Source organism: Mustela nivalis (genome assembly GCF_964662115.1).
Source record: "Mustela nivalis genome assembly, chromosome: 17".
In the NCBI taxonomy this organism is placed as follows: domain Eukaryota; kingdom Metazoa; phylum Chordata; class Mammalia; order Carnivora; family Mustelidae; genus Mustela; species Mustela nivalis.
In genome coordinates this window covers 56,897,399-57,033,206 of record NC_139036.1, presented here as the reverse complement: position 1 = coordinate 57,033,206, position 135,808 = coordinate 56,897,399, and the positions used below count along the sequence as shown (strand labels likewise).

At 55.7% G+C, this 135,808-nt stretch overlaps 6 protein-coding genes and 1 long non-coding RNA gene across 19 annotated transcripts in view; 2 read left to right on the top strand and 5 right to left on the bottom strand.

Annotated features, from left to right (window-relative positions):
- ITGB4 (integrin subunit beta 4) overlaps positions 1-20,371 on the bottom strand; it is a 30,322-nt gene extending 9,951 nt beyond the window's left edge. The window contains exons 1-26 of one of the 6 annotated variants that reach the window (XM_082705141.1): positions 20,109-20,371; positions 16,956-17,047; positions 15,763-15,845; positions 15,440-15,541; positions 15,080-15,284; positions 14,436-14,532; positions 13,544-13,715; positions 11,395-11,658; positions 11,002-11,091; positions 10,566-10,688; positions 10,019-10,183; positions 9,769-9,845; positions 8,759-8,961; positions 6,792-6,895; positions 6,574-6,672; positions 6,291-6,420; positions 5,589-5,711; positions 5,388-5,494; positions 4,366-4,399; positions 4,012-4,203; positions 3,629-3,732; positions 3,281-3,339; positions 3,126-3,149; positions 2,530-2,678; positions 2,253-2,432; positions 1,284-1,432 (exon numbers count right to left, since the gene is read on the bottom strand). In XM_082705141.1, coding sequence (XP_082561267.1) covers positions 1,284-1,432; positions 2,253-2,432; positions 2,530-2,678; positions 3,126-3,149; positions 3,281-3,339; positions 3,629-3,732; positions 4,012-4,203; positions 4,366-4,399; positions 5,388-5,494; positions 5,589-5,711; positions 6,291-6,420; positions 6,574-6,672; positions 6,792-6,895; positions 8,759-8,961; positions 9,769-9,845; positions 10,019-10,183; positions 10,566-10,688; positions 11,002-11,091; positions 11,395-11,658; positions 13,544-13,715; positions 14,436-14,532; positions 15,080-15,284; positions 15,440-15,541; positions 15,763-15,845; positions 16,956-17,037 — 3,117 coding nt within the window. In that variant the 5' untranslated portion in view covers positions 17,038-17,047; positions 20,109-20,371. The remainder of the gene's footprint in view (positions 1-1,283; positions 1,433-2,252; positions 2,433-2,529; positions 2,679-3,125; positions 3,150-3,280; positions 3,340-3,628; positions 3,733-4,011; positions 4,204-4,365; positions 4,400-5,387; positions 5,495-5,588; positions 5,712-6,290; positions 6,421-6,573; positions 6,673-6,791; positions 6,896-8,758; positions 8,962-9,768; positions 9,846-10,018; positions 10,184-10,565; positions 10,689-11,001; positions 11,092-11,394; positions 11,659-13,543; positions 13,716-14,435; positions 14,533-15,079; positions 15,285-15,439; positions 15,542-15,762; positions 15,846-16,955; positions 17,048-20,108) is intronic. The other 5 variants (XM_082705142.1, XM_082705140.1, XM_082705144.1 and 2 more) reach the window with 5 other exon arrangements.
- Positions 20,372-29,766: 9,395 nt separating this feature from the next.
- SAP30BP (SAP30 binding protein) lies at positions 29,767-66,090 on the bottom strand. 4 transcript variants are annotated; one of them, XR_014304447.1, is made up of 12 exons: positions 65,881-66,030; positions 64,531-64,640; positions 62,215-62,262; positions 42,801-42,843; positions 37,656-37,744; positions 35,368-35,459; positions 34,586-34,646; positions 34,092-34,143; positions 33,390-33,614; positions 33,224-33,282; positions 31,757-31,841; positions 29,767-31,466 (listed from the first exon to the last, which is right to left on the bottom strand). XR_014304447.1 is itself a non-coding variant. In XM_082705267.1 (11 exons), exons 1-11 carry the CDS (start codon positions 65,984-65,986, stop codon positions 31,285-31,287), a joined length of 927 nt encoding a protein of 308 aa, XP_082561393.1. In that variant the 5' UTR covers positions 65,987-66,090; the 3' UTR covers positions 29,767-31,284. The 4 variants fall into 4 exon arrangements, 3 of the variants coding, with proteins under 3 accessions (XP_082561393.1, XP_082561394.1, XP_082561395.1); XM_082705267.1 differs by lacking the exon at positions 33,390-33,614 and having other exon boundaries at positions 65,881-66,090; XM_082705268.1 differs by lacking the exons at positions 33,390-33,614; positions 62,215-62,262 and having other exon boundaries at positions 65,881-66,029.
- Positions 66,091-66,134: 44 nt separating this feature from the next.
- Positions 66,135-103,304, top strand: RECQL5 (RecQ like helicase 5). 3 transcript variants are annotated; one of them, XM_082705204.1, is made up of 20 exons: positions 66,135-66,336; positions 66,839-66,973; positions 68,245-68,366; positions 69,495-70,013; positions 70,135-70,240; positions 70,748-70,859; positions 72,303-72,465; positions 81,578-81,657; positions 98,767-98,985; positions 99,235-99,334; positions 99,456-99,492; positions 99,614-99,672; positions 99,760-99,833; positions 100,198-100,291; positions 100,578-100,712; positions 101,006-101,538; positions 101,690-101,780; positions 101,987-102,211; positions 102,421-102,490; positions 102,588-103,304. In XM_082705204.1, exons 2-20 carry the CDS (start codon positions 66,853-66,855, stop codon positions 102,686-102,688), a joined length of 2,961 nt encoding a protein of 986 aa, XP_082561330.1. In that variant the 5' UTR covers positions 66,135-66,336; positions 66,839-66,852; the 3' UTR covers positions 102,689-103,304. The 3 variants fall into 3 exon arrangements, with proteins under 3 accessions (XP_082561330.1, XP_082561331.1, XP_082561329.1); XM_082705205.1 differs by having other exon boundaries at positions 66,157-66,336; positions 69,495-69,524; XM_082705203.1 differs by lacking the exon at positions 66,135-66,336 and having other exon boundaries at positions 66,717-66,973.
- ERLN (endoregulin) lies at positions 83,789-84,209 on the bottom strand (the record flags this gene model as incomplete). Its single annotated transcript, XM_082705294.1, has 1 exon — positions 83,789-84,209. The coding sequence occupies one exon, from the start codon at positions 84,207-84,209 to the stop codon at positions 84,054-84,056; it is 156 nt and encodes a 51-aa protein (XP_082561420.1). The 3' UTR covers positions 83,789-84,053.
- On the bottom strand, positions 83,789-96,716 carry SMIM5 (small integral membrane protein 5). Of its 2 annotated transcripts, none has more exons than XM_082705292.1 (4): positions 96,341-96,716; positions 90,340-90,550; positions 84,913-89,919; positions 83,789-84,242 (listed from the first exon to the last, which is right to left on the bottom strand). In XM_082705292.1, exons 2-3 carry the CDS (start codon positions 90,464-90,466, stop codon positions 89,822-89,824), a joined length of 225 nt encoding a protein of 74 aa, XP_082561418.1. In that variant the 5' UTR covers positions 90,467-90,550; positions 96,341-96,716; the 3' UTR covers positions 83,789-84,242; positions 84,913-89,821. The 2 variants fall into 2 exon arrangements, with proteins under 2 accessions (XP_082561418.1, XP_082561419.1); XM_082705293.1 differs by lacking the exon at positions 96,341-96,716 and adding an exon at positions 90,681-90,760.
- A 285-nt stretch (positions 103,305-103,589) lies between the features above and the next one.
- MYO15B (myosin XVB) lies at positions 103,590-132,670 on the bottom strand. 2 transcript variants are annotated; one of them, XM_082705134.1, is made up of 64 exons: positions 130,345-132,670; positions 129,921-129,984; positions 129,580-129,689; positions 129,326-129,403; positions 128,884-128,980; positions 128,516-128,619; positions 128,273-128,336; positions 127,977-128,090; positions 127,672-127,827; positions 127,168-127,281; positions 126,960-127,018; positions 126,754-126,886; positions 125,704-125,799; positions 125,325-125,456; positions 124,841-124,966; positions 123,381-123,458; positions 123,032-123,147; positions 122,902-122,947; positions 122,648-122,772; positions 122,163-122,280; positions 121,735-121,904; positions 119,164-119,257; positions 118,490-118,549; positions 118,152-118,209; positions 117,822-117,952; positions 116,559-116,654; positions 116,199-116,434; positions 115,938-116,116; positions 115,692-115,764; positions 115,099-115,260; positions 114,754-114,908; positions 114,575-114,651; positions 114,391-114,475; positions 114,089-114,187; positions 113,848-113,963; positions 113,566-113,751; positions 113,229-113,307; positions 112,999-113,088; positions 112,675-112,900; positions 112,506-112,596; positions 112,186-112,393; positions 111,614-111,726; positions 111,303-111,362; positions 110,689-110,764; positions 110,442-110,560; positions 110,105-110,223; positions 109,871-110,012; positions 109,523-109,634; positions 109,245-109,411; positions 108,739-108,866; positions 108,520-108,583; positions 108,354-108,426; positions 107,875-107,951; positions 106,339-106,415; positions 106,132-106,247; positions 105,944-106,038; positions 105,757-105,834; positions 105,540-105,636; positions 105,225-105,367; positions 104,977-105,092; positions 104,514-104,647; positions 104,204-104,337; positions 103,948-104,088; positions 103,590-103,778 (listed from the first exon to the last, which is right to left on the bottom strand). In XM_082705134.1, exons 1-64 carry the CDS (start codon positions 132,609-132,611, stop codon positions 103,719-103,721), a joined length of 9,309 nt encoding a protein of 3,102 aa, XP_082561260.1. In that variant the 5' UTR covers positions 132,612-132,670; the 3' UTR covers positions 103,590-103,718. The 2 variants fall into 2 exon arrangements, with proteins under 2 accessions (XP_082561260.1, XP_082561261.1); XM_082705135.1 differs by lacking the exon at positions 127,977-128,090.
- Positions 130,470-134,346, top strand: LOC309850830. The gene is made up of 3 exons (XR_014304456.1): positions 130,470-130,554; positions 133,623-133,668; positions 134,262-134,346. It is a non-coding gene; the product is annotated as an uncharacterized lncRNA (long non-coding RNA).
- The last annotated feature ends 1,462 nt before the right edge of the window (positions 134,347-135,808 follow it).

Genomic DNA, 135,808 nt, shown 5'->3' with positions numbered 1-135,808 from the left:
GTTCGTCAAACAAAATGAAATGGAACACAACTCTCTCTCCCTGGGTCTCTACAGTTATAGATAAGAGATCTACATCCACGCATAATTCTGTGTCTAGGTACGGGCATCTTGTAGGGAAGGAGAGAGAGAAAACCAGTATTAGTTGGTGACTCTCTGTAAAGGGTAAGTGGGTGCTGATTTTATTAGTCTTTTCTTTTCTCTGCAGGCTTGAAGTTTTTCAAAATAAAAAGTTGGGGAATAATAATAATGTATCTAAAAACACATAAATACCAAGTATCTTTATAAAAGCACACAGGATTGCCAGAATCTCTTAAATAATACGGTGTATTCAGTAAAACTTACAGACCTACAATTCTTTGGAACTTTCACTGGGAGCACGAGAGTGGTGATGGGAACTGTTCCGGAGACTAAAAGGCAGAAGAGGGTGCGGCCAGCCTGCCGGAGCCGGAGCCCGTGCACATGCTCCCCCGCATTTGCCTAACAGGCCTGTGGGCCCAGGGAGACCACATTCTATTACTCGCTGAGTCAACTGCTGGTATAAATATTTTTAGCTTGGACATGTTGATAATAAATTCAGAAACACAAACCTGGAAGCCAACACAGCACATGCAACACCTGGGTTTGGTTCTTCCCAGAGACTCGGGCCCCGTGACAGAGGGCACCGGGCCCGTGTGCCAGGCACTCCCTGCCTTCAAGGGTTGCCTCTTGCTCCTGGCCCTGGGAGGGCCTGCCAGGCAAACTGAGACAGTTCCTTGGGGAGTCTGCCCAGGGGCCATGTGGCCTCTGATCCCACATCTAGAAGCCCAAAGCCCTGGGGGTGGTGGCTCAGTCGGTTAAGCATCAAACTCCTGATTTCGACTCGGGTCATGACCTCAGGGTCCTGGGATCGAGCCCCGCATTGGGCTCCGTCCTTGGCACGGAGTCGGCTTGTCCCTCTCCCTCTGCCCCTCCCCACTGCTCGTTCTCGCTCTCAAATAAATAAATAAATAAATAAACAAACAAATAAAATCTTAAGGGGGAAAAAAAAGAAGCCTAAAGCCCCAGGATTGGGGCAGATAGAGAAGTCCATTTCAGTCTGAAGGGTCTGGCAGCCCTGAGACCCTTGATGGTTTGTTGGAAGGAGACATGAATGATCTAGACGTGTCGCTGGCAGTGATGGGGCCTCACTGACCTCAGGCACCACGGGCCCTTTCGGGGAGCGAGACACTGCTGCTGCCAAGTGGCCATGTCCTGCTCTCGCTGGGCACCGTGGAAACGCTACTGACCCCACAGTGGGGACTTACCCGGTTGCCCTGGGCCGTGTTGTCCTGCGTGCGGTAGGAGACCTGGGACTTGCCATTGTCCAGGATGCGCCGGATGACAGGAATGCGGGCCACTTGATCCCCGCCGCTGACCGCGTACTCGGCCTTCTCAAAAGACACGACCCCGCTGGCTGCAAGGACCCAGGCGGCAGTCAGGACGACCCGGCCGGCTGCGGCCCCTTCTCAACAACCATCTGCCCTCTGGCCCTGCCCATCCCTCCTCATCCCACCGCCGTCTGGGGAGAGCAGAGCAAGGGAGTGGAAAATTCTTCCGGAGAAGAGCAAGGGGGCTGGAACAGAGTCGCACTGGCATCCTGGATGTTTCAGGGCAGAGAAAGGAGGCCAGGCAGGGGCACAGCCAGAGAGGAGGCCCCAAGACCGAGGGCTGGGGCAGAGCAGGACGGAGTCCTGTGTTTGCTGGAGCAGATGGGCAGGAGGGCTCAGGGGCCCAGCAGGCCCTCCGGATGCAGGGGGATGGTCATCAACACCCCGGGCTTCCCCGAGGAGCAGGTAGGGAAGACAACGAGAGCATCGCCTGTGCGGTGCCGTGTGTCCCCTCTGGACTGGCATGGGTAAAACCAACTCCCACAGCCCTTCCTGTCTGCTGTCCTGGCATCCTAGGGACATTCATTCAACCTCTGAAGTTCGGAGGCCAGAAGGGTCGGGAGAACAGGAGGATGGACGCGGGCAGCTTCAGGAGGACCCAGCACCCTACGACGGTTAGAACAGAAGCTCCCTCATGAGCGTCACGCCCAGACACTGTGCAGCGATGAACAGACACATACGCCTCTCAGGAGCCTGATGCCCATTTTACAGATGGAGAAACCAAGGCTCACAGAGGTTAAGTGACTTGCCTAGGCGACATGGCCCCATTTCTGCTCAGACACCAGGAGGAACAGGGGTTCCCAGAGCCCCTTTTCTAAGCCCCCTGCTCCCTCTGCCCTGACCTACCTTGCTCCTTGATGATGGTGATGTTCACCAGGCGGCGGCCGAGGGTGGCGGTGCCCATGGGGACGTCGATGGCCTCCACCAGCAGCTGCTTCTCGTCGTCGTCCTCGGGCCGGATGAAGAGGGGTACCCGCACGTCTACGAGCTCCACGCCCTCCTGGAACTCCACCATGCCCCGGGCATCTGGGTGGGTGTTGACGGGGGGCAGTCAGATAGCGGCCGGGGGGCCCCAGCGGGGTAGGAGGCACAAGGGAGCGGTGCGGGGAGCCTGCCCACCTACCCTGGTCTGCCGTGATGGTGTAGTATCCTGGGGCCACCTTGAGCTCATGGAAGGACCCCTGTTCCACGTGCTTCTCTGTCAGCTTCAGCAGGGCCTGCTTGGCGGAGCGGGGCGCCATCAGCACCGTGTCCACGATGGTGTGGTCCTGCCTGGGGCGGGGGCGGGGACAGGCAGTTAGGTGGGGATGTCAGGCCAGCCACGATGCTGGCACTTGCCCCCATCCCCCACCCTCCTGCCTGTCCTCTCCCCAGCGTGGGACAAGAAGCCTGGCAGCAAAAGGTGCGGGGTCTTTGGAACCCGGCCGTCCTGCTGGCCCAGGCTGCTCCGCCACCTCACCCTGAGCCTCAGTCGAGCCACTCTGCCCCCTGGAGCCTCAGGGTCCTCATCTACGAAGTGGGGCCTCTCCCTAGACCCTCCCAGCCACCCCCCTTTAGGCAGGCTCTCAGGAGCAGATGCAGGACAGAAAAGATGCTATAGGTATGGGCGCTGGAGTCAGACAGGCTGGGCTCAAATCCGGGCTCTAGTTCTCAGTAACCAGGTAACTGGGGGCAGGACACTTGAACTGGGGTTGCCCCACCTGTGTGCCTTCAACTCACTTTTTCCCGGCGTTGGGCTGCTGCCTGTGGGGGACCAAGAGGGGGCTGTGAGCCGCACAGTATGTGGGGTGCAGCCATGCCCTGCTTGGGGGGTGTCCCCTAGAGTGGGAGGTTTGGGCAGCTCCCCCCACTCTCCCTGGGCCCCCAGGACCCACCGGAACTTGGTCTGCTGGAGCTTGTGTGAGTCTGTGATCTGTCGGTACACCTCATTCAGCTGCAGGGCAAGGAAAGGCGTGAGGCTGGGGCCCTGGGTAAGCCTCCCTACTCAGAGCCATCCAGGCCCAATGGGCATGGTTGGCCAGGGACATGCACAGGGGCCTGCACATTGCCTTGTCCCCTTCTGGAAACATTCATAGGATGACCCCAGGCCGGGCACATATTCAAGGAAGCCCCTCTTTCCTCTTTCCTACTTGGAAAAATCCAGGTTCCACAGCAGCTTTGCCTCTGCTCTCCCTCTCCCGGGATCACACCCGTGCCCAGAGATCAGCTTTTCTGGCCCTTACATTCTCCTCCACCTCCTGGCGCAGCTGGTTACACTCTCGCGTGTCAGGCTTCAGCAGGTTCTCAGTGCAAAGGCGGGCGAGGCGCAGGGACAGCCCATAGGGCACTAGGGACAGGCAGGGATGGGGGTCATCAGCCCCCCGCGTGGCAGGCACCCTGGGAGACCCTCCATGCTAAGATGGTGGGGGGCGGGGGGACCGGCGGGCCGAGATCCTGAGGTCCAGAGCCCCATCAGGAAGGGTTGAAGCCAAGCCCCTGTGTGCACCCAACACCCAGAGAGAACAGGAATGCTGTGACTGGAACCCTGGGACGGTGGGGAATGGGCCCCGGGCCCCGAGCCCCAGGGACACTGCCGGGAGCCACGGTGCCAAGCTCCCATCCTCACCCAGCTCTGTGGGGTTGGTGCTGGAGGTGTGGCTGGCAAAGCCAGGCCGCTGCACATTGTTGGTGATTTTCCATCGGACCATGTCCCGTCCCTTGAGGTTCCCACTGCGAAGCATGGGCGTGTCCAGGTGGTCCGAGGCCATCAGGTTCTCCCGCAGCATGTAGTGGTCCTCCTTGAAGCCCACCATGTGACCTGCGGGACGGGGTCCTCCACATGGGGCCTCACCCTAGACCCTCCCCACCACACCCAGACCACCTGCCTCTGTTCCAGATTCAGCCCCTACTTCCCTTCGACCCTATCCAGGAGAAGGAGCGGTCAGAGCCCTTGCCACCACCGCAGGTGCTGGGCCATTACCTCGGTTGCAGCAAGGGAGAAGTGCCAGGCAAGCCTAGAAGACAGGGTGGGGGGGTGGATAAGGGCTGGGACAGCTGCCTCAGCCCACGGAAGCCCCTCCAGGTACCCTCCTCTCCATGCCAATGGTCCAGTGGGGCAACAGTGCCTTCCCCAGACACCAGGATATCACAGAAGTTGAAGGGGTCTAGGTGTGGAGCATACTGAGTGAGTACAGAGGGTGATGGGGGCAGAGGATTCTCAAAGTTTGTGCCACGGGACCCTGGTCCTGCCAGAATGTCTCTTAAGTAAAGGATCTATGATCGAATCCATTTGAGAAGCACTGATGTCATTCCCCATGCCACTCTTAGTGTTTCGCTATGCATATAGCTAGATCAAAGGCTCTGAGATGTCCTGCAGAGAAGAAGCCTCTTTCTCAAATGTACTTGATCGTAGATGTCTTTTTCTCTGTAATATACATTAATATCCCACAATCCTGGGGCTACTACACGGTGTCTTCTCTGTTCCTACAATTCAGTATTCTGTGCTGGGCCCTGCTCCATGCTTCCCTGCCTTTTTAGCTCTTCTGACCGGTGAGACTATCAGCTCCTGGCGGGCAAGGCCCTCTCTTCCCTGTTGGCTCCCATGGCCCTTCACACGTGCCTGACCTGAGAGCAAGTCGTCTCAGGTCCCGGCCACTGATGGTTGGCAGAGGCAAAGGGCTGGGGTGGGGAGGCCACTAGAGCTAGGCAGAAGACGTGAGCTCACCTGGCCTCTGTCACCTATGAGGACCTTGGTGGGGTGGGGCCCTCAGGTGAGTGGTGCCCCTGGGGTAAGGGGGGACCCTGGTGGGAGGTGGGAACCTGGTGGGGGATGGGAACTCTGGCGGGGGTGGGGACCCTGGCTGGGGTAAGTGGGGACCCTGGCAGGGGATGGGGCCCCTCATGGGGGATGGGACCCCCTGGGGTAAGTGGGGACCCGGTGGGGGGTGGGGCCCCTAAGGTGAGCAGGGCCCCCTGCGGGGGGCGGGCCCGAGGAGCCCCCACCTTGCAGCAGGCGCAGTACTTCCAGCACAGCAGCAGCAGCAGCGCCAGGAGCGGCAGGAGGAAGAGGAGCAGAGGGATGAGCCACCAGAAGGACCTGGGTGGGCAGTCTGTGGAGGCAGGGGAGGAAGAGAAGGAGGGGGGCACTGCCCACTCCCCACTGGAGCCTGCCAGGCCACCCGCCGGCCCCAGCTGCCAGCTCACCCTTCTTCTTGTGCACCAGGACGGTGCTGTTGGGCCCGGGGGCGCCGTCGCCCTCCACCGTGTAGCTGTACGTGCAGTCGTCCTCTTCGTCCCGGAAGGAGCAGTGCTCCACCACCTCCTCTGCTGTGCCCGTGGACAGTGAGCAGGGCACCCCAGGCCTGGGGAGGCGTTCTCCACCCTGGGGCCCACCGTGCCCACTGTGGGGGGGAGGCCCCTTCCCGGGGAGGAGAACGCAAGGTCCGGGGCACAGAGCCAGGCCGAGCTGGGGCGCTGCCCTGTCCCTGCCCAGGAGCATCTAAAGGCTGCCAGTCTGTGCCCCCTCCTCCCCATCCTGGGCGTCACTCAGGAACCTGGCTTCTAGAACGTTTATCTGACCCAGAGGAGAGGAGACTGTGCGCTCCCTCTGGGCCAGTTATGTGCCTCTACTGTGTTCAGATCCCTGCCTAAGCCAGGTTCCCCCTCCCTGGACTCTTCGGTCCCTACTCAGTTGGGCCTCCTGCCAGGGTCTGTGGGTCCTGTCTGCGTTCTGTGACCTCTCCCCAGTCTTCAATCGCTTCCCTCGCTCTGGTCTGCATGACCTCAACCTGGATTGTGAGCCCTCTGCCCGGCGCCACCGCCCTGCCCAGCTGAGTGACACCCCCTACCCATCGGACGCCCTCTGCCTAGGTTATTAGCAGCCCCGTCCTCAACTCTGCCTCACACCTGTCTTGAGCTCATCCACCATCTTGACCTTGAAGCTGCACTCCTCGCACATACGGCCCTTCTTCTCACCAGTGCCCCAGGCTTGGCACTGCACACAGGAGCGCAGGTCCTCGCAGAGGCCCAGGCGTATCTGGGTGGGAGAGGAGGGGAGATGGGGACTGTGGCTCCCTTAGCCTAACTCACACCCCTGGCCGGCTCCTCTGTCATCAGGCTCGGCGCCTCCTGTTGGCCCTGCCCGGTGCCTCAGTTTCCCATGCCCACACACCAGTGATCTGGGCCTCACCGCTGAGTAGTTGATCTCACAGATGGTGTCCGTGTAGAGCGACTGCTGGTTGCAGTGGCAGCGGCCACACTCGCAGTAGCCACGCCCGTTACAGATGCCCTAGAACAAGAGGAGGCCCTGGTGAGGCACCAGTGCTCCCATCCCTGCCCGAGAGGGTGGGTGATTCTGGCTACGGTCCCTTCTGCCACCCTGCCCTCCCTCCTCGTGCCCCCGCCTACCCCGCTGCTGTCAATGCAGGTGGCATTGCTGAGAGGGCAGTCACAGCTCAAGCCTGTCCAGCCAGGCTCACACGCACACTGGCCCATGGAGCAGCGTCCCCGGTCTGCAGAGAGTGGGGAGGGAGAGGAGAGGAGAGCCACATTCACTCCTGCAGTCCATGCTGTCCCTCTGCCCGGGAGGGCCTGTGGCTGCTCAGCCCAAGCTGGGATTTCTCCAGTCGGAGGCTGATCCCTCTCTTCCTCACTTTCTTGGAATCTCCTTCCCGCCATCTCTCTGATTCCATTCTGTCTTCTACTTTCCGCTCTACAGCCAGAGTCATTATCCTAAAACACAAATCCAATCGTGTGCCTCTCTGGTTTAAGAACGCCTAACGAGTTCTGGCCAATGCAATAAGATTAAAAAGAAAAGAAAAGAAAAGAAATAGAACATGGAAGTATTGGAAAGGAAGAAATAAAACTTCCATTATTTCAAATGTTAGGAACAAGGGGTGCCTGGCTGGCTCAGTCAGTGAAGTGTGGGACTCTTGATCTCAGGGTTGGAAGTTCAAGCCCCACGTTGGGTGTAGAGATTACTTAAAAATAAAATCTTAAAATATATTAGGGACATGTTGCAAAATAGCAAAAAGAACCTGCAGATAAGTTACTAAGTTTTATAAGTGTTTAAAAAATTTTTCTAAGTTATAATGCCCTTTTTTTTTGTTTTAAGATTTCATTTGAGAGCGAGACAGAGAGAGCATGGGCCGAAAGGAGGGGCAGAGGGAGAAGGACAAGCTGACTCCCTGCTGAGCAGGGAGTCCAACACAGGGCTCCATGCCAGGACCCGAGATCATGACCTGAGCCAAAGGCAGATGCTTAACTGACTGAGCCACTGAGGTGCCCCATTCATAAGTGATTTTACCAAAGTGGCTGGATACAAGATTAACATACAAATAGCTTGAAAATGAAGTCAAACCCTCCAATAACTCCCTTTTGCCGAAGGATGAAGTCTACTATCCTTAAACCAGAATAAGCGTTGATTAACCACAGCCTGCAGGCCAAATCCAACTTACTACCTACTTCTGCTGAAGTTTTATTGGAATGGAGCCACATTCACTTGTTAATATATCGTTTACCGCTGCTTTCTGCTACAGTGGCAGAGCTGAGTAGTCGTGGCGGAGACCATAGAGCTCATAAAGCCAAAAATATTTCCTTTCTGGCCCTTTAAGAAAAGTTGGGACCCGGCTAGAACTGGAACCCACAGCCCCGCATTCTGGTCCTGCCTCCTTCTCCAGCAGCCTCCACCTCCCCTCGTCTCCCACAGCTCTGTCTGTGCCAAATGTCTGCCTTCCTCCAGATACAGCCAGTTCTCCTTTCCTTTCTTTGAACCCACTCCCACGTGGAGGACTGAAGGGGAAACATGACAGACAAAGGCAAGAAGGGAGGAGAGGTAGGAAAGCAAGGGCTTGACCTCCAGGGGCAAGAAGATGGCTGGGGTTAAGTAAGCATGTGAGGGCTGGATTTTTGTTGATGCTCCCCCATTCAACCACACAATCCTTCTTGGGGCCTCTGTATGACTTCCGTGCCCTGCTCGGAAGCCCTGGTTTCAAGGCACAAAGCCCGTGGGACTATGGTGGGCGCAGGCCCCCAGGTCTGCCTGCTGCAAACGTGCCATCTCCTGGGAGAGGGAGGACCGTCGCGGCACTGGGACCCCCCCCCTCATTGGACATTGAGGGTGGGCAGAGAAGGCAGGACCTCAGGGGGAAAGTCTCAAGCATAAACAGGGGCCCTGGACATCAAGTTTGTAGAGGGGAGGGAGGTCCTGGCTGGGAGGGACTTAGGGGAGGCACCTGGGGAGCCACGAGAGGGGCTAGGTCCAAACTTGGGGATTCTGACTCCTGGCTTGGCCCTCCCCCCGGGTCAGGATACCCAGGTGGCCCTTGGTGTCCCAAGCTCCCCCCAACACTGGCCACACGGGCCACTGAGCTCACCATTACACAGGACCCCGGAGGCACGGGGACACTGGAAGTTGTCATACTCGCAGAATGGACCCTCGTAGCGGCCTTCTCCGTAGCAGATGCAGTGGCCGCACTGGCATTCGCCGCGGCCGGAGCACGGCTTGTCCTCGCCCTCCCGCAGGCACGGCTTTATGTCGCTCAGCGAGCCTGTGGAGCAGCTGCAGGTCTTGCCGCTCCTGCGGAAGGAGCCAGTTACTTCCCCACAGCCTCAGAGGAAGGCTGGGGCTTTTGCCGACCCATTATACAGATGAGGAAGCTGAGGCTTTGAGAGGGCCTCCGAGGGTCCACATCACACAGACAGCAGTGCCTGCCTGAGCTGAGACCCAAACGCCGGTCCCTCCCAAAACCCTCCCAGTGTCCCTTCCTCAAGTCACCATGGGCTTGTTCAGTGTCTTGTAGCTTTAAAAGCCCTCACTACCCTTACGGTGAGCTTGTTTCTTTCTTTCTTTTCTTTTTTTTTTTTTTTTTTTAATATTTTATTTGTTTATTTGACAGACAGAGATCACAAGCAGGCAGAGAGGCAGGCAGAGAGAGAGGGGGAAGAGGCACCCTGCTGAGCAGAAAGCCTGATACCGGGGCTCGATCCCAGGACCCTGAGATCCTGACCCGAGCCAAAGGCAGAGGCTTTAACCCACTGAGCCCCCCAGGCGCCCCGATGAGCTTGTTTCTGATCAGATCCCATGTACGCATGGTTCAGAAGGCTACCACAGCGGGATGGAGTGAAAAGCAAGGGTCGCTCTCATGTCTGTCCCCATCAGCCAGTCCCACACTCTGCTGACCACCACTGTCCTGATACTTGCACCTCTTCCCGGAAACATCCTTTATGTCTACGCGTTTCGAAGCACTTTGAGCTGGAGTCACCTCGCTATGGGGCCAGACCCTTTCCAAGCCTTTCTGTGACCCGCCATCCCGCCCTCAGCCGGGCGTCCACCGTGCGGCCGACGTCAGAGCCTTGCAGCGGCCGGGGCCTCCCGCTCACTCACCAGCCCTCGCTGCACACACAGTGCCCGCACATGAAGTCTCCGTGGTAGTTGCAGCGAGCTGAAAGCTCCTCTTTTTGCTGGAAGGAGATCATGGCGGGTGTCACAGGGCCCCTGGACCCTTCCGCTGCCTCCGCCCCTCAGGGCACCCCGCAAGGCAGACGCGGCCCCCCAGAGGCTCTGCTTCACCCCCCGGGGCCTCCCCGGGCAGGGGGCCAGCCCTTCCCTCCCGCCTGGCGGGGCCGCATCGCACCAGCTCACACGGGCACACGTCGCAGATGATGCCGGCATCCATCCAGAGGCCGTCGGAGAAGGAGGGCTTCAGGTGAATGGTGCCCTTCCGGTCCTCCTCTCCCAGCTGGCACACGTGGGTCCCGTCCACCGCCTCCATAGCCCGCAGCTGCACCTGGTAAGTGCCCTGCAAAGACCCCAGCCACATGGACGTTGATGAGAGGCACCTGTGGCCCACTCCCTCCTCCAGGCAGGCCTCCGAGCTCTGTGATTAATCCTCATTCCGCAGACGAGGACAAGCTAGCAAGGCGCCCAGGTCATCCAAGTGGTTAACCCAGGGGGCTTCGAACCCAGGCCTGACTCGGAAGGCACCGCTCTTTTTTATTATTATTATTTAAACCAATCTTTTTTTTTTATTAAGTAATCTCTATGCCCATGACCCCGAGATCAAGGGTCAGCCAGGAGCCTATAAAGGCGATGCTCTTGACCCCTGCTCGGGCAGACACCCCCACCCCCTTTGCAGGGCCTTGTGCCCATCCTCCCCTACCCAAAACCCCACAGAGGCCTACCGGTATCCCCCGCGTGATGTGAAAGGACCCAGTGTCCGTCTTCTGAAACATAGCAGAGGTGACCTCTGTCCGCAGGCCTCGGGGGCTTTCCAGGGCCCGGATGTCCAGGTTGGAACGAATGAGCTGGAGGAGGACAAGCAATGAGCAGTCTGGGAGGGGGAGCCTGGGCTCAACCACTCTGGCCCGGTCTGGCTGGGCTGCCCCCACTCCGCATGGAGGACTGAGGTGGACTGGGGGGGCGGTCAGGGTGGCAGAGCCCGCAGGAACTTGGGGCCAGGCTAAGAGGGGGGCATCTCAGGGCCCCCAGGGAACAGCAGAGCCCTTCCTCACCTGCCTGGCCTACTTCTCAACCTCCGCCTGAGCCATCCTTTGCCTACTCTGCCTCCTCCAGCCCTGCCCCTGAAGGTCTCCGACCTGGGCCGCGCTTGGGCCTCACCTGGAAGGCTTCCTGCAGCAAGTCCACGATGTTGGAGGAGTCCTCCTGGAGCACTCCCAGCGAGGAGACGGGGAAGTACGTGTGCAGCTTCTGCGGGGGAGAGTGCCAGCCCGGGGCTAAGCCCTCCACAAGTCTCACCTCACTGAATGCAGCCAGGAGCTTTGCCTGAAGGCCTGGTGTGCTCTGGAGCCTGCCCTCCTCACCCCTCCTCGCTTGGGAGTAGGGTAGGGGGATGGGCACCTGAACTCCCCTTCCCATCGGGGTCCACCCTTGGGGCAGCCAAAGGCTTTGGGAAGGAAAGAAGGAGGAGCTGGAAGGGGGGGGGAGGATGTCTGAGAAGTCCCGCGCAGCCCCCTCCTGCCCCCTCCGGCCCGGGGCGGCCCAGCCCCGCACCTCATAATAGCTGTAGGAGTAGTTGGTGACGGCGAAGATGGGGATGATGTTGTGCTTGCCCAGCAGGCGCACCAGGGTGGGCACGGACGGGTAGTCCTGCGTCTTGTACTGCGTGTAGGTGCCCGAGGAGTCCAGGTGGCACGCCTCGTCGTTGCGGCTCAGGATGCCCGCCAGCACGTTGGCGCCGTCCGCCTCGTAGTGGAAAGCGGACTCGGTGGAGAACACCAGCACGTGCGTGCTGTCGGGGCGCCAGCCAATGTCCCTCTGGGAACGACAAGGAGTGGGGAGGCCCATCGAGCAGGCTGCCTGCTGAGGACGTACGTCGCAGGGCAGAGTGTGACAGAGAGAACAGGACCCAGCACGAGCTCAGCTGAGCCGCAGGTGCTCCCATCAGGGACCATGTGACCAACAGCCCGTGGGTGGCAGAAAGCCGCGACCAGGATCGGGGACGGATGCGGACGGGCTCTGTGCACACAGGGTCACCACGCAAGACCCGAGCCAGCGTCATCTGACTGGCCTCCCAAGGCTTCATAGTTACTCTGTGGGAATATTTCTTTCTTTCTTTTTTTAAATTTGATTTAAAAAAAAAAATTTTTTTTTAACATATAATGTATTATTTGCCCCCCGGGATATAGGTCTGTGAATCATCAGGCTTACACATTTCACAGCACTGACCATAGCACATACCCTCCCCAACGTCCATAACCCAACCACCTTATCCCTCCCCCACCTCCCCCCAGCAATCCTCAGTCTGTTTCGTGATATTAAGAGTCTCTTATGGTTTGTCTCTCTCCCGATCCCATCTTGTTTCATTGATTTTTTTTTTAAAGATTTTTTTAATTTATATGGGGCACCTGGGTGGCTCAGTGGGTTAAAGCCTCTGCGGTCTGCTCAGGTCATGATCCCAGGGTCCTGGGATCGAGCCCCACATCGGGCTCTCTGCTCAGCAGGGATCCTGCTTCCCCCTCTCTCTCTGCCTGCCTCTCTGCCTACTTGTGATCTCTGCCTGTCAAATAAATAAATAAAAATCTTTAAAAAAAAAAAAAGATTTTTTTAATTTATATATTTGGCAGAGAGAAAGAAACAGTGAGAGTGAACACAAGCAGGGGAAGTTGGAGAGGGAGAAGCAGGCTTCCCACCGAGCAAGGAGCCCCATGCGGGACTTGATCCCAGGACCCTGAGACCATGACCTGAGCCAAAGGTAGCTGCTTAACGACTGAGTCCCCCAGGCGCCCTGGTGGGAATATTTCAACTGCATGGGAAAATGCATACATGCAACTGGTGAACGAAAAGTCTGGTTAGGGGCGCCTGGGTGGCTTAGTCTTTTGAGCGTCTGTCTTTGGCTCGGGTCATGGTCCCAGGGTCCTGGGATGGAGCCCCACGTCAAGCTCCCTGCTCAGCGGGGAGCCTGCTTCTACTTCTCCCTCTGCAGCTCTCCCTGGTTGTGCTCTCTTTCTTCCAAATAAATAAATAAATAAAAAGAAAGAAAGAAAAGACCAGTTAAAATAGATACAGCTGTGCATGGCAGTTAGAAAAATATACGGATAATTTGGAAAACTATGTATTACAAGTGAAAATGCTTGTGATAGTGTTAATTAAAGAAAAAGTAAGTTTCAGAATTATAAGTATACTGATTTCAGCTATATAAAGTAAGGAAAAGTGTGCAAAATATGCTGGTGGGGTACCAAGTGATTGGCTGGCTGGTTGTGATGAAATTATGGGCAATTTCTGTTTTCCAAATTGTTTATTTGATAGGTATATTATTTTCAAAAATGAAAAAAATCACCATGCACGTAAAAACCACCCTCTTCAGCTGCCCAGTGCAGTTTGAGGCTGTGGGTCCTCGAAGACTGGTATTAGCAAGGAGATTGGGGGTAGGTTGGCTTCAGGGCACGGAAGATTCCAGAACCCCAGAATTCACATCTGCTTTGCTGGTTGGTACAAAAGCAGACTGACTGCTCAGGCTGGGGGGCCTTGGATCCCAGCACATCTCAGCCTGGCTTGTAACTGAGGGCTCCCTGGAGGGTCTGAACTTGTCTTTGGGCCTGGGGGTCATTGCCTGGCAACAGAGCCGGCCGGTGGGCAGCTCATGCCCTTGCAGAGAAGCACAGCCCTGATGTGGGTGGGCAGGGCTGTCCCTGACACTCACCGTGCACACGGCCACCTGCAGGATGGCATCAAAACCTCCTTCGGGAGCATCCAGGTTGCCTGAGATCCGCTCCCCTAGCAGTTTATTCCGAAACTCGTCCAAGTTGTTTGTCAGGCTGATGACGTTCTTGAAGGAGAAGGGGGGGTCGCTGTTGGGCCAGGGCTCCTTCAGCCTGGGCAGAGGCGGAGGGAGAGGGGGACAGAGTCAGGGGAGAAGACCCTGTGCCCATCCTGTGTCCACCCTCTCTAAAAGTGTCCCACTGGCCTGCTTCGACCAGAACACTTGTAAGTGCCCTGGTTGAGAGGAGGTGAGCCCTGTGGCTGGGACACCCGATCACTCAGTCACTCAGTCCTTTTTTTTTAGACTATTTTATTATTTTATTTTATTTTACTTTATTTTATTTCATTTCATTTTATTTATTCAACTTGGCTTTCTTCTCAGCTTTACTGAGGTAGAACTGACAAAGCTGTAACATGTTTAAAATGCACAATGTGATGATTTAATAGACAGAAGTCCCCCCCTTATCTGTGCTTTCAGACACCCATGGTCTACCACAGTCTGGAAGCAAATGAAAAATACGGAACGCTTCACGAATGTGCGTTGTCATCCTTGCGCAGGGGCTATGCTAATCTTCACTGTATCGTTCCCATTTTAGTGTATGTGCTGCCGAAGCGAGCACTGTATTTATTTTACTTTTTAGAAAGATTTTTATTCATTGGAGAGCAAGCAAGCGAGAGGTGGGGTCATAGGGAGAGGGAGGAACAGACTCCCAGACTCCCCGCTGAGCAGGGACCCTGACGCAGGGCTCCATCCCAGGACCCCGGGATCATGACCTGAGCCGAAGGCAGACGCTTCACCAACTAAGCCCCCCACGCGCCCCTCTGCCACTCACTTCTCAGGCCTCATGTCTGTCTGAGGGACACTGACTTTGTCCACAAACTTGCCAAATCCGATAGTGTAGTCATCAGTGAGCGTCTTCAGGACCTGGGCTGGATTTCAACAGGAAAAAGAGGGGACGACTGAGCCCCAACACCCCCCCATCAGCAGAGGGGCCCAGGGGCTGGCTCGGGAAGGAGGAAGACGGAAAATAACCTCCTGTCGATAACTCGCGTGTGAAGATCAGTTCAGGCTCACAGTAGCCCTTCTCCCTGTCCACAGATGAGGGAAGTGGCACTCGGGGTGGGGGGCAGAGTCACGCATGGAGCAAGGGAGGAGGCAGCCAGGGGGCTGGAGAAGAGCTGGGGCAGAGTCTTGGCCCACAGCCCCGGGTATGCTCCCTGTAGGGGCCAGATGGTTCTGTTGCCCACCCAGCTGGGCCTTTTCCGAAGTCCTGAGTGGTTAGTGGGGTCTGGCTGGGACCCCTGCCTCAGAATGGGAGGGGAGGGAATTCTTGGGGGGCTCAGATATCCTATCCTTCCTTGTGGCATGGCTGTAGCCATCCTGAGCCCAGGCCCTCCGAGCGGGGGCCCAGCCAGCAAGATGAGGCCACCCTCTCCGCTCCCCACCCCACCGCCCTCTGTGCTGGCCCAGCCATACCCAGTCTCTCCCCCATCTGCTTGAGGTTGTCCAGATCGTCGGACATGGAGTTGGAGAAGTCCATGAGGATGTACAGGTCCATCGGGCTCTTCTCGGGCTCGAACACCTTCATCTCAAAGTGCTGCTCCTCGCCAGGCCGCAGCCGGACCCGTAGCCCCTGGGGCGATACCTGGCTGCGCTGCAGGTTCATGTTGATCTGGGTGTCCTGTGTCCAGGGGAGGGGGACAGGGGAGGCTGGAGGGTCACTCCAGAGATCTGATGGGGAGCCCTTCAGCCCAGCCAGCGGACACGGCGGACCCCTGTAGACAGCCGGCCTCGAGCATGGGCCGGCCCGCTTCCCTTGACCCCCACTCCGGGCACCTCTGTGATCTCGAAGCTGCTCTCCATGACCACCAGGCTCTCCCACCGGCAGCCCGCAGCCAGCAGCTCTGCCTGGGTGTTGCAGCGCCGCTCCTTGAACATCTGGCCAGAGGAGATGGGGTCAGGGGGGCCAGTGCCCATCCCCCGGCTGTCCCAGCCCTGGAGCTCTCCTGACCCTTGCCTGTTCCACACCCGCCTGGCCTGAGGCTGGGCTTAGGGTGCGGCGGGTGTGGACTGGGCCAGAGCGCGGGGTGGGGCACGGCGGGGTGGGGCAGCCGCGTTGGGACTGGGCTCAGGAAGGTGGGCAGGCGACGGAGGCTCACCTCATCCGTGCAGTAGGCGCATTCCCTGTCCACGCGGATGCACTCGGTGCAGCTCTTCACCTGGGCCCTCTTGCAGCGGTTCGCTGGAAGGCAGAGACGTGCAGACCCAGTGAGATGAACCTCGCCAGGGGCCAAGACGTTTCCCGTGAGCACTGGAGAGAGGCAGGGGTTCTCTCCCGCTTTACGGAGGAGGAAGCGGAGGCCGGTGGGTAGGTGGTCTGTCCGCCCGGCGTGGCCAAGGCAGAGCCGGGTCTCACACCTGAGCTTTCCACTCAAGCCCGGATGGTGCAGGGCTGGCCCATTTGCTGGTGGCGACACCCTGGCCATCCCTCCCCTGCTCCTCCAGGGCACAGGGGACCGTGTCTGTCTTGCTTATTGCTGTTTCCAGTCCCCAGCCCAAGCCCCGCACACAAAAAATTGTTAGTAAATGAGTGAAAGAAAACTTCGGAGTTTCCCCAAGGGTTACAAGGATTCTCTTTGGTTCTGCTCAGTTAAAATCACAGCGAGGGGGATGCCTGGGTGGCTCAGTTGGTGAAGCGTCTACCTTGGGCTCAGGTCATCACCCTGGAGTCCTGGGATCGAGCCCCGCATCGGGCTCCCTGCTCAGTGGGGAGTCTGCTTCTCCCTCTGCCCCTTGCCCCCCCATTCATGCTCACAGGTGCTCTGTCTCTCTCAAATAAATAAATAAAATCTTAACAAAAAGAAAATTTGTAATTAAAAAAAATCACAGTGAGGACCTACGGTGTACACTCAGTATACACAGTGGGGGGCCTCCTGGGCTCCAGGCGATGGTGGGGGGTCAGTGTTCAACACTGGCTCTGGTGGGGGCAGGGAAGCCCTGCCTTGCGGCATCGCCCATGTTCCCGTCGTGGCCTATCCCAGGCGCCCCAACACAGCTTGTTCTGAAGGCCAAATTTCCATGGTAGGAGCCGACCGGAAGAGAGTGATGGGTCTCTCCTCCAAGTTCCCATGAGAAACACCTGCGAGTGCCTCAGATCGCCGAGTGGGCGGTTTCCCCGGGGCTCTGGGCTTCGTGCTCCCCAGCCCTCCCAGCGGGCCCTGGCTGTTTGTTGAGTGGCCAAGTGAGCGTCAGGGGAAAGACACCCTGTGGCTGGCCTCCGTGGAAGGGCACTACCTCGAAAGGGGAGCCCCCGCCCAGAAGGGTGCTGCAGACGTGTGCCAGACCCACTCACCCATTTCCCCCGGGAAGCTGGTGCCCAGCACGACGGCCAGCAGAAGCAGCCGGCTCCAGCGGCTGGGACGGGGTCCTGCCATCCTCTTCCTCCTGTGTAACAGCCAGAGCTGACGGAAGACGTTCCACTGCCCGCGGCCCTGCCAGTCACAGCTCTAGCACTCCCACCACACAGGGCTGGAAACTGAGGCTCAGACAGTGTCAGTGATGTTCCAAGGCTACCCAGCCTGCAAGTGGTGGGGTCCAGGTATCCCCCCCCGCCCCCCCGCCGCAGCTCCTCTTGCCGTCTCTGGAGTGGCTAAGATGCGCTGCGGGCCTGCATCCTGCCCTGGGACGCCCCACCCTGGCACCATTGAGGACTGGGGGCTCTGAGCGTGTCCCCATGCCAGGGCTTCTATGCTGATCTCGTGGAGAGCAGAGCAAGGCTTATTCTCCCTTTGCCTTTCAGATCCCAGTGGGCCTGGGTCAGGTCTCACCCAACAGGAGGCCACCCCTTGAGGGCCTGGCTTTACCCTTTACCCCTGCTTGTTGTGGCCTCACTGCCCTTGGATGAAGGTGCTGTGGCCAGGGGGAGGGGGGGCCCTCCCAGGATCTGGAGCCTGCAGAGGGGAGGTGGGAGCTGGCTGTGCCCAGCTTGGCTCTGCAATGACACCCTGGCCCCTCACTGGTGGGGTCCCCTGCCCAACCCCCTACCCTGCCTGCTCCAGAGTTGAGTTTTCTAGATTCCTGAGCAGATCATCCTTTCAGAAGTCGGCCTGGAGCTACATTACATGCCCTCCTGCCCTCTCTCTCTCTCTCTCTCTCTCACACACACACACACACACACTCTCACTCTCTCACACACACACACACACACACACACTCACTCACACACTCACTCACACACACTCTCTCTCACATACACTCACTCACACACACACACACACACACACACACAAACACACTCTCACTGTGCCAGTCTCCCCAGGAAGGCGCCTGCCTCTGGCTCACTACTACCCTGTCTCAGCTCCTCAGTGACCTTCGGGGCAGGCACTGACAACCCTGAGGCCTTTTAAAAGACGGGTGGCCTGCTGCCTTGGGAAGAGAAGGAACTGGGCAGAGCCACCAGGCCGGGAGAGCAGAGGACAGATGTCAAAGCCCCGGCTTCTTTGTCCAGGACCAGTCCCCCGGCATGTTCACGGGTTCCTTCTCCTGGTACCACTCCTCAGTCCCCGGCCTGTGGGCAGCAGCAGCTAAGGCCCCCCCATTAAACTTCCCTCTAAGGGTTGGGGAAGCCTGTGGAAGGGGGCAGGAAGGTACTTCCTCCCTCCCTCTGAGGCATGTCCCTCCCAGGAGGCCACCAGCAGCCCCCAAACATCCAGAGGCTGGGGAGGAACTGCCACCTCAGAGGGGCCTAGGGTAAGGAAGCCCTGAGCCAGCCAAGGAGGGGGCGGCTTTCTGGGGGAAATGACTTTCCCGCAGCCTTGGGGTGTAGGCACCACACCCACAGGCTGCACAATAAGGGCCACAGACTGGGACCTCCCCGGGGCACCATTATGCATGCAGGTACCGGCACTGGAAGGCCAAGCCCAGCTCTTACTCACCCTCCCGGGCTGGGCACAGAGCAGGCTCGTGCCCAGCACTACACCCACGTGATGGCCGTGTCATCTACGCAGGAACCGGGTGGGAGATGACCATGATACCCCTATTTCCCAGATGAGGAGATAGAGATGGGGCACAAGGCTGCCGGGGCACCTCATCCTCCGGCCAGCAGTGGGGGGGCCCGGACGGGACCAGGGCAGTCCAGACCTGCCCCATTTAACCTCTTTGTCATCCTCAGAAACCCGAAGATGGCAGTTAGGGGGCGAGCTATGCACTCAAGAGTGTTTTTGTTTGACTCCAACTTGGGTTTAAAAAGTTTAAAAACAAGGAGATTTCACAGAAAAGTTAGGCTGAGGCGTTTCCTGGAGGTTGTGGCCACAGGCTGGGCCAGGTGCTCAGGACATGAACAGTCCCGGCCACCCTGGGGGCTCTCCCGGGACCAGGCTTCCTCCCATCCCACAGGACCCCCGCTTTCCCAACTCCTGGGCCCCTCGGCAGCTCTGTCACACAAGGAAATCGGGGCCCAGGAGACAGGCACGCTTTCCCCACTGTCCCCCAGCTGTCTCTCTTCTGTCCCCCGCTGTCCCCCAGCTGTCTCTCTCCTCTCAGCCCTCAGGATGGAGAGAGACCCTCAGCCTTCACTTCCAGCTCTGTCAGATCCTTGGGCTCAGGGTGTGGCAAGGCCGTGCTGGGGTGGGAAGGAGCCCAGCCCTGCTGTCAGAAGCCATCGGAATCGGAAGTCCCTGCACCACAGCCAGAGGGCCACCAGGGGCTGAGTGGGAAAGGGGCAAGCCCTTGAGGAGGATCAGTGGTGGGCATAGCCCCCAGGGCTGCTGAATGAGGTCAGGAGAGCTTCCTGGAGGAAGTGTGTCCTGAACCGACTTTGGGAGGAGGGCAGGCGTATACTTGGCCAAAAGGAGAGTCAGGGACTCCCCAGACCTCAGCCTCTGCTGTGCTTGGTCAAGAGGGGAGTCAGGGACTCCCCAGGCCACAGATAGACGGACCGTGGCACTGTACACAGCAGGCAAGGCCTCGCCAAACATGGAGAGCCTTTGCCCATAGGTGGCTGCTCCCCCACCTTCTTTGCAAACCCCAGTGGGCCCAGCCCAGTAGGCCTGCCAGCCACTGCCTAGCCTCTGCCCACTTCTCCCGCACACCCACCCAACCCTCAGGCCTCTCTCCCTAGCCCCGAGGTCTCAGGGCCAAGAGCCTTAGCCGGCCCCACGGCCCCTCTGCGCCCAGCTGCCCCCAGGGCACACCTTGGCAGCCCAGGCAGCTGCCCCGGGCAGGATGGGGCCAAGGCCTGGCAGCCTTTAGGAAGGGAAGAGCTGAGGAAACAAAAGGCACCCGGCCCTCCCAAAAGGGCTCCTGGATGTGCTGGCCGGGCTGCGGTGGGCACTCACTTTCCCCTCCTCGCCTCCAGGCTCCCAGAACGGATGCCCAACACAGGCGGCCCGGGGCACTGGAGGGGCGGGCGGGGTGCAGCCCGGCGACCCCCGACTGTCCCGCCGTCCCGCCCCCCTGCCCCGCGCCCAAGCCCCCCGCGCCTGCGGCGGTCGGAGGCCGGACCTACCTCGGCGCGGACTGGCGCCCTCCCCGCGCTGGGCTCCGCTCGGCCGCTCCGGCTGCAGCGCGCGGGCGAGCCGGGACTGTCCGGAGGGCGGGTGGCGGGGAGGGCGGGCGGCGGCCGCGGGGAGGGGACCGCTTTATGGGGCGGGCGGCAGGTGGGAAGGAGGCGCTGGTGAGTCAGGCCCGCCGCATTCCTGCGCGCGGCGCGCACCTGTCGGGGCAGGAGCCGGGGCGCCGCCGCCGCGGGCCCGCCCCCCGGAAAAGGCTGCGGCTCCCTCGGCGCCCAGCCCCTGCGCCCCGACCGACGGCGGCGGGGGCGGAGGAGGAGCCTCCCCCATCTCTCCGGGCCGGCCCCGGGCGCCGCGCCTCCCCACCCCTCCAGGCTGCGGAGTCGGGTGCCCGGTACCTCCGGCCGGGGGGTGGCCTCTTGGCTGCCCACCCACCTCCGGACTCAAGGCGGTGAGCAGCCCCGCTGCCCCGACGGCCATCGACCGTGCGCGTGGCTTTCGTCCGGTGCCGGTGCCCGCGCGGGCCCAAGGATGCCTGAGCCCCATCTGTCATTCCCTGGGTCCGTTCGGCCTCACCCGCCTCCACGTGTGTCTAGAGGGAGATCCCAGTAAGGACTGCTTCCCTGAGTGTCCTCAGGCAAGGCACTTAAACCTCCTTGACGTTTGAGTAATGCCCGTGAAGTGGCCAGCACTGACCTGACATGGAGTAGGCCCTCAAATTGTTACAGTTGTTCTGGACAATGCGGTTCACAGACCTGCCCCCCCCCCCCCCAGGTCCTCTGCCTGCGATCTTTCAAGTGCTGCACGTGTTCAAGCTGGAGCCTCTGTAGTTGCTCCAGGACCCCAACTTGGTCTACCTCTCTAGCCCCACCTCCCAACAGGTACCACACAATGCCCCATGGCTAGCAGCCCCAGTGCCCAGGCCGTGCAGCTTGGAGCCACCGTGCTTTTGCTGGAGGCCAGGTCCTCTGCTCAGGATGTCTCCATTCTCCCTCCCCTGCCCCCAACCCACCTGGTTTATCCTTCTTTAACTGGAAGGCCTGGTGCTGATGTCACGTGCTCCAGAGAGCCTCCTTGACCTCCCTGCACCCTTGGTGGGATTATGTGCCCCTGTAGCCAGCCCCCGCCTCCAGGACATGGCTTTTTCTACTCATTTGCCACACTGGTTTGAAATGATGTGTTTAGGAGTTTCTCTTCCCCACTAGACTATGACCCTTGAGAAGGATGCTCTCTAGCCCATCTTTTTATTTCCAGTGCCTAGCACAGTGCCTGGCAGATAGCAGGTGCTCAGTGAAAGTGCGCCTGAACCCAATGGGAGGGCCGCAAAGCCTCCCAGCTGTCAGTGCTCTCCTCTGTAAAGAGGCTTGTGCACTGCCAGCTCTCAGATTGATCATGGAGCAAGTGGGACCTGATGTGGAAGTGCCAGGGACACATGAGTGCTCCCTGCAACTGTTCGAGCCACAGTCACCCTTGCCGGCTTGCCCAGTGGTCTTTGAGAGCTCCTCTGCACAGGCCAACTACTTAGAGGGACTGGACTGGCTCCTGGACTTGTGAGCACTGTGGCAGGAGCCCCAGTTTGGTGGAGGCATGCAGGTCTGGGCATGCCAGGTGAGCACAAGTGCCCCGAAGACCTGAGCTACTCCAGCAGGTGCACAGTCCACTCAGGGATGTAGGCGCTCAGAGAGCAGCCTGCCAGCACCGCCCATTAGAGGGATTGGGTAGGGGGTGGGGGATAGAGGCACTCTCCCAGAGAAGGAGACCCTGGCCCTGAGGCAGTGAGGCCACGGACTCAGTGGGCTCAGGAGCCCCTTCCTTTCCTCATTGCTGGACCCTTCTAAACATGATTAAGGAGGCTAGGGCTACCCAGAGAAATGGAACACACTGCCTGCTTCTTCTTTTTCTCCTCTTCCTTCTCCACCCCTTCGTCCCCCTTCTCTTCCCCCTTTTTCTTCTCCTCCTCCTCCTCCTCCTCCTCCGCCCCCGACAATCTCAATAACTTTATCACATCTAAGAAAATTAAAAAGCGGGACGCCTGGGTGGCTCAGTTGGTTAAGCCACTGCCTTTGGCTCAGGTCATGATCCCAGCGTCCTGGGATTGAGTCCCACATAAGGCTCCTTGCTCAGCAGGGGCCTGCTTCTCCGTCTCCATCTGCCTCTGCCTGCCACTCTGTCTGCCTGTGCTCACTCTGACAAATAAATAAATAAAATCTTAAAAAAGAAAATGAAAATGAATGTTCTATTATCCATGATTCAGTCCATATTAGAATTTCTTAGTTGTCCCAAAAATGTCTTTTGGAACTGTTTCCTTTTTTTAAACTTTTTTTTTTTTTAAGATTTTATTTATTTATTTGACAGACAGAGATCACAAGTAGGCAGAGAGGCAGGCAGAGAGAGGGGAGGAAGCAGACTCCCCACTGAGCAGAGAGCCCAATGCGGGGTTCGATCCCAGGACCCTGAGATCATGACCTGAGCTGAAGGCAGAGGCTTTAACCCACTGAGCCACCCAGGTGCCCCAAAACTGTTTCTTTTTGAATTTGAGTCCAATCCATTGCATTTGATTGATTTATCTCTTTCTTTCTTTATTCAGTTTATTATTTTTTAAAGATATTTTATTTATTTATTTGAGAGAGAGAGACTGAGTGCACGGGGCAGGGGAAGGGGAAGAGAGAAGCAGGCTCCCCTCTGAGGGGGGAGACTGACAAGGCATTTAATCCCAGGAACCCCAAGATTATGACTGGAGCAGAAGGCAGATGCTTCATTGACCCCCTGAGCCACTCGGGCACCCCTCTTTCTCCCTCTTTCTTGCTTACTCTCCCCCAGCTGACCTTTTGAAGAGGCAGGCCAGTAGCGATCTGCAGAAGTCCCGCTGTCTATTTTGTCTGACTGCTTCCTCATGGTGTCACTGGACTTTTTTTTTTTTTTTAGCTTCCTGCAAACTGGAAGTTGTGTCCAAAAGCCTGATTAGATTTAGGCGAAACATTTTTGGCAAGGATGGTCCTAGATGGTGCTGGGTGTGTTTTATTGGGTGCCACAGGATAGGAGCTCCATCACTGTTAGTGACTATTAAGGAAGTGACTGCCATCTCTCTCCATTGTAAAAAATTTGCTATTTACTTTGTGATTAAGAAGTAAGCTAGAGGGGGTGATGAGGCTTTGTCACCCTGCCTACTTCCCAGTGAACTTTCCCTGAATGTTTTTTTTTTTTTTTAAATATTTTATTTACTTATTTGACAGAGCGGGGGAAGCAGGCTCCCTGGGAGCCCAATGTGGGGCTCAATCCCAGGACCCTGAGATCATAACTTGAGCCAAAGGCAGAGGCTTAACCCACTGAACCACCCAGGTGTCCATCCCTGAATGGTTTTAGTCAGCATCCCCTGTGGATCTTTGCCTGAATTGGGAAGCTGAAGCATGGTGATTTTCTGTTTCTACGTTAATAGAAGCTATCCTTCTGATTAAAAAAGAAAAATAGAAGTTCCCTCAATGAAACTATGTGCCTCCAAAAACGTAGACTATGGCTGACTCAGTCAGTAGAGAAGGTAACTCCAGGTCTCGGGATTGTGAGTTCAAGACCCATGCTGGGTGTGGGTGTAGGTATGGAGCATACTTAAAATTAAAACCAAAAAACCCAAGCCCCCCCAAAATACAGGATAAATGCTTCTTTTTGGGTTATAGAAGCTTATTTTACGTTTTATTTTTTATTATTTGCATTTTATTAACAAGTCTGAAATGTAAACCTAAGATATGACTTTTTCTTAAAGTAGGCTCCATGCCTAGCATGGGACTTTAACTCACAACCCTAAGATCAAGACCTGAGTAGAAACCAAGAGTCTCTTAACTGACTGAGCCACTCAGCACTCCCAAAATAGGACTTTAAGGGGGCATCTGGCTGGCTCAGTGCAGAAGCCCCAAGTTGGGGCTATAGAATATTTAAAAATAAAATCTTTAGGGGTGCCTGGGTGGCTCAGTCGGTTAAGCGTCTGCCTTTGGCTCAGGGCATGAACCTGAAGTCCTGGGATTGAGCTCAGCAGGGAGTCTGCTTCTGCCTCTGACCCTCCCCCATCTCATGCTCTCTCTCTCTCTATCATTCTCTCTCTCAAATAAATAAAATGTTTTAAAAATGAAAATAAAATCTTTAAAAAAATTATTAAACTTTAAGAATGTTGAATAATGGGGCGCCTGGGTGCTCAGTGGGTTAAAGCCTCTGCTTTCTGCTCAGGTCATGATCTCAGGGTCCTGGGATCGGGCTCTCTGCTCAGCGGGGAGCCTGCTTCCTCCTCTCTCTCGCTGCCTGACTCTCTGCCTACTTGTGATCTCTGTCAAATAAATAAATAAAATCTAAAAAAAAACGAATGTTGGATAGTAAAAGGGGGTGAAGTCTTATTCACAATTTAGTCAGTGGTAAACCAGGAAAATATATAAAACTTTGGGAATTTGGCATAAAAACCCGTTCCGGAACGACTTAAGGGAAGTCCTATTTTCTTACTACAAAACTCCCCCATCAACTAAAGGCTATACCATCAAGAGTGCTGGTTTATGAAAAACTCCAAATTGCACACAACCCCATTAAGGAGGAGGAGAACCGGCCAGTCAGTTTGCCCCCCGGGATGGTGGGGCTGGAGGGCGGGGATGGAGGACAGGAGCGCTGCTGGTGGCTGCCGCTCAGGTCGGGGACCTGTAGGTTCTAGGAGCAGCCGCAGGTGTCAGTGCGTTTACCAAAAAACTTGGCTTTCCCGTCAGTTTCTAGAATGCTGATGCTTTCCTCAAACAAGGTAGAAAAAAAAATTTCAAAAAATTTTTTAGAGGCGCCTGGGTGGCTCAGTGGGTTAAAGCCTCTGCCTTCGGCTCAGGTCAGATCTCAGAGTCCTGGGATTCAGCCCCGCATTGGGCTCTCTACTCAGCGGGGAGCCTACCCCCCCCCCCCCCCCGCCTCTCTGCCTGCTTGTGATCTCTGTCAAATCAACAAATAAAATCTTTTTAAAAAATTACCATCTTAGTCATTTGTAAATGTACAGTTCAATAGGGTTAAGTATATTCTCATTATTGGGCCACAGTGTCTCCAGAACTTCTCCTCTTGAGAACTGAAACTCAGTACCCATTAACCAGCTCCCCATTTCTAAAAGATTTTATTTATTTATTTGACAGGCAGAGATCACAAGGAGGCAGAGAGGCAGGCAGAGAGAGAGAGAGGGAGGCAGGCTCCCTGCTGAGCAGAGAGCCTGATGCGGGACTCGATCCCAGGACCCTGAGATCATGACCTGAGCCGAAGGCAGCGGCTTAACCCACTGAGCCACCCAGGCGCCCCCAGCTCCCCATTTCTTCCTCCTCCAGCCCCTGGTTCACTCCCATTCTATGTTTGCGTCAATGAATTTGTGTCTATTTTTTGTGTCAATGAATTTGACTTCTTTAGAAACCTCATATAAGTGGAATCGTACAGCATTTGTCTTTTTGTAATTGGCTTATTTCCACTTATCATACTGTCCATCTATGTTGCATGCGGCAAGATTTCCTGCCTTTTTAAGGTTGAATAATATTTCCTAGTATCTAAATACCACGTTTTGTTTATCTATTCATCTGTCAGTGGGTGTTGGATTGCTCCCACCCCTTGGAAATTTGAATAATGTTGCTACCCCGCGAATCCATCTTCTCCACCTTACTTTCAATTCTTTGGGATCTATCTCCAAAGTGGGATTGATGGGTCACATGTAGCCCCATGTTTAATTTTTTGAGGACCACTATGCTATGTTCCAGAGCGGTCCCACCATTTTATAACCCTGTCAAAAGTGCCCAAAGGGGGGCGCCTGGGTGGCTCAGTGGGTTAAAGCCTCTGCCTTCGGCTCAGGTCATGATCCCAGGGTCCTGGGATTAAACTCCACATTGGGCTCCCTGCTCAGCAGTGAGCCTCCTTCCCCCTCTCACTCTCTGCTTGCCTCTCTGCCTACTTGTGATCTCTGTCTGACAAATAAATAAATAAAATATTAAAAAAAAAAAAGTGCCCAAAGGGCGAATTCTTTTAACTATCAATTTCAGAGCAAAGAGTGAGTAATATTCTACCCTCATGGCAGCCAATACATATTTTCTTTTTTTTTTTTAATACTATGCATGAATAACTTTTTTTTTGCGTGAATAATTTTTTGTCTGTTCAGTCGTGTACAGTGATGACGGGATAGAAGAGATCTATACTTGGTCATTGTCCACAGCTCCTGGAGCTGCTCTGGGGCCCGCAAAGGTGAAAGGGGTGTCTTTTGTTATTCATAACAGGCCCCTTTCAACCCCCACAGAGTTTATGTTAATGAGGTGACTTTTGGAAAGCCACGGAGGATGGGGGCGCTGGTTGTCAGGGGAACCAACCACGTGATTGGAGTTGGAACTTTCAGTCTCAACGCCCCCCCACCCTTACCCCTGCCCCCATGGACCTCTGGAGACAGGGGATGGGGTGGAGATTGAGTTCCATCCCAAAAGCCAATGATTTAATCCATTATGTGGAGTAATGACGCCGTCATGAAAATCCTAACCCAAGGGGGTTCGGAGAGCTTCGAGGTTGCTGAACACCTGGCCTGCTGGGAGGGTGCTGTGTCCAGAGAAGGCACGGAAGCTCCAAGCCCCTGGCTCCGTACGGAGCCCCTAATGCTTCTCTTCTGTCTGGCTCTGCCTTGGTTGGATCCTTTCATAAACCAGTAATCCATGAAGTAAACTGTTTTCCTGAGTTCTGTGAGGCATTCTAGCAAATTACTGAGTCTTGGAGCGGATCACGGGAACCCCCAATTTATAGCCAGTTGGTCCGAAGTACCAGAGGCCCCGCCCTGCAATTAGCATTCGAGGGGGGCGGGGCGAAGCGCCTACAAACGGCAGGTCGTCGGTGTCAGAATTACAGGAGGCGGAAAGCCCGCACGTCTGGTGTCAGAAGTGATTTGTGGGTGTTGTGAGTAGAAGTGGACAGAGAACAAGGGTTCTTTTCCTTTTTGACAAATAACTGCATTCTTTCTGAACGTTCGATTTTCGTCACATTTGGCCAGTGGGAGAGCCTTTACACCAGCTTGATTGACCTTTGAAACACTCCTGCTAGTCTTCCTTGCTTTCTGGAACAACCCGCTCTAGTCCCACTTAGCTTTCGGGGTGGAAGGTTCCTTACTCTAAAGAGCATGGGGCTCCCTGCTCAGCGGGGAGTCTGCTTCTCCCTCTCCCTTCTGCCGCCTTCTCTGCTCACGCTCTCGCTTGTTCTCTTGCTCTCTCTCTCTCTCTCTCAAAGAAATAAAAAAAATCTTAACTGTTATTGAGGGCCATCACGCTGGGTCCTCTTGGTTAGGAAATTTTTTTGACAGAGAGATCACAAGTAGGTGGAGAGGCAGGCAGAGAGAGGAAAGCAGGCTTCCTGCTGAGCAGAGAGCCCGATGCAGGGCTCGATCCCAGGACCCTGAGATCATGACCTGAGCCGAAGGCAGAGGCTTTAACCCACTGAGCCACCCAGGCACCCTAGGAAATTTTTTTGAATCATGTGTTCATATTGATGTTTCTGATTCAAATTTAATATTAGGGAATTTTCTTAATTTCTTAGATTTTATTCTTTTGTCTTTCTCTTATTTTTGTGTTCGCTCCCTTTCTTCACAAAAGGCATCATATTACATGCCATTTCTGCACTTTGCCCTTTTCATTTTCGCTCTCCTCGAGATTACTCTGAATCTGTCCATGGAGATCTTCCTCATTCTTTTTTCTGGCTCCACAGGCCTTTATTTTTTTTTTAATTAAAAGAACTTTTTTTTTTTTTTTTTTTTAAAGTAGGCTCCACGCCCTACGTGGGGTTTGAACTCATGACCTGAGATTAAGAATCACATGCTCAGGAGCGCCTGGGTGGCTCAGTCGTTAAGTGCATCTGCCTTTGGCTCAGATCATGATCCTGGGGTCCTGGGATTGAGCCCTGGGATTGAGGCCTGCACTGGGCTCCCTGCTCAACCAGAAGCCTGCTTCTCCTCCCGCCCCCGCTTGTGTTCCCTCTCTGTGTCACACAAATAAAATCTTTAAAAAAAAAAAAAAAGAGTCACATGCTCTACTGACTGAGCCAGCCAGGTGCCCCTGATTTTTTTTTAAGATTTTATTTATTTATTTTAGAGAGACAGAGAGAGAGCACTTGAGGGGTGGGGGAGAAGCAGAGGGAGAGGGAGAATCTGAAGTCGACTCCACACTGACGTGGAGACCGGTACGGGGCTCCGTCTCATGCCCCTGAGAGCATGACCTGAGCCGAAACCAAGAGTCAGACGCTCATCCAACTGAGCCACTCATGCGCCCCTAATTTTTTTTTAACAGAGATTTTATTTTATTTTATTTTTTAAAGATTTTACGTATTTGAGAGAGAGTAGGAGAGTGGGGTGAAGAGCAGAGGGAAAGGGAGAAGCAGACTCCCTGATCAGGGAGCCTGTTGTGGGATTCGATCCCAGGACTCCGTCTGAGCCACCCAGGCGGCCCAAGAGATTTTAAACATACACAGAATTAGAGGGGACCGTGAACATTCCTGGGCCCATGACGGAGACTGAGCAATTACCAATGTGCGGAGATCTCCAACAGGAGGCTCTTGGGGCGGCGGCGGGTTCAAGGGTCGGAGCTTTCAGTCCAGTGTCCAACGGGGCAGGAACCACCTCTCCTTCCATCCCCTGTCCCTCCAATCACCTGGGCACTTGGACCGAGGTCTGGTTGACCACTCCCCACTCATAAGGAGCACCAGGAGACACGAGTGGTCTCAGAACCAAGGCATGTACACAGAGGTACAGGGAGCAGAGGGCCCCTTCTCGGCGTACGGGGAGCGATGAATGCCCAGGGGAGTCTGGAGGGAAAGCCTGAGCCACATCTGGGAGCACCGCAGGTGCACGGATGAAGACAGTGAAAGGGCCGTGGAGAAGAGGAGTGGGAGGCCGGGAGTGGCGAGGCTGTTGGCAGCCTTGCTGGGATGGAAAGCAGGGGGCCATGTGACCTGGTGAGAGCCCCATCGTGAGGGGGTGTAGGACGAGGCCAGATGGAGCTTGGATGGGAGTGGGGGAGGCTGAGGCAACTTACAGACAAGGTCTGCCCAGGGCCCATGTGATGTGGGGATAGCACAGGATCCCGGGTATGGAGCTGCTGGCCTGGGATGGATCCTGAGGTCATCACCCACGGTCAGAACTATAGGAAGAGGGCAGGGATGCCTGGGGAGCTGGGACAGAGTTCGGTTTGTCCAGACTGGGTTCTTTGCGAGCAGGGGCCAACCAGGCAGAGATCCCTGGGGTCCTCAGTGCCTGCAACCTCCGGTCTCCACAGAAAGGAACTGGTAATTTGACCCCACGCCACCCTCAGTGGCACTAAGCTGGGCAGGCACTAATCCTGTCTTACAGAAGAGTAAAGTCAAGTTCAGAGCGATTAGAAGGCTTGACCCAACTCACAAGTCTTCTGAGGGGAATAGCCTGGCCACATGGGGCTGCCCAACTCATTGGGCGAGTGCCCTTTACTGTCCAGTGGCAGGGCAGGGGGTGTGCAGAGGACAGCCAAGGGCCATGATCCTGGCTGGTCTTAGCGGTGGAGTCTGCTTCTCTCCTTGGTCTAAATGAAGAAGGAACCGGACAGGCCAGCAACAAAGTCACACCTTATTGTCTACACAGCTCTTGCATCAATCATTCCACAGACTCCTCACAACTGCCTTAGGAAGCTTTATTACGGGGATCTGACAGAGAAGACTCACAGAAACAAGGGCTCCAGACACATGACTAAAACACGACTTGTTTAAACCAGGCTCCAGAGCAGAGGTGCCGAGTCTCGGTCTCGCGCCACTCCCACGGCGCCGCACGGAGCTACGGAGGGGCCTCTGGCGGAGGCTGCAGGGCAGGAGGCCTTCACAGACCCCCTTGGGGCTAAGGGGGCAGCAGCTCCTCGCCCGGGTGGCGAGGTCCCATCAAAGGAGGGGAGCGGGATTGACCGCTCTCAGCGCCCGAGTGTGTGGGGCAGGGCACGGGTGCAGGGACACACACGAGTCCAGTCAGATTGCGGGGACGGTGGGGTGACACCGGCACCCTCGGCCAGCGATGCAGGCACTGGGGTGCGCTCGGGACTGCCTTCCCAGCCCTTCGTGCCCCAGAAGCTACACGGCTCTTCACGGCCTGGCTTCCCCCTCCGACACGGAGCCCTTCCGCTGGCCTGGAGAGCTGCCAGGGAGCGAGAAAGGCAGCAAATTCCCTCCGGACTCTGGAGCCGGCGGCGGCTGGGAAATCGGTTTTGGCCTCAAGAGGAGCCCAGCGGCCGCTGGTGCTGCCCAGACGCTGCTGTGGGGCAGAGATAACAGGCACAGGAAAGGTGGGGTGGCAGGATCCTCCCAGGAGCCTGGCTTTCACGTAAACAACGAGCTGCCGCCGGCCGGGGCAGGAGGTGATTCACGTCCCACACGGAGCGGGGCCTGCTGGCCGCGCTCGCCGGGCACTGAGGGACCGGGGCCACCGTGGCCGGGTGCTGAGGCCTCTCTGGCTCTGTGTGTGGGTTGGGGATCAAACCCAGGCCTTCTGGCAACTGGCTTGACTTCAAAAGCCTGGGTGTGTCTAAAAACTGGTCGGGGGAGGGCTCAGTCACCCCCAAGGGAAGAGAGGCCTCAGCTCTCGTCTGAGACCTGGCGGGGTTTCAGGATCAGGGCAGTGGACAGCGGGACCGGGGGGCTCCCCTACCCTCAGGGCTCCCATCTGCCCGCGCCAAGAGGCGTACGCTGGGAGTGACCACGCCAACTTCCCGGGCCACCCCTACGGACTAAGGCCATAGGCTTCGGCCGCTCCACTACCAACGCTGAGGTAGTGACCCTCACAAGAGATGGAGAGAGCACTTGGAACTCCCACTTCTGCCTGAAAACAGACCACAGTAGAGGCCAGGGCAGCCAAGAGGCCCGAGCTGGGAAACACGGCACTTTTAATAGGGCCCCAGGCCCCAAGTGGTGTGTCCACACAGTCCATAGCACCCGACTCCTCTGTGGCAATGTCCTTTCCCTGGCTGGAAAGCCACACAGAGGCTCCTCTTGGGGTGGCACCTGGGAGCAGATCCCAGTCCGGAAATAAACAGAGCGGCTCCTCCGCGCTAACACGGGTTGCTGCGCTACACAGTCTCCTTGGGCCCCGGAGTGGCTCCTCCCATCGACGGGAAGAAGAATGTCCGAGCCACTCCAAGCTGGTCCCTTAGGTCACTGCTTGGCCTTTTTCACGATAGTGCCCACGGCAGAGATCACAGTGGTCTTGGAGCCGCTGGCACTGGTGGTCACCGTGACGACGGCGGGCAGGGTCGCCGTGGTGGTGAGGATGGTGGGCTGGGCTATCGTCGTCACTGGGATGGCCGAGTCCCACTTGCTTTTCCTCTTCTGGGCGTCTGCAAGAAGGCGAGGGAGGCGTCAGGACCCAGATGGACCGAAAAGCAACACTCCCTTTTCTAGCAGGTGAGAGTTGAGCGGCCCCTGCCACAGAAATGCCAGGGCAGCCAGTGGACTGGGGACCCCACCCCAGGCTCCCCACAGGCCTTAACAAACTCTGGGGTCAGAAAAAAGCACAGCAAGGGGGAGCCTAGGCCCAAGATCCCCACAGCCTCTCCTCCCCCAGACAAGGCAGGGCAACCCTCGCTCCATTCGCGGTGTGGCTGGAAGCGGACAAGCCCCCTTCTACCTGCCACCGCTGTGCTGGCCGTGGTGGTGGTGGTGGCCGTGGCGTTGGTCGTGGTACCTTTCTTGGTGCCTGTCACAAACTCGATCTGGAGGGAGAGCGGAGAAGAGGTAAGGGCGGGCACAGATGAGCACCGTACAAAGGAAGCCCTGGGCAGCAGCGCTGTCGCACCATCTAAGGGAGGGACGGGTGTCGGAGAGGTGCCCAGAGGAGACTTTTACTACCTTTCTTTTTTAAGCTGGGGTGGGGGAGAGAAGGGGAGAGTCTCAAGCAGGTGCCACACCCAGCATGGAGTTGACTTGGGGCTCGATCTCACGACCCTGAGGTCAGGACCTGAGCCCAAACCAAGAGTTGGATGCTTAACTGACTGAGCCACCCAAGCACCCCTTTTATTTTTATTATTTTTTAGGAGTGGGGAGGGGCAGAAAAAGAGGAAGAAAAAGGATTTACTTTTACTACTTCAAGGAGAGTCTTCCTTTTTTCTTAGTATTTTATTTATCTGAGAGAGCGAGAGAGCGTGGGCATGTGTGCACATAAGGAGGGGGAGCTAGAGAGGGAGAAGCAGACTCCCCGATGAGCCGGGAGCCTGACATGGGGCTTGATCCTAGGACTGCAAGATTACGACCTGCTTCACTGACTGAGCCCCCCAGGTGCCCCAAGGAGAGCCTTCCAGACAGACACTGGAATGCTCTGCGCATCACTGGGATTCTGTACATGCAGGGCACATCAACCAGCTGCCCTGCCTCACATTCCGAATGGAGGTGCCCCCCCCCAACCCTGCCGCCCCAGGAGCAGCACAGCTTTGGTCCCCGTGTGCTGGAGACATGGCCCACGCTAAGCCTGGGGTTTGGAACAGGGAGGGAAAGAGGAGGGACCGTTCCAGCAGCACTAAGAATGAGAAAACCTGATTGCCCAGCAGCTGCTTGGAGGGCCGCTGGCACACCCGAGATGTAGCTCCTGCCGGGGGTTTGTTGGGGGTGGGGTCGGGCCGCATCCTGGAAGCCCCACTGCCGCTGGAAGGTCAGAGCAGAGCAAAGGCTGGCAGAGCTAGCGGCCCGAGCACATTTAGTCTCAGAGCCAAATTTGTTCCCCAAGGGATCCAGACCATGCTGCTTGGGAAGAAGTGGTGGTCAGGGGCCTCAAATAAGGGGTCCTTCGGCCACCAGGTGCAGGACCTGCAAGGAGGCACTGAGGCAGACTATGGAGATCAGACCTGGAGGCCGAGAAGGTGCTCTCAGAAGGAAGACCGTCACTCTACTCAGTCCGGGGAGGACATGGCACAGCGGCGAGAGCCAGCAGAGCGCCACAGTGGTGAGGGGCGCAGAGGGAGGGTGCAGCGCGGCAGCCCACAGACCCCAAGAAACCAAATGGAAGCAACCGAGAGGCACCTTCAAGCTGATGGTGGGGGCTGTGAAATGACAGTCCACACACCTGCCCCTCCCACCACCAGGATATTCATCCGTCACTTACTTTGGTTCGTTCCTTTTTGGCCTTTTCCAATTTGTCCATTTCAATCTTCTGGGCTTTAGCTACAAAGACAAGAGAAAATCTAAGAAAAGCAGCCCTGGAACAGTTCCCGCGTGAGGGGCCACTTTAGGCCGAGGGTCCCTACACCCGCACTTGCCACACCCCGTACTCTTGCTCAGTGCGCACACCCAGCCTCCAGGCCATGGGGCTCACTGTCCTGTTGCGATGGACAAATGGAAGGCCGGTCCTCGGCTGGCACCAAGCAGAGGCCTCACACCAGCAGGCTCAGGGGCTGGGGCTGTGCACCCTCGTGTGGAGGGGCCGGCTGCTCCTAAGCGCCAGCAGACTGTCGTCGCCATGTGGGGATGCAGGCCCCGTGTGGACAACCTACCCGCTGACCCAGAAAAGCCGGGTTACAAACTTGAGGTACAATGTTGGCAACTCATTCAAATTAACGCAGGACAAAACTTGTATGGGCCAAACCAAACACAACTATAGGCCAGATCTGGGCCAGGGGCTGCTGGGGGCTCGGACTCTGAAATTCCTCTCTGTTCTCCCTGGGGGGGGCCTCTCTCTGCACCTTCGAACCTCAGCTCGAACAGGACTTCCTTGGCAAGGCCGATCCCACCCCCTCTGCGCTGGCCCCCTTCAGCTGGTTAGGGCGCCCTACCCGCACCCCCCCCACACCCGTCACTGCTGGGACTCCTCCTTCTTTGCCTTCTGTGCCAGGTCGTAAGCCTCCTAAGGTCTGTACCATTCAAGGCTGTATACCCACTGCCCCGGACATGGCCTGACACAGGGGAAACCCTGAAATACATGTTGGCGGGCTGACCAAACAGACGGAAGGACAGATGGACGGATGGCCACCCACCTAATGCCTCATAGTAGGAGTCCTCAGACCAGCCGTGGGGGTCGAACATATCCTGCAAAATAAAGAGCCAACGCTGTAGCCAGCAAGGGTTGTTGGATGACAAACGGCTTAAAAACCCAAGACCCTCCATGGAATTTTTCCTAGTCTGGAGGCCCCTGCCGTGAGGGGACAGGGCCTTAGCTGTTATCCCAGGTCCAGCCACGGGGTAACCGATTTCCTCCTGGGAGTATGAGGCAGTGAGGCATTCGTTTGTGGACTTTGCCACAGGAGCACAGCGAGTGCACGCTTGGGCCCTAACCAGTCAGGGTCCCAGGGCCAGGTCCTGGACCATTTCAGAGCCAGGGGGGCTCACTTGAGGGAGCTGGGGCCTGCACTCTTCAGCCAGCACTGCTGCTACACTGGCCTGCGTCGTGGCTCCAGGCCAAATCTAGCAGAGTGAGCGCAGCACCCTGGGCAGCCCCCGTCAACCCGCCGCCTCTGTGCGCAGGGCATACCTTTGGGTAGTTGGTGCCCAGCTCATCGATTGCACAGAACTGGATCAGCTTCTCGTAGATGCTGAAAGAACAGCAGAAGGCCTTGAGCAAGCCCTGGTCCCACGCTGTGTGTGCAGCAGATTCTGAGAGATCAGAACCGTCTGGTTCTTGGGCTCAAATGAACCCTTTAAACCCAGCTGAACTGTTCCAAGCAAGCTTTGTGATAGAAGGGGAAATGTCCCCTGGCCTGGCATGAAGTCATTCCCAGTCCTCCCCACGCCCAGAGAGATGGCTCATTAGCCAGGGGCCAGGACAGGTACTGTGTCCAGGTTTTCGGTCTTATCCGGACATCTGACCTACAGTTTGTGGGGCGGGGCGGGGCAAGTCCCTGCTGTCACTATATCAGACTCCCATGTGTGCCATGTGCTTGGGGCCCCGGATGGAGTAAGACCTGGACAAATCTCTGTACCTAAATCCTGTCACCTATGTGCAGCCCCAGTGACAGTTTGGAGGAGAAGAGGAACCCACACGGACTATCTAGTCCAATTCCCCCACTGTAGAGACGAGGAGACGAGGCCTCGAGAGGCTGTACGCCCTAGGAGCAGAGCGAGGAGGACCCAGCTCAGGCCTCTCGGCTTCCACTCTTCATCCTGGTTTCTGTGTTACTGCAGCCTGGGTGGGGGCCGCTGTGGGCACAGGTGCGATCTTAGCTGGGCCTCTCCCTGCCACTTCCACAGGGGCATTCCAGTTCCCAGGCCGACATCAGTGACTCACCTGACCCTGCAGGCCCATGGAAAACTCACCTGGGGTTCCGGAATTCTTTTTTCCTTTGGATAATGTAGTTCATATCCATTCCCTCTTTTATCTTCCGCTCATAAAGCTTCTGGATCTTGTCCTACAGAAGAGAAACAGAAGGGTACTTCTGACACCACCTACCCATGGCAATCCGAGCCTGTGGTCACATGTGCTGGGTGGACACTTGGGCCACAGAGACCCACAGAGCCATGCGAAGACCTATTCCAGTCACATTGTCTTTTTCCACCCAGCCTGTGACCAGCGCTGAGCACAAGTAAGAGGAACCGAGACCAGTCTGTTTTCATTTTGCTTTCTCCTCACTCCCTCTGGATGGCTGGCAGAGGGAGCAGTAAAAGGTCAAGGTGGAGAAACCATGGAGAAGACAATGGAGGACTCCTCCACTGTCAGCCAGCTCCTGAATCACCCCAAGAGGATGGGCAGGGGGGCTCAATGCTGGTTTTCAATTTTAACATAGGCTTCAGTCCTCAGTGGGAGACCAAGGAAGGCTACATCCTTTCAGAGGAAGGAAGGAAAGAGTAGTGTTTTTTGGATTTGGCCCCACAAACTTCCTACAGTGTCCTTTGTAGGCAGGCTCACAGACAGCCAGTCCCCACGACGTTATTAAGAGGCACTGTCACGGGTCAAGAGCGGGTCTCATTAAAGTTACCCACCCCCACCCCCAGACCCGTCCTCTGGCTTTCAGTGGGCAACAGGAGAACCAGCTGGCAGGGAGCCAGGCCAGTCCCACGGGTGTCTCAAGGCCCAGAGAGATGAGGCCGGTAGCAGATGGCAGCCACACCACCCAGCGTGGGAAGAGGCCCCAGAAACTCAGGTCTCAGGGCAGAGTCACCTCCGAGGAGGTGCAGTCTTACACAGCAAGGCTGGTGCTGGCCCAGGGCAAGGCCTCTCTGCAGCCTCCCCGACTAGTGGCGGCTAAATGCACAGACTCTGCAGAAGGAAAACACGTGGGGCACTCTTCACCTGCAGGAGGTGGTGGGCAGGGCTGGAGGTCCCGTGTGACGCCCTTGGGGAACATCAGGAGAAGTGATCCACTCCCTGTGTCAGAAGGCTGACTCCTCCTGCCAAGACTGGCCAGAGGAAGCACTGAAGTGCAGAGAGAGGTCTGTAATGCCTTTGCCAGGGCAGAGACCACCAAGAACGACACACCTCCCCGTTCTCTCTTCAAGGGCAAAGCAGGGAGGCCTCATACAGAAGGCTTGGCCCACTCAGGCCGACCTGTATCTTACAGATTACTCTCCTGGGTTTCCTGGGCCATCAGATGGGTTCTCCCATTTCGGGTCAACTAAAGTATTCACTGAAGGTCATGGTTTCTACCACTAGAAGGGTCTAAAAATGAGAAATGCGCTGAACTTGAGGGCTGAGCCAGCTGGCTGTCTGTCTGGCAGAGACTGCCGGACTGTCCTTACAGGCTGCAGCTTGTTGCCTGGCGGGGAGACGAGGCCTGTGCTCATGGACAACTCAGCCAAGGGAGGAGACTTCTGGGAAAGGAAGAGGATCTGCGCCGTGCCCCCAGCCCTGACGCGGGCCCTGCCCAGCCAGCTGCATTCTGCAGTCCCTGAGCCCCTTAGTCATGCATCCGTTAGGATGGCACCTTGGGCCTGTGCTGTGGCCAGAGGGACCAGCAGAACCTACGGGATCAAAGGTAGAGCAGGGGGACCGGGCGCCCATACTGGGCAGCCCCGGGTTTCTGCTCTTGTGTCCATCACGAGGTTCCACACCCACGAGAACCCGCCGAGGGCCAAGGAGAAACAACTGCAGGTGCTGAAAAGGAGAGGCAAGGCCCAGTTGCCCCTGAGGCCCTGCTCCCAAGGGAGTGACTGCACTAATTGCCCCAGTTCCTCCCAGTTTCAAAACCCCAGGCCGGGGCTGTTTGCGACCTTGTCAGGAGAGGACAAGAACCTTAGGCACATCAACGCCTGTGTTTTTGCATTTCTACAAACTGTCTTCCATTCTCATGGTTCCTCCATTTCTCAGTCAAGTGCCCCCCTGGCTCAGCTGGGCCACACAGAAAGTCACGGTGTTTTCTCTGTCCAGGCTTAGGAGCCCTTGGAGGGCGAGCTAGGGGATCCCTGCTAGAACAGCGCCAGGTGAGGAGGGAGGGGCTGGCGGTGGGATCAGAGCAAACTCCTGTCGCAGGCGAGGAGAGGTGACCAGGAGGTGCGGGCCCCCGCTGACCTGGCTGCTGCTTCTACGGAAGGCTCTTTAAGTCAGACCAAACCAGACATCCGAGCAGCCCTTCCCCCCAAGGGCTGCGGCAGATGAACCCCGCACTTACTTGCAAGTGGTTCGAACACCTGCCAGGGGGCTCGGGCGGGATCTTGATTTCATCGGGTGACATGTTCCGGACTCTTTCAGAAAAGGAGGCTGTGAGAGAACAGAAAGAATTCTCTGTGGATGTACGTGGTGGGGGGCGGGGGCGGGCGTAGGATGGGGGCTAAACATGGTTAGGAAAAAAAAGGCTCATATGACCTTTTCAGGGAGAGAGAAAGGCTATGAAACAGTACAGTGGTGTTCAGAGTGGCTTCTCTGTCATCTGAGTTGAGATCGAATGACCAGAAGGAGCCGGCGTGTGCCAACACGGGGGAAGAGAAGTTCAGGCAGAGGGGACAGGCGGCAAGAATGCATAAAACCACGTCCTAGAAGAAAACTTTTCAGGAAAAGGTCTGTCCAGAGTTTGCTGGTGAATGTCTAACAACCCGTTGGGGGAAGGGGAGGGGGCTTTGAGCTGCAGCATCTGCCGGTTTCTGGGTTACTGATGCTCTTGTTGCTGGACCCAGGCCCAGGAAGAGGGGAGCACCACCGGTTCACAGTGCGAGCCGGCGCCAGCCTCCCACGGGCTATGTTCCTTTAACACCTCCCAGGATTCTGGAAGCTCTTGCCCAAGATAGAGAAGTTCAGAGTTCCTCTAGGACTCAAAACATTCCAAACTGCCTGGTGCATAAATGATGCTTTAAAAGAAATTACCTGTTATTAGTTTAGTCTTTTGAAAATAAACCAATCCACCCTCCGTTGGCCCACCTCATTCTTGGGAACAAAAGGCCTGATTCTGACGGGAAGAACCACAACTCCCAAGGGATAATTCCCTCGGAGACCTGCCACTGCCCACCCAAGTTGCCCGCTCGCTCTGTTCCCTTCCCCGTAGCCTCTGGCCACCCTGGGCCTGCAGAATGTGCTCGGGATCGGACAATGCACCATTTGTTGTAAGATCCTGTCTGTGCTCTCTACAACGTTCTCTCATGAAAAGGGCCATACACTGAGCCAACAGCAGGCGGAGTGGGGTGGGGCAGGATGAAGGGGAAGAATGAGCAAACCAGCACCAGTAACACCCAGCAAGCAGCTGCTGGGTACCCACTGTGTGCCAGGCCCTAGGCCAGACTATCTCTTAGCCCTGAGTGGCTGTCCGGACTGGTCGTGAGAGCCTAGCACAGCCTTTGCCTTTTTTTCTCCCAGCGCCGGGTTAATATTTTTCTTAGCAGATAAGGTACTTTGATCTCCGCTCAGAGCGTCACTATTAGTATAAGTAGCTCAGTGCTGAGCAGGGCTGAGGGCATGGCTCTGTGGGCTCTGCCAGTCTCAGTTGCTGCAGAACAGGCCTGCACACACTGCAAAGCCCGAGGCTGGGGCAGAGTCTCAACACGCTACACGTGCCAATGCCTCCGGTCGGCAGCGGGGTTCTCACTGGATGCGCCCTGACAACAGAGCGCTAGGCCGGCCATTTTGGGTGAGGGCAAGACCGGGATGGGGTGACCTACCCTGCTGAGGACCTGGGACATCAGTGCAGCCCAGGAGCAGTTTCCACCAGGGGACTACGTGCTCCTCTTTGCCCGGCCTTTCCCTTCTGCCTCCCGAGTCCTGAAGCAATGGCAGTACCCAGACCTGGCTGGAGTTCAAGTCTCCTCCTGACTTCCCCCTTCTTTTCAGCCCTGGGAGGGGCTGGGATTCTCAGCCAGAGGCTCAAGCAGGCTGCAGAGGCCAGCTGAGAGCAGAACTGGCCGGGGTGAGCTGTCCTCGGTATTTCTAGAGGGCAAAAACAAAGAGGGCCCTGGCGTGCTTTGGGCACAAATGAGGAGGGTGAAGCTCTGCCCTGGGGGTGCGGGGGTGGGAGAGGGAGGGAGGGAGAGAGAGAGAGAGAGAGAGAGTGTGTGTGTATGTGTGTGTGCAGCACGGACAAAGAATGCCCTTTGGCATTTGCCAGGAAAGCCTTTTGGAAAAACAGGGTGTGACACCGTTGCCACAGCAACCCAACCACACTAGGGCTCAAGTGGTGTATAGTATGACTGGGGTGGGGGGAGCCCCTCCTGAGCTCCCCGGTTAGGAACAAAAGCATTCCTATGAAGTAACTGGCAAGTGAAGGGACAGTTAGAAAATTAGGTAAAAAATTCTGCACAGCTTCCAGGAGCAATCTTTCAGTGACTGTCTTTCCTAAGTCCCAGCACAATCTCAAGTAGAAGACCTCAAACCTGCATATACGGTCATTTGAGCAGCCACAAAACCTCAAACCATTTTCCCAGGAGGTCCGCTGAGAAATGTGTCCAGGCCCTTAGGGCAGCTCCAGGTACCATGGCTGCTCTTGGGTGTGCTGGGGCATTCTAGAAGGGCAGCTGTACTCTACCTTGGTGATTCACCCCTGTGCACACCCAAGCCAGGAAACAGCCCTGGTATCCATAGCTGCCAGGTGTGAATCTAAGCAGGAGCGGCTCGTTGGTTGAGCTTACGTAATGGTGGGGCGCAAGGAGTGCCTGGGGGTACTGTGGGGCTGCGAGCAGGAGCAGTGGAGTGCTCTCTAGTTCACTAGGGACATGGAGAACCCAACCGATTATCACCCCAGGCCATTGTTCCAGGCATGACCACGGGGCGCCAGTGGGGCACTTGGAGGGCATCTGCACTCAGCTCTGCAAAGTGGCCATGGTGCTGGGAAGACCTCTGAGTCAGCTTTTCTGCTCTCATTTGCTCCATTAAACCTGGGGCTACACATATGTCTACACAGATGAAAATCCTTCCCATACCGGGGAGAGCAGCCCGAGAGCCCCATCTCCAGAGGTACTAACGAAGGAGCCGAGTGCAGACTGAGCTCAACTATCACCGCGTCCCTGAAGATCGGTAGGAGGAATCAGGACAGTGAGGCTTTAAGACCTACTGGGGTGAACGGAGAAAAAACCATGGGGGTAACCCTACTGTGAAAGAACGTACTTAGAAGTAAAATGAAACTATGGATATGCCCAGTAACACGGAAGGATCTCAAAAACATGGTGAGTGAAAGAAGCCAGACAAAGAACAAGATGGTCATTTCATTTCTATCTGTGGTTCTCAACGGTGGGGCAATTACGTCCCCCCAGCCCTCAAGGGGACATCTGAGAATGTCTAGAAACATTTTTCCCTGTCACATCTGGCAGGGGAAGGGAGTGCTAGGAGCATCCTGAAGACTGAGCATATGCTAAGACGCGGTGTCAAACACATGTCAGGTCCCCACGACAAGGAATGCTCCAGCCCCAAATGGCAAGAGTGCCAAGGCTGAGAAATCCTGCTCTTTATGAAATTCTAAAAAAGGGAAAAACTATAGTGAGAAAAATAGATCACTGCTTGCCTGAGGCCAAGGGAGGAAACAGTCTACAAGGAGAGGGTTATGGGGAACATTCTGAAGTGATGGGAAAAAAAAATTTTTTTTTAACATTTATTTCTCTTTAAGTTAGCTCTAGGCCTGGGGCACCTGGCTAGCTCGGTGGGTTAAAGCCTCTGCCTTCAGCTTGGGTCATGATCCCAGGGTCCTGGGATCGAGCCCTGCATCGGGCTCTCTGCTCAGCAGGAAGCCTGTTTCCTCCTCTCTCTCTTTCTGCCTGCCTCTCTGCCTACTTGTGATTTCTGTCAAATGAATAAATAAAATCTTAAAAAAAAAAAAAAAAAGTTAGCTCTAGGCCTAATGTGGGGCTTGAACTCCTGACGCTGAGATCAACAGTCACATTCTCCACCAACTGAGCCAGCCGACGCCCCCAGAGTGACAGACGCGTCTTACACTGTGACTGTGACGGGGGTCAACAGGACTATATGGATGTGGCAAAGCATATCTAATGGCACAAAGTGGCAAGGAGAGAACAGGTGGAAGCTGGGGAAGAAGAAGTCGTGGTGGAGACGGCTGATGTGCCCCCATCTCAGAGCCCGCCAGACACCGGAGCCTCGAGCAGAGCAGCGGGCTCCCGGGCAGCCTGTTTGCAGACCTCACAACCACCCCCACCCCTAGTTTCTTGGGAGTACACGCAGGGCTTGGCAAGGCGGGGAGGGCACGGGAGACCGAGGCTCTGGTCCATACCTACCCCTGTGGATTACCCACTCAAAGGAAGCCGCACTCTGCTTCCTCTGTCTGCAAAGCCAAGGGGCACATCCCCTGAGCGCCATTTTCTAAGGAGTGAACACTAAGGTCTAGAAAAATTCTGGTTTTTATAGGATTTTAAAGACTCACTCAGGGATAAAGGCAGAATCCTGCTGAGGGCCTGGGCTAGTCATCATGGTATGTTCCTACCCAAGCCTTCCTCAGCAAACAAAAGTAATGGAACAACTTTTCTTTTAGTTAGGAAAACCAGAATGGGTCCCCACATCCTGTAACCCTTTAGAGGATCCTGTCCAAAAACGGGACAAGGGGCTGCGAGCCACAAAGCCTCCATTTGGAAGAGTGGGAGTGGCTTTTGTAGGCCGCAGCTGCGGCAGCCCCGGGGAAGCAGGACCTCCGCTTTGTGAAGGTTAACACAGCAGGCAGGGAAAGATGGTCACAGTCACCACAGAGAGGAAGGGTCACCCTTTCATGAGGTTGGGACAGGCTTTGGAAGAGCTGTTTACAAAGCCCACAACCAAACTGTCAGAGTTGAGGGACTTTCTAAAAAGGATCAGGAGGCTGGGGCTAGCACAGGACTGGGTTGATAATGTGCCATTTTCCAGAAACATACTGCCCCGTCCTCCTAAGTTGCAAAGTATCCTAGACGCTGGGGCTGTGAGGCATGTTCCCTCCTGGGGACAGACCAAAGTGCCAGCAGAGGCCACATTTGCTCCTTGACTACACGAGTATGCCAGCAAAATGGGGCGGAGGCGTTCAAGGACAGAGGACAGGCCTAGGGCACCAGGGGAATGAGCTCCCAGCTGAAGGAGGCCCCAAATCCATCTTGACAACATTGGCAACTGACCGAAGCCCAATGAAACGCACCATGAATATGATTTTCAAAGAAGAATTGTTCCCTGGGTGTCCTACTCAGACATCTTAGCAAATGCCAAAGGCCCCGGGAGCGCACATGAAGAGAAGGCTGTCAGCAGAACGGCGGCCTTGGCTGAAGCAGAGAGAAGCCCCACGCAGGGGCAGGCCCGGGCGTGGCGGGAAGCCAGGTCACTCCGGGCAAGGCTCAGACATCTGCCCCCGAGACTCCCCGGGGGTACTCACCAACTAATTCCTGAGGATCTCGCTTTTCTACTTCTGGGTTATCCTGCAAAAGAGAAACAAATACAAGGAGGTGAGTCCGGGACTCCTGACCACAGCTCCTCTCTCCACTGAAACCACGCAGGATTTTAAGGGAGGAGAAAAGGTGCAAGCGACACAAGGAACCTAAGAGCGAGCCGGTGCTTTGGGGGCCTTCTGGGACCCTGGAGCCGCCTCAGCCCCCTTCGTCATCAGAGCGGCCAGGACGCTCGGATGCCTGCTTCAGTCTCTCCTCCACGGCCTCCAGCAGGAACCAACGTCCACCAATGCCAAGGAGAGCAGACACCAGCCTCCATCGCCTGGACGCCTGGACTCTGCCCACCGTCTCCCCTGGGGGCTGGTCAGCCATCCCCGGTCACGCCGCCCCTACCTGGCACCGAGGAAGCAAGAGAAGGCAACTTCCCAACACAAGAATTCCAAGAGACAGAAGTCTCTGCAGCCAAGAGATTGTTCTCGCTTTCAGTTTAAGCAGAAAAGAGAGACTTTATCGTCAGGGGGAAGCTCACGGAACCCTGGGGCAGGCATGTGCTGGGCCTTTAAAAAAAAATAAGTGACTGACCCGGGCCCCAATAAGGTCCTGGCACACGGGCGGCTTCTCTCCTGGCTCTCCTGGGCTCGCCTCTTGACTCTTTACATTGGCTTTCTCTCTCTCCAAAGAAAAAGCTCTCCCTAATCCTTCACGCAAACTTCCGCCCTGCAACACCACTTCTGCGGGTCCTTCAGGCTGGCCGAGAGCAGAAATTTCTGGGCAAAGCTTTCTTATCATGCGTTCTTCTGGACTTGCTCTGTATTTCCCTGCTCAGAGGACATGCTTCATCCAAACCAAAGCCACCTGGAAAAGGCTACGGTCCCAGCCTGTCGTCGCAAGCCTGGACACAGGGAGGGAGGCCTCCCCTTGCTTCCACTGTCCCAGATGGCCGCTGGCAACAACATATCTGTCTCGCCCGTCTCGGGGGAAACCCGGCCCCTCACACACAGCCCGATGAGGGCTCTCAAGGGCCACCACGGGCTAAGGATCAAAGTGGCAGAAGCTGGGCTCACAGGAAGCTGCTATCTCCTTTCTTTTCCCTTTGGTTGGTGGGGGCGGGGGCAGACAAGACAGTAACAACTCTGGAAAACGGGCACCCGGCCACAGCGGCGGAGCTCTAGTGTGCTCCAGTTACGGTTATACCAAGTAACATTTCAGAGAGAAGGTGCCAGGAGGCCATCGGAAGCCCTCCCGTGCTATGGCTCCGGGCCAAGAGCAGAGCGGTCGTTCCTAAGGTCCTTCCCCAAAAAGTCCCTCCTGATTCTGGGACAGGCCCAAACCCCTCACTCTTCTGAACACTGCAGCCATTCATTCGACCTGGGCGGGCGTGACGTCCCAGGCCAGGCTGCTTACCAACCGGTCTCCCCCAGCCGGCCGCCCCCTGCCCATCAGGTGGGCAAAGAGGAGGCAGGCCTGTGCGAGGGAGCGGAGGGCTTGGGAGGCGTGCCCGGAGGACTGCCACGGCCAGTTCAGGCCGGTCATCAATCAGCTGCTTTATGGGGAGCGCCAGTCTCCAGGGGCCCCACAACAACCCCTTTGTAGCAGTGACTCCCAAGGAACCAATGTTAAAGAGCATGGCAGCAACAAAACGTGGGGCTGGAAAAGGTCCTTAAATTTTCCCTCTAGGGGACAGCTTTCTGGGTGCTAATTGTGGGAAAACATCAGTTGGGTACATCCTACCTCCCCTCCCCCGACCAGTATTCCAAGGACTGACCCTTAACCATTCAAAGGCTGCCTGGGGGAACCTTCCCAAAGCACCACAGGGCACCGGCCCCTCAGCTGGCCTGAGGAAGGAGGCAAGAGAGCCACGTGAGAATCCCCCAGGGTCCACTATTCCAGAGGCACATGAAGTTGGTCATCAAACACAGTGTCTCTTCTACAGGGAAAATACTTGTTCACCTGCAGGTTCCTTGGGCTGGCGGAAAGGCTGTGAGCCACCCTGGGGCCTCCAGCAGCCTGGGCGCGGCCCCCACCCCCGAGACAGGAGGGGTTGGGGGGGGAGGGGCGGGGATTCCTGCATTTCACAAGGCCCTTGCCTGGCTTAGCTGGGGGCTGTTCAGTCACATCTCAGGGAGAAGGGCAATGCTGGGGCAAAAATCACCAACAGGAAGGTGTTCTCCCTTCTTTCCATCTTTGGCTTGGTTCCTCATTCTTTCAAACTAATCTTTCTACACAAACACAAAAAGTGATAAAGTTGATAGTTGGTTTCAATTTGCCAACTGGTCTACTCTTGCTTTTTCACTCTTACAGCACTGCGTGGGTGCACACGCACACATCCGTGGGGTGGGGTGTGTCCAGGGTGCCCCCAGAGCCCCGTGGAGCTATGGACTCCTGCTCAACCCCAAACCCGCCATCCCCAGGAACACCCCCTCCCCTGCAGCAGAATTCAGCTCCATGATCCCTCCAAGCAGAGTGCCAACCCTTATGAACCATGGACCCAACTCTAAGCGCAAGAAGACTCTTTTGCCTTAAGAGAATCCTATAAACCGAAAATATAAATGAGCCACCCCGGACGGGAAGCCATATACTTTTGCACAAAGTTCTCCTGGAAAGACTTTGGAATCTGTGGTTGTTCAGATCCCTCCCTGTCACTACTACCCCTGGGACTCCTTGGCCTTGACAATGAAACAATGGGAACCTGTGCCTCCTGGTGGCCACACCTTGTTAGGTTTTAGAATGTAATTCTTCCGTCCTCTGACATCAATAAGCTGGGCTGTGAGCCTGCTGAACTCTGGGCCAAGATGACCCCCAAGATGAAGACCAACCACCCATGTTCTTTTGGATCCAAAAGCATTTAACCCCACATCCTGCCTGAGCACAAGGATGCTGAGTTATGCCCCACACCAAAGGGCCTGTGGAGCCAAACACCAGTGTTCTTCAAAGGGGGATGGACCCAGGACCCCAAACGATGCTGAAGAACCAGCAGCAAGGAAGAAGAGTTGGGGGGTCTGCTGAGATGATGGAGGATGGCTGTCAAATTCCCCGAAGACGCTTGCGGGGCTATTTCCCCTCAACTGTCCACACTTCATCCAATAAAGGCAGCCTCGGGGAGACAAAGTCCTGGGGGCGGGGGCGGTCCACACTCAAGAAGACCTAGACAGACACCCTCCTACCAGTCATGCCTCAGATACCAGGAACTCAGTACAAAATGAACCAACCATCCATGATCGTTATTTTGGAAGGCAGCCATGAAAAAACATTTGATGAAGTATTTAATATGACAGAGCTAAGGAGAGCGATGGAAGGTTCACATTATTAAACTGCCAGTTGTCCAAGACAACAGTTATAAACCCACCACAGGTTCTCTCTGTGCCCTTAAGGAAGCCAGAAAGCAGCCGTTAGGAGGATACAGGTAAAAAGCAACAAGAAACCACTGTTCTTTTCTTTTCCCACGGCGCTGATTTGGAATGCACAGGAGGGTCCCTGTCTTGACTTGTATGAATCTGTCCCCCTGATCTGCAGGGGGATATTCTCAGTTGGTCAAAGTCCTGAACTCAGCCAGGAGACCTCGTACCAGACATGTGTCTGAGTCAGCTGGGAGGCACGGAACCCACAGCCCGGAAACTGGGACAGGCCTGGACGCAGGCGCGCATGGCCCTCAGATGCGGTGGGCCAAGGGCTTCCCCTCCAGTTCACTAGGAAGGTGCAAACAAAGCATCTCAGCTAGCAGGTCCGAGGAGAAAAGGCCAGGTAAGCCCCTTGAGCCGTCTAGTTCAAGTCTACGTAAGACGCCAAGAAAAACAAAACAAATGCTCAGCTTCTGAAGAAGCCAAATGAGAACACGGGAAGGGCAGGAGAAGTGCTGAGTTGGTCAAAGACATAAACTCTGAGGCGAGCCCCCCCCCCCCCGACTGTTGGCGTTCCTCTAACCTCACTAGGCTCCCCCCTCAGCCTAAAGCCTCAGCGACTAGGGCGCCAGGGCATGAAGTGGCGGCAGGCCAGGGGGTGGCCCTGGAGAACAATGATCAGGACTTGCCCAATTTTGGTTCCTTAATCATTTGGGTCCAAGACCCGTAAGGATGCGGCACATACAACAGGGGCCTTGTTCTCAGGGACTGCAGAACCTGGAATGTGGTTCCCCCTGTAGAGAATACAAAAAAGTCCAGCCACTCAGAAACTATGCCTGGAGCAGAGGAAGGAAACAGAAACAATACGGCTCCATGACGCGGGCTAAGCTGCCGTTTGAGCAGGGAGGACTCGCTCAGCAGACAAGTACCAGATCCTGGTCGAGAGAGAATGGGGTTTTACTTAGAGCCAACAACGCTTCATCGGTCGCTCCTGGAGCCAGCCCCACAAAGCCCGCTCAAAGGTCCAGTGTCCAACCGCAGCCAGAGCAGTGCAGCCCCCAGCCAGTGGATTCTGCCACATCTAAATGTGGTGGCTTTGCCCCAGCTCTGGGAGCATCGGGCACAGAGAAAGTACTCTGAACAGAGGGCAGAGGCCTCTCCCCGCTGGCGGGGGAAGAATGCAACAGACTGTACAGTTTTCCGATAGATGACTGACCTAATCCTGCTTCTTAAAAGTAGGTGGCAGCTGGGGAGGCGGATTAATAAAACAATGCTCTCCAAATCTTCGATTCTCCCAGACCTGGGACTGCCCAAGCAGGTACTAAGCCCTGGTGACAGCTCACTGAGAGAGAGGACTCCTCACTGTGTGGTCTGAGGCCCTGGGTGACACAGTGCCGGCCATGTCAGCCCCCTCCTCCCAGCACAGAGCGGCACCAGGGCCCAGGGAGAACTGGCTCCCCACAACTCCTCCTCCCCACTCTTGCTGGAAAGTAAGCCTCACTGAGACCTCAGTCCTCAGCTCAAGGAAGTCATCTTCTGTTCCAGCCCGTCCAGCCGATGAGGACGTTTGCTCTGTTCTGGGCCCTCACTGGCTTCGCTACCATGGGGTTCCCAGCACCTGCAGGTTCGTGCCCTGCCCACAACAGGTGCTCGAATACTGCTCGACCCTGATGAGACAGACATACAGACGGACAGGTGCGTGCGCGCACACACACACACACTCTCTCTCTCTCCTTTGTAACAGGCCAGCAGTCCCTTCCTCCGCCCAGTTCCAGACCGCCTTCAGCTGCAGTGAGCCCCGCCACCAGACTCTAGACCGGTTTAGAGCCAGTTAGCTTCCATGTGCGACTCAAGTGTCAGATGGGGAGGCAGCAGAGGGGAACTAAGGAAGGTGCTAGACTTGACAAAGAAAGGCTGATGAGAGACAGGCGGAAGGAGGAAGGCCACAGGAACAATACTGAATTAAAAAACAAAAAACAAAAAGCCCCCCTTAAATCTAGCTTGACACTCCTAATCCTAAAACGAAAAAACAGTATTATCATACAGTTAGCCCCTTTCCTTATTCCACAAATAATTTATTGAGTGTTTATTACATACTGGGCAGTGGGCCAAACACTGGGGACAGAATATGAACGCAACTCAATCTCAGGGAATAAAAATCACTTCCAAGCTCCAAAAAAAAAAAATAAAGACTGTGGTTTGACGGACAAGGAAGGGGGCATATGGAGACAATCTGGAATCCCAAGGCTCAGCAGAAGTCACCGAACCCCATGTTGCACAGGCTCGGCCCTCCGTGACACAGATGCCCAGCGACTGCGCCGTTTTCCCACACACGCAGGGAAGCCTTGGAGAAAGCCCATCACCGGCACATTTCCTTCTGCTGTATCCTGTTGGCCAGGATTGGGTCACTGCCATGGCAACACTGCCTGCCTGGGGATGGAAACACTCAACTTGTCAGAAAAATGGGCGGAAGTTGGTGGGGTCACTCTGGACCCAACGGACTCACCTTCACTCCCAGCTTACTGACGGGAAGGCTCAGTTTCCCAAGCAGAGGTTTCTACAGGAAAGGGTTAAACATGCATCCGCTAAGACAAATTAAGCCAGCTCTAGACCTGGCCTTGTAGGGCGCCTGGGTGGCTCAGTACTTAAGTGTCTGCCTTTGGCTCTGCCTTTGGATCCCAGGGTGCTGGGATCATCAGGCTCCCTGCTTGGCAGGAAGCCTGCATGTCCCTCTCCCACTCCCTCTGCTTGTATTCCCTCTCTCGCTGTGTCTCTGTCAAATAAATACATTTAAAAAAAAAATCTTAAAAACAAACAAACATGGGGCACGTGGGTGGCTCAGTGGGTTAAGCCTCTGCCTTCAACTCAGATCATGATCCCAGGGTCCTGGAATCGAGCCCCGCATGGGTAATCTCTGCTCAGCAGGGAGCCTGCTCCCCCCCTCCCTACTTGTGATCTGTCTGTCAAATAAATAAATAAAATCTTTAAAACAAACAAACCTGGCCTTGTAGACTGAAGAAAAGAGGAAAACAGTTTCTTTTCCCTATCTGAAAATTTTAGCCCCCAAAGCCAACATTGCTCAGTGTGGTGCTGATGCTCTGTCACGTGGAATCATCCAGACTTCAGTGTAAATGCAAAGCTCTGGCCAAGAGCCATTTCCCAAGGGTAGACTTTGGTATCTGATTTGATTACATTTGATTCAAGACATCTGAAGACTCTGAGTTTCTAGAAAGTTGTAGATGATGTTCAGAAAGGGACCTTCCATTCCTCCCTCTTATACCTAGGGGTGTCTGTGTTTGGGTAAAGAGGTCACTTCACAGCAAGAATCTGAATGAGCCCTTCAGTGGTGGGTCAGGTTGTACTTTTTTCTTAAAGGTCTTCCATAAAAACAGTGTCTCTACATTTCAAATTGTTATTTGGGGACAGGGTGGAAGGGCTTGGAGTCAGGCAAGGACAAAGAAAATAGCTTTGTGAGGCTGAGGACAGGAAAGTTAAGTCTTTCAGACATATAATTCGACATACTCACTAAATTACACTAGCATCATCCCATCTGAGAGGTCAGCCACTGAACATGTGTGAAGATTAACATATAGGACAAAAGTAACAGATACCAGAAAGCCAGGAGATTGGAAAGGCAAATTGGTCACCATCTGCAAAGTGGCAGGAAGAGAATTAACGACTTATGGGGCCAAGAGCAAAAGCCCGTGTTTTTAAAGCACATTTAGAAAAAACCAAACTCCAAAGTTAGGAATGCAAATGAGCCAAATCCTCTTGAACCCAGAAATTGCACAGCAGCATTTCAAGGGACAAGGATTAGAATTACAGAACGAGGGTGGGAAGTGCCAGATCCCTCCCAAAGGACAGGCAGCTTGTTTTCTGAATCATAGAATTTCAAAAAGATAAACCCTGACTAGGGAAGGAGGCACCCAGCCACACCTTGGTTAGTAATCTGTGGCATCTGGGCCCAAAGGGAAGAAGTATGTTGGGGCTTGCAGGGCTGAAGGCTGGCCGACTGGGCATGCAGGGGCTCCTTCTGGCTGCAGAACCACAAAGGAACGGGGTGGGGCTTCTGGGAGTCTGAGCCTCAGTTGACTTGGGGCAAGTGCAGTCTGTTGGCAGTTCAGCGGAGCCAAGAGGGGAGGTCAGAGGGGGAATAATGGTCCTTCTCCTCTGTAGGAGATCACCGCTTCCAGCGATGACATTTCTGTCAGAAGTGTTCAGCTTAAGATGTAATCAGACCTTCTCTGGAAGGTGGCTAGACAAAGGACCTAGCTTGGAATTCTTTCAATCTGGGCAACAAAAGAGCTATTTCCCTCTATAAAAGTGCTACAGCCTGCACTGCAACGCCCCCCCCCCCCCCCAATTCTCTGTCCTGTCTGCTGCTCGGATCAGGTCACCATTTAGAAGCACAGACCCCAGTGTGGGGTGGGGGTGGGGGTTCTCCCCAGCATGGAAATTCCACGACTCCCACTTCTGCAAGGGCAACCCCAGCTTTGTTAAAGATGAGTGGCCATTTGGCCATCCTGGTGAGAGAGAGGGGAGCACGAAATGTTAAGTAAGGAGGCTTGGGCATTCTCAACAGTTCAAAGGCCACATTACAACTTCCAGCAAGAAGTTCAGAGTGGATGACTCCCAATCCAGCAATGGTCAAGGGCCATTTCCGTCTCTGGTCTCAGATGAGTCATGCTGCAATCTTTTTTCTAATCAGCACTCAAAGGGTCACGAGGTACGGGAGGCACAACATGGGGGCCGGGAGGCACAACATGGGGGCCGGTAGGGAGGGAGGGACCAAGTACATATGCTCCCTCCCAGGCCCTGAACAACCGAACGCACTCAAAGCTAACACATATCATCCGAATCTCCCTTACCACGAGGCAGACATTAACATTCCCATCTTACAGATAACTAAACCGAGGCAAAGTCCAATGAAGTGGCTTCTCATCTAGGCAGTGGCAATGCTGGGACTCAAGCCCGAGTCTGTCCGACCCAAAGCCTAGTCGTACTGCTTTCCAGTTTCTGATCTCCTCCCTCTAGACTACAAGGCGGCAGATAATAATGGTTTCTCCGAAGCTTTTGGTTCAACAACTGGGGAAGCCAACATCAAAGACCAAGGAGAAAAAATATCTTTCCAGGAATGACTCCATAGTAAGTCACAGAGCAAAGGAGGCGTTAAGGGGGGAAGACAGCCAAAAGTATTACCTTTTAACTGTAAGGAGTAGGGAAATAGCTCAAGGGTCCACAGTGCTCCAGTGAGTAATGTCTGAGCTGACCTGAATGGAATGGCTGGTACTGAGATTTAATCATATAACCAGGGAGGGCTGCTACCCTGTCCGTAGCCTAGAGACTTCCTGGGTGCTTTTGGAAGGAATGCTGCCAAATCCTGACCACTGTTCAGCCCTCCTCCCTTCCTGGGTGAACAATCATGGAGACTGTGAGAACTCAAGTTTCAAAGAATGAGTTATTTCGACCCATGTAAAGAGCACGGCATGTGTTCTGCCCACCAGAGCCTAATCGTGGTGTTTTGTTCAGTAACAATTACAAACAAATTAATTTTTTTTGCTACTGGAGGGTACTCTGGTTTGTATTCTAGCTAGCTCACATGAGAAGAGCTTCAGGAACTGATGTGAATAAGTGTGCTAGTGACTGGTCTTTCCCTTAAAATAAAAGCCAGATCTCAACCTTTCCTGTATTGTTCCTCTTTGAAGGTTTTTAGAAAATGACAAAAAAAGTTTCTTCTTAGAGCAAAGTTTCATTGAGCTATAACTCACATTCCACACAATTCTAAGTGTTTAGCTTCTAATTTTCCACTGCTGTTATAATTACTCAGACTGGAACAACACTGAAAACGTTTTTTATTCAGATGGAAACAAAACTGAATGCAAAATACGTATGCTCTTATGCGAGCAAACAGAAAGGACAGAAGAATGAAATGGATGCACTGTTAAGACTGTGGAATTAGATGATTTTTTTTTCTTTTACAAAATATTCAATTCCTGCTATTATAGTAATTTGACAATAAAATTAAAATAAAACCCTGATAGGAAAGCCACCAGAAGAACAGTATCATATAACCCTTTCAGGTATCAAAGACCTCTAAGAAAAAGTCCAAGTTTATGCTCGAACAGCTAACCTTTGCTGTACCATCCTGAAAAGTAATTTTCAGTAGAATATACCACAAGCATGGGCTCCTCTGAAGCTCACCAAGCAAAGGCACATGATGACCTGCCTGTGAAGGCTGGAAAAGGACTCAGGGTTCCCATACCACACCGTACAACCTGCCCCCCACCCTTTAAAAAAAAAATTTATTTATTCATTTGACAGAGAGAGAGAGAGATCACAAGTAGGCAGAGAGGCAGGCAGTGGGGGTGGGGGGAGCAGGCTTCCTGCTGAGCACAGCTCAATGCGGGGCTGGATCTCAGGACCCCAAGACCATGACCTAAGCCAAAGGCAGAGGCTTAGCCCACTGAGCCACCCAGGCGCACCCCCGCCATTTTTTAAAAAAAGATTTGAGAGAGAGAGGGGAGAGAGAAAATGACCATGGGAAGGGGGGGCAGAGGGAGAGAGAATCTCAAGCAGACTCGGTGCTAAGCGTGGGGCTCGATCTCACCACCCTGAGATTATGACCTGAGCTGAAGCCAGGAGTCGCGTGCTTAACCAACTGCACCACCCAGGTACCCCACAACCTGTCTCTCTTAAGTAGCCTTCATGGTGAACACAACCTGATGCAGCTTGTTTATGAAAAAGCCTTAGCCTCTTCCTATCTGACTTCAGAGTCCTGGAGGAAGAGCACACTCAAAGCCCGAAGAGGAAAACATTCGCTCTGCGGCAATCCTGCAGAAGCTGGTGCATGTTCTGGAGCACCTTTCCTTGGACGGCCGATACAAAGAATCAAGGATTTCAACTGGAAATGCAGCCCGCCTGCAACGGCTGGGCGGTTTCCAACGGCTGGAAGTTTTTCCTAAAATCAATAGCCAATAACAAATTCCTTGGAAATAAGCTCCATGGGCAGTTTCCAGTCTCCAGATGTTTGATTCTGAAATTTGGAAAGCTCAGTAATAATGCCTTGCCGGGAGATGCCTGGGGTGGCTCAGCGGGTTAAGCCTCTGGCTTCAGCTCTGGCCATGAACCCAGGGTCCTGTATTGACATCCTTGCTTGGGCAGGGAACCTGCTTCTCCCTCTGCCTGCTGCTCCTTCTCCTTGTGTTCGCTCTCTCTCTTTCTGACAAATAAATAAATAAAATCTTAAAAAAAAAAAAATGCTGGGGGCTGCCTAGGTGGCTCAGTGGGTTAAACCTCGGTCTTCAGTTCAGGTCATGATCTCAGGGTCCTGGGATTGAGCACGCATTGGGCTCTCTGCTCAGCAGGGAGCCTGCTTTTCCCTCCCTCTCTGCCTGCTTGTGATCTCTCTCTCTGTCAAATAAAAAAAAAATAAATAAAATCTTAAAGAGAAAATGCCGGGGTGGGGGAGCGGCTGGAGAGGAGGAAGCAGGGGTTACTGAATCAGCGCCATCCAACGGGAATCCTTCCTCCAGACTTCAGGCCAATTAATAACACCTGGTGACCAAGACACTTGACCTCCTTAAGGGAATTCAAGTGTGTGAGGTACAGTCACCTAAGGTGAGACCCGTGAGTGGCTGAGCCCAGCCTCCAGGGAGGATGAGAACCTTACAAGTCCCAGTGCTCTGGAACTTCAGAGACAATCTACCAACACAGTTCGCAGACTGCCATCAAAGCACCCCGGACGCTGCAGCAAACTCACAAAGGATACACATGGTATTTAAAAATTTCAAGGGAGGGGCGCCTGGGTGGCTCAGCTGGCCCTTGATTTTGGCTCAGGTCATGATCTCAGGGTCGTGAGATTGAGCCCAGTGTCAGGCGACTTCACACTAGGTGTGGCTTGGGATTGGGATTCTCTCTCTCCCTCTGCCCCCAACCCTGCTCACACTCTCCCTCTCAAAAAGATAAATCAAAATTTCAAGGGGATCACAGCATGTATCACTATCTCTCGGATACCACACAAATTCATGTATTATCTTTTCAAGCGGCTACCAAACTGTGAGGCTACGAATACTGTTTCGAGTTAATTGCTGGGTATTTCTTTTGGCCTGCGAGTTCTGTGGTAAATTCCTGAGACACCAAGGGTGCCATGAACTGAGAAGAATGTGGCAACTTGTGACCTGCAGGATGGGGGCCTCTGGCCAGACTCAGTTTTGTTAAAAAGCGCCCGAAAGCATCACACCACCTGGTGAAGTGGGCATCACAGACGAGCCGAGGGCCGCTGACGCCAGGTGCCTGTGGTCCCACAGCTGCAGGGAGCCGAGACCGGCTCAACCTGGGTCTTCTGACTCCAAGTCCACTAACTGCAAAGTTGGCTCCAAGGTATGAATCACATTTCTGCACTACTATTTTCGGGGTCAAAGAATCTTTTTTCTAAATCTTTTTTTAAAAAATTTTATTTATTTGATAGAGAAAGGGAGAGTGGTTTCAGAAGCAGGGGGAGCAGCAGCAAGAGGGAGAAGCAGGCTCCCCACCGAGCAGAGCCCGATGCGGGGCTCGATCCCAGGACCCCAGGATCAGGACCTGAGCTGAAGGCAGACACTTAAACAAAACTGAGCCACCTAGGCGCCCCTTAGGGTCAAAGAGTCTTAGAAATGTTTTATTTTGGGGCATTTGGGTGGCTCCGTTGGTTATGTCTGTCTGCCTTCAGCTCAGGTCCTGAACCCGGCGTCCTGGGATTGAGCCCTGTGTAAGGATCCCTGATCAGCAGGGATTCTGCTTCTCCCTATCCCTCTGCCTCCTCCCTCCACTCATGTTCTCTGTCTCAAACAAATAAAATCAAATCTTTTAAAAAATGTTTTATTTTAATCAGAGTTATACACACCTTTAAAAAAAATGCCGGGACCGTATTTTCTCCCACCCGATGCCACCTTCTTGACCCAGAGATGCTATTTTGTTTTGACAGATGTTTGCTCTTCGGGCCAAGAGGATTCTTTCCCCGGGTCAAAGCCGGGACTGCAACACGGCAGGGAGCCGGCAATCCCACCCCGCAGAGTGAAGCCGGCCCTCCCAGCTAGCTGGCAGTGGGCCGCTCCGGCTTTCCCGTGCCAGCTCATCAGTGCCCGTGTTTGTTTTCAAAGGAAGGGTGTGTCGGAGACAGTAAGCCAGTGGAAATACCTTCATCCACGGGAACTGTGGGAGTGGGGAAAAAAATAAGCAAGGGAAAACGTTCCAGGGTAGCCGAGGTAGACCACAGACAAAAGAGAGTGGGAAAAGGAAGCCCATATGCCAAGGGCAAACAGATGGAGGAAACACTTAAGCCATCTGGCACCCTCGTGCCTACAGTAAAGAGCTGAAGGGAGGCCTGCCCCTTCCGGTCCGAATTTTTCTAGGAGAGCAGTGCCACCTTCTGTTGAGTCATCAGATCAGTCAGGCTGCTTACTGAGGAGGTAAGATCAGAAAAATGGAAGGTGGAGAGAAAGACACAATGGAACAGAAGTGCAGAAGCATTCTTCTTCCTGTGGAATGTTCGGCCACCTCCTTTACTCTAGCGTTAGGGCAAACTCAGCAACCCAGAGCTCGATCCCGCCTCCCAGGCTGATGGATTAGAACCAAAGTCTCCCTCCAGAGGTGGGTCTGGGGTGATCATTTTACTCAACTTTCCAAATATGGGACTTTGCGCGCAGAGCTCAGAGGCAACCCCAAACATCAGTGATAAAAATCAGGGCAATTCCCAGTCTTTGTACTCTACACTTTACTTTCTCAAGTCAGCAGATAGCAAGTGGAGTGAGAGAACATTCTACTTCGCTTATCCATAATGTCCACGCCCTTCCCCAGAGACCACTTGGGGGAGGGGGGACGGCGGCGGTCAGTCCAACCCCAATTCACACATTTCTTTAGGACTTTTTTTTTTTTTTTAAAGATTTTATTTATTTATTTGACAGAGAGAGAGAGATCACATTAGACAGAGAGGCAGGCAGAGAGGGGGAAGCGGACTCTTTGGAGATCCCGATGTGGGGCTTGATCCCAAGACCTTGAGATCATGACCTGAGCTAAAGGCAGAGGCTTAACCCATTGAACCACCGAGGCGCCCCTCTTTAGGACATTCTTGACAAAGGCTTTCTTAAAACTTGTCTGAAAAAGGTCCAGAAACAGGGAGCTCACTACCTTGGGAAGCAAACGTGTCTCCTGTAACTCTGTGTGTTGCTTTAAGGTCTGCACATGGCTTTCCCCTCCACGCCCCTCCCCTAGGAACCCTTCACACAGCAGACAATGCAGGCTCTCAGCTCCTTAACCTCTCAGGTAACAAGGTTTCTAGCTAGATCCCTCTAGCCCCCGCACCTTTATGACTGCTCTCCTCTGAATGCACTCCAGTCTCAGAATGTGGAATCTGTTATTCCCAAACAGGCCCAACGAGGTCGAGGCAGTTACACTCAGTTTTAGCAATAGGCACACTCTCAATTTAAAAAAAAAACAACCATTTCACTGAGAATATCCTTGCTGAAGTAGTCAAAATGCTTAATCTTACTGAGTCTTGACCCTTGAGTACTTTTTTTTTTTTTTTTTTTTGCACTTTCTCTGATGCCACGAGAGGGCGCGTCAATACCTCTGCACACTGAGGTCTGATGGTTACTTCAAGGAAAAGCACTTAGGTGAGGGAGTTACTAGCTTATCTAGTTGGTTTCTCCATGGAACACCATTTTAACTTGAAAGAATGACTGACAGAAAAACTACCATTAGTCAGATTTGGGTAACTGGCAGACATTTTCTAAAAAATGAAGCCCGGGGCACCTGGGTGGCTCAGTGAGTTAAAGCCTCTGCCTTCGGCTCAGGTCATGATCCCAGGGTCCTGGGATCGAGCCCCACGTCAGGCTCTCTGCTGGGCAGGGAGCCTGCTTCCTCCTCTCTCTCTGCCTGCCTCTCTGCCTCCTTGTGATCTCTGTCAAATAAATAAAATCTTAAAAAAAATAAAAATAAAAATAAAAATTTAAAAATGGAGCCTGTCACATCAAGGAAAACTCCAACAGAACTCACTGAACTCACTGATAATAATAAAATTCAAGATCTTGAGTAAAAATTAGCATCCTGGAAAACGTGTATTCTCCGCAGTGGAATACTTAATGGCTTGTCTAATGAGATTAGTAATGCCATTAACAAATACAATTTTTTGGACATCAGAAAACAAAATACAGGGGTGCCTGGGTGGCTCAGTCTATTAAAGCCTCTGCCTTCGGCTCAGGTCATGATCCCAGGATCCTGGGATCGAGCCCCGCATCGGGCTATCTGCTCAGCGGGGAGCCTGCTTCCTCCTCTCTATCTGCCTCTCTGCCTACTTGTGATCTGTTTGTCACATAAATAAATTAAAAAAGAAAAATGAAAGAAAGAAAACAAAATACAGCACAGCACATCCGCATAACTCGGTGAACCAACATTTCCCAAATCCCAGCGCCTGAGGATGGAATACCATGGATGGGCAAAACAGCCCTTCAGAGTGTTAGGCAGACCGGGGACTTAAATAAAGAGAGTACAAAAAGTTCACTGAGGGGGCGCCTGGGTGACTCAGTCGGTTGGGCATCTGCCTTCGGATCAGGTCATGATTCTGGAGTCCTGGAATTGAGCCCTGGATTGGGTTCCCTGCTCCGCGGAAGGCCTGCCTCTCCCTCCCCCTGCCACTCTCCCTGCTTGTGTGCTCTGCCTCTGTTAAATAAATAAACAAAATCTTAAAAAAAAAAAAAAAAAAGTTCAGGGGTGCTTCAGTGGCTCGGTTGGTTGGGCCAACCGAGTGGGTATGATCGGTGACAGGCTCAGTCTTCGGGGAGGGGATCCATGGGACAGGGGAGGCAGAGGGAGGTGTGGGCTCACACAGAGAAAACAAGGGAAGGGCCTACTTTGGCACTGACATGGCCCAGGCTAGGGCAAGAGGGCATTGAAGTTGAAGTTTGTTTTTTTTTTAAGATTTTATTTATTTATTTGACAGACAGAGATCACAGGTAGGCAGAAAGGCAGCAGGGAGTAGGGGAAGCAAGCTCCCTGCTGAGCAGAGAGCTCAATGCGGGGCTTGATCAGGTTGTGATCCCAGGGTTCCTGGGACTGAGCCCCACATCAGGCTCCCTGCTCAGGGGGGAGCCTGGTTCTCCCTCTGCCCCACCTCTTGCTTGTGCTCTCCCTCAAGCGCTCTAAAATAAATAAATACAATCTAAAAGAACAGTTTTAAAAAAAGGTCACTGAGAACGTATTACATTCCATGGTGTGAGTAACTTTTAGGAAACCACTGCTTGTTGAATTTGGATCAAATAATCAAAGAAGAGATCCACAATCACCTAAAGGGCTATTAAAATATTTTTTCCCAGTGACCGGTATGTGAAATCAGATTTTAACTACTTCAACCCAAAGAACACACTGCAACAGAGCGAGTGCAGGACAGTGAGGAGAACCTAGCTGTGCACCAAGATGGCCGTCTGACGTTAAGGAGACCTGCACAAGGGGAAAAAGTGCATCTTTGCATCAACTTTTTTCAGTTTCAGAAATAGCTATTTTTCATTAAAACGTGCTTTACATTACATTACGTATTACATTAATATGTAATGGGTTTGTTATTTTAAAATAACAACTATTTAAAAATTTTTTTCAGGTTTTTTTCCCCCCGAGGATTTTACTTATTTATTTGACAGACAGAGATCACAAGTAGGCAGAGAGGCAGACAGAGAGAGAAGCAGGCTCCCTGCTGAGCAGAGAGCCTGATGTGGGGCTCGATCCCAGGACCCTGGGATTATGACCTGAGCCGAAGGCAGAGGCTTAACCCACTGAGCCACCCAGGTGCCCCCCAAATTTTTTCAGTTTTAACTTCTAAAATAGTAAATACCAATAGATAAAACCAAAATGAAGTAAAGCTCTTCGGGATCCTCGGTGTTTAATTGTGCAAAGAAACCAAAGTGTTCTGAGAACTGCTGTAGTAAGAAATGAAAAGCAGATTTTAAAAAGCTAAAGCAAAAAAAAAAAAAAACCAAAAAAACAAAAAAACCTCACCACTGGAAAAGCAGAAACAGCCAGCCCCTGCCATTAAATCCACAAACACACACACACACACACACACACACACACACACACAAAAAGCTAAAGCAGAGGATGCCTGGCTGGCTCAGCTGACTGAGTGTCTGATTTCAGCTCTAGTTGTGATCTCGGGGTCGTGGGATTGAGCCCTGCTCCACGCTCCTCTCCCCTGCCCCTCCCCTGTTCATGCTCTCAGTCTCTCCTTCAGACAAATAAATAAAATCTTCACAAAAATAGTAATAAGGGATGCCTGGGTGCTCAGTTGGTTAAGTAACTGCCTTTGGCTCAGGTCATGATCCCAGGGTCTTGGGAGCAGAGAGCCTGCTTCTCCCTCTCCCTTCCACTCTGCCTACTTGTGCTATCTGTCAAATAAAGAAAATCTTGAATAATAATAATAATAATAATAATAAGAAGAAGAATAAAGCCAAGGCAGGAAGAAGTGCCATCTGTTGGGAAAGACAGTTCCGGCGGAAATGACATCAAGCCATTTGCTAACAAAATAAATGACGCCTCTAATGCATCCTGGTAACATATCCTATTTTAGAAACTTCATATATTTAAGGTAGAAATATTCAAAATTGAAGGCTTGGAATTCAAAAATATTGTTAAAAGTTGGGGTGCCTGGGAGGTACAGTTGGTTAAGTGTCCCACTCTTGGTTTTGGCTCAGGTCATGATCTCAAGGTCATGAGATCAAGCCCTACAGTCAAGTCTGCTTGAGACTTTCCCTCTTCCTCCCTCCCCCACCACGTGTATGCAGACTTTCTCTCTAATAAATAAATCTTCAAGAATATATAACTATATCTATATCTATATAGTTAAAAATCAACTAAGCATGCCACCAGCAGAGTTCTGGAATAGAGGGATGAAGGACTGGGAGGGTCTGAGGTGGAGGCTGCTGCCTGAAGACAGTCTGAGACCAGCTCGGGCAGGAGAGGAAGGCAGCACCAGGACTAAGGCGTGGGGAGCACAGAAGACTTCCAGTCCTTGCGGTGCCATGAACACTCGTGATTTTTGGACTTAAGGACATGTACAGCTCTGTCTGACCCCTTCCACACCCATCCTCCAAAAGAACTACAAGTCACTATAAGAGTGGCTTCTGCATTCTGCTCTCCGAGGGCCTCTCAAGAACAGACATTGTTCCAGAACACTTTTTATGCCACAACCAGACTCGAAGTTCAAATGACTGAATGAAATACAGTAAGGCGTATCAGTCAAACGCTGAGTATAAGCGACACATCTTGGGGCACCTGGGTGGCTCAGGCCCTGCCTTTTGGCTCAGGTCATGATCTCAGGGTCCTGGGATCGAGCCCCGCATCAGTCTCTCTGCTCAGCGGGGAGCCTGCTTCCCCCTTTCTCTCTGCCTGCCTCTCTGCCTACTTGTGATCTGTCAAATAAACAAAATCTTAAAAAAAAAAAAGACACGTCTTCCCAACCTTCACATGGTACTGAGAAAGGCTGACCCGAGACACTTTAACCTATTTCCCAGTTCTGGCCCCCTCACCACCAACCTCATTCCCAGGGGATTTGCTGTTTAGCTTGCTGTATTCCAGAAGGGGTGGCAGCAGAGTGCCTGTACCTTTTTCTCTAGCCAACTTCCCCAGGAGGCCTTCCAGCCTTAAGCAAAGGCCAGCCACTACATACACAAAGGCTGCAGGTCCCACAAACTCTCTTCGTCCTCCACAATGAAGTTCCAGCACTTCGAAGCTCCTCAGGCTTATCTCATGCCTGGGCTCGAAGGCCCTCACACCCCAAATACTAAGACAGAAGATACTACCACCACCGCCATTTTCCTTCCGCAAGCCCAAGCAGCTGGGTGGCCGCCCTTGACCCAGGCCACAGGTGTGCCCTCCGGTTTTACGCTTAGAATGCCTGGATGAGTTAACCCTGAGTTCCTTAACTTGGCACAGAAAGGCGCGGCATTTGCAGTACCTAGGGCTCAAGTTTTTTCTTTCTTCTGAGTGCTGGTGCCCAAGCTTTCTTCCTTGGGAAAATGTGTTTTCCGTACCATCCACAGCCTCTCACGGGCTTAGCTGAACGGCTGCACAAAGTTCTATCCGAACACAGAATCGGTTCAAATTTGGAACAGCTCGTGCCCTGCTTTCAGATACACTACGGTTTTGATTATAATTTGGTACAATTTTCTAAATTCTACTATGTTGCCTTGAAGGCTTTGGTTGGTTTCAAAGTAGCTTTTAAGCACAAAACTAGGCCCATATTCCCCAGGCCTAGAGTGACAGAATCAGACTTTCTCTTTGAAAGAGAAATGTTTGTTCCCTAAAGAATGTGTCCTCAACAGGCACAGGGTACAGTCCAGCAAGCCTACCTGACACAAAGCAGGAGTGGGGAGAGCGGGGGGGGGGGGGGCAGGGTTCCCTTACCCAACATCAAAATAGGTTAAGGAGCATGCCAGGAAATGCTGCTAACGACTCCCAGCTGCTACTGGGAGGGAAGTATGAGAAGAAATGGCGATTTTGTTTCAGAAAGCCCTTTCTGTTTACCTAAAAGTAGATGGTCATGGGCCTGGGGAAACAAGGATTAGGTACAGCTTTTCCAAAAGGCAGGGAGAGGCCTCACTCTGTCTGACCCTCTCATGGCCCTTCCTCACTTCTAGACAACTGAAGAGTACAATAGGCAGCCCTTATGGCTTCTTGATTCCAGACACATTCCCACATCTAACCCACCTGCAGGCGCAGCGACCCCACCAAGCCCACCTGTCTAAGAGCAGAGGCAGGCTGCTACGCTCAGCCAGGCCTCTCGCCTTTCTAGACTGCAGATATGGCACTATCTGCAAGGCTGGAAATCCAAGCTGCCTCAGGACTTAACTCGTTCCACTCGTTACTCGTGACCTCCTTTCTTTAGAAAGCTGGTTTCAACACAGAGAATGTACACGTGGTTGCACAGTGTGTTAGCAAAGTGTGTTAGCGGGACTGAGCTGGCCCAGACATAGGAACTGAGCCACAATGTTACAATGCCTTGTTTGCATCCAGCCACCCCACCACAGCCAACACCAAATACCTTTGGGTCATCAGCCTCAGGTTTTTCAGTCTCTGAATCGTCATCTTCCTACAAGACAAAGAATTTAGAGGATTAAGCTTAAAGGAGCGGGCCTGAGGGGTCTCACATGCATAACTAGGGGCTGGAGCCATCCCACCAAGAACCCCTCCCCTGCCCTATGACCCAGAACTAGAGGAAGAGAAGGGGAAAAGGAGATGTTCCGGGGGTGGGGTGGAGAAAAGAACATCAGCAGCTCAAGGTCGTGACTCCAGCAGTGCCATAGTCTAGAGTGATGAAAATGCCTGAGTTAAAAATCACATATATAAAAATGGAAAAAGGTTGCAATGTGTCAGAAAAGAATAAGACCAGGTCCCACAGGATAAAACAGACACAGTGTTTCTAATGAAATATCGCTGATTAAAACCAGGAACATGAGAACCTTTTGTTCCTCCTTTGCCTTTCATATACACAAGGACATCAGGCCCAGACCTACCATAACATGGTTCACGGTCAGAGGGCCATGAACCCCACCACCACACCCCAGCACTTCAGCCCAGAACAGTCACAACTACATGAACAGTAGGAGAGCAGGCGTCAAATGGCCAGGGCAAGTGACCCAGGGAAGGGCTACAGACCAACACCTGGCCTTTCCTGGGTCCCAGCTGAGCAGACTCTGCCTCCATCCAAGCACTCACAGAACTGCCACTGACTCGTTCTATCCAGTCTTGCTCCTGATCCGAACAGCCAGCCTGACACAAATCATCATGTGAATAAGGCATTCTCTAAAGCGTGCAATACAGCCTCACATGGGCTAGCCCACCATTCCACGGAAGGCTACTGAAGGTCAAAGATCAGCCACCCTACTACGTAGCTATATCCATGTCTGTTCCCAGAACACCCCAAAGTACAAGAGCCTTTAACTTAACACCCAGGGGGGAAAAAAATTAAGTTTCATTTGAAATTGCTTTTTTCAATCGAGCTACACTTTAACCCAAACACCAAGTAGCGCCCCAGATGTTGATATAAACATCACCTGTGAGACTTGAACAAATTATACCGATAGCTTCGAGACTTAATTGTCCTGCCAAGTGCCAGTGAGCCCAAAGGGTTAATTAAATGCAATCTCCATGATTTGCTTAAAATGAGATCAATCGTGCCAAATAATCAGAGATGTAGCTCGGCCAAATACAATCACATTTTAGAATGTCTATATCGGGATTTGATGAGAGGATTTTACTAGAATGATGTAAAGCTTAAATATGATGAAAATTCTAAGCAAAGTAATATGGAACAACACTTCGGAAACGTTATCATGCACACTTACTAAGAGAACTGTTATGGTGTTAAGCCAGTATGGGTGCACTTAAGAAAAGAAAACAATTTGCAAAGCTTTTCTAAACAATTTTAGTCAATTCTTAATTATCAGCATTAATGGTGGAGCTATGGACATGAAAATATCTTCCAAAAGAGCATCAAATACAAAATGCTTTTTTGTTTTACTTAAAACATCTTTTGACACTAATATTTAAATATCAATACACAAGAAAACTTTCAAATAGTAAAGTACATTAAGTATTTTGGTTAAAGGTGTCGCTGAATAACCAGATTCTATATCCAGATTTCACTCTGTATGTCTTTGTGCTAAGCATCAGCTTGAATCCTTGCTTTCTTTCCAAGCTGTTATAAACTTTGCCTCCTAAGACTCAGGTGATAATGTATGCAAAGACTTTCTGTTTAATTAAGGCACAACTTCTCTTTTTCTTGTTGCCAGCACATACTAAATGTCCGGGAAGATTTGTACTCAAGAACGGCAGGCACTCTTATAAAAAGTGCAAGTAAAATATCAAAAAAGAAGTTAAGAAGGATCAAACCACAAATAAAAAACTTAAATAATTTCCCTTCCTAATCTCACTAAAAAACCGAAAGATCTGAATAAGTTCCAACCAAGATTAAAAATAGTACAGAGTTGACTGCAGATATAAATGATATACCAGTTAGGATGAATGCATTGCTGTAAATGGAATAAACTATCTAAACCGGGAAAACCCATATGAAACACTCATTGATATCTCGCTTAAATGAAATAGCCCATTATCTCTTCCCCCAATTTCAAATCAAAAGTTAATACAAAATGGTCCAGATGAAAACAAGTTTTGTTTTCAAAACAGAACTACTGATATCCAACCCAGTTTCCTCAACTGAAACCAAACAAAAAGCAGGGGAACAGAGGGGAATGACGTTAGCCATGGAATGGAACACTGTCAGTACAGTTCGAAGGTTTCTGCCAAATGAAATGGTACTTTGAGCAACTCTGGATTTGGGAACAGATTTACTTACCGACTGTTTGCTGTTCTCATCCTCTTCTTCTTCATAACCATCTTCATCACCTCCGAGGCGAGAGAAGTCATCCTCTCCATAGGCTTCGGATACTAATCCACCTTTCTCCTCTGAAAAAGAGGAAAAAAGAAAAACGAATGAAGGGAAACAAAAATGAAAGACAATATTTTGAGCGGCCAGAACCAGCCCCGAAGATCAGAGGGGTGCCTAAATCTCGTGTGACTATAGGTCCAGAATTTGCCTTTGGAAAGAACACAATTTAGTGGATAAAATCATTAAAAGAACATGGCAGAAAACCAAATGCCAAAGTTTTTCTTTCATGCTTCCTATCCACCTAGTATGCCAGTTGAAGCCTTCTCTTTTCTGAGCTACTGTTGTTGCAAGTTGTTTGAAAACCTCCTTTGATGTGGTTATCTCTACCTTGTACCAGAAGCACCAGAGCTTATCTTCTCATACAAAACAAGGACTCCATTGTCCTCATTTTTGTGTGTCCTCCCTACGAACAGGAGCTTTAACTGGGACCCTCAAAGGGATTACCAATCATACTACTTGAAAAACAAAATCATCTTCTACCTTTAAACCAAAACAACCTAACAACAAAAAAATATAAAATGATACAAATTACTGGGAAACCACCAGAGAACTTCCCAACTGGAAGACACCACAAAAAACTGAGAGAAGCTAACCTCCAAAGGAGAAAAGGAAGGCACAGATATGATACATAAGTTGCTGCCTTATGATCACAGAGAATTCTCTTCTCATTTCCTAACATGGTGACTCTCAACTGAGTAGGGCAACAAAATCACTGATGACCTTTAACAGCTCACAAAGTAAGCGAATCACTGAGAAGCATTAGAAAGCTCACAAAATCCACGCCCAGATCCCACCCCAAATCTACGAATTACTCCCTCATCAGCGAGATCAGACACAATATCTTTAAAGGCTCCAAGATGCGTCTAGGGCACATTCCTAAAGCGAAGTTATAAATTTAACAAGACACAACCTTTTTCAACCTCCACGTACGTTCTACTCATCGCTCTCCCCATTACACAGTGAACCCGGAGGGAATAGGTAGCTTTGGATCCTCTCCATCCACCCCTCTGTCCCACGCTGCCCGGCACGGAGCCTTTCCAAAGTTTCGGCAGAATAATCGAATCAACGGAAGGAGATGGCCCGTTTTTATTCCAGAGCGTCTAGTCTGTCCCAACCAGAGTCTCGATCGCGGTTCGAGGCTCCCGGACCCGATACTCGGGGCACAATGACCATCTCTTTCCCTCCCGCTCTGCTAGGTGAGCAGCATTCCGAGCAGACACCAGATTCACCCCTTCCAGTTCCCTCCTCGGGCCTCACCAGGCGCGCCGCCCGCCGTTTCGACCCCAGCCTCGCCGTCGGACTCGGGCTCTGAATCTTCCGCGTAAACTGCCAGAGACGACAGAACATTCTTCTTCCCCGCCATCTTACTCCCACAATCCCAGAGTGCTTCACTTCTACGAGTCAAAATCGCCGACTTCCGTACGGAAAGGTAACTTTTTCCTATCCCAGGAGTACCCGCGCCGGTTCCCCTCCAGGAACCAATCAAAAGGGCCGTTTCTGCGCCTGGCCCCGCCCTTCGGGCCCGGAGCTGCCGAAACGTCATCACCGCGCGACAGAGATAAAGTTGAGTGGGTTTTCCCTGACACAATTCCCAGCCATTTGGCTCCTCAGAATTTGGGGTGGCTTATGGGGGTCTTCGAGTAGTTCCCGACCGGCGGGCAGCAGCGGCCCGGCAAGAGTCCTTCGCTCCTGGGTGGCCCGCGCCCAGCTCACATATCTTGGGGTGAAGAGAGGGAGGCTTCGGCTGGGGGAAGGGAGAAAGGAGTGGAGCTCCTTTGGGGTTTAGAGGAAGAGGGATGAATTCTCCTCCGGGAGGTCGGAAGAAGGGGTCGGGGCTCTGGGGGAATGGCCGTGAGACCAGAGCTTATAAAAGGAGCGGGAGGTGGATCTTAGAAAAACAATTCCATCTTCTCCAAATTATTCCAAAGATACAGTTTGAGTTTCTTCTCGTAATCTGATTTCTAGCCTGGGCTGTATCATGGATGGGCTATTTCAGCGTTTCTGTTTTCCCGAGCGTGAAAGTGGAGATGTTAATTGCCCGGCAATGTGCTGCTTGAGGCTGTTCATCTGGAGCTGTTTTAGCTGGAAATAATATACTGCTTGAGAGGAATAAAGCAAATTTTACTTAGAGAAAAATGAGCAGTATTTTAAAAGCGGAACAGAGGGTTTTCGTTGCCATCATACGATCATCGCCTTTACCTTAACTTCTGGCCACGGTCTGTCGCTAAGATGAGCACCCGCCCTTCTTTTGACCCTGAACGTCGAGTCCGGAGCACGTTGAAGAAGGTCTTTGGGTTTGACTCTTTTAAGACACCTTTACAGGAGAGTGCGACCATGGCCGTAGTGAGAGGTAACATTGCCAAACTACCTGCGTGTACATTTGTGCTGGTTGTATACTGTAGCATTGCCAGTTGCCACCTTCAAAAAGCCTTCCTTTCAGCCCTTCCTACTTTCCCACCCTTGGTCCCTAATTGTTGGAAATCTTGTAGACTTGTCACTTAAAACTTTCAGTTTTATTGGCAGAATCACCCAGCTCTTCTGGTTCTTCCATTTCATACCAGCATTGGCAATTATCTTTGAAAACAACTCTTAAAAAAAAAAAAAAGAAAACAACTCTTAGATTTCAATTCTTGTTGGTTTCTGTGTGGGCGGTAGTGGGCGTGGCCGGAATAACCTAATCCAGCCACTGACCTTCCAACCAACCCCCCTTTATTAAAAAAAAAAAAAATGAATGAATAAATAAGATATATTTATTTGGTTATTTGACAGAGTTAGAGAGACAACAAGAGAGGGAACATAAGCAGGGGGAGTTGGAGAGGGAGAAGCAGTCCTCGTGCGGGGCTTGATCCCAGGACCCTGAGCCAAAGGCAGATGCTTTAGGACTGAGCCACCCAAATGCCCCTCTAAGCCCTTTTTTGAAGACTGACCTGGGTCCTAAGTAGGGAAGGAGGCAGTAATAATACTGTAAACCTGAGATACATTGAAAAATGGGGGTTGTCAAGAGGAAAGCAACAATGTAATATTAATTACAAAGATCTCTAAGTGATGTTGCTTCCCTGTCTCCACAGCTGGGCCCACTCATCTAGAAATATTCAGCTTTTCATGGCTATTTAATTCCATCATGCATATCCCAACAGACTCAGACTTCGCACGCTCATGGTTGTTATTGCCATTACTGGAAATGGTTTATGCCCATTTCCATCTCTCTGGATCTCTCCCTTTACACAGGAAGGATGGGAAGGAAATTCGCATCATATTGAGAACTTTCTGTGTGCCAGACACTCTGCTAGGTGCATTTCCTATACTCTCATTTTTCAGCAGCCTTGGTGAAGTAAAAGAGAAAAGGCAGGAAGTCTGTATTTATTTATTTATTTATTTTGAAGATTTATTTATTTATTTGCAAGAGAGAGAGTGTGCTCATGCACAAATGTGGGGAGGGACGTAGGGAGAAGGAGAGAATCTCAAGCAGACTCCCCACTGAGAGGGGAGCTTGAAGTGGGGCTGGGCTTGATCTCACAACCTTGAGATCATGACCTGACCTGAAATCTAAAGACACTGAACTGCTTGGGCCACCCAGATCCCCCCAGGCAGGAACTATTAAGTGTTGTTGTCTTTTTGCAGGTGACAAGGATGTCTTTGTGTGCATGCCCACAGGGGCAGGAAAATCCCTTTGCTATCAGCTCCCTGCTCTGTTGGCCAAAGGCATCACCATCGTAATCTCTCCACTAATTGCTTTGATTCAGGTGAGGCTTAGGGGAGTGAAGATGGTAGCCCAAAAAGTTTAGGGGAAGGTTTGTTTTGTTTTTGTTGTTGTTGTTTTCAGCTGGAAATGTCACTTCTTGTTTGGTCTTTACCCTTTTTTTTTTTTTAAGATTTTATTTATTTATTTGACAGATAGAGATCACAAGTAGGCCGAGAGAGAGAGAGAGAGAGAGAGAGAGAGAGAGAGAGAGAGGAGGAAGCAGGCTTCCTGATGAGCAGAGAGCCCAATGTGGGGCTCCATCCCAGGACCTTGAGATCATGACCTGAGCTGAAGGCAGAAACTTTAACCCACTGAGCCATGGTCTTTACCCTTTTATTTTCTTTGATTTGCCTATCTCCCTTTCTGTGTTGGGTTTCTGAATTGCCCAAATGTGGGAGCTCCAGTAGTAGTAGTATATATCACTCTGGAGGGTTATGAATGAGTCTTCTGTGTCTCGATGGCCTGAGGTCTCTCACCTTCCTTTGTTACTTTCCACCCAGAGGAGTATGGAACTATGTCTAAATACACATATGAGTGAGACACTCATTCATGGACACACATGTGCACTTTTGACAGGTTAGAAGATGCAGATGGATAGAAAGCGAAATTGATCTAAATGGGCTGAGACATTGTCAGCATCTGCTCTGCACCTCTGGGTATATTTAAGGCCTGCAGATGGGCTGACAGAATCAGAAATGAGGAAGTGTGGCCATGCGGTTAAAAGCCATCCAGCACGAAGAGAAACGAAGTGATAGGAACAGTGCTTCGTGAGTTTCGCGAGGTCTCAGGCTTTGAATTCAATGGTTCATGTGCATTCATTTCATTTTTGCAGTGTAAAATTTCATTTAATGCCAACAGCTATGCTGTTAGGTAGTTGCCAGTTTTACAGGATGAACAGAGTCTCAGAGCCAGCCAAAGAGCCTGTGGTGATTCAGTGAGTCAGAAAGAGCCAGGACTGTCTGTCTCTAGTCTCTGTGCTCTCAACCACTGCACCTCCTGTAATCGTGTGCACAGAGAAGACCTTGGAGGTTGGGAGAAGGATGTTTATGGCTGGGAAATGCCCAGCGAGCCAAGGTGACATTGACCACCGGGTCCTCCCCTCAGTGAACTGTTTCCTTTGTTACCTCAGGACCAAGTGGATCACTTGCTGGCTCTGAAGGTACGAGTGAGTTCCCTGAACTCTAAACTCTCAGCACAGGAGAAAAAGGAGCTGCTCTCTGATCTAGAGCGAGAAAAGCCACAGACCAAACTTCTGTACATTACACCGGAGATGGCGGCTTCGGCCTCCTTCCAGCCCACGCTGAACTCACTGGTGTCCCGTCACCTGCTCTCCTACCTGGTGGTGGACGAAGCTCATTGTGTTTCTCAGTGGGGGCACGACTTCCGTCCTGACTACTTGCGTCTGGGTACCCTCCGTTCCCGCCTGGCACATGCCCCGTGTGTAGCTCTGACTGCCACAGCCACCCCGCAAGTCCAAGAGGATGTATTTGCTGCCCTGCACCTGAAGCAGCCAGTTGCCACCTTCAAGACTCCCTGCTTTCGCGCCAACCTGTTCTATGACGTGCAGTTCAAAGAGCTGCTTTCTGATCCCTACGGGAACCTGCAAGACTTCTGCCTTAAGGCTCTTGGACAGAAAGCTGGTAAAGGGGTGAGGAACCTATGGGTCTGACAGGAGAAAGAGCGAGAGCTTCTTTTAAAGGAGGCCACAGTAAAACGGACAGATTGTTCTGTTCTTAACTCTCACTCTCTTCCTGTGTCTCCTCATTCAGTTGCTGTCCGGCTGCGGCATTGTCTACTGCAGGACCAGAGAGGCTTGCGAACAGCTGGCCACAGAGCTCAGTTACAGGGGACTGAGTGCCAAGGCTTACCATGCAGGTGAGGGGTGCCTGGGCCGTGGGGTCTGCCTCCATCTCAGAAGCCTCTCCATGGGCCTCTGGTTCTTTAAGGATCCTGGATGCTCAGATGGTCTGCCCTCTTTTTCCGGATACCCAGGCAGAGCTAAAACGATTCCCTTACGTTCATAAAAAGGAATGTAGACACAAATGAGATCTAAAATGAGAACTATGACTCCTGAATTTTTTTTCTCACCCTGCGCCTTTCCAGCAGCAGGTGAGGAGTTTTTAGAAGTCCAGGTACTGGTGTTATGGAAAGAGCATAGGTTTTGGAGGCCAGTGGACTTGGGGTTGAATCTGGGCTTTGATGCTTATGGAGTGCTCTGTGCTCCACGCAGGCCAGGGTCTTTGAGGTGAAGTGCATGGCCCAGGGCCATATAGCTGGTAAGTGATGGATTCCGGGTGTGCGTAGCGCCCAATACAGCAGCAAACCCGAGGTAGATTCCAGGGGCAAGACGGGCTCCCTTCGTCACCTTCCCCTCCATCACAGGGCTGAAGGCTTCCGAAAGAACACTGGTGCAGAACGAGTGGATGGAGGAGAAGGTCCCTGTCATTGTTGCAACCATTAGTTTTGGGATGGGAGTGGACAAAGCCAATGTCAGGTGAGTGATGGTTCTTGCCTTCCCTATCCAGTTGGGCCCTGGCTCAAGTGGGCTGCCTAGTGCTCTGCCTCAAGGACCAAGAGCACATGGTCCTTCTAGGGCCAGAGGGGAAGGAGGCCCCAGGAGAGAATCCACAGTGCATAGCCTACATGGTGACAGGTGCTGTGCGGCCCACTCTCCAGGGACTATGCAGCAGGTTCTCCCATCCCCCAGTAGAGGGCAGCATGCAGCCATCGGGCCCGTCCATTAACGCAGCCCAGTTCCCTCGCTGGAACGGACTATCTAAAAATGCTCCCTGTGGAAAATAAAAGGCAATGGCTTGTTACCCAGCATTCCTTGTTACTGCTTACTGACAGTCTAGAAGAGACGGGTACATCTCAGCCTCCTAGACCCACCCTGGCAACTGCTGGGAAGTCTTTTACCTCTAGCCCCACCTAACATTCCAGAGACATTTTCAGCTACCGCCGGAAGCCCTTTGCTTTGATTGACACCAACAATAATGCCTTGTATGATTTACAGAGCACTTTTGCATACATGGTCTCGTTAAGACCAGCTGGGTTGGTCAGGGGAGGAATGAGTCTATATGCTTACATTTAAGAGAACACAGATTTCAGAAGCAGAGTTTGGACCCTGCACTGGCTGTGGCTTGTTAGGGCCAACTTTAGTCTGACAACCATAGGCCCAAATCCTAGCTCTGCTGTCCCCTTGCTATGTCACCTTGTATACATCTTCCTGAATCATTTCATTGTCTGTAAAATGGAGTTATCTCACCTGATAGTAACTGTGAAGTTAAATGAGACAAATATATAAACTGGCCCATAGTAGGTATTTAATAATGTTATTTCTCCCTCTCTGCCATGAGGGTGAAGGGATTTACTCGAGGTTATGCAGCTCCCTAGTGGCCTCACCTTCTTGTTTCTTTAAGCCCAGTGCTCTTCCTCTGGGCCGTGACTGGGAGAGTTTTGGTTTCTCATATGGACTGGAATTGCCCCCTTTAATTCTGCTGTGGCATTTTTTTTTTTTTTAAGATTTTATTTATGGGGGCACCTGGGTGGCTCAGTGGGTTAAGATTTTATTTATGTATTTGACAGACAGAGATCACAAACAGGCAGATAGGCAGGCAGAGAGAGAGAGAGGAAGGGAAGCAGGCTCCCTGCTGAGCAGAGAGCCCCATGTGGGGTCCTGGGATCATGACCTGAGCCGAAGGCAGAGGCTTTAACCCACTGAGCCCCCCAGGCGCCCCTGCTGTGGACTTTAACTTGGGCCACTCCGTGGCAGGAAGGCCTTCTGATTGGGTGCGGGGTCTTGGCCACATTTATTCAGAAACCTGCCAGCCTCCCTGCTCTTGATGACCACTGAGAGCCCTGTTTCCCTGATTCTGATTACTCCTCCTCTCAGCTCTTCTGCCACAGCTCACTCTGCTTGTCCCTTTGGATCCTTCAGGTTTGTCGCTCACTGGAATATTGCCAAGTCTATGGCTGGTTACTACCAAGAGTCTGGCCGGGCAGGCAGGGACGGGAAGCCTTCCTGGTGCCGTCTCTATTACTCCAGGAACGACCGGGACCAAGTCAGTTTCCTGATCAGGAAGGAAGTAGCAAAACTCCAGGTAAATCTGGGCAGCAGGACCCCTTTCTGTCCAACCCCCTCCACTCTCCAATTTCACACATCTTATTTCTGAACCCAGATGGAGCTCCTGTAAGCTACAGGGGTGCTCCTAGGGCTAGGAGATATAGCGGTGGGGGAAATGGTATGCTGGTGAACATGGAGTTCGCAGCCACGAGGTTAGACTCTTTCCCTTACATTTGGTGTGTCTTAGTGCGATCTCTTGTAGGCCTTTTATTTTACATAGCCAAGATCAATCCTGCCTTCTGGTTTTTTCGGTTTTGTTTTGTTTGGGTGGAGAGAGAGATGGAGAGAGAATCTTTTTTTTTTTTTTTTTTAAAGATTTTATTTATTTATTTGACAGAGAGAAATCACAAGTAGACAGAGAGGCAGGCAGAGAGAGAGAGAGGGAAGCAGGCTCCCTGCTGAGCAAGTCCTGGACTTGATCCCAGGACCCTGAGATCATGACCTGAGCCGAAGGCAGCGGCTTAACCCACTGAGCCACCCAGGTGCCCCCAGAGAGAATCTTAAGCAGGCTCCACAACCCTGAGATCACGACCTGAGCCAAAATCGAGAGTCAGACACTCAACCAACTGAGCCATCCAGGAGTCCCAATCCTGCCTTGTTTTAATTAGCTTTGTTACATAAGCATTTTCCCATATTGTTGAAAGTTCTTTGTTTTGTTTTCAGCCTTTTTTTTTTTTTTTAAACTGGTTGTACTTGCTTTGCAGAGAGCCTAGAAATAGACCCAAGTATGTAAATGAACTAGATATTTGATAGGAGACATAAATCAACAGGAAAAGGGTGCAGTGTTGAATAATTGGTGTTGGAAAAAGATAAAGTCAGATTCCTGCCTCCTGTACCATACACATCTGAATTATAGGTGGAGTAAAAACCTCAAAAAAGTAATATTGAAGAAAAATATTTTGTTTCTTTGGCAAAGAGAAGAGCATGTTAAGATTTTAAAAGTGGAAACTATGAAGGAAGGCATGATCTGTTTGACAAAATTCAAACTAAAAATTTCCGTATGACAGAAGACACCGTAAACAAGGTGGAGAAATGAGCCATTGCTGGGGAAGGTATTTGCAATATACATGATTGACTGCATACGTAGAGAACTAACTCCGGCAGGTCAGTCTATAAAAGGCAAACAGCTGCAGAGCAAGAAGTATGCATTTCACAGAAGAGGGAACCAGCATATCTAATAAAGGTATGACGAGCTGCTCAGCCTCCCTTGGGAATCAGAGAAATGCAGAGGAGGTCATGAGCTGTCACTTCATACAGGTCATACTGGCAACAGTATACAGCATGTTTACAGTCACTGTTGGTGAGGGTGTGGGGAAAGGGGAACTCACGGTGGTGTCAGGGACATGACCTGGTATGACTGCTTTGAAGAAAGAAAAGGAATGGAAAGGTGCTGGGGCTCTGTGGTTCGGTGTTTCCCCTTCTAGATAAACAAGTTGTCATGTGTATGGAGATGCACGGAGATGTTTGCTGCAGCTCGGTCATAATGAACTCTTCGCGTGTAGGGTATTGGATAAGTAAACAGTGGGTTAGTCACACAGTGGAATGGTCTAAAGCACTTAAAAATGACACAGTAAATCTACATTAACCAACATGGATAAAGTCCCCCAAAGCGTAATTTGTGAAGTTGTAAATGGATACATGCAGACTTTTCCATATAAGAAATAGTGAATGCTAAAATAGAGAAATAATGTACACAAGTACTCACATCTGATCTTTACCAAAATGACATTAAAAGGACAAAATAATATATAAACCCACAGGGACAGAAAGAATAGAAAACAAGGTAGAAATGTCAGCAAATGTCTGCAATGCCAGAAATCTACTGGCATTCATAAGAAAACCTGGTAAGGTGGCTAAATATAAGGGAAATATTTTATTTTTTATTTAGTTTTTTTTTTTTTTTAAAGATTTTATTTATTTATCAGAGAGAGAGCGGGGGAGAGAGCGAGCACAGGCAGACAGAATGGCAGGCAGAGGCAGAGGGAGAAGCAGGCTCCCCGCAGAGCAAGGAGCCCGACGTGGGACTCGATCCCAGGACTCTGGGATCATGACCTGAGCCGAAGGCAGCCGCTTAACCAACTGAGCCAACCAGGCGTCCCTTTTTTATTTAGTTTTAATTTTTATTTTTTTCAAGATTTTATTTATTCATTTGACAGACAGAGATCACAAGTAGGCAGAGAGACAGGCAGAGAGAGAGAGAGAAGAAGCAGGCTCCCCGCCGAGCAGAGAGTCCGATGCGGGGCTCGATCCCAGGACCCTGAGACCACGACCTGAGCTGAAGGCAGACACCCAACTGACCGAGCCACCCAGGCACCGATAAGGAAAATATTTTAAAAAGCCTAACTTTTCTCCACATGACCATGAATACCTAGGAATGGAAAGGAAAAAAATATTTAAGAATAAAACTTATAGAATATCTAGGCATAAACGTTACTGCCTTTAAAGAGACGTAAAAAAAAAAAAAAAAAAAAAAAACATTCTCCCCAGTTGGTTTTAACATGCAGCCAGGCATGAGAACTACTGATTTAGATCAAGAAAATGAATATCTTGTGGAAAGAAAACAAGCTCTGAGTAGGTACAAAAACTGAGTGGGAAGACATAAAACTGTCAGTTCACCTCAGAGTTCATATAAATGAAGTTCCGGTTGAAATCCCAAAAGACCTCTCCCAGGAAGTGGAATCTTAGAACTTACGTGAAAGACTAAGTGCCCAAGAACAGCCGGAAAAAGTCCGAGCGGGAAGAACGGTGAAGAGGGCGAGCTCGACCCGGTGTCAGAGTGTCCTGGGGTGTTGCCGTCCCCAGATCCTTGTACAACAGCCATGAGCAGTGGCCCAGACAAGGGAATGAGAAATAAGGCCCAGATCATATGAGAGTTTAATATGGATGAAGCCAGACCTCAATTTAATGGAAAAATGAAGGCAGTGTCTGAGAGGTGGTGCAGGCATCCTTCTGGAACAAGGTCAGAGTACCCTGTTTGGCGCTTTATATATAGAAGACAGATTGAGGACCTACATGTAAAAAACAATGTCTTGCAGGACATTTTATTCCAGTGTATAACCTAGGGCTTGAAATAGTAAATCAGAAATTCAGAAAGCTATCTTTTAAAAAAGTAAGTATTTGAATTAAAGTTCTTGAACTTTTTTGGGGGGGAGGAGGAGAGCAGCGAAGCAAGGTTTATTGCGTGATAGCAAAGTGATCGTACAAAGCTCCCAGGGAGGGAGGGGACCCGGAGAGGGTCGCTGCTGGAGTTTCTAAATCTAGGGGTTTTTATAGGCTTGTTGTTGGGCTCTTTTAATCTGATTAATCCTCCCTGGCCTGTCACCCAATCAGATGTTTGTCATCTGTCATATGGGTAGGGTGGAGGGCGCCTTCCAAGGTGGTGTAAAATCCTTTTATTTTTTAAATTTTTTAAAAAGATTTTATTTATTTGACAGAGATCACAAATAGGCAGAGAGGCAGGCAGAGAGAGAGAGAGGGGGAAGCAGGCTCCCTGCTGAGCAGAGACCCCGATTCGGGGCTCGATTCTAGGACCCTGGGATCATGACCTGAACCAAAGGCAGAGGCTTTAACCCACTGAGCCACCCAGGCAACCCTGTAAAATTCTTTTAAAGGTGGTTTCCTCTTCGGGTGGCAGCCCCAAGTTCTTGAACTTTTAAAATCCTGAACCCATGAAAAGAATGTAGGCAGCAAAAGATACCATAAACAAAGCCAGTATATAAATAGCAAATCTAGAAAACTGGTTATGCAGAAGGCAAACCAGAGGTTGAAGTTGAGGGTACCTGGAGAGATTTCGATAACTGACAGGAAAAAGCAAAGTATGTGAAAGCAAGTTCCCAGAAAAGCTCGTTCAGACGGCACGTCAAAGACTTTTCAAATTCAGTGGCCATCAGGTGAGTGCAAATTACGGCGGAATGACACACATGACACACGCACCAAAGGGCTCTAACACTCGTGGCTAGTGAGTACATGCCGGAGAGGACCTGCACTTTGCCTGGAATAGTTGCAGTCTTTTTGCAGGGAAGCATTCTAGCAATATCTATTGCACTTTTTATTTTTATTTTTTTAAAGATATTTGAGGGGTGCCTGGGTGGTTCAGTCGTTAAGCGACTGCTTCCGGCTCAGGTCCTGATCCCAGGGTCCTGAGATCGAGCCCCGAATCGGGCTCCCTGCTTAGTGGGAAGCCTGCTTCTCCCTCTCCCACTCCCCCTGCTTGTATTCCCTCTCTCACCATCTCTCTCTCTGTCAAATAAATACATTTTAAAAATCTTAAAAAAAAAAAATATTTAAGAGAGAGCAAGAGCTGGGGGAGGGGCAGAGAGAGAGGGATAAGGAGACTGTGTGCTGAGAGCAGAGCCCACTGCGGGGCTTGATCCCAGGACCCTGAGATCAAGAGTCAGATGCTCAACCTACTGAACCATCCAGGCTCCCCCCTGTTCTGCTTTAATATATAGGTATCCTTTTCCCCAGATACTGTATTTCTGGGACTGAATCACCTGGAATAAGCTCATGTGCTGGAGGGGCTGTGTGGTAAAATTGGTCACGGGGACTGACACTGGAACAACTAAACACTTGGCCAAGAGCAGGGATAAAATTACAGCACGTGCTCACCATGGGGCTGGTAGGCATAACTGAGCGCCCGAGGGCTCTTCTCTTGCTTTTTGAAAAGGAAATTATGTTTATTAATGTGTGACATTAGAGATTTGCTTATTTCCTGTCTGCTCTGTTGAAATGTAAGTTCCATGAGAGCAGGGACCTCTTGTTTCCTATGGATCTGTGATGGCCAGAGCAGTGCCGGGAATATAGTAAATGCTTAATGGTGTTTTTGAACGGGTAGGGGACGTGAGTACAAGTTGGGATTGGGAAGGAAGGGGCCTTGTGTGGACCTGGTATTTGCCAGGAACAAAGGGCACCTATTACCTGATTCCCCTCCACCTTTTTTTAAAAACTGGTCCCTTTCATCTGAAATTCAAATTAGACAAAAGATTTTGGTGAGGTGATGAAGTATAGTATGTTTATTTAAAACTTACACAGTGGAAACAAAAAAACAAAAAACAAACTTACACAGTGAGTTATGAGAGCCCACGCTAGGCTTATCAGGAAGACACGTGAGGCAGAGAAGATCCAGAGCCTCCAGAGAGGTATGCGGAGGGCTGGGAGCCAGAACAGCACCAGTTTTCTTTGTCATAATATCAGAAAGGAGAAACAATGAAGCAGTGCCTTCCAATTCTAGATAAACCGTTTCCAACCTAGAATTTCCAACCCAGCCAGCCAGTTAAGTTTGAGGCAGTTTAAAGACATTTACAGCTTCCGCTTTGCTAAGCAGAGTTTGGATGTCGGAAGTGTTGGTCTTTACAGGCTCTGGGAGCAGAAGGGCGTTGGTGGTGGCAGCAGGGCGGTAGACCGAAGTGCTCATGTTCTCCCAGCTGTGCAGGGATTTAATCGCCATGTCCAGTGAAGGGCAAAGATCAGGCCTACCAAGAAGCACCCCCAGTGCTCAACATCCAGTGTTTTCCCCTTGTTTGGCCGGTCACAGAGTCAGGAATTCAAAGAGGCCTTCATCACGATGGGTCAGAACAGAGAGGGTTTCACTGACAAGGAAGATTTTGTGATATGCTTGTCTCCCCGGGGAGGAGTCCAGCTGGTGGGTATCTGGATGCACTGTGATGAATGAGCTTCCGGGCCCATAGATTTCACCATGTTTCTCACTGTGTTTGGCGAAAAGCTAAGTGACACAGATCGGAAGATGTCCTCAGAAATGCTTTTGCTTGCTTTGATGGAGAAGCAGCAGGCACCTTCCGGGGAGATTTCCTGAGAGCCACAGACAGCCGGCTTACAGGAAGTGGGTGAGCTGCGCAGAGAAGCGTCTGGAAAGGGAAATTTCAGTTTGTGTGCCTCCGTAGACATGGAGCAAAAGACAAATGACTAAAAAGAAGTTCAGATTCCAGCCAGACGTTCCAACCACTGGGGTATTTCTGAGACTCTCTTAGACTCTGTTGCATGCTCTTAGCTTTGCAGCTTTTGTCTGTCTTTTTTTTTTTTTTTAAGATTTTATTTATTTACTTGAGAGAGATCACAAGTAGGCAGAGAGGCAGGCAGTGAGAGAGAGGAGGAAGCAGGCTCCCTGCCGAGCAGAGAGCCCGATGCAGGACTCGATCCCAGGACCCTGAGATCATGACCTGAGCCGAAGGCAGCGGCTTAACCCACTGAGCCACCCAGGCACCCAGCTTTTGTCTTTCTCGTGTTGATTCTCAGCCAATTAGGGCATGTGTGTCTCTGTAATCACAGGAGGGGGCACTTTTTAAGATTTTCAGAATAGAAAATAGGGCAGTTTGGGGCGTCTGGGTGGCTCAGTGGGGTTAAGCCTCTGCCTTCGGCTCAGGTCACGGTCTCAGGATCCTGGGATCGAGCCCCGCATAGGGCTCTCTGCTCAGTGGGGAGCCCGCTTCCCCCCTTCTCTCTCTGCCTACTTGTGATCTCTGTCTGTCAAATAAATAAAATCTTAAAAAAAAAAAATAGGGCAGTTTAACTTACCAGCCCCCGCCCCCCAAATAATTGCAGTCTACAGAGAGTCAATATGGTTTTTCAGAGAAAGTTATTTACTCAGTTTTTTTTGAACATAATTAAACTTTATGGTTAAAAAAAAGACATTTCAGACGCAAGATATCAAGAAACTCCCTCCTGTGGAGAAGGTACTGAAGAATGTCCCCCGTGAGGGCGGTAGTAATCAGTAAGGGGAAGATAGAGATCTGACTTGAGTCAGGCAAAGGAATAACCTGGGCACCATGGAAGGTTCGTCTCAGCTGTGCGCCAGGCCCAGGGAGGGGCAGTTCAAGTTGAACCAGGGGGACAGAAGGCTCCAGGGGGAGGTTTCTAAAAATATAAGTGGAACCTGCCATGGTTGACCCTGTTGACATGAATTTTTCATTATATCACAGCATTTGGGGATGAAGTAATAATACACTAGAATTTTTTTTGAAGATTTTATTTTTTTATTTGACAGATCACAAGTAGGCAGGGAAGCAGAGACAGAGAGGAGGAAGCAGGCTTCCCACTGAACAGAGAGCCCAGTGTGGGGCTTGATCCCAGGACCCTGAGACCATGACTTGGGCTGAAGGCAGAGGCTCAACCTACTGAGCCACCCAGGCACCCCTGAAATACACTAAAATTTAAGTGAAAAACTAAAACAAAAACCAGCAATTAATTTTGGGAGAACAAAGTTGTGTAAGAAAGGATATGTGATCATAAGAAATGTAGAAAAGTAGCCACATGGTTTAGCCCTGAATGTTTCCTCACCATAAGGAGAATTACGATTTCAGAAGAAATTGTGATATAAACAGATTGGCAGAATGAGGGCAGAGAGAGAAGGTGTATTTATGTGTGTTTAGGAGGTGGGGATGATTCATTCACCTTCTAGAAGCAGAAGGTCAGTAGATGAGATCTCAGGTATCAGTGTCTGTTATATTTTCATTCCTTTTCTGTATTGTTTTCTGTATTTTTTATTTTGCTCAGCCACCATATAGTACAGCATTAGTTTTTGGTGTAGCACTCAGTGATTCATTAGTTCCGTATCACACCCAGTGCTCATCACAGCATGTGCCCTCAATACCCATCACCCTGTTACTCCCCGCCCTCCGCCTCTGAAACCCTCAGTTTGTTTCCCGGGGTCCACAGGCTCTCATGGTTCGTCTCCCTCTCTGATTGCCTCCTTCAGATTTCCCTCCCTTCCCCGATGGTCCTCTGTTCTGTTGCTTATGTTTTACATATGAGGGAAACCATATGGTAATTGTCTTTCTCTGCTTGACTGATTCACTTAAGTATAGTCCCCTCCAGTTCCTCCACACCAGTGTAAATGGTGGGTGTTCATCCTTGTTGATGGCTGAGTAATACTCCACTGTGTATGGGGACCACATCTTCTTTATCCATTCATCTGTTGAAGGGCATCTCGGCTCCTTCTACAGTTTGGCTATTGTGGACATTGTTGCTATGAACATTGGGGTACATGTGCCCCTTCTTTTCACTACATCTGTATCTTTAGCATAAGTACCTAGTAGTGCAATTGCTGGGCTGTAGGTTAGCTGTTTTTTAATGTCTTGAGAAACCTCTACACTATTTTCCAGAGTGGCTGCACCAGCTTGCATTCCCACCAGCGTTGTAAGAGGCTTCCCCTTTCTCCGCATCCTCGCCAACATTTGTTGTTTCCTCTTTTTCTGTATTTTTAAATATTTCACAATTTTTTGAAACTTCGACAAAGACATGTACAAAAACGCAAATAATGCATAATCCCAGCACTCAGAAGAAATCACTGCTCATATTGTAGTATGTATCCTGTAAACACAGAGGTTTGTGTGTTCCTGCAAATCCAAGACACTGGCGCGTATATTTACTATTAAATTAGCCATATGATATTAGGGGACCTGGCTGGCTTAGTTGGTGGAGGACTCTTGATCTCAAAGTTGTAAGTTTAAGCCCCATGTTGGGTGTAGAGATTACTTAAAAGTAAAATCTTAAAGGAAACAATGGATCATATTATATAGGGCTCCCAAATGCCAGTCCCTGGGTCCTTGGCATGAGAATCACCTGAGCAGCTTTTTGAAAATAAACTCCCCAAAGCTCTTGTTCTAGAAAGTTAAATTCAGTAGTCTGGGTATGGGCCCCAGCTCACTTTTTGAAAGTTATCCATGTGGGGGATGTCTGACTGGCTGAGTCAGTACAGCAGGTAACCCTTGAGCTTGGGGTTGTTAGTTCAAGCCCCTTGTTGGGTGTGGATGTTGCTTGGGGGAAAAAAAAAAAGTCTTTAAAAATATAAAATAAGGCAACCCCTTCAGGTCCCCACCGTCCCTGGGAGCTTTGTACTATCATTTTGCTATCACCCAATAAACCTTACTTTCCTATCCACCAAAAAAATAAACAAAATTTAAAAGTAAAAAAATAAAAAGTTATTCAGGTGATTCTGATGCATGGTTTGGGGACACCATTTTATACATGGCTTGCTTGCTGTCATTTGGTATTCTTGTTCCTCATCATCGTTTAGGCTGCAAGGTAATTGAACTATACCAGACTTTTGCTAAGTGGGCTTTTCTTGTCTCCAGGAAAAGAGAGGGAACAAAGCGTCTGATAAAGCTGCTGTCCTGGCCTTTGATGCCCTGGTGACATTCTGTGAGGAACTGGGGTGAGTGACTTATTTCATATGTGCAGCACCGTGTTAGTGAGGTCTTCCCTCCGCCAGCACCTGCCAGTGAACCAGCTGATGCAGGACCACTGTTGGGCAATCAGGGCGTGCTCCCTGCCGAAGGCTCCCGTGTGGCGCGTTTCCCATCAGGCAGCCTGGACGTCAGTATCCTCGCCAGGAAGGCCCCAGAAACTAGCAGTGTGAAGACATTCAGTCTTTTGGTGGGTCGTCCATCTACCCCACTCCACCCACTTCCGGAGTAGCTGGTCCCATAGGTGACCTCTCATGAGTCACGTGGTCGGTTCTGACCCATGAACCTTGTGGTGGTCACTTGACACTGAGCTGGACCACTGGCTTCAGCTGAGTAGGAGTCACTTTTATCCTGGACCCAAAAAGAGCCGCTTGACCTACCTTATCTCTTGCGGGTGAATAATAAGCTTGGAGAGAAGTCAGCTTTTCTCATGTAACACCAGCCTGCCCACTTGGAATCCACTTCTCTGTTTTATCTGTCTGTGCTGGTGGCAGAGGCTTGACTGAGCCTGCTGGCTGCTCAGTAGCAGGCAGGTTGTGGCAGGACAGGTTCAGGACATGAGGGACAGCCTGGACGATTCTGGACAAGCTGGAAGCATTTTGCATGCATGTGGCCCTTTGGTCTAAAAAAACTCACCTTCGCCAGACCCCATTGAACAACACTGTGAGGTTGATGAAGCAGAAGTGATTGCTTCAGACTTAGAGATGAATAGGCTTATCCCGAGAGAGGTCACGGTCACCATGCTCACAGTAGACAGACACCGCCAATCCTGGGTCTCCCGAGTTTTAGTGACTGAGCATTTCATATACACGTACCATCTTGGTTTTCACACAACTGGATTTTTGAAGCCTGGAGCAGAGTAAGTAGACAGACCTGGTACCTAGTGGATGTTTGGAGCGCTCCTCTAGAAACTGCGGTACTTATGTGGGCCATGTGTCTTGATTCCCACCCCCTCCTCACTGATGATTTGGTGGCTCCTCTGAGACTGAGTCTCTGGTCTGGTCTGTGTGGCTCGGCCATACCCAGCAGAGGTGCTTGGCACCCTTGCCCAGAGCCGTCTTGCTCAGAGCCCTTTTCAGGCACTAGTACTGGGCGTTGTTAAATTAGGCCCTCTCAGGCTGCTGGAGCAAAAGGCTGAGAATGAGAGGGCTGCGTGTCCTTGCTAATTGTCAGGGTCCCTTCTGCTGGAAGTAACCCTGCCGGGTTCTTTTCTGGGATGCGTCTGAGGCTCCGGGGGACTGTCTAAAGGGTTAGCTCTGTCGTATCCCTCTGGGCTGTGGCCAACCAGAAACAGGACAGATCCTGCTAGGGGCCCCTGCCTTCATTTCTCCTGCGTCCTGCTGAGGAGCTGGGGCCTCTCTGTGCTTCCGGGGCTCTCGGCATCAACGGGCCTCCTGCTGTGCCACGTGCAGCCTCATCTCTCCTACCTCGTGTGCTACATGCGAGGGTTCCAGATTCCAGGACTGCCTGGGGTGGAAAAAAACCACTGTTGTGGCTGAATGTGAAAGTGCTCTTTGGGTAAAAAAGAAAATGTTTCTTTATGGCGTAAATGGTGTATCGCCTGTTCCCCACCAAATATTTGCTGTTTTTCTAAGAATAGTCCCGGTTTGTGGTTTAGTGGAAGCAGCTGTTTGCTAAGGGAGGGCACCTGGCAGCCAGGGCCAGGCCCGTATGGTGGCTTTGGCAGAGGCAGGCGCGTTTACAAAGATGGTGTTGTAGGACGGTCTGGGGTGCGTGGGAGCTGTGGGACCCTGTGAGGGATACCTGGGCATCTCTGGGACCAGTGGCAGAGACACTCAGGTCAGTATGGATGCGGTCAAGGCCGGGCATCCAGTGGTGCTCCTCTCTTCTCCGCGTGCAGCTGTGTTCTCTGAGCCGTGGCCATGACAAGCATTTGTTCACTCTGGGGCGGTGCTCTCCATCTTTGAGCGTTAAAAAGAACGGTCATTAGGTCGAAACAACTTCCATCTTTGAGGCTTCTGTACCTTGTCTGAGATAGAACAGCCTAATGTTTGGGCCACAGCTGAATTGGGCGCTGTTGTCTGGGGACTGTGGTCTGGGGGAGCCGACAGCCCTCCTGTCTATCCGTTCGTTTGGTCATTTATTCATTCATTGATTTATTCATCCAGCAAATATTGTTTGAAATGGACTGCGCGCCCGGCACTTTGGGTATGGGGTTACAGTGGTGAGCAGAGAGTGGGTTCAGCGGGGAAGACAGGCACTTATCAGATAATCACATTTGTTAATTAGTTAATTACACTAACACGTATGTATAATTTGCAGCCTCTTAAAAGGGCTTTGAAGAAAAGGTCCATGGTGTTTGAGAGTTGACAGGTGGGGCCTTCTTGGCCCCCAGAAAGTCAGGTCATGACTCTTCACACCGGCTGACCTTCCCCAGTGGAGGGAGCAAACCAAACACGATGGCAAACACGATGAGAAACAGGATCATGGTGATGAATAAGCTGATCACTGCCAGGCCCCCCTGGTCCCACGGATTCTGCCAGAAATCATCATTCCCCATGAGCTTCCGGTTTGTCAGTTTGCCCACGTGAACCTGGGAGAGAGAGGACGGAGGCCCTGAGTGCCGGGGCCTCTCCCAGGCCCTGTCGCAGGCGCTGCTGTCCGCCCCCAACTTGATCCTCTGGAGCCGTCTCAGAGCAGCTGGCCCACCTCTGCAGGGACCTCGGGCTTGACACCCTGGTGTGAACAGGAGCTGCCCATCCCTGAGATCGACTCAGCTCGAATCTAAAACGCACCGCTACAGATCCTTGCTGTTTTCCCTGCCTCCACTGCCAAACATTTGGGAAGCATTTTGAGAGATAAGCATCGGAGTCGAGGAGTGGACTGACTTAGCTGAGGCCTGGGTAAGCTAGCTCCCCTGGAGGCAGCTGGAAACAAGTAGGTGGTCTCAAAGCAGCTCAGGCGGGCAGGCCGCGGGCCGGTGGCCAGTTGAGGGGAGTAGCGGCAAGAAGGAAGGAGTCACTACCTGATTCTGCTGGTAACACTCCCGAGTCCTACGGGCGGGCCGGTCAGGCTAATCCTGCGGGCCCACACTTTGGGGGCCCGAGCCACACCCTGACTCAAAGCAGCAGCTGTTGGGAGGAAAAGGTGTCCGCATGGCCAAGTGGCCCTGACCGGACCTCACCGCTGTCACGGGAGCGGACAAAGGTGGGCTAGGGCCTGTTGCCCAGTAACTGCCTTCCCCTTCTGCCTTTCATACTTACCCCTGAAGCTGTGTTCTGTCCCTTTTGTGACGTCGTTGTGGGGGCTGCTCAGGGTACGGATGCTCAGGCGTCCTCGCCGAGAGAACTCAGGCTTGGGGTGAGGCGGGGAAGGACACTGGATCCGGGACCCTTGCCTCAGGCCACCAGTCTGCCTCTCCTCTGTCTGGCTGCCAGCCTGTGGACTGGGAGGTCCCGGCCAGAGCGCAGGAAGCCCCGGGCTGGAGCCGCACCTGGGCTGCTCTCTTCCTGCGGTGCTGGGGGCCTGGTGAATGGTTAACTAGCCCCAGCTGGCGCCTCCTGGAACGAGTTTCTTTGTGGAGGTGTTTATCACCGTGGAGGCCCCAGAGTCCCTCGGAGGCTCCCTTCTCCCTAGTGCCTCTGCTGGCCGCTCAGCTGCTTCACGTGGTCGGTTCGTACCCACTGGTGTGATAGGGCAGGGAGGAAGCAGAAATGGAAACCTGGAGACCACCATGTATTCCTTACAAGTTAGGATTCAAGTGCCTGGTGTGGCCAGGAACCACGCTGGGTGCCTCATGTCCATTGTGACCCAAGGGAGGCAGGCCCTGCCCACCCAGAATTCGACTCTGTCATGCTGGTCCTCAGCCCTGCTCATTAGAATCATCTGGGCCCTGCCTGGTATCACTTAGCTCAGTCCCTGAGCAGTCAGAGGAGCCTCGTGCTCTGTAAAGCTGGCGGGGCGATGCTAACCTGCAGCCGGGGTTGGAGGAGGTGCATGATGAACTTCAGTGAAGTCCGTAACTGTCCTGGGCTCACCTGATGTTTCGAGTTTCCCTCCGTAAAACCTCCTGACGCGTGCCCTTGGCTGCTGAATGCTCCCAGCCAACAGGCCGGTCTCTAGCACAGCCGCCTACTTCCTCCCTCGTGAAGTTGGATACTTATCAGGAGTCAGTTGTTTGTTCCCAAACCTGCTTGTGGCACTTGTCCTTGTTATTGTAATGACATAGTCGCACTTACTGTTACATAAAAGTGTGGAGCAACAGGAATCCCCGAAACCCCAGTTCTGCAGCTGGGGAGCAGGCACGGGAGTGAAGCAACTTACCCAAGGTCATCCAGCTGAGAAGTAACCTGGGGATGGGGGGGGTGGGTTTAAACCCAGTTGTGGGGCTCTGCTGCAGGCTGAGCACTGCTCTGTGCTGCCCCTCAAGGGGGTAGGGGTGGGGTGGGGGGAGTTGTTTATAAGCACCTGTGACTACTTTGGAATGACTTTGGAATCACTCAGTATGTCTTTCAAAACAGATGTGGCAAGACAACGAAACATTTTGCAAAAATCCAGGATTTCACATGTTGATTTCTTTGTGGATGTCTTTAAGTTCTTGTTCTGCTTTATAGTTACCACAGTTAGCAAAAAGCCAATATAGGAACTCTCTGGCCAGCAAACCCCACACTTGGAGGAAAGGCCTTGGCCCTACGGCAGACTGACTGGCCAAGGAATGTGCACGTGTGTGTTTCCATTTAAAACGAGATGTGGGGGGAATCTTTTGGGTCGTGTACACAAAAGGGTCTTAAACCGACTTTTTTAATTAATTGCTGACCCTGACCAGAAAATTCTACAGAAATGATTCTCATGAAGGGAAGAGGTGGAGAATGCTGTTGGTGTGTGTGGTGTAGCCTGGCCTGGGGGCTGAGGGGATCCCCCGTAAGGCGTGAGGTTAGGTTGAGGCAGGAAGACCATGGAAGGCGTAGGACTCGGGCACAGTGTTTCACGGCAGGCAGCCGGTCCTGAGGCCAGTGAGGAAACTACTTTTGAGAACAAAATTATTTTGTCTCAGTTTTTTGGTCTGGAAGTTGTGTTACCCATGGGCAACTATGTCGTGAAGATTTTTACTATAGGTGTTTTATGTGCTCTCTACCAGGTCTTGCTAATGAGATTTCTTGCACCCGTGACTCTGTGGTGGTTTTTGGTAAGTCCTAAAAGCCGGGAAAATGCACGAATCTTAAGTGTGGACCTTTGGAGGAAGTGAGAGGCTCCTGTGGAGGTGAGGCCAGAGTCCGCAGACCTGACGAAGCTGGGAAGTCAGTGCCGCGGTGCGCGCAGGCAGACTTGGTGGTGGCTTATTCCAGGGGGCCTGGTGGCAGGAATGGAGACTGTGATGGCCAGATGCCCTTTGGGGCTCAGACAGCCTGCTGGCCTCCCCTTCCGTGGCCACTGTTGCTGCACCTCTGTTTGTCCTTTCCCACAATAGGGGGTCTTGCTGCTTCCTCTTCCTGCCTCTTCCAGAGAAGCCCTGTCCTGGGAGTGTGCGGGGCTGCCCTCGTGCTGGAGCCAACCTGACTTGTTGAGCTGAGTGGGACTGAAGCCTGCCCAGGAGTGCCGTGGGGAGCCTTTAGTGGTGGGGCTCAGCATGGGCCGGTTTGCTGCCAAGTGGGGAGGAGTCAGCCTTCCCAGCAGCGCCGGGATGGCATCTTACTGGGGCTCCGCAGTTAGGAGGAGGAGAATGCCAGAGAAACGGACCGTGGTCCCCACCTCTTGGCAGCCAGACCACGGAGCCAGACTCTGCTAGCAAGGAGGGACAGCCTCTGCTGCCCTCAGGAAGGGCCATTCTTTAGTACCGATGGGAACTTGCTTACGGGAGAGTCACAAGGGGACTGGACTGCCCCACTGTTGTCCTTCCTGGGGCCCCTCCAGCTGTTGGGGCCCTCCCACCTGCCCTGTTTTCCTTCTGGGAGGGAGACCTAGTTGGGCCCCACCCTAGCTCTGACCTCCTGGGCTCCACCCTCTCAGAGGGAGGTGATTTTCAGAAGGTTTGGGGTGTGGGATCTAAGGTTGGTTGATGGAGGATAATGGGGTGCGAGCCTTATCCGCACTGCAGCTGGGAAGCCTCAGGGCCTGGGCGTGGTGAGCAGTGGTGAGCAGGGGCTCTGTGGATGGGTGGATGGAGGCTGACTCTGCCACTTTTAGCTGGTTGAATTTAGGGGAGTGACCTGGTGTCTCCTAACGCTCAACTTCGTCATCTCTTAAATAGGGATAATAATGGTACCCATGGCACTGAGGCTGCTGTGATCACACAGAATCACTTGCATCAGAATGCTTTAGGCTTGGGGCGCCTGCGTGGCTTGGTCAGTTAAGGTCATGCTCTTGGGGTCCTGGGATTGAACCTCACATCAGGCTCTCTGCTCAGCGGGGAACCTGCTTCTCCCTCTCTCCCTGCTCTCCCTCACTTTCTCAAATAAAATGCATTTTTTAAAAATTGCTTTAGGCAGTGGCCGAGCACACATAAGCCCTCAGGGAAGTTTAGCCAACTTGATCATCACCCGAGACCTTCACCATCCTCCTCATTAGCACTGTTATTCTGAATCCTGTTCTTGTGGGGAGGTTACAGCCTGGTTCTTGAATTTCTTTTCTTTTGTGTGGAAGGACTTCCTCTCTGGGTCTTCAACCTAAACCAAACCTGTCAGACAAGTCAGTGGACACCAGGAAGTGAAACCAGCCCGAGTTTCTCACACCTGCCTGTCAGCCGGAGATGGAGGGGAGCGGGGAGAAGGGCCTGGCATCCCTGATCCACTCTGTTTTCTGGGTAGACCGGGCTCCACCCCAGTGGCTCTGGCGGACCAGTAGGGATGGAGGGAGAGGTACCATGGGGAGCTTTTTGGTCCCCCTCCTCCCCATTCCTGGTTTGGTAGCTCTACCTGGGCTGTTCCTGGGAAGAGAAAGAAAACTGAACGGAGGGAGACTGTGGTGGTACATTGTGGCGGGGCCAATCTTTAAAATGGGTCCACGTTGCTGTTGCTTAGAGGGGCGGGCGGATAGTGGTGAAGGCTCAGCCCTCCGCATGCCCAGCCCTGTTCCAAGCGCTTGCTGTAGGTCATCTCAGTTTCTCCTCACGAGCTCACCCCAGAGGGTAGCTGCCGGGGTTAGCAGAGTCTCAGAGGGCAGGGAATGTGGCGTGGGGAGGTCGAATCACTAACGGGCACTCACGCAGCCGGGGAGTGGTGGCGTGAGGATTGGCACCCGGACAGCCCGGCACACGATGTGGAGAGGACCGAGGGGTCAGGATGCAGGTTACGGACCACAGTAGGGGCCTGACCTCTTTTCTCTGACTCCAGAAGTGTGGGAAGACCCGGTGGCCTGAGCCCACTGGTGTGGGGTGTGCCGGCTACAGTAACTGGCGGCGGAAGCTGTGGGGTGGCATTCCTGAGCCCAGCACCCGGGCACGCGCTACCCCGTCACGGCAGCGGGGGCCTCTGGAGCTGGAGCTCAGCAGCAGCTGGTGCCGACGGGACTTCCACCCTCGCCCTTCCCTGGCTCCCTCTTGCGTGGCGTTCCTGCCTGCTTGTGTGTTTTTGCAGCTTTCCCGGGCACAGGGAGTGCGGAGGCCTGGGCAGGACAGTCACCGGCCACACCCCTGGGATCCTGGCGCTTTGCCCTTCAGAAGCACAGTGCCCAGGCCAGGGAGTCTGATGCCGCAGAAACACAACCAGAAAGCTTTTACTGGGAAAGAAACGGGCAAATACCGGAGCAGAATACCGACGCCACCGCTCTGGTGGGAAGCTCGGGATCCGGTCGCTAGTGCACAAAGCCCCTCTTTGGCGTGGAGGCCCCGAGGGCCAGCTCCGCACAGGTGCGGGCTGTTCTCCGTCCAAGTCTGGGAGCCCTGCTTCTGTGTTTTGTTAAAAGGTGCAGATTGGGAAAGTTCCAGTTCATGTTTACTCTGTGTTTGAAACAGTTGACTCATCCTCGGCCCCCCGGGATTCACCGGCAGGTCAGAGTTTGGGGGCTGTACCAGCGCTTGTTTCCTTGGTGCGGCTGCAGGTGGCGGGTTCCCGGGCAGGGCCGGAGCTCGGGCCACGGGATCGCGGTCTGGTGGCCTGCGGGCCGCAGGGCCAGGTGGCACCTGGGATCATGGCTTCGGCAGCCTCCTCTCCAGCGTCTCGTCCTCATCCCCGTCCCTCACGGTGGGGTCATGGGCCGCACTTGGACCTTCCTGCCTCTGCGCTCGGGGCAGCAGCAGCAGCAGCAGGCTATCAGCAGCAGCAGCAGCACGGTACCTGGGGAGGAGGAGACAGAGCAGAGGGCTCTCAGAGAGAAAACACACACCCGACTTCTAAAGAAACCCCTCCGGAGGTGTGCCAGCTCATTGCCCAAAGATAGTCTGGTGAGAGGTGTTGGGGGTCCCCTTGCCGGCCACTGGGCCCGACGTCCCTATCGTGCCGCCTCTGCTGCCCACAGCTTCGCTCCCTCCATCCCTCGTTGGGATGCGGGGCTGCCTCTGGGCCCAGGTTCCAGCACCACCCCATCACCGAAGCAGCTTGTGGAGGATTAGGGCAGTCCCTTGGCACTCCCCCAAGGACATCCACTTCTCCTCTGTCTGGGGGACACCTAGCCAGCCCTCTGGCCAGCACCAAGGTCTCACCCGGATGCCAGAAACATCCGGGAACACTGGGGAGAAAGCGAGAGCCCCAGCTTACCTGTGAAAAGGAGGATGACCGAGAAGGCCACGATCTCCACGGGCTCGGCCTGGGGTAGCCTCTGTAGCTTGAGCAGTAACCTCTCACCCATGGAGCGCATCTCCTGCACAAAGCTGCCAGCTGCCATGGTGCGCCAGGCTCCCGCGGGCTCCCGCTGGCTCCTGCTGGGCGCCTGTCGGGCGTGCTGAGCAGTGACGGGGTCCCCACCCACCTGCAGCCCGCAGAACGAGTTAGTCAGGTCTCACCCCTGCACCCCTGCGGCTCCTGAGCAGGGAGGGAGCCTTTGGGGCCCTCCGCCCAGACCCAGCAATGGCCCTCAGCCCCCACCCAGCTGATACCACCTGTGGTGGGAGAAGCTGGTGACGGCAGGCAGCCTGAGGCCCCGCCGTGGGGGCTGCCGGGCTCAGCCAGACACAGGGGCAGTCTGTCTGCTCGCCACGGTTGGCCAGGGTTCCTGACTTAGAGGTGGGGTGACTTCACGGTTACATTCCTTTGTCTCAGGCACCACTCCTGGTTTTGCTGGGGGGGCCTTGGGCTGGCATAGCTCCCCTGGTGACCCCTGGGTCCTTCAGGACTTCAGGTGCCTTGCCTGGGTTCTCAGTGGGGAGACTGGGCTTTGGGATTCCAGCCTGGAGCTCTTGGTCCTGTCATATGTGGGGCAGAAGGAGCAGGTTCCTGGAGCAGGCACATGGGGGCTTTGAGCTAGGGTCAGCGCTAACGGGGAGATGGTCTGAGCCCCTTTGGGGCCCCCTGCCTCTCCCACCAGCCCGATTTCTTTACTTATAGGTGTTCTTTGAGGAGGAAGAGATGACATTGTGTCCTTGCAGGTTTACCCAAGGGGGTCCTCTCAGGATACGATCAGGCGTCCCAGTGCTGGTTTACCAGCCCCTCCCCTGCTGGCTCAAACCAGGAGAATCCCCTCTGCCCCACCCCCTGCCCCAGGTATGTGGCAGCTCAGCCCTCTGGCCCCCTGAGAGCCTTTTCCTAAGGGTGCCGGCAGGGTGCAGGGCAAGGTCCAGGCTGAGCCTGAGTGGGAGCACACTCTACCTCAGTGTCTTTCCCCTTCAGTGGACATGAGGGACCCAGTAGCTCTTCAGAGATGGACCAGGGACAGCCTGTGCCAACCAGCCTGAACTTGTTCACCTAAGGCGGCTCTGATCCCAGAGAGGGTAACAGGTGTCAGGGGCTCATGCCAGACCTGTAGATCTAATTACTGTCACTTCATCCTGGGCTATGGCCAGGTGGTTCTCCTCAGATGGCTGCAGTCTTGGAAGCTGGTCACTGCTGGGACTTCCGTCACAGTAGAGCCGTCTTAGAACTGCCTTGAAGGTCTTCTGCTTGAACTCTCTACCCCGTTCCTGGCCCTGTGCACTGCTTCTGGCCTGCAGCCTTCGCCTGAGCCCGAGCCCCTCTCGGTGAGATGGGGCGGGGTGGGGTCCCACCTGCTATGACAGCCTGCCCTCTTCCCTCTTGGAACAGTGCTGATCTTTGGAAGGTGGGACCTCCTCCTGACCTTGCTGGTCCCGCCTGTGTTCACATAGGACACTTGTACCCCTCTTCTGCCTCGTGGGCCTTCGGGCCCTGGATGGCAGCTGGCGGGTGTATCCCACGTCCCCTCTTCCGCAGGGTGACTGTCCTCATTCGGTCAGCTGCCCCACAGGGAACGTTGTTCTGATGCCAGCTGACTCCTTCCTGCTTCCGTGACATGGACACGTCTCTGTCTCTCTGAGTCTGTTTCTTTTCCTCATTTTATGTGAGAGGAGATGTCCATCTTTCAAGGCTGTTGGATTGATTCCTGGGAGCACAGCGGCGGCCAGCGCAGGTCCTGGCACACATGGGGGCCCCACACATGTGATTCCCCTCGGGTAGGGGGTTTGGCCACCATTGGAGCATCGAGGAAGCCTTTGGGGGCAGTCGTACCCCCTTGTATCCTGGCAGGTAGGGCATCTGTCTGGGGACCTTCCTCTGTGTCCCGCATTCCTAGGATGTCTGGTGTGTGAGGTGAAGGCAGGCGGTGGGGCAGGCTGGAGCCAGGAGCTGTGGTGTAAGTCCCCTCGAGGGTAGCGGGCAGCCAGTGGGTCACTGGGGGATTAGCGGGTTTCCTATCGGAAGTGGGCGGCTTCTGGAGTTAGATCCTCCTGTCTTCTCTTATGCCCCACCCCGGGGTCAGCATGTTTCTGCAAAGGAGATCAAGATCCTGGTTTCCAAGTGTCCTAAAGGGCACGGGATCCCAGAATGCCACAGATCTTCTAGCCCTGCTTCCCTTGCTATACGGGGAACAGCTGGGATAGTAAGTGGTTCCTCTGTGGTTATGCAGAGGGACCGGGAGCCTGGGCCCCCTACTGCCCCATGCTGGCTCTCGTGGAAGCCTGTCCTAGGTGGCCTGCCCTCTGGCTGGCAGGGTAGGTCAGCTCCCAATGCGGCCTGCTGAGGGCACTGCCCATGCATTAGGCCCGGTGCCGAGACCAGGGCCCCAGAGCCTTTTGGAAGTAGGTGTGCCCTGCGTGACCAGCGCAATTCCACACTCCTGAGTCTGGAGCACTGCGTTTATCCAGGCACCTCACCCCCAGGCTGGGGCCACACCTGTTCTTTGAGAACCACAGGGGACTCGTCATCAAAAGGCCAGATCTTGTCTGTCTGCCTCTGGTTCACCAAACTCCTCCCCAGGCATAGGGCCCCTCTCCTCTGGTCACACTGAACAAGCCCCGGCCCCTCCCGCTCTGGGTTTGCATCAGGAGAGTGGTGGTCTCATTCTGGAGCCTCTCTGGATATCCCCAGTTCCCGTGTTCCCCGGAGTGCAGCAGCCCGCCTACTGGTCTCATTCCTAGAGGAGGGAACGGAGGTGCCCGGCAAAGCCCCGGAGGAGACTTCGCACAGGGCTCAGGACTTGGGCACCATTTCTCCTCCCCTCTTCGTCTCCGTGTGGTCTGGCTCCTTCAGCCTGATTGGCCCCGCGCCTGCATTGCCTAATGTAGCCATCAGAGACTCCTTGAAAGAGGAAGCGGGTGGAGGCCAGCTGGGCCAGGGCGGCGCTCACTCGGGTTTCCAGGTCCAAAGACCCGGGGAGGGGTTGTGGAGGGGGAAGCCTCCGCTTGTGAGCAAGAGAGAACGTGGAGCCCCGCCGGTCTGAGGGGTGTGATCTCCAGAGCAGCGAGGACCCAGGTTGGGCCAAGGCTACTCTGCTGTGCAGAAAGGTGGGCTTCACTGGTCAGAAGCTTCAGCTCTGAAGTTGGACGTCTTCCGAGCGTTGTGACGTCAGAATGCTGCAGCGTCTGACCCAGGGGACCTGTGCTGCTCCGGGAGGAATGCCGGTCCACACCCGGGGGAGGCTGTGGCTGGGGCTGTGGATGGCATTGTGTCTTTGTGCCCGGGGCCTCTGGTGAGCTGATTTAACAAGCCATACCAGCCCCTAGGGTCTTGCCGCGGGCTGCGCCCTGATTCTTTCTGGGCTGTGATCGGGAACGGGGCCACTGGACACCTGAGGTTCTGCCCCAAAGACTGACAGGGAACCCCCTTTGTTTTTCCAGTTGACGTGCTGCCATTTCCACCCTGGTCTTGAGCAGAATAAACCTTAGTGGGGACCGTGGGAGCTGGAGGGACCTTGTTCTCATAAGAGGGAGGAGGCACATTCCAGCAGGTCACAGGCGCTCTTCCCAGTGGGCTATTTAAAGCGAGGCTGGGGCCTGCCTGATGCCTGGTGCCCGATATAACCAGCCGTCAAGTGACCATGCCGTCTGTTCCCTGGCCGTTGCTCTGTAGGACGCCCGGGTCTGTAAGTGTTCCCAGCTGTGACCTGGGGAGTGGAGGTGCTCTGAGGCTGGCTGCTGCTTGTCCCTTTTACTTTCACAGGTTTGGAGGGAGGAAGACAGGGAAGCCCAGAGCAGGTACCGATGATCGCGTGTATCTTTCTGGTCTGTCTCAAGAAGATAGGAAGGTCATCCATTCTCCTTCCCAAACTGCTTCCTGCCAGCGAACCAGGGAAATCGGAGTACATCCCAGCCCTGTGCTCCGAAGTGCCTTGGTTGGAGGCGGCCAAAGCAAGTGGTTCCCACGGCCCCAGGAAGGGAGAGCAGCCTTGGCTGCCTGCATGGCCCTTCTTGGAGCCTTTGGAGGGTGCACCACGGCTGCAGTGGGCGCGCATGGAGGGAGAAGTGAGGCGGGCAGAGGTGAAAGCGGGCAGAGCTGGAGGGACCAGAAAACGTTCTTTGTGTGGCATCTTCTGGCACAGAGGACCTTGTGACGGAGCAGGCAGGCATCCTGCAGGCTTGACAGCTGCCACTGGGTACTGAAGCTTCCCTGCTTCCTCCTGGCAAAACCGATACTCCAACCCCAGAAGCCCGTTGTGAAGGAGAGCAGGCAGCAGACCGGCCTGGGCGTGACTGATAAGTGGCATACTGACAGCTCTGGGCCCCTGTCATTTTGTCGTGGTGGCTTATAGCCAGCCACTCTTGCCCCACCGGGCCCTGTTTTGTTTGGGAAACAGCCCTGATGAGGCAAACCCATGGTTGTGGCAGATTTGCAGGGTCCAGAAGCCTGACCACGAAGGCGGAGGTGTCCACTGGTCACTGCGTCAAGCCTTCAGACGATGCCCTTTTCTGCCTTGGCTCCAAGTTGCTGTGGGGAGTAGACATTTGAACCCAGAGTAGTCCTGCTTCCCTAACCTCGTGGGTTTTCCAGGACTAGAGGAGGCCTTCCTGCTGCTGGTGGTGGTACCCCCAGACCAAGGAGCTAGGCATCACCCCCCTATTCCAGCTCAGCGCCTGTGTGCAGGGGACCCCGACCACCCATGTGCTGCGCCTGCAGGGACTCTGCTCCCCACCCACCTGCCTTACAGACCCCAGCCAGCAGGGGTAGCCTCAGGTGCACCACCGCATCCTCCCCTTTCCCAGCCCTGCCCGCTGCCTCCAGAACCGGGGCTTGGCCCCTCTCTGCCATGCCTGGCCCATCGGCGCGGGGCTTTCAGTCTCCTCAGCCGCCAACCCTGGCCAAGTCCCACAGCCCCTGAAGAGCCAAGAACACTTGGACTGATCCTTGATTTCCACTTTTCCCTGGATTGTTGTTTTTCTAAGTAGATACTAGCCTGTTTGCTTTGGGGGAAACATCTGGGGGGCGGGGAAGAGAGACTTTAACCCTAGCGTGGGGACAGGGAGGCCAGAAGAACGGGCAGCCTCGGTTCATGGGGCCCTGCCCAAGGGGGCTGCTCCTGGTGCTGCTCGAAGAGCCATTTTGGACTCAGCGTTCCAGTGACACGGCAGAGCGCCGAATGCCAGGCGGGTCCTCCACCGGCCTCAGCACCATTGCCCTCGTCCCACCCACCCTGGGTTTAGAGTCAGGCCCTCGTGCTTCCGGTGCAGCATTCACGAAGGTTTGGGAGCTCACGGGATTCCAGTTGGGCCCAGGGAGGAGTACCCGGCTTTAACTCTGAGCTGAGAACACCTGGCAGTGAGCGGGCCAAGCCCCTCACAAGAGGTGGCGGCTGCCACGCTGATGCAGGACACAGATGGGCAGAGCTGCTGCGGGTCCCACCACATCCTGGGGGGCACGAACCGGCGGGGCAGACTCTGCCCCGAGCCACCTCCACGGGGAGAAACCAGGCACACCCAGGGCTCTGCATTGATCCTGGGGAAAAGGGAGGCTCCGTGAGCAAGCAGCCGTCCTCCCCGGAGCCAGGACAGCCAAATCCCCTGTTTAAGCCCCCTGAATAGAACAGGCTTAAACTAACTTGCCGAGTAAGCAGGCACTCGGGGCCCCTCTGCCTGCTTAGCAAGCAGGGAGGAAAGCACTTGGAGCAGAGAGCTGCAGCCTCGGCCGTGTCCCTGCCGTGCCGGGCTGCCAGCAGTAGAAGGGAGAGCCCACGTTTAAACAGGCTGTCCAGAGACCAGGACCGTGTTGTACCCCCGTGAGCCTCTCTGTTCGCCGTAGACGGTGGCTCTCCGCCCTCGGGGCAGGAGACCCTGGCCCCGCACCCCCACTCCTCTCATCCATGGCTGGCACCACTCACCTAGGAACTCAGATCCCGGGGAGCCCAGCAGCCTCCTGGGCCTGTCCTCAGCCCAGCCACCACCTCTTCTTCCTTCTCAAATGCCTCTTTCCTGACCCGCTGCTGGGCGCCTTCCTCAGAGCATGTGGAACTCCTGGCTGGTGACAGCCAGCTGCTGTCTCGGCTTCAGCTTTTCTGTTGTTGGTCGTCCTGGAGATCCAAGTGTCAAATTACACGGGGCGGCCACCAAAGTGAGGGAGGCAGTGCCACCTCTGCCCCTGCCCAGGCGAGGGAATCCCTGCTGGGCCCTTGGGGGGATGGCTGGCGCTGCCCTGCCCCTGGGAGGTCTGGCTGGGCGAGAGCTGCCTCTTCTGTTCCTCCTCTTCCTCTCTCTCCCTCCTGGCGGGTGTGTGCTGAGCCAACGTGGGCTGGGCCTGGGCTGGGAGGTGATAAAACAGGAGGTCGGCGCTCTTGTTCCCTGGCAGAGATGCCCTCTGGGAGGCTTCACCTGAGCGGCTGAGTTGGGGGGGAGACCCCACAGCGCTCCCAGCTCTTGGGCCCCCTCCCTCCCCTCAGGAGTACTTTGGCCCCATCCCCCCAAACCCCCCCTCTGGCGACTCCCCAGCCGGTCCCACCCTTTGGCCCCTTCCAAGAAAGAAAGTGAAGAATGGGGGAGCCGCCGGCCCACCCACAAATCCAGCCCTCTGGGGAGGCATCTTGGGAAAGAACTTGGGGGTGACTTGAGAGTAGCCTGCTTGCCTGGGGGTGCAGGGGGAGGTGCCTGGTGCCTGGTGTTCCCCAGCCCCGGGAGGAGGGAGGACCCTGCTGATGTCTTTGCGAAGCGTGTTTGCTGGTGTTGGCCGGGGCCGTCTCTGCTTGCCTGGCCCTGGCCAGCAGGGCCGGGCTCCGGAGCTCAGAGGCTGGCAGGGCCCTTTGACATTTGGTTGGTTGTGCCACCCCAGCAGCCAGGGCTGTGCCTGGAGCGGGACAGGAGCCGACCCCAGCCCGCATCTGTGCGCTCTCAATGGGGCCCTTTGAGTGTGAGCACAAAACCCCAGTGAGTCCGGGCTTGAGGGAGGGTGGGGGGAAGGAAGCCGACCGTGTAGCCACACCACTTGGATGCCAGAGGCTGGACAGGCGGCCACTGTGCAGATGCACAGACTGGCCATGGAGGGAGTCCCTTGGTTATTTAGGAGCGGCTGGAACAGTGCCCTCTGGTGGCCGCCCGGGCCCCTGTGCCGTCCCCTGCCACTGGAAGCTGCATTCTCAAACGAGGCAGCCAGACCCCACTTCCTAGGGCCTGTGGAACCATCCGCTCTTGCTTCGGTTCCTGCCCCTCAGGGCTTCAGCTCGTCAAAGTGTTTCTTGAAGTTCTAGGCGGTGCTCACGTTGAGCGGCGTTCTGGTTAGAGAGTGACACCCCCGATTCTCGTCCCCAGGATGTGGCACCTGGACAGCCCTGCCTCTGCCGCCCTGTCTCTCAGGCTCCCCTACCCTGTGCCACATTCCCGTGGCAGGACTGGCCCTTGGCAAGGGTCCTGGGAGATCTGTGGCTCCTCCAGGGGCCTACAGCTGCCCCAGGGACCAACTGTGCCCCCATCCTGGGAGTCGTAAGAAAGACAGCTGCAGTCTGGTACGGACCGCAGCCAGGGGCTTGTGGCAGGGTTGAGGCCCCGGAAGATGGGATGAGACTCCTTCCCGGGCTGGTCTCCCCACTGCCCTCACCAGTGAGCAGCGTACAGTGCCAGCTCGCAGAGCTGCTGGTTTCTGCTCTCAGGCAGTCCCCCAGCTCCGGGCTACATATGCGGGCAGTCTTCTTGGGGACAAAGAAGGTCCACAAGAGATAGAAGCAGGGCAGAGTGCCGAGGCGGGGGTAGGGCCACCTCCGTCCCCCGCCTCCGGGAAAGAGTCCTAGAGAGGGCTCCCCGTGCGCCGGGTGCCGTCCATGGTGCCTCGGGGCACCATCTCCCCCAGTCCTGCTCGGCCAGGGGAGCCAGTGCTCTTCCTGCACCGTTCGACAGGCCAGAATGTGTGGGCTTTGAGCCATCCAGTGCTTCCCCTAAAGAGGAGGCCTCAGCAGCAGAGTCAGCGTCTGTACCCAGGGCTGAAGCTGCTTCTGGGGCACCCCGCCGCCAGAGGGCACGGTAGAGGGCAGGAGGCCAGGACCTAGAGGAGTAACCTGTAGCAAAGCAGGACAGAATAGAGACCACACCCTGGCTCCACTGGGTATGTTCTATGACCTTGAGAAAGCTCCTTCATCTCATTCTTGTCATCTGTAAAATGGGTGACCAAATGATGCCTTTCCAGGCTCGGACAGCATGAGGTGTGTGAGATACTGAGTGTGGAACCCACATGTAGGGTTCATCAGCCAGAGTGTAGGGAGTGGGGGATGAACGCTGGCCTGCCTGGGTCCCTCACCCCTGACCTCTGCTGTGCTGCCTCCGCCAGGTGCCGCCATGCTGCCATTGCCAAGTACTTTGGGGATGCGCCCCCTGCCTGCACCAAGGGCTGTGACCACTGCCGGGACCCTGTGGCCCTGCGGAAGCAGCTGGAGGCCTTGGAGCACAGAAGCAGTTGGAACAAGACTTGCATCGGGCCTTCTCAGGGGAATGGCTTTGACCCTGAGCTGTATGAAGGAGGCCGCCGGGGCTATGGGGGCTTCAGCAGGTGAGGCGCTGTGAAGTCAGGGGCCCCCAGCCTGCAGCAGATAGGCCAGCATCCTCCCCCTCGTGCCAAGGCCAGACCAGAGGCACCGCAGTGCCATCGTCCATTCCCTGTTCCCGTGGACCGTGTCGGAGCCCGGAGCCTGGTGTTCCTCCTTCCTGCCGGGCTGTCGGAGACAATAGCGCCACACCGGAGAAGTGTGCCGGGAGAACAGAGCCCAGGCCCAGGGCTGACACCTAGCCTGTCCCCTAGGTACGATGAAGGTTCTGGAGGCAGTGGGGACGAGGGCAGAGACGAGGCCCACAAGCGGGAGTGGAGTCTCTTCTACCAGAAGCAGATGAGCCTACGCAAGGTGAAGGGGATGGGGGTCTGGACCCCCGTTCACAGTCGCTTGGCCCCTACCCTGGTGCTGGACGGGGGCCTGTCCTAGAGCTGGGCAAGATGCCTCATAGTCCCTTCCTGTCATCTTCCAGGGCAAAGACTCCAAGACAGAAGAATTTGTGCCTCCAGGTCAGTACAGAAATGTCCCTGGGGGCTTTGGGGCTATTCTTAGGGTATAGATGTCTCATTGGGGGCTGGGGACTCTAGAAAGCAGAGGTAGAGTGGAAGGACCCACCTCTCTTCCCCCCAGATGAGGACTGTCCCCTGAAAGAGGCTTCTAGCAGGAAGATCCCCCGCCTCACTGTGAAGGTAAGCGGTGGACAGCGCCTCACACCAGCCCCCGCGCCTGCTTCCTCAACCCTGGGCTTGAGTGACCAACTTCCCTCCCTTGTGTAGGCCCGGGAGCACTGCCTGGGGCTTCTGGAGGAGGCTCTGAGCAGTAACCACCAGGCCACAGGTCCCACCCATGGGTGAGTGACCCGGGTCAGAGGGGCCAGAGAGGCTTCCCTAAATCCCTATTCCTTGTAGACCACGAGAACCCCCATCCCTCCTGGCTTGTTTGGGCCGCTCCCCCAGATCGTGACCCTCCTCCTCCCAGTGGTTGCAGATCTCGCGGTCCCGGTGGGGGGCAGGCTTCACCAGGACCGAGGGGCTGCCAGGGCCTGCTGGACAGTAAGCCCCAGGGTGCCTGGGGTCCAGGTGGGAATCCCTGTGCCCAAGGTCATGCCCGCCAGGCCCTGAAGTCCTCTCCAGGGACCCCAGGGAGAATCCCAGGAGCTCCACAGAGAGAGGGCTCAGGCCCGCCTGATGCCTCATGTTCGTTCCTACCCTCAGACCTGATCTCCAGGCCCAGGCTGTGGAGCTGGAACATGCCATGTTCCGAAATGCCAAGGCGGCCAACCTGTACAAGGCCAGCGTGCTGAAGAAGGTGAGTGCCGGGCAGGGCATGCTTCGGGGCTGGGGTGGGAGAGACGGCCCCTCCTACCTCCCAGGCTGTCGGCCTGCCCCCTACCAGGAGGCCACTTACACAAGGGCAGCCTGACCTCCCTTCTTGGCCAGCTGGAGGTGTTGCCAGCCAGCCCCGTCAGGACTAGAACTCGGCCAGTGTCCAGTTACCTGCAGCCACAAGCCCCAGAAGCCCACTTTGGAAAGCCTGGGTTGGGGCTCTCAGGAGCTAGTGGGTGTCACGGCATCTCTGCCTGTCCCTGAGTCAGGTGGCTGAGATCCACAGAGCCTCCAAGGATGGGCAGCTCTACGACATGGGAGGCGCTGCCCGGAGCTGCACTGAGCCGGCCCAGCCCCCAGAGCCCACCGAGTATGACATCCTGCCGGCCTCCCTGGTGTACTCGGTGAGCAGCATCCTGCCGTCCTCCCCAGACCTGGGTCTGGAAAAGGCATCGCGTCCTTTGTCCTCAGCCAGGGCACGGCCACTTGCCCTCTCCGGGCCCCGCAGCCCTGGCCCGGGGCGCCCCACGGCAGACCCTCCAGCTTTCCTCTGCAGCCCCCACAGCTCCTCCGTCCTCGGCCTGACCCTCAGCCCGCAGTGTCCTGCCGGCTCTCCCTCGGCTCCTCCCGAGAGCCCAGCAGCTCAGCCGTCGGGACCAGCCAGGGAGTGCGCTCAGAACCTCTCTCTTCTTCACAGCCCAAACCCAGGCGGGTGGGAGCTGGTTTCCCCAGAGGCTCCTGCTCATTCCAGACGGCCACTGAGCTGATGGAGAAGACGTGTGCCAAGGAGCAAGCCCCCCAGCCTGCGCGGGGAGGTGAGCAGGAGCCCCCCAGCCAGCCCTGCGGCCTCCAGCGGGAGGACTGTAGTGAGCCCTTCCCCGGGCCCGGAGGAGAGGCCCCTGGAAGCCGTGCTCATTGTGGGGGGTCCTCCCCTGAGACGGTGAAAAGCTCCTCCACGAAGGGCAGTGCCAAGGCCCGGGCCAGCAAGAAGCAGCAGCTCCTAGCCGCGGCGGCCCTCAAGGATTCGCAGAACATCGCCCGCTTCTGCCAGAGGGCCAAGAGCCCATCTCCCCTCACCTCAGCCCCAGGGGCAGAAGGTGCCGGCCCTTCCTGTGAGGGAGTGCGGGGACCCCCAGCAGCTCCAGAAGAGTGCTCAGGAGAGGAGGATGGAGCCCTGGGGTGTTTGGCTGTGCCCTCCCAGACCAGGGAGTGTACCAGGGGGACGCCAAGGTAAGGGCCCTGATGGTTCTGAAATTCTCCGCCTCTTTGCTAACTGGGCCTTGGAAGCTCTGGCTGTTCCTAGGGTGCGCTCTGTTGGGCCGGCTGGCTAGGGGCGCAGCTGGCGGCGGGAGTGCTCATGCTCGCTCTCCCCTCTGGCCAGAGCCTGCACACTCAGAGACCAGGACCCCCCTGAAGGCCAGCCCACCCCCTCAGAGGAGACACACAGGGGCAAGCGGTCCAGACCCCAGCAGGTACTAATAGGGACAAGGCCTCAGGGGGAGGAGGCCTGCAGAGCAGGTCAGTATCTGTTCTCTGGATGAGGGGTTTGGGGAAAATCGTCTCTTCTTACATCCCAGGGCTAGACGGGACAGGCTAGAGGGGGCCCAGTCTTCCAGAATGAGAGAAGGGGCCCGTGACAGGGAGCCCAAGAGTGACTTTCTATTCTGGTCCTGCACAGGAGAACCCAGAGAACCAGGCTCAGAAGAGGCCGCGCCCCTCAGCTAATGCCTCCATCTTAGCTAAGGCCAAGGACAGCATCTCAACTGGCAATTCGGGCATCTTGAATCCCACAGTGCAAGACTCCTGCCTTCTCCCAGCCCCTGGCGTCTCCCTCAAGGAGGCCGCAAATGTTGTGGTCAAATGCCTGACTCCTTTCTACAAGGAGGGCAAGTTTGCATCCAAGGTAGGGTAGTTGGGTTGGTTCTACCCTCCCCTGGGACACTTGGGTACCATGGGGGCAGGGAACAGAGCCAGAGGACAAAGCAGGCTAGCCCTGAGATTGGCTGCCTCTCTCCCTGGCGTCTGCCTTGCCCCTGGGTCATGGCCGAGGGCCTCTGGTGTGGGGGGCAGGGCGGGGTCCGTGCTCTTTGCTCCTGTCCCCTCTGCCTCCAGGAGTTATTTAAAGCCTTCGCCCGCCACCTCTCACACTCGCTGACTCAGAAGGCCTCTCCGGGAAGGAGCGGTGAGTGCCCGCGTCACCAGGCCAGGAGGTGTTTGCGGGGCTTGGTGGCAGGGAGGGGACGGGCCCTCACGGAGGTTCCCCCTTCCTGAATCTGTAGTGAAGGAAGAGGCTCAGGATTTCATCAAGCAGTTTTTTCACGGTCGGGCCCGGTGCGAGAGTGAAGCTGACTGGCACGGTCTGTGTGACCCGCAGAGATGACCAGCTCCTACCCGCTAGGGCCGGAGTGCTCCCCCCGCCTCAGCTGTGGGCCAGCCTGGGCCTCACTCAGGAACAGGGAGGGGGGAAGCCTGCAGCCGTCAGGGCATCAGCTTTGCTCAGGGTCCGTATCTTCCAGCCCTATTTGGAGATGGCCCCAGTCACCTCCCAAATCAAGGCCAAAGGCTGGAACTAGCCACTTTCTGCTTGCAGGGTCCGAGGGCTTCCTCCTCCTAGCCTCCCTGCCTCTCTCGGCTGGGTTTTCTGAACCAGATCCCCAGATTAGAAGGGGGCGGGGTGGGAGTGGTGGCTGCTGCCAGAGGAACAAGAGGAAAGAGTGGTCCCTCTGCCTCTTGGGGTTGAATTGTAGGCCAGGGTGAGGCCGCCAGTCCGAGGCTCAGGGCCACTTCAGGAGGAGCCCTGCTGGCCTCGGGTTCTGGGCCCACTAGCCCTTTCCCTCATGAAGCCAGCTTCCGGCCTGGCCCCAGGTGCAGAGCTCGGGAGCAGGGCAGCAGCCGGGCCCTGCTCTCCGCTCAGCCCCTGGTCAGGAAGGCTGGGCTCGACAGAGACTTATGAGAAATAAAGTCCTGTTGGATTTGAGACACACATGCCCATAAAACACGGCCTTTTTCTCTTGGGAGTTTTATTTTCTCACTGTTTGCTTTCCCCAGGCTTGTGTGGTTCGTGCTGATGTTGGGCGCGGGCCTGGGGCTGGCTGGATCTCCCCCTCGCCCAGCCTGGGCAGCATCAGATGCCCAAGCCCGTTCCTGCAGCCCCCACTCCAGCCCCCGCCCCGGGGGGAGTCCTGGTGTTGCCCTTCTCAGTTGATATCACTGGAGCAGCTCCTGCCCCGTGGCCTCCACTGTGGCCAGCAGTGCTGTGCTGTGGCAGGTTCCAGAACAGCCAAGTGGGAAAGTCCCAACCAAAATGGCCTGACAGCACCAAGGGAGACCTTTCCGGTCGGACTGGGATGTGGGAGGGGCCCCTTCCTCATCTCCTCCCCTCCCCCATTCCTCTTGGGTGAGGCTGGCCACTAGTTGGGGGCAAGGCTGCTGTCCCTCAGGAAGGCGATGGTGTCCTTCAGCTCCTGGGCCTGCCCGGGGAACAGGCCTGTGAGGACAGGGCCCCCCGTGTGCCCCCACCTCTGCCCTGAGCCTGCAGCACCCTGAGCCAGGAGCACGGGGCCAGGCTCCGGGCGTGCCAGGCCCGGGTCAGGCACCCCCCGCCTTGCCAGGGTGTCATCAGAGGCCCCGGCCACTCACTTTCGGCAGCTCAAACCAGATGGTCCGGGGGCTGTCAGCAGAGCCGTAGTTGAGCTCCAGGCCAGGGGCCCCCTTCTTCTCCAGGGGGCTCAGCAGGTGGAGCTGGTGCAGGTCCTTCAGGGCGATGGAGCAGTACGGTTTCTGGGGCAGCAGAGACAGCAGAGCTTGGCCTCTCTCCGGGGAGGGGGTCACCATGGGGGATGGGACAGTGGCGCAGGGGCGCTCGGACCAGCACGGGGGCAGGGTCCCAGCCCACCTGGTTGAAGGGGTCCAGGAGGATGAGATGCTGGCGGTTCAGGCCCAGGAGGCCGGGTCCAGGCAGGGCCGGTTGACTCACCCGCAGCACCACATAGACGGTGTAGCCGAACAGGGGCAGGCGGCTCACAGCCTCTGGGAACGGAGGGGCTGGGGTAGGCATTCTGGCCGTTCATGCCCTGGCACCTGCCCGAGTGGGCCCTAGGTCGGCCGGCCAGGCCGGGCCGGTAGGGAGGCCTCCTCAGGCCCACCACACCTTCCCTTCTGGGCTCCTTGCCTCGGCCCCTGTGACTCGGGGGCCCCGGACCCACCAATGAAGCTGATCTGGGCTTCTTGGGAGCTGCAGCCTCGCAGCTGCCTCAGCTCCTGGTACATCAAGTTCTTCACGGTGGACACGTTCACTTGCGACCGCAGCGGCTTTGGCAAGTAGTCCAGCAGGTCTCGCCTAGGACACAGAGTGGTTGCTCAAGGCTGGGTATACAGCAGGCGCTCAATGAATGAGCAGGGGCTACTGTGGGTGAGATTGGGAATCCAGACTTACAAATGAGGCATGGGCCCTGCCTACGGGGAGCTCGGGGCGGGGGGTGGGGGTCAGGTGTGCATAGCCCCCACAACTCCAGGCCGTGAAGGGTGCAAGCCGAGTGGCCTTGGCACTGGAAGACTGGGTAGGGGGTGGGGAACTGAAGGAGAGGCCCGTGGAGAATGCGCTGAGGTGGGCCCCAGCAACAGCAGGACCAGGGGCGGTAGGAGGTGGGGGGCCGTGTGAGCACTCACTCAGCCAGGGGGTCCCCTTGGGCCGTGCTGCAGTGCTGCAGGGCGGCCAGCCTGGCGAGCTGAGCGCTGGCCTGGGGGGTCACCAGCAGCTTCCCCTGCAGGTAGTCCCGCAGCACCTGAGGGGGGACCGCAGTGAGGGGAGGGAGGCCTGGAGGGCCCCCACCCGGGCAGGGCTTCCTCTAAGCTGCAGCCCGGGGTCCAGCCACCAGCTGGTGGGGGCCGGGGGGGTGGGGGGGGTGGCAGCTGACCTGCATGTAGTGGGTAGTGGTGTAGGTGGGATTCTCGAAGTGCAGTGGCGTCTCCCAGCTGAGCCGCCGGCTGTGCAGGCTCACGTCCTGATCCACCACGCTGTTGAGGTACTCATGGGGCCACAGGGGCCGCACCAGCTCGCCTGAATAGGGAGCCCAGGTCCACAGCCCGCCCTGACGTCCAGGGCCAGTCCTGCCCGCAGTCCTGGCAGCCCCGGCCCAGAAACCTGCCCCAGTTGTAGGCATACAACCGGTAGGTAAGCTGCCTCCTGGCATCCAGCTTGTCCCCGCTTCTTCCCCAGGCGAGGGGCTCACCTTCCCTTTTGATGAGGAAGAGGGCGAATTCCTGCACTTCGCAGGGGTCTGTGATGCCCATTTGCTGACACAGGTCCTCCAGCACATCCGCTGCCACCTGGGGCATGTGGACAGGGCCGTGCGTGGTGGGGTTGTGAGGCTGGGGTGCGGGGGGTGCCCAGAACTGATGCCACAGCTTTCCTGCCTCTCCCCAGCCCCTCTCTGGCCCCACGCTCACCGTGAAAGTCCGGATACTGGTTTTGTAGTCCATCCCCCCCGGCAGGCGAACCAGAAGCGAGCGGACTTCTTGCCCTTTCTGCTGAGGCAGGTTGTAGGGTCAGTCCGCCAGTGGCCAGAGGCCCCAACTCCCTGTCCCCACCAGGGAGTCCCATAATGCCCAACCTCCTGTACCCACCCCGCCATACCAGGAAAGCCTGAGTTTCGCCTGGGGAGGGCAGCCGCGAGCGGCCCCCGTATTTGACTGTGCGCTGGAGGTGCTCTTGGCTTCTCCGGGCCAGCTCTGCAGAGGGGAAGCGGGCTGGGGTCACCGGCATCTCCAAACCCCTCCCCAAGCTGCTGAGACCCCAGCCTGGGAAGTCCCTCCCATAGGCACCTTGGCTTGGGCCTGAGTCCTGCAGAAACTTGGTCACGTAGGGCATCAGCGTGGCTGACGGGGGGAAGATGCCGGTCAGGAGGCTGAGGAAGCTCCAGCCGCGGACACAGTGTTCGCTGCAGGGTGGAGAGTGTGGGCTTCGGGCCGGCAAGATTGGGCCCCCGCGCCGGCTGCCCTCCGCCACCTCCCCCGGCCCCGCATACTCACGGCTGAGGATGTCTGGTCACCTGCTTGATGACTTGGCAATAAATCTCATCTCTGAGGTTCTTGTTCTCCCGGCACGGCTGTGGGGACCGAAGAGTGGGGCAGGGTGACACGGGAGCTGAAGTCTGAAATCCCACTAACGGGGCGCCTGGGTGGCTCAATGGGTGAAAGCCTCTGCCTTCGGCTCAGGTCATGATCCCAGGGTCCTGGGATCGAGCCCTGCATCAGGCTCTCTGCTTAGCAGGGAGCCTACTTCCTCCTCTCTCTCTGCCTGCCTCTCTGCCTGCTTATGATGTCTGTCAAATAAATAAACAAAATCTTAAAAAATAAAATTGAAAAGAAATCCCACTAACAGCGATGGCTGGGGCCACCTCTCGGTCTTGGACACAGCTGTGTCCAACGGGTCACTCTCTAAGTCACCATCTTCATCCGCTTACGGGCTGTGCTCAGCCCTGTCTTCTCCGCTGGCTCCCCTTACTTCCTTGACCTCCAGGGCCTCAGTGCCCTTGGGCCTCAGTCTACACGCCCTGCTGATCTCAGCTGTTCCCACTGCTGATGACTATCAGTGCTGACCTCCAGCCCAGACTTCTCCTTGAACCCAGGCCCCCCCACGTGGAAGTTTGGACTGCACACTTCCTATGTCCAAAAGACTTTCCTGCACCAACCCAGACCTGCTCCTCCCTTAGGCCCCCGTATCGAAGACGGTCATTACTCTGGCCAAGGCCTCCATGACATCCTTGGCACCTCTCTGTCACACCCCACGTACAATTCATAGCAAACCCTGTTGTTCTGAGTCTTTTCCTCTCAGCTGCTACCTCTGGGCCTGGCCCGCACCATCCCTCACCTGTGATCATTGCCATAACGCCCTCTGGCACTTATCTCCCCCTGGGAGGGGTGGCAAACTGCGCCCCCTGAAAAGGTAAGCCAGTCTCTCTGCAAATCCCCTTGAGTGACTGCCCACGTCTCTTGAGAAATCAGAGTCCCAACAGGAACCTCTGATGGCCTGCCGTGACCCGGACCTGCCGACTCCCTCCAGCTCATCCTCCACTCTGTCCTGACTCACTGGCACACCGGCCATGCTGGCCTTGCTGGTGCTAAGGCCCACCGTCACCAGGACTGTCGCCCCTGCCGACCTGCTCCTACCAGCTGCAGGTGATACCCCCAATGCACACATGCCTCTCCCCCCAGCTTCCCTCAGATCTCTGCTCCAGGGTCACCTTGTCGCCAAGCCTCAGCATTCTAGCAGCCCCTTCCCTGCTGTATTGGTCTCTGCAGCACCTTTTACTCTTGAACACATTGCTTCGTGGTTTACCAGAAGTCTCTCACTAGCTCGTAAGCCTTGTGAGAACTGAGCCTGCTTAGTTCACTGCCGTGTCCCCAGCATGTACTAGGTGCTCAATAAATACTGTTGGATGATCTGAATTAGACTAGTGGCTAAGGGGAGGGGGAAGCCACTCAGACCCAGGCAGGAAGACAGGAACAGACCCTCAAGGTACACACAGTCTCCCCAAGGCTTTCAGCACACAAGCTCTTGCTTACCCTCAGCAGGTCGTAAAGGAGCTCCATCTCATTCTTGCCCCGGGGCTTAGACAGGTCTCCCATGAACCGCATCAGAGCTGCAGGATGAGAAGCTTGTGAGCTGGGTTGGGGGCCTGGTTTTGGCCCATGCTGTCGTTAGACAGGGCTTTCCGTGTCATCTCATGCCTTGATCCCTAAAATGCACGCGAGCCAGGCAGAGCAGAGCAGTCTCCGCTTTACCAATAAGGAAACCAGGCTCAGAGAGGTTCCGTGGGCACCTGCGGCTACACACAGCACGTAGCCAGCTGGACAGAGCGCTGCCTTCCTGCACAGACTCCATGCAACCCACACCCCTTGGGAGTGAGTAGAAATAGGTGAGGCCTATGAGGGGTTCTGCAAACACCAGTGAGCTTCCCTGAGTTGACAAGGACAGAAGGCGACCTGGCGCCCAGGTCCGAGGCATCGCAGACATGGGTTCACAGGATGCTATGGTCACTCACTCTGGAAGATTTCCACAGCCTGCCTGTTGGCGTCCTCATCGCTGAGGCTGATAAGCGATTCTTGTATGGGAGCCTGTGGCCAAAGAGACTGGGTTGTGAGTCTGGGGTCTGTAGAGGCCAGAAGGCAGGTCCACTGGCCCGGCTCTTCCCCACCTGTCCCCCTCACCTTGGTGTACTGCACCAGGCTGGCCATGGCCTCCTCCTCAGCATCTCCGTGGGTATCATCTGGCCTGAGGGAGCAGAAGGAAGGACAGCCCTGCTTGCTCAGCCCTCCTGCCCCCATCATGGGTTGTGTAGGGAGCACTGGCCTGGTGGCTCAGAGCAGAAAGGCCGCTTTAGGGAGACCGAGGACGGCCAGGCAGAAGGGCGGGCCCGGGGCACTCACAAGGTCTGGGGCTTCCGGAAGTAGTAGAGGGCAAATTCCTGCATGGTGTAGTTGTGGGAGTCCACGGACGGAGAGATGTAGGCTACAGAGTCATCGCTGCGTGCTTGGCTCGGGGGACGGGCATCGTGCTGAGAGCACAGGAGACCTCATGCCACCCGAGGGCCCACTGGCCTGCCCAGAGCCCCCCGCCCAGGCCCCCGCCCCGCCCGAGCCGAGAGGAGCAGGCAGAGCACACCACCAGAAGCCAGAGGCATTTATTGAGCGTTATTCTAGGGCAGCACTCAGGTAAGCGCTAGGAGGGGACGGGAGGGTGCACCGCCCAGCCCCTGCCCGCAGGGGGCTCACACTCTTGCTGGGGAGACAGACATCTGGAGAGGGCGGCATCAGGCCAAGCGCTGCCCGCCCGCAGCAGGGAGCAGGCGGTCCTGGCCACTCAGGAGGGACCGAGCCCATTCCGTCCTCGACTCCTAGTTAGGCTTCGTGTCCGCCTCTCCCGTCTTCCTCACCTCCGCTGCCCTCTCCCACTGAGCCAGCCCCGGCTCTCGGGGCTGCAGCCGACTCTTGCGCTGGCCACTCCTCTCTGGTGAGAAGGAAGAGTCAGGGGCAGCAGCCGGCTGAACTATGTCGGCAGGAAAGAGTCCGGAACGGCCCCCGGTGGAGCCAAACTGCCAGCCTGGAAGACACCCAAGGGCAGCGTCTCACCCACCTGGCCCCTCGGCCCTTCCACGGCTCGGCCATGTGCTGCCCTCCCCGTGCCGGCTGCCCTGCCCGCCCCCGGGGATACCGGGCTCCAGCGTGGCCACTGGCAACAGCTTGATGAGGTCCCCACGGTGGAAGCTCAGGAGGCTGTGGTCATCCGTGATGTAGCTTCGCAGGGCGATGACGTAGCCGGAGTCCTGCAGGCGGGAGGAGGGTGAGCAGGCCGGGCAGCTGACCGGCCCGCTCCTCCTGTTGGCCTCCCTCCTCACCCGGCCCTCCACAGGTCCAGGGACCCGGCCTGAACGCCCAGTCCCACCCCTGGCGCCTTGACGGAGCTTGGCTGTCAGCCCCGAGACCAGCCAGACCAGATGTAGCCCCCCTACCCAGCCCCCAGCCCCGCTGCCCGCCAGCCCCCTGCCCGGCCTGCACTTGCCTTCTTGAGCTCACTCAGGAACAGCTCGATCATGGCCTTGATGGCGCTCGCTCGGGCCGTGTGCAAGACCAGCTGCTCGCTCTTCAGGGTCAGCTCCAGAGTGGAGCGGCCCGGGCACTCCACGCCCAGCAGCTCAGCGAAGCTATGCACCCGCGGAGAGGCCATGAGCTGAGAGCCAGCTCGCCCCGCCAGCCCCCTGCCTGGCGCCCCCGCCAGCCCCCGGCCCAGGTTCACCTGTACGAGCACAGAGTCTTCAGCTGGCTGGGGTGGAGGCTGGGGCCTTTGGTCATCTTGAGCAGTCTCAGCCCCCGGTGGGACACGCCCAGCAGCTGCACGTCACTGCCACTCTCTCCCTGCCCGGAAGGAAGGTGGCTACGTCAGGGACAGGCTCCTGGTCCCCGCCAGCATCCAAGATGCCCTGGGGCTCCTCAGGGCCGGTGCTGCTCTTTGTCCTTCCGTTGGGGCCCACCCCTGTCCCCGTGCTCATCCTTGCCACAAAGGCCCTCGCCAAGTGAGCTGGGATCCAGACTGGGGAGCTGATGTCCCCAGCCCTGCGTCCAGCCTCACTGACCGAGACAGGGAAAATTCGGGAGAAGTAATTGGCCCACTTGTCCCTAGCGGCCACCACGATGCGCTTCTTAACACTGTCCTCCGTGGTGCTGAGCGACTCCAGGCCGACCTCCAGGTCTCCTGTGGGCAGGAACGATCCCCGACTGTCTTCAGGCTCCGCCACGGGGACACCCAGGCTTTGCTCCCTCCAGACAGACAGACCTAGTCCCAGCACTTCAGCCCCTGACTCCCGGGTCGCCAGACCCTACCCAGCAGCTCTTTCATTTTGCTCCGCTCCTCCTGGGATATTCGGACGCAGGACTCGGCAAAGGTGTCCTTCAGGATCTAGGGGCAGAGCCAAGTGGTCACCACCAGATCCCTGCGCCAGAGCGCACCACGGAGGCAGCCACACACGGAGAAGTTGGAGAGCCCCGGGGGCACGGGTGGAGCAGGGGGATGTGCGGCCCCTGAGCCTGGCGCCACCCCCACCTCCCTCTAGCCTCCGCGACCCACACTAGGGGGCCGCTGCTCCTGGGTCAGGTGAGATCAGTTCCCTGAAGGAACAGAACCTGGGGGGGAGCGGGGGGCGACGGATACAGAATGTGGGGCAAGAGGCAGGATCCCGGGAACATCCAGGAGCATCTGCTGTGTGCCAGGGCCTGTGTTGGGGACGGTGTATGCTTTGTTTTGAACCCTTCACTGCCAGCCAGTAGTGGTCCTTACTCTCAGGGATGTGCTGAGGATGAAGTAAATGAAGGCAGGGCTTGAGACCCAGCGCCTGCCCTCTGAGTGCCAGCTGTGTGCCCCTTGCACCGCTGGTGACCTGGCCCAGGGGCCGGTGCTGTGTGTCTGTCCCTGGGACAGGTGGGCCAGGCTCTCTCACCTGCTCACAGAGGAGTCTGAGGCAGTAGGGGTGGCTGAAGTTCTCCCGGGGGTAGAACACCTGTGGGAGAGCAGGGACGAGGAGCGGAGATGGGGTCAGTGCCCTGCCCTCCCCCCGCCAACCTCCCAGCCCTGCCTCCCAGACCCGGCAGGAGACTCAGGCCTGATGAGGCGGGTCGTGGGAAGGCAGCCCCCGTGTATGTGTGTGTGTGTGTGTGTGTGTTGGGGGGGGATGCTGGGGTCCCACCCACAGCCTGCAGCCCCTCCCCAGCCCAGGGAGAGGCCTGGCGGCGGCCCCAGCTTCCTGCCCACCTCCTTGCGCAGGAACAACCGCCAGGACGGGTTGAGGTAGGAGAAGCACACGCTGCCGGAGGGCACGAGCAGCTGCGTGGAGACTCCCTGGTCCTCCATGGGCTCCATCCAGCCTGGCAGAGGGAGGAGCCAAAGGGCTTCAGCGAGGAGCTGCCAGAGCCAGAATGACAGGGACATGGGGACAGAAGACTGCCCCCCTCCCTAGGGCCCCGTGAGGGCTCTGCCCGCTGGACTTTTGCTGCCTCCCTCCTGCCCACGTCCCATCTCCAGGCTCCATTTCCAGCCCTCAGACGTTCCCTGCTGTCCTTGACCACGTCAGCAGGGCCACTAAGTCTGGAGCTGCCAGGATGCACCAAGGACAATACCCCAGGGCAGGCCCTCAAAGCCACATGGGCCCCAGAGTTACCTGGGCCCTGCCCGGGACAGGAACGCGGAAGCTGGGGCTCCTTGCCCATGGCTCCAAAGTCCGGAGCCCTGAGCACCTGACCTTATAGCGTTGCGCATGGAGAGGCTTCTGGAAACCCTGCCCCACCCCAGGGAAGCCCACCAGAGAGGGATAGAAGGGTCCTTACTGTGGGGCCCAGCTAAAGGGCTGTCTGGTTCCTCAGGCGGAGGCAGCGGGGGTGCTGGTGGAGGTGAGGGTGACTGGGGGGCAGGTGGAGTCTCGTCAGAGAGACCCTGGCTGTCCTTGTCGGAGCTGGAGGGCCTGAACTGTGGTGGGAACTTGGGTCGAGGGGCCACGGCTGGTGCGGGGCCCTTCCCAGGGCTGGGGGACGGCGTCTGGGGAGGCACAAAGCATGTACGCAGCTGGGTCTAGGGTTAAGGCCAAATTCACCCCAGAGAGCCCTGGACCCCCGAGGTGAGAAGCCATGCCCGGGGGCTGGGGCCTCACCGACACAGGTGCGTGGGCGTCGCTGATCCCCAACTTAGCCAGAGCCTCGTCCTTGGGGTTGTTTTTCTTCAGGAAGTTTTTCGGGGGCTTCCTGAGAGAAGGAAGAGGCCCTGAGTCCCCAGGGTGACTCCCCAGGGAGGGGGCAGCCCCAATCGCCCCCGAGGCCCACCTGGCCGGCTGCACAGGCATGGGCACGGGGCCCGGGCGGCTCTGGTACATGCGGATAATGTTCCGGATCTCCCGGCTCGGCTCAGCCCGCTGGTGGGGCGCTGGCGCAGGGTGACCACCGGGCCCTGCCCTCTGGGCCGCCGGCTTGGCCTCCGCCTCTTGTGCAGCTTTGACCCTACCTTGTGTCGGGGGACTCGTCACTACACGGGGAGGAGGGGGTGAGGGCACTGACCAGAAGGAGAAGAAACACATGAAACCCCGTCCAGTCCCACAGGGCGCGGCCCTCCCCCACGGCCCCCCAATGGCCCCCCCACGGCCTCCCCACCTCTCGGTTTCTCCTCGTCCTGCTCCTCATCCTGGGAGATCTGCACCTTGGGCGGACGCTTCGCTGTCTTCACCGTGATCTGCTGCTGCCCTGTATGTGCCCCAGGTGGCCCGATTACTCTCCCTGCTGTGCCCAGCGGGCTCTGAGACGGGTGACATGGACCCAGGGGAGGAGAGTGTGCCCCACACGGCCCGGCCTGTGCGGAACCCGACCACCCCAAGCACCCTCACCCATCTTCTGGAAATAGTCCTGCTTCTGCTTGAAGCTCTTGGGCCGCTGGGGCTTCTCTGGGGGCTCCTGTGAGGTCTCCTGAGGGCAGGAAGGGGAAGTGAAGGGGTAGCCCCGCCAGCCGAGTTGCCCCTCCCCCAGCCGAGTTGCCCCTCCCCCAGCCAAGTTGCCCCTCCCCCAGCATCCCCTCCATCCCTCGACCCCATTGCTAGGGCTCGGACCCCAGGCATCTTTTCCTCCTCTTCCTGCTCCCGTGGGGACCCGTGGCCGCTCGGCCCTAGAACCTACCGTCTCCATCCTAGACCCTGCCCGGCTCCTCGCCCTCAGACAGGCACCCACCGATTCCACCTCCCGCTCTGGCTCTCGCTGCAGGGCCAGGGGCTTCTTAGGCTTGGGGGCGACAGGTGGGGGTGAGGTCGGGGAAGCAGCTCCAGGGGCCTGGGCCTGAGGCTGAGCCTGGCGCCAGTGCCGCTGTGTCTGCTGTTCCAGCGACAAGGTCATGGCCTGGGTGGTCATCTGCTGGGCCTGAGTGGGAAGAGGCAGTGGGCCTGGTAAGAGCGGGTCGGGCTGGGCCCCGCAGACCTGGCCCCGAGGAGCTCTGAGGGCCCTGCCCACCCTCACCAGGAGGAGCGCCTGCTGGTTGATGAAGCTCTGCTGCTGGGCAGCCAGCTGCCTCGGGTCCATACTGGGAAGCAGGGGCTGCGGTGCCGGCGGCGGCTGCGGTGGCATCACCATGGCTGCAGGTGGCATACAGGTGCCCAGCTTGCACATGGCCCCCTGCCCGCTGGCCCTCCGGGCGCCCCTGGCGGGACCTCCCTTCCTCCAGCTCCTACCTGAGAAGGGACCTGCCACCTGGCCTTACCTGGCATGGCAGGGACTGCGCCCATTGCTGGCATCATGGGCACAGGGGCAGGCACCATGGCCGGCTGGTATCCAGGCACCTGCATCATCCCTGGGTAAACTGAGGGAACAGGACCCTCCTGGGTCAATCCTTATCTGAGCCCACAGACCCCCTCCCTCTAGCCCTCCAGCAATAAGAAGAGGAAGGGCCCCCAGGGTGCTGGCTGGAGCTCTCACCCCGGGTGCCTAGAGGTCCCTGGCAGTGCTTTGCCCATGCTGTGGGGCTGGGGAGACCCTGGAATGGATGCTGGGCCCCACACTCACCCATGGGGTAGCTGCCTTGCTGCATGGGCCCCACGGCGCCCCCTCCCTTCATGCGGCTGCTCAGAGCCCAGGCTTGCTCCAGATCCTGAAGGGACCAAGGCCAGAGGCCAGAGTCAGATGAGGAGGCCCCGGGGGTTGGGGGGGAGGGGCAGGGACGGGGTCAGGTGTGTGTAAGGACACTTACCCTGTGACCCGGAGAGAGGACTGGCTGGAAGAGGTGGTCCAGGAAGCCATCCAGGTTCCCTGAGTTCTGAGACTCCCCTATGGGGCCAGAGGAGGCTTATTGCCCCCCTGGGGTACGGGGCAACCGGCACCCCTATTCCCACCCCACGGGCAACCTCACTGGGCCCCTTCTGGCCTTACCTGACTGGATCCCGCTGGGTAGCGCGGGGGCTGGCCCTGGAGGTGGATCCGGCAGTGAGGGGGCCTGGATGCCAGGGGCAGGGGGGATGTCCTCGTCTCTGTGGGAGACAGTGGGCCCAGCTAAGGGGGTGCCTTGGATGGGGGTGGTGTCCAGTCTGAGGCAAAGAAAAGAAGCTGGTGTGGGGGGTCATTCCCGTGGTGTGGGAGAAGGTGAGGTATGTGCGGGGGGGCTGGGGCTGTAGCAGGTCCTCTGAACCCCGGGTGTGATAAGGTGGCTCGGGGGGTCACCTGTGACAGAACAGAGATAGGAACAGGCTGGGACGGGGGTGCTGGGCTGGTACCTACAAGCCACGGGGGGCAATGGGGTAGCTGTGGGGACTGACTGGGTCCCCCAGGTCCTCAGTCTGGCCGATGAGGTCCAGCACGAAGTCACAGCCAACCAAATCCTGCCAGGAGTCCCCGGAGTGCAGTGACACGGACCAGCCACGGGGGGGCAGCTCCAGTCCTCTGGGGAGGGAAGAGCGGTGCTGTCGGGAGTGATCCGCCAGGAAGAGGGCCACCCCGAGGGTCCCCAATGGGAGGCCGCTGGGGAAGGGGCAGAACCTGGTAGAGGCACTGGTTTCCTCAGACAACTCTCCTCTCTTCGCCCCTCACAACCTACTGCTTCCACATTGGGTCTGATGTGCTCATTTATTGACCTGATTCGTTAAAATCTGGACCACAGACATAACCTCTACTCCTGTTCCCTATCTTGAACCTACGGTCTGGTCTGGCTCCTGCCCACTTACCCCTCCAGGCCCCCACTCCCCACCAATGTCTTTGGGGAGCAGGCTTTGGCCCTGGGTTTGCAGGAGGCCCCTGCCAGGAGAGTGGGCAGGGAGGATGAGGAGGGGACAGCGATCTGTATTGGCCACACTCCCCATCCCAGGGGCCCGTACCTGCTCTGCAGAATCCACCCGGCGAACTGCTCCCCCGTGGTCCAGGACTCCACCTCGGCGGAGTAGCACTCCTCTACAGGGACAGGCGGTGGGGGCCGGAGTGAGGGGCAGCAGGTCCTTCCAATGAGAAGGGGCAGCTGTCCCCATGGGGGCTCCCGGAGCAGGACAGGACCCTGTGATCAGGGTCCCGGGGGTGCCGCCAGAGGGCTGAGGCAGGGAGAGGCCTGAGTAGAAGGGAAGCATCACCATTGAAGGTAAAGATGTCCAGAGCCATGCGGCCCCGCCGCCGGCCAGCCGTCCACTCGAGCTGGGTCGGGGGGTGCGCCCGTGCCATTCCAGGGGCCAGGTGCGCCTGCTCCAGGGCCCCCAGCAGCTTGTGCTGGCACAGCGCTGCCATGCCTCTGGGGGCCTGGTCGGACACAAATCTGTGGGGACAGCACAGGGCTGCAGTGGGGGTGGGCGGTCCGCCGATCCCACTCCCTGGGCCCCGCAAAGCAGGCTCCTTACTTCAGCAGTGGCTTCTGCAGGGGGGGCATGGGGGGAAAGGCGCTGAGCAGGATGGCCATGAGGGCCCAGCTGCGCTGGGTCTGCTGCTCGTCCGGATTGTGCCAGATCTGGGCCACAAGCTGGCTGAAGATCTCATCCCTCAGCCCTGGCCGGCGCTGGCCCTGCCGCACCAGGTACTCGCCCATGCTCTGCTCCTGCCAGGGCAGCAGGGACCCATCCCCCAGGAGCCGCAGCATCTGCAGACACGGAGCAAGGCAAGGGCAGGACGTGCCAGGGCGTGCCCCCCCATCCCCTGCGCTCAGCCAGACCCCAGGAGTTAGGGTCCAGCCCACCCTGTCCCCTCCCCACCGTGTCACTCACCACCTTGTTGATATCCAGCGCATGCTGCGGGTTCTCCCCATGCAGCCGGGTCAGGGGCTCCGCCAGCAGCTGCCCGGGGCTGGGCAGGGCCGGCTCCTGCAAGGACGAGGGTGACAGTGTCTGAGCACATGCCAGTCTGGCCGGTTTGTGCCAACCTGCGGGAGAGGCCCCAGCGGAGCCCAGAGGAGCCCGCGCCCTGGGAGACGGAAAGGGGCTGGCGAGGAAAACCACCTTAGGGACACATCTCCGTGGCTCCTCCTGATTAGAAAATTGATGTCCATGCATATAGAAAACTCAGAAAACATGGAAAAGAATAAAGAATTTAAAAATCCATTACTATTTTCCTGCCAGTCATGACCACAGTTGACATTTTAGCCTCTCTTCCCAGTCTTGCTTTTTTGTTTTCCTTTTTTTTTTTTTTTAAGATTTATTTATTTATTTATTTGACAGAGAGAGAGAGATCACAAGTAGGCAGAGAGGCAGGCAGAGAGAGAGAAGAAGGGAAGCAGGCTCCCTGCTGAGCAGAGAGCCCGATGTGGGACTCGATCCCAGGACCCTGAGATCATGACCTGAGCCGAAGGCAGCGGCTAAACCCACTGAGCCACCCAGGCGCCCCTTTTTTTTCCTTTTTAAAGATTTTATTTATTCATTTGACAGAGAGAGAGAGAGAGACAGAGTGCGAGCGCGCACGCCTGCGCATGAGCAGGGGGAGTGGCAGGAAGAGGGAGAGGGAGAAGCAGGCTCCCCGCTGAGCAGGGAGCCCAATGCAGGGCTCCATCCCACGACCCTGGAATCATGACCTGAGCCAAACGCAGGCAGACGATTAATCAACTGAGCCACCCGGGGCCCCTCCAGTCTTGCTTTCTATGCAGATACATCCATCGCCCTCCCACACCTATTGTTGCTTTTAACAAAGCCGGGATCATACTCTGTTGTCCGGTTTGGAATCCTGCTTTTGTACCCAACACGGCAGCCTGGACATTTGCCTTATTGTTACACACACTCTAAAGACACGACTTCAACGGCAGGACGAGCCACAGGTGTAACACAGGTGCGGCCTCACGGAGCTAAGTTACTCCCGAGAGCGAGATGTTTCGCTTTAATGGGTATTCTCCCAACGGGGGTGCTGCACCCGTCGCTCCCATGATGGGAGAGGATGGGTGCAGTGGGAAGAGGGCACAGGTATAGCTTTTGCCCGGCAGGGCTCATGTCCAGGGGGAGCCACGGAAATCTGCCAGGAAGAGCCATGGTCTGGGGGCCCACCTGAAAGTTAGTGGAGATGAAGCTGGAGAATGGGAACTGGTCGATGTCGGGCGGGAGGCTCAGGCTGGTCCGGGCAGGAACTTCAGGGGGCATGGACTCGGTGATGCTCCCATCCAAGGCATGGTGATGGCCTGGGGGTAGCACCCAGAGGCAGCCCAGAAAGGCCGAGGTAAGGAGGCTGGCGATGGACCGCCCCCGCCTCTCATCATCCGCCCCCAGTCCCCGGGCGGTGGGAGCTCAGGGGAGCCCAGAGCATCACCGGGAGGGACCACAGCAGAGAGACGGGAGGGAGGGAGGGGTCGTGTAAGAGGGACACGAACCAAAACTCACCTTCTGCGGTCTTCAGCAAGACGGCCACCTCAGCCGGGATCTCCAAGCGCCCCAGCTCCTAGCAGAGAGGAATGATCGGCCAAGGACTAAAGGAGGGGGACAGGGACCCAGTGTCCCTCCTCACCCCCGGGACCATAAACTTCTCCAAAGACCAAGGATTCTGATCCTGGACACAAATAGGACCCCAAGAGCCCTCAGAGGGAGACCAAGGGTGGCCCAGGCCTCTTCTTGGAGGACTCCAGGGATGCACACTGGTGACCCCACACTCTTCCACAAGCCGTGCCGGTCCCAGGAGGCTCATCACCCAGCGGACGCCCTGGAGCTTCCAGACCACCTACCATGCCTGGTGCTGTCCTGGAGGCCGGGCCGCTGTGTTGGCCTCGCCGATGCCCAAGCTGCTGGAAGAGATGCAGGGGGAGCTGGTGCCCCGGTGAGGAGGTCTCTGGGAGCCTCCTGGCAACTCCCTGCCTCAGCGGTCCGGCGGCCCCCTCTGGCCCCGAGTTGAGAAACTAGCCCAGACCCAGAGGGGCCGGCTGCCTGTCGCCAGCTCTTCGGAGCCCTCACCAGCCACTACCCATCTGCCAGGGCGCTGGGGAGGAGGCAGGAAGAAATGGTCCCAGAGGACAAAGTCCAGCCAGGGAGGGGCCGAAGAGGGGAGCCGTGCGTGGGCACTGACCTTTGAGCTGCTTTATGGCCCTCATGCTGGTGTCATCAGGCCAAAGCGGGAAGCAGCCCAGCCCTGAGAAGTTCTGGAGGGGATGAAGGGAGGACACCCCAGACAGGCAGGGGACAGTCAGACTCTGGGTGGGGGCACAGGGATGATGGAAGTGACCTCCCAAGGCCCCAGCCTCCCCTGGCCTGGCAGTGGGTTAGTGGGAAGAGCTGGGGCGGCCGTGGTCTTTGAGCCCCGGTCCTCGTGCGCTCGGGCCCGGACTCCTGGACGCCAGCAAGGCTGCCTGACTCCTCTGCCCCGAGCGGCGGGGGGGGCGGCAGACCCCTCCCAGACACTCACCTGCAATCTCTGTCGCCTCCGGAGCAGGGGCCGGGCCACCAGCAGGACGGTGCTCAGCTGTCCCAGAGCCGCCCGCCGTCGGAGGTACCGCTTCCTGGAGGCCGGGAAGGGGGTTGGGGAGGAGCTCAAGCCCAGACCCGGTACCTGAACCCTCCAAGCTGAGACACAAGTGCACGGACCCCGGGCCGACGGGGTCCTGGGTGCTTAGTAGAAGCCACGGCGGAAGGACAGGACACCTTGAAAGAACTAGGACATTGAGAAGGTGTTCGGCTCCGGGGATGACGGTCTCGGGCAGCAGAGCCGCCCGCTGGCCTCACTCCCCCGCCCCACTCCGGTCAGTGTGGTCGTGGGTAAGTCCCTCGGCCTCTCAGTTTCATCGTCCTCATCTGCACAGTCAGGATCTGCGTAACCCCTGCCCCACCACAAGATGAAATCAATCAACCCACATGTTGAGAAGAGTCTCACCTATTTTTACTCAAGAAGTGGAATTTCTAAAAAAATGAAACAAGTGCTATCACTGGAAATCTAATAAGAGATCACGGAAGCAATCAGGTCTTTGAGAATTGTCCAGAGAGAAGACAATGCTCCTCAGTAAAGGAGTTGTGGGCAGGATTAAAATGAAAAAATCAATGTTCAGCTTTGAGGCGATCAGCTGGCTCAGTGGGTAGAGCATCTCAGGGTCAGGAGTTCAAGCCTCAAGTTGGGGTTAGAGTTTACTTAAAAAAATAATTATAAATGTACATATTTTGTTAAAAGACACCACAAAGAGCATCACAAGACAACACATGGAACAGGAGAATTCTTGCAAATCACATATTTGATAAGAGTTTCGGGGTGCTTCGGTGGGTTAAAGCCTCTGTCTTTGGCTTTGGTCATGGTCTTGGGGTCCTGGGATGGAGCCCCGCATCAGACTCTCTGCTCAGCGGGGAGCCTGCATTCCCACTCCCTCCTGCTGCCCACCTCTCTGCATACTTGTGATCTCTGGCTGTCAAATAAATAAATAAAATCTTAAAAAAAAAGTTTGATATCTAGGATGTAGAAGGAACTCCCACAGCCCAACAACAAGACAAGCTATATGAAGAAAAAATAGACCGAGGACTCGACTGGACATTTCTCCACGATGATCCACAACGAGCCAAGAAACATGAGAAGACACTCAACCTCGTTAGCCATCAGAGAGATGCAAATCAAAGCCGCCATGCGGTACTGCTTCGTGCCCACGAGGATGGCCAGGGTCAAAAAGTGGAAAATAGAGACGCCAGGGTGGCTCAGTGGGTTCGCATCTACCTTCGGCTCAGGATCTGATCTCAGGGTCCTGGGATCGAGCCGTGCATGGGGCCTCCTGCTTAGCGGGGGCTCTGCTTCCCTCTCTCCCTCTCCCTCTGCTGATGCTCTCTTTCTCTCTGTCATAAATGAATTTTTTTTTTTAAGTGGAAAATACGTACCAGCAAAGTTATAGAGAAATCGGAACCCTGAAACACACTCTCAGGAGCGTAACCCCTTAAAACACCAAACACAGAATCACCATATGACCCCGCAACTCCATTCCTAGGTAAAGACCCCGAAGAGCCGGAAGCAGAGACTTAAGCAGACACTGGCACGCTCGTGTTCCCATCAGCCTCACTCACGAACACCAGAAAGTAGAAGCGGTCCTAGTGACCGCTGACGGGAGCGGTCTGCACGCCCAGGGGCCAGGAGGAGCGAAGCCTGGCCACCTGCTACCACGCAGACGAACCTCGCGAACGTTCCACTTGGCGCAGTGAGCCAGACGGGAACGGAAACACTGCATGAGTCAACGCACTTCGGCCATCCGGAATAGGCCAGTCGGTTGGGACAGAAAGTGGATGGGAGGTTCCTGGGGGCTGGAGGAAAGGCGAGATGGGGAGGACTGTGTGAGGGTTCAAGGGTCAGCTGGTGATGACATTTTGGAAAGAGAGTGGCGGTGGGGGTGCGGTCTTCGAAGTCTCCCCTGGGGTCCAGGGCACTGCCCTCACTTTGTTCTCAGCACTTTACTGCTACCTTGGGGGTGACTGGTGACAGGTTCACTGTCACACCTGATCACCGCCCCCTAGTGTGCCTGGGAGGCACCATCTCTCCCTGCATCCCTGGGGGTCACCAGCTGGGCCCAGGGTAATGGAGAAGGTCAACCAGCAGCTCCTGTTCAACAAGCACAGACTTTCCCATCAAGCTGTAAAGAATGGGAGTTCATTATGTGAGAACAGGGAGGCCAGTCCTCAGGACCAAGAAGTCCAAAGGGCCTGGAGTCCAAAAATTCTGGCCTAGAGGCTGGAGAGATAGGCAGGGTCTCACACAGACTGATTCACGCTTTTAAAAGATCATTCTCGGGGCAGAGTGGAGAACAGACTAGAAAACATTCAAGGAGTCAAGACTGCAGGTTCTGGTGGCCGATCAGGTAGTGAGCTTCTTGTCACTCAGTGTATTCAAGCAGAGGCTGCAAGGGGATGCTGACAGGAGGGCCCCAGGGCAGGTAGATTTTCTTGAGGCCCCACCCCTCCCATACTCTGCCCCACCACCTGCAGGAGGCGCCCCGTCTCGCCCACCCCTGCAGACCTGGCCTGGAGCCCTCGCACGCGAGCCTGCATCCGCGGCAGGAGGACGCGACTGAGGCGCTGACGGGAGATGCAGGTGCGCAGGCTGCTGTGCAGGGCGAGCAGGGCCTGGGAGCGTCGCTGGGCCCGGTGCTGCTCCAGCTGCTGCCAGCCTGGCTCCCGCAGCAGAACCTGGGGGCAGAGGGGAGGGTGCCCGGGCTGGGGGTCCTGAGGCCTGTCCTGCTCTTGTCCTGAGGCCTTGGCCTGCTTCCTTCCAGCAGCACAATGATTCTTGTGGGGAGCCCGGGACACCTGCCGCCCAGGCCCACTCCAACGCCTCACCACCCAGAAGGGCTACCTATTCCTGAGTTTGTTCTGGAATGCTCCTTTCCAGCCATGGACATGCACACACGCGCGCGCGCGCACACACACACACACACACACACACACCTGGGTGGCTCCCAGGTGACAGAGGGGTGACTCGGCCCCCAGCACCTGACTCAGGATGGCGCCACACCTCTCCCGGTCAGAGGACTCTCCCTGCGCCTCCGTCTCCAGAGCCCGGAACCTGGCCCGAGGAGGGGGAAACTGAGGTCAGAACAAGCACAGCGAGGACCTCCCCCAACGCTTGTCCGACCCCCCAGCCCCTGAGTCATTCAACGATTTGCAACGCACCTACTATGTGCCAGACCCCAGCTGAGCTTTGCTGAATGGCGGAGGGGCAGGGGGAGGCGTGGGCAGGGAGGGGGTCACCAATCCGGAAGGTCAGAGGGACAGAGGGAGGGGAGGGCAGTGAGAAGAGGCAGGGGGAGGCCAGGCTCAGGGCCCCAAGGAAAGAGCGTCCACTTCCACCCTGAAGGAAGCCCAGGTCTGCCAGCCACTCCTTATGGATCCTGTGTCCGGGCCCTTGGCTGTCCTCCATCCTGGGACCCTACCTGGCCAGGAAGGCCTGGAAGCGCAGGCGTACGGGGAAGTTGGCACTGCGGGTACGTACTGCCTCCAGGATGCCCGCCTGGTGCAGCTGCTCTGCCACGTGTCCCACATCAAAGAGGCCCGGAAGCTGTGGCCATGGAACAGAGCCAGTGAGAAGCTGTGGGGGGCCAGGGGGAGCTGCTGAGCAGGGCAGGACAGGTGGATGGGAAGGCTCTGGGGCCAGGTGCAGGGGGGGGGAGCGGGGAGCGAAGCTCACCTTTCCCGGGTTGGAGTTGAGGCACTGAATGAAATAGACATGGCTCCTGACGGAGGAAGGGGGGGTGGGTCATGTGGGCACAGAGCAGCCCCCGAGTCCCTGGGGTCTCGTATGGGCGGGACTGTCTCACCTGCCCAGCCGGGCTAGGAGGTCCTCCAGGGAATGCTGGAAGCGAGAGGCCAGCGTGGGCTTGCCCGGCCCGGCCGTGGACTGGGACTCTGCTTCCCGGAACAGGCTGCCCACCAGCTGTGGGACGAGAGGAGGCCGAGCTGGCTTGCTTCCCAAGCCTGTCCACAGCCCGGCCTGCATCCCCAACCCGGGGGAGCTAGGGTGGGTCAGTCCACAGCATCCAGACCCCGGAAGGCTCAGCCCATAGTCCAAGGTGCAGGGGCTACCCCCTGGGGCAAGAGCATCCAGGGCAGAAGGTGGGGGGACACAGTGTGGAGGGGTGGGGGCTCCGAGAGGGCTGGCAGGGGCACCTGGAGCTGGCTCTGGGCAAGCATCGCCACCGCGGCAGGGTCAAGATGATCCCGGTTTCTGTTTACAAACTTGTGAACCTGCAAGAGACAATGTGGGGAGTGGAGGGGAAGCCAAAGAGAGAAGGCTGGGCTGGGGGCGGGTCCCTTGTCACATAATCCAGCCTCTCCCCACTGGGCTAAATAAAGGGCCACCTTTGTCCTTCAACTAAGGTATTCAACTAACGGCTCTGGGGAAAACTGGAAATCCCCATGCAAATGAATGAAGTTGGACTCTTATCTTACATCAGATATAAAAATTAACCCAAAATGAATGGATCAAAGACCTAAATTTAAGGCCTGGATCTCTAAAACTCTTAGAAGAAAACGTAGGAAGAAAGCTTCGTGACATTGGACTGGGCACCAGTTTCCTGAATAGGATACCAAAAGCGTGGGCAACCGAAAAAAAAAAAAATAGACTGGATTTCATCAAAATGGCAACTTTTGTGGGGCGCCTGGCTGGCTTAGGCAAACACGTGTGACTCTAGATCTCAGGGTCATGAGTGCCAGCCCCATGTTGGGTGTAGAGATGACTCTAAAAAAAAGTTTTTGGGTGGCTCAGTGGGTTAAGCATCCGCCTTCAGCTCAGGTCATGATCTCAGGGTCCTGGGATCAAGCCCTGCAATGGGTTCCTTGCTCAGTGGGGAGCCTGCTTCTCTCCTGCTGGCCCTCCCCCAGCTCATGCTCTCTCTCTCTCTCTCAAATAAATAAAAGTCTTAAAAAAGATTTCCTTTGTGAGCTTCCAGATAGTTTTGTGGTTTTCTTTACTCAGACTCCTTATGTGTGCGGCTTTTAAAAGATGTGATTAGAGTTTTCTGAGGGCGGAGCAGAGGTATAACTGATCTGTGTACCGAAATGGGTCACCTTCTCCAAGAAGCCGTACTGGACTTGCTCTACCTCAAACGAGCCATATGGTCCTACCCTTTACCCTTTACCCCACCCCTCAGCAGTTAACCTCCCGGGTGTGCTGTCACCCCTGAAACTCTGAACGGGGAAAGGAAAGTCTCTTCAGTGAGCACCTACAATGTGCCAGGCACCTGCCTGACCACTTCCCCATTACCGCATTTAATCCTCACAACAGTGTCATAGGACAGATTCCCATTCCCATTTTACAGATGGGAAAACGAAGCCTCAGGAGGAGAAGCAGACACCCGGAGGTTACAGAGTCAAGTCCCACGAGTATGCCCCACCCCTGCTGGTCTTGAGGCTTGTGCTCGGCCAGAACGCAATAAATCATACTGGGGACTGTGCAGGGCCAAGGGCGTAGGTAGAAACGTATGGTCAAGCCCTGGGAGGGGCCTCTCTTTACTTACTCCTCTTAGCTGTCAGGTGAGTCAGCTCTGGTGAGGCCCCCCCCGCCCCCCCCCCCGCCACATCACCCTCACCGATTCACCCAGGAGTCTCTCCCTGATTTACCCTGATACCTGGTAGGTGACAGTCCCAGCGCAATGCCTCACGGTGAAGATAGGAAGGGGCAGCTGGGGCTTGGAGTAGCAGGGGTGACTGCCGTGGTGGTAATGACACTTCTGAAGGAAGGTGTGGTCTGTGGCCTGGTAAGAGGGACGGGCTTCCCTCAGGCCTTTGAGCACGAAGTGCCCCAGCCCGGACCGTGCATCCCTCCAGGATGATCAGGAAGTATTTGTGGAATGGGGGCTTGCTCCCTACTAGCTGGAGGCCAAGGGACCCCGCCAGCCCTCCATGAGCCTGTGCTGTCCCCACCACCCTGCCCCTTCTGCAGCAAGGACCCGAGGAACCCCAGAGAGGTTAGGATCTCTCAGAGACAGGATTTGAACCCAGGCCGTGCAGAGAGACTACGGGCAGGGTTTCTGCCCCCATCACCTGTGGCTCCTCTCAGGGGCCCTATGGGCCCCGGACTGGCCACCAGGGCCCCCACTGCTCGGGGCTCACCTGGGGCAGCCACGTCTGGGCATCCAGGAGCCTCAGGAGGCTGTGGGGCTGGTCTACGAGGAGGTCCAGACAGGTGTCCCACACAGGCTGGGGAACGGGCACCCAGGCCAGCAGCTCCCGCCGACAGGCCTCCTGGGGACAGCCAGCGCGGGGCCAGGTACAGAGCACGCCCACATGCGTGGGGGAGCTCCCTGGAGCCGGAGCAGGGATGGCCTCCCATTGTCCAGATGAGTAAAATGAGGCCCAGGAGGGCTGAGACGGTGGGCCAGGGGGCTTTGGGGCAGAGCTCTCAGTTCAGAACCCTCCAATTACCAAGGATGGCCCCTGGTCTGGAAGGCCTGGGCGACCCCGGCCCCCGCCCGGGGCCAGCGCGCCGTACCTCCTCCTGCGCCCACAGCAGCCGGCTGGAGAAGAGCTGCAGCCGTTCGCTGGCAAGGTTATTGCACAGCTGCTCCAGCCCGTTCACCCGCAGGGCCTGGGGGCACAGAGGCAGGGACATGGGCACCTGCACAGTTGCGGGGCACGGGGCGGTGGGGGGGAGCCTGCACACTCCCCTCCTGGAACTCAGGGAGGAGTGGTGCCCTGGGGCTGACAGAGTCCAGTCCCGAAGGCCCCCCTTCAGCCCACACCCTCCCTCTGCCTCAGCGCCACTGTGAGCCTTCAGGCCTCCGGTCACAGCCATCCTGTGGTCTGGAAGGTGTCTGTTCCTCTGACCTAGTAGCTTGCTGGCTATTGGAATCCCACATCCTCATAAGCAGGGCTCCAGGCCGCTGCCTCCAAGAAGCCTTCCAGCATTCTTCCTGTAGGGTTTACAGTTTCCTTTCTCTGCGGCCCCCAGCATGTTACTTGTAAACTCGGGCAGAGCCCGCACTCCATACACCTTTGTACAAAGAGCTTTGGCTCACTCTAGAACACACACTTGCCACAGTCATCTACAGTCCCGCACCCCCGAGAGGGCATAGTCACCAAGGGCATGCTGGAAAAGAAAGAGCAGGGGGCACTGAACAGTGCCCACCCAGGAACCAGGGTGGAGGCCACCTTCTCTTGCTCTAGCCCTCTTCTCCCTGCCCTGAGAAGGTGGGATCTTCTAGAAAGGGGTGAAGAGCTTATGAAAACTCAGGCCATCGGGGGGACTGTCCCTTTTCCTGCTCCTCTTGGGGCTTGGGAGGGGAGGCTGTGGGCTGATCCATCCTAGGGCCTCTGTCTTCTGCCATCTTAGAGGCTTCTGTGAGACTCTGCAAAGCCAAGCAGGACAGAACTCCCCAGAGGCAATGTCGGGGCTGGACAGAGCGGAGCAGAAAGGCTACAGCTGCAGTCCCTGTGCCGACTCAGGGATAGGCGGGCCAGGGCTCACGAGCGCCCCCCTCAGGAAGCGCTGACCCCACAAATGATCAGGATGAAGTGGGCACCCTGTCCCCGGCCGGCCAACCTCAAAGCCGTAGACGTCCACGACAGTGATGGTGTCCACGTGCTCTCCCTCCCCAGGAGCCGCCAGCTGCGCATTGCTCCTCTCCAGAAGCCAGGTGAAAAGCCGGGAATACAGGGCCTTGGCCAGGGCGTCCCTGTGGGCAGGCTGGGTAAGCCTGTGTGTGAGTGCCAGGCCTGGCCACGGCTCCCTCCCGCCCCCAGGGTCACCTGGCATCAACGGCGCTCTCCACCGGCAGAGACCTGCAGACCCAGCCATACGGGGTCTCCTGCAGGGCAGAGGAGGTAGGAACACGTGGAACAGGCCTGAGGCCTACATGGGCCCACTCCAAACCTGCAGGGGTGGGGGAGGCTGGGGGTAGGGGAGGTGGAGGGGGTGGGGGAGTGGGACCCATCTCCTGAGGAGCCCAGCACTCACCGTGACCCTCCTGGTGACAGCCCCCTCCAGGCACTCGGGTGGCACCAGCAGCAGCCGGGCTGCCGCGTGGATCTCGGCCCAGCTGGACACGGCAGCCACCTCCTGGGACTCCCGCTGGACAGAGAAGGGAGGGGGCGGGGAGAGGCCTGCTGTGGACCCACCGTATCCCACACGCTTCCCTGACTGAGCCACCCAGACGCCCCTCCACTGTCTCATTAAAGGGGAAACGCCCGTAACAACCGGGAAACATACAGAAAGCGACTCCCACGGTGCCGGGTGCACACGAGCTGCTCCGTTAGCGCAGGTCTGCCTCTTGGGGGGTGGCAGAGACGATCCCAGCCTGTTTTCTCACCTACACGACGGGCATCTGCCCGCTCTCCAGCGGCCCTGGGGCAGCCCCGGGCTTTGTGATCTACCTACAGGTGTTTGCTATCCTTGCTGCCCTGATTATACAAACAAGCCACTGCTGATCCAGCACCCACACGGGCCGCAGCCGGAGCCCACCTCTGAAGACGAGAAGCAAATGTTGCCCAGGTGCAGGACGGCGGCCAGCACGGCCCAGGCGGCGGTCACCTCCTCGGGGCACAGGACCTGCAGGGCCTTCCGCAGTCCTTCGAAGTCCTGAGCATCATCCTTGCCCTGGAGACAGCAGGCCTGGCCCTGCAGAGCGCAGCAGGGGTGAGGGGACAGGGCCCGGCGGCCCAGGGCTCCCCTCTATGCTGGCCGCTCCTTAGCACGCCCCCCACCCCACGCCAAGACCTTTCCCCGGGCAAGCCCAGTCACCCAGCGCCCAGTGGGCCTGCCCCCACCTGGTTGAGGTAGGAGTAGGTCTCTGGCCCCTGCAGGGAGAGCTTCTCCCGTTCTGCAGGGTCCAGCCCCGCCAGCAGCTCGTAAAAAACATGGAAGCTCCGCTCAGCCTGGGCCTTGGGGGAGAAGGACCGGCTTAGGGGGAGCAGTGGTCCAGTCCTGTGCCTCAGGGGAAGCAAAAACAAATCCTGGGAAAGGCAGGGTTGGGGGTGCTGAGTGACCACAACCCCTTACAGCGGCTCCTCCCTCTTTCCCATGCTGGGAGCCACGGAGAGGGGAGCCACAGGGCGGGTCTTACCTGAAACACCACCCTTGAGGTCTCGAGCAGATAATGGGACACAGAGGCTCCCACGATGACCCCACTGTGGGCACAGGACAGTGAGGCGGGGGTAGTGTCCAGGATGCATGCAACCTAGGGGACCTGCTCAGAATGGGACACACTAGGGGCTGGACCCAAGGGCAGCACCTCAGTTCCCAGCCAAGGGAACCGATCATGAGTGCCACCCCCGGCCCCGTGCCCTCCAGGACCCCTGCCACTCACTTCTGCACGCAGAGGCAGAAGACCTGGCCAAAGCGGCTGGCGTTGGCATTGAGGACTGTCTTGGCGTGGCCAAAGCTGCTGAGCACAGGCAGGACACCATCCAGCTGTGTGGGGGAGACGCATTTGAGGACCCTGGGGACGGCGGTGGCATCCACTGATTGGCCATCCGAGCCGAGGACACTTTGTGCCTGGGGGTTGTGCTCCTCCATGGAGAGGGGGAGTCCCACCCCTACCTCGCCCTGCCCCATGGTAGGCGATGCCTGGGGCTGCCCCTAAGAAGAAGCCAGAGGCCCAGAGACCATCCTCCTGGCCTAAAGGAGAAGGACAGTCCCCCTTGGATCCCTGGAAAAAGGCCCGCTGCTCCTCACGTGACATCTTCGGTCCCTTGTCTGCTCCTGCTCCAGGCTGCTTAGGAACTGCACAATCTTTCTGGCAGCTTCTGTCTTCCCTGAGCCACTGTGCCCACTGCAGGCAGGAGGGGCTGACAGGGTCTCCAGGAAGGGGCACAGAGGACACCCCATGGAACCCAGGAAGTGGGGTATGCCCACCCGTAAGTGATACACGCCCATCCCCGCACCCCGGAAATGTGGAGAGACAGACCCAGGGCATGGATACCAAAGAGAAAGAAGTCTCCGAGATGCCACATTTAAGGGACATGTGGATAACTTTAGCCAGGACCATAGCCCTTACCAAGCCCAGCACAGCTGCCCAGCAGTGAACCAGACCTGCAGCTTCAAATGTGGACCCCGTGGTCCCCTGCCTCCCAGCCCTCAGAGCGGCCTGTGCGTTCCGCGGGGCACCATCACTCACCCGAGGAGAATGCATGTGCCCTGCCCAGAGCTCCGAGACAGGCGATCGTAGGCTGATGCGGCGATGGCCAATATGTGTCTGAGGGAGGAGGGAAGGAAGCGAATGAGATGGTTGCCAGAGACGGGCATCTGCGCCCTCCTCGGGGTAGGCGGGCCCTCAGTCCCCAGAATCTCAGCAGTGGGACATGTTGGGGCTCAGCCGCCTGGGGGTAGGGGTGTTGGTGAGCACAGGGTTGGTGGGGCAAAGTCACGTACGGGGTGGTGTTAGGGGCCCTCTTGGGGTGGTAGCTGGCCAGGACCTCAGCTGAGAAGAGAGGCAGGGGCCGGTGGGGGTTCAGGGAGAGCAGAAGAGGCCCTCCAAAGGTCTGGGGGAAGAAGCAGATGCTCTCGTCAGAACATGGAGGAAGCAGGGGTACGGATGGAGTGGGGCTCTGGTGCTCCCCAGCCCGGCCCCCACCCACTCTGCAGGTCCCCAGGGAGGGTTCAAGCACCCAGCCCACAGAGGAGAAGGAAGAAGTTCTAGAAGTGCCAGAGGGCCCTCTGATCCCAGAGGACAGGGACTCCAGCCCCCCAACCCTCCCCAGGTACCCCCATACGTAGATTCGGCCCAGATGAAATCTCTTCTTAAGGCACAGCAGTACGGAGCTGTCACACACTGGTCTGTGGCGACGGCAGGACAGTGGAGCAGGGAATCAGGAGCAGAAGGAGGTCCTGGGTTAGAGCGGCCACTGGCTACAGCGGTCCTTTGGGCAGATCAGGCCCCCTCTGTGGGCCCTGACCATAACACAGGGCCCGGCTGCTAAGTGAGTTACGCACTCCATGGGTAACTGACCAGAGGGAAGCTTTGTGCCAGTCTGAGAAGCAAGTCCCAGGCAGGGGCACCTGCTTTTCACCCCTCCCCCATCTCTTCCAGCCAGACCTCTGGTAAAAAGCACAGTCCCTTCTAAGGGTACAATTTATAAGGGATATGAGGAAGTGTGGGACCCAGACACGACAGATTTGGAACTGCCCCCTGCTCACCGCAGCCGAGCCAGGTCCTCCGTGTCTTCCAGGCCTATCCCAAGGTTCCTGCCGTCAGCGGCCAGGAAAGGTGGTGCCTCCAGGTCAAGCCCCAGACTCAGCTCCAGGTCCCTCTCCAGCGCCTCCTCGGTCTCATCCTCTGGCTCCCACCGCTCCCGCGGGGACCTGCGGGGGCTTGGGCTTCTCTCCCATGGCAGGCGGGACTCCAAGGTGAGTCGGGGCAGCAGCGCCTCAGTGCCAAGCCCAGGGTCCTCGCGGGGTTCGGAGATCTGAGCCCAGTGGACGGGAGCCTGAGCCACCAAGGTCTCGGGCTCCGCTTCGCTGCTGGAGGCGCTCTCGTCGAGTGGGGGCTCGGGGTGGGCAGCACGGCCGAGGAGAGAGCCTCGGCGGGGCCCAGCTACACTCTCTCCACTCGCCCCGCGCCCCTCACTGTCCCCCGAAGCTCCTGCACAAGGCCGAACATGCCCCTCCCCGGGCGGGGCGTCCGTGGACCCTTCCTCTGAGCTCCGAGTGCTCGACGCCCTCCCAATCCTGTGGATCCTGGGGAACACGACCGCGAACTTGGGATCCGGAGTGGGGTCCTCGTCCACAGAAGGGTCTTCGGGAGCTGAGCTCTTCCAAAACTGTGGGGAGCTCGAGTCGCCCCTAGGGGGAGCCCTGGGCCGTCCCCATAGTCCCGCTACGCCGGCCAGGCGCAGCACTAGACGCCGCCGCAGTCCCGGCCCGAGACCCCGCCCCCCGCCCGTCCGCGGCCCCGCCCCCCGGCCCTCGCCCGCCCGCGCCCCAGTGCCTCGGCCCTCGCCCGCCGCCCGCCGCAGCCGCTGCCGCAGCCAGCGCAGGAGACCCAGGGCGCGCACCACGCGGCGGAGCCTCTCCGTGAGGCCGGTGCGGCGAGGAGCCGGAGCCGCGGCCTGGGGCGCTGGGCCTGGCGGGGTTTTCGCGCGGAGCCTGCGTAGCGCCACCAGCGCGGCCAGCGGCGCTGGGTGTCCGGGCCTGTCTCCCCCGCCCGCCCCGGATTCGCTCTCGCCCGCCGCCACTTGCACCTTCCCCACCGCTTTTCCGACCTGGCGGCGCCGAGTCCTAGCGCCCGAGGCCTCGGCTCTTCCAGGCTCGGCGCTTTGCGGCTCAGCCTTCGGCCTCAACTCACTGTCCCTTGCGTCCCGGGCCGGCCTGGGGACCCGAGAAGCCGGCGAGCTCCGGGGGACGCACGTGCCGCTGTCCTCGTGGGGGCTGGAGGCCTTGGCTTTTTTGCCCGGCTCCGTCTCTTCGGCCTCAGGGGCTCGGCTCGCCGCTCCCGGGGCTGCCCGTGGGCCCCCTCCAGGCCCGGCCCCTTGCAGGCTCGACTCCGTGCCTGTCCCGGGATCCGCGCTCTCTCCCCGGGGTCCCACCCCCGACGACCCTTCCCCGCTCCGGGGCTCGGCGCTGTCCCCGCCGTCGCTGCTTCGACCGTCGCTGCTGGGGCGCTCGCCGGGTTCCAGCGCTGGCTCTGACCCAGTCTGGGGGCCTCCAGAGCCCGTGTCCGTTTCCTCCGGCTTTGGCCACGGTCCCCGGGCCCCACCGCTCTGGCGGTCGCTTTCCTGGGCCTCGCGGGCTTCGCTGTCCAGGCAAGAGCTGCTCCCATCTCCACCGGAGGAGGGGTCCACATCGAGGCTCCGGGTCTCTCTGCAGCCCTGCCGAGCTGGGGGTCTCCGCCTCTTTCCTCTCTTCCTGCGGCGGCAGAGCTCCCGTGTCCTCCCTTCTCCGGGGATACTCTCTTCCTCCAGGCCCCCGCCACGGCTGTCCGGGTGCTGAGACCAGGGTCCCCGACACCGCCCACTGCCTGGTCTCCCCTGGGGCTCCGGTGGCGGCCTGGCCGCTGGCCCTTTGCAGCTGCCGGTCCCCTCTGCGTCGGACTTCCGGCGGCCACCAGGGGTCCCGTGGCTTACCGAAGTGGCGGGCTCCAAAACTGGTCCGGCCCTGTGGGCCTTAAGGCGACCCTGCCGGCCTTCCCGGCAGGGCGCGTCCTCTGCGCTGGCCGACCCGGACTCCTCCTCCCCGGAGACCCGCTTCCCGGGCCCGCCCTGGCGCTGGGGCTCTTTGCCCTTGCTCCTGCCCATGGTGGGTTCAGTGAAGAGGGGCTTCCAGGCGTCTCTGTCCTCTCCTGGGAGATCTGGCAGCCCCTGGCGCCCTGAGCCCTTGCCAGCACCCACACCGGTTCTGCTCTGGTATGGCCTACAGTGGCATTCTACCCCCCCACCCCCGGGGGCTCCAGCCTTCCCCATGAGCATTAATAATGCAGGTGGCTGTGGGTCCTGACCCCCTAAGCCAACAAAGGAAGGGAGGCAGCCCAGGAAAGAGGAGACGCTTCAGCATGGGACAAAGGCCAGGGACAGGGCAACCAACCATTCAGCCTGGGAGTTGCTGCCAGCCAGGCCAGCCTGGCACCCTGCCACACTGAGGACCCGCATGCTTTGCTCCCATCTCACTGCTTGCCCAGGAGGGGGGCAGGCGGTGAGCCTTCCTTCAAAGAACCTGTCTGGGGGGGCCTGGGTGGCTCAGTGGGTTAAGCCTCTGCCTTCAGCTCAAGTCATGATCTCAGGGTCCTGGGATGGAGCCCTGCCTCAAAGGGTCCCTGCTCTGCCGGGAGGCAGCCCCTCACCTCGCCTACTTGTGATCTCTCTCTCTCTGTCAGATAAGTAAATAAAATCTTAAAAAAAAAAAAAAAAAAGAAGAAGAAGAAGAAGAACCGATCTGGACCATCATCCTGGGGGCTTGGAGGGCCACCCACTCCTTCCTTAGCTCTCTTGGACTCGGTATCAATAAACAGCTAACATTTCAGGGCTGATATGCCAGGCAGCATTCTAAACACGTCGCTATGGAGTCATTTATTTCCTGAAAGCACTTTAAGAGGCGGGTGCCCTAAGGATTCCCATTTTACAGCCGATACGACTGAAGCACACAGCTGAGTGTCCCAGGGAGGGTCAGAAATGAGATGCCAACCCAGGCAGTCTGGCTCCAAGGCCCCCTTGAGCATAGGTGTGAGCGACCGCCACCAGCAGCAAACCAGACTTTCTCTGGGTCGTTGCAACGTACCCAGCAAGCTCCTGGGCAGGCAGAGAGCTCTGCGCCCCTCTCCAGTCTCTCGCCTTCTTGGGGCCCTCTTCCCCTCTGGGTTGATCCAGGCCAGGGCTGTAGCTCACTCAACCGTGTGGGGGTGGCGAGCCTCAGGTCCCTCCCCAAGCAGCCTTTCATTCAAATCTCCCCAAACTCTAGGAAAGGGATATGATCTCCTCCTACAGATGGGGAATCAGCTCAGTGGATAAGTGACTTGAGGACACACAGCCGGTAAGTGAGGAATTGGGCGGCAAAACCAGCTCCCTGGACCCTGGGTACCTGCTATTCTGCTCCACCTAGCTTCTGCTGGGAACCGGTTTTGGAACCAGCCAGCCTTGGTTCCCCCAGCCCACCTCCTGGCTGTGTGACCTCCAGCAGCCTCCCAGGAACCCGACAAAGGACAGCAGCGGGAGAGGAGACCTCCTCCCTGCCTCTCCACCAAGCCTAGCTCTTTCCACCAAGCCCAACCCTCGCCTCCGGCTTCTACCTTCCCCACCCACCCTTCGCCCGCTTTGCTCCCCCCCAACCCGATCTGCTCCTCCCTCCCTCCCTCCCTCCTGGCCCTGTGACCAGCCCCAGTCACTTTCACCTCCTTTGCTTGGGTGTTAAGGTGCTGTGCGATTTTACAGACTCTCATTTAATTCCTACCACCCTCTGAGGGAGGCCCTTTTATTATGCCCTGTTTTATAGATGAGTAAACTAAAGCACCAGGGTGATGTCATCTACCCAAGGTCACACAGTGGGTCACGGGCAAAACCAGGGTCAGTGTCAGGTGTGCTCCAAGTCTAAGTGAGCACTAAGTTTCCCACCTGTCCCTGCTGAAGACCGTCAGATCCGAGTCTCCAGACCAGGTGTCCAGCTGCCTGTGGAAGGTTGGCAAGGGCCTTGGAGTCGGGGGTGTGACCCCTGCCATGCTCTCACCTCCGTCTGCCAGAGGTTCTGTCAACTCAACTGCTTGGAATCTCCACCGGCTGCTCCCAGCACCCCTCCCTGGATGGAGACGGCAGGGACAGCCAGCCTCTCTCTATGCCAGCCCAGCTTCCAGGAATCCACGTTCTGAGGGGGTCTGGGGGGCTCTGTTAAGTGTCTACCTTGGGCTCAGGTCATGATCTGTGTTCTGGGATCGATCCCTGTGTCGGGCTCCCTGCTCAGTGGGAAGCCTGCTTCTCCCTCTCCCACTCCCCCTGCTTGTGTTTCCTCTCTCGCTGTCAAATAAATAAAATTTTAAAAAGTAATAATAATCCCCTTTCTAGACTGTGCCAAACCCTTCAGCTTGTGCAGGCCTATCTGTACAAACTGCTGATCTCCCGACTCCCAATGAGAAGGTTTCTCTAGAACCGAAAGAGGCAAGCCACCAACACTATCTAATATATTTTTTTTAATTCATAGCACAGAGTTCTTAAGGCAAAGATCATTCTCAATGAACATGGATGTAAGTCTGTTTCCAGACTCTGGGTATTTTCAGATGCGCGTGTGTGGCGGTGGTTGGCTTCTCTTCAGTCTGATTTGCTGGGTTCTCGCTGTGGCCGTGAGACTCTGCACCCTGGGGCTGCTTGGTGTTGCCATTTTCTTCTGATTTCTTGGCGCTTGTGTCCTTACCATGGTCTTCAATTCTTGGTTTCTTGGCAGGAAACTTCATGTCACTTGTCCATTTGTGTGTTAATTCAGCTAACGGGCTAAAACACGCAGGAAGTCCCTCCAAACAGGTGGTTCGAAAACCACAGTCCCGCAGGCTGTGTGTGCGTGAGTGTTGTGTGTCCAGCCCTCTGGGGTGGGTGGTTCTCCCTCCTTGGCACCCACTTTGTGTGCATTACAGCCTGAGGACCCACTGCCAGCCCAAGGAATAATGAGCTTAGTTTCTTTTATGATACACATCAAGATCCTGTGCATCAAGCCCTAACACGTTTGCCCTAACCCTGACCAGAGGGGTCACCCCATCATGACCCCGCGAACCTCATGGACTCTCGTACACCTCACAGCAGATCCCGAGAAGACAAGGTCATCATTCCATTCCCCAGAAGAAAGCAGGCCACAGAGGCGGTAGGCAATCTGCCTGTCACAGGAGTTCCACTTGCTGGGATTTAAACCCCAGGGGTCTTTGGAAATAAACATTTCACAAGGGCACTTCCCTGCTTCAAGCCCCTCAGAGTCTCCCCATCAAGTGGGCTGGCTGTCGCAGTCCCCTCCTGTCTGTAGCTTTGTTTTTCAATCTACCCAGCCTCCCTTTCCCGTAATTTCTGGGACCAGGGTCTGTGTCCCCCTCCCCTTTGGGAACTGTTCCTCCGCATTCCTTACAGCTTTTGGGGCTCCTACTGCTGTTAAGTGCCACCCCACTTCTAAGGAGAGTTGGGGGGCTGGAGCAGCCCAAATA

Coding starts and splice junctions, on each gene's coding strand:
- RECQL5 (XM_082705204.1), top strand. CDS start 66,853: ATGAGCACCCGCCCTTCTTTTGACCCTGAACGTCGAGTCCGGAGCACG. Junction 66,974..68,244: donor GACCATGGCCGTAGTGAGAG/GTAACATTGCCA, acceptor GTCTTTTTGCAG/GTGACAAGGATGTCTTTGTG. Junction 99,673..99,759: donor TCCCCCGCCTCACTGTGAAG/GTAAGCGGTGGA, acceptor TCCCTTGTGTAG/GCCCGGGAGCACTGCCTGGG.
- SAP30BP (XM_082705267.1), bottom strand. CDS start 65,986: ATGGCGGGGAAGAAGAATGTTCTGTCGTCTCTGGCAGTTTACGCGGAA. Junction 62,263..64,530: donor ATGAGAACAGCAAACAGTCG/GTAAGTAAATCT, acceptor TTTGTCTTGTAG/GAAGATGACGATTCAGAGAC. Junction 37,745..42,800: donor AGATCCTCAGGAATTAGTTG/GTGAGTACCCCC, acceptor GTTCTCTCACAG/CCTCCTTTTCTGAAAGAGTC.
- SMIM5 (XM_082705292.1), bottom strand. CDS start 90,466: ATGGCAGCTGGCAGCTTTGTGCAGGAGATGCGCTCCATGGGTGAGAGG. Junction 89,920..90,339: donor GGTCATCCTCCTTTTCACAG/GTAAGCTGGGGC, acceptor CCTCCTCCCCAG/GTACCGTGCTGCTGCTGCTG.
- MYO15B (XM_082705134.1), bottom strand. CDS start 132,611: ATGCTCATGGGGAAGGCTGGAGCCCCCGGGGGTGGGGGGGTAGAATGC. Junction 112,901..112,998: donor GGACGAGGAGAAACCGAGAG/GTGGGGAGGCCG, acceptor CCTTCTGGTCAG/TGCCCTCACCCCCTCCTCCC. Junction 109,635..109,870: donor TCCTGAGTGAGCTCAAGAAG/GCAAGTGCAGGC, acceptor TCCCGCCTGCAG/GACTCCGGCTACGTCATCGC.